The sequence below is a fragment of the Mesocricetus auratus genome, unplaced genomic scaffold, assembly GCF_017639785.1.
Source record: "Mesocricetus auratus isolate SY011 unplaced genomic scaffold, BCM_Maur_2.0 Super-Scaffold_100003, whole genome shotgun sequence".
Classification (NCBI taxonomy): Eukaryota; Metazoa; Chordata; class Mammalia; order Rodentia; family Cricetidae; genus Mesocricetus; species Mesocricetus auratus.
This window is the reverse complement of record NW_024429188.1, coordinates 64,710,014-64,854,192: the sequence shown is the minus strand read 5'-3', so window position 1 is coordinate 64,854,192 and position 144,179 is coordinate 64,710,014. Positions and strand designations below refer to the sequence as shown.

Below are 144,179 nucleotides of genomic sequence, written 5' to 3'. Positions count from 1 at the left end.
TCATGGTATATCTATACAATGGAGTATTACTTAACTGTTAAAACAAATAATATCAGGAAAATTTAAGACAAAGGGATGGAACTAGAAAAAAAATCATCCTGAATGGGGTACATGAAACCCAGAAAAACAAGCATGCATGTTCTTATTTATGGGTGGATATGCAAATTTATCATGTTTCTTATGTCATAGTTAGCTTTTTTATTGCTATGATAAACACCATTATTAAACCAAATTGGGGAGGAAAGAGTTTGTTTTATTTGGGAGGAACTGAAGCATATGCCATGGAGGAACACTCCTATTAGCTTCCTCAACTTAAAGTCTTATAGAACACAAGACTACCTGGGTGGCACTGCTCACAGTGGCAGAATGCTTCCACATCATTAATCAAGAAAATATGCTATAAACGTGTTTTTGGACCAGTCTGTTGGAGGCACTTTCTCAATTGAAATTCCCCCTTCCCAGATGACCCTGTTTTTGTGTCAAATTGATAAAAACTAGCCAGCCCAAGTGACTTCTTTTCTATTTGACATACAAATATATAATATTAAATCATAATTTTCCTTCATGTTTATCCCAAAGATCTCATGTTAGTATTAATATCACAATATAAAGCAGTACAATATAACTTTAAAAGTCCCATATTCTTTAAATGTTTCAACATTTACATATTCATTAGTAAACAGATGCAATCATCACAGCATGTGAATTCTTCTATGGTTTAGGTAGAATCTTCATTCCTTCAAAGAGGTTTTTCCAAACCGAATAACAGTCAAAACTATGAGCCCTTGAACTAAGAGAAATTGAAAAATGTGTTACTCAAAAAGCAATACAAAAAAGACAAATTATACCGTAAATTCATATGATTGGTTGGGAAATTGAGACAAGCATTTATTATGTAATAATTGTGAAGTATTGTCACTTCCATTCCTGAAAGAACTCACATTATAAATATTTCTAAATATCTACAAGTTGCAACTCACAACTAATTCTAGAAAGTACTTTCCATAAGTTGTTTTCAAGTACATTATTGTTAGTAGAGACATGTAAGAAACTAAATTAATTTCTTCTTTCCAATGGCTACATTACTAAGAAGGATTCACCTTTGATATGAATGTGATGAGCTATTTTTTTGACATAGATCACTTCAAATACTTACATTCCAATGTATTATTTATAAAAATGAACAAAGAAACAAGACATTATTTGCAGGCTGAACATTAAAATAACAAATCACAAGTAAGCTTTGTTTTTATAATTTCATGGCATGAAAAGCAATCCTTTAAAAATCTGGAAACCAACATAGCAAAAAGTGCATATGTAGGCACAGGGCTAAAAAGAAAGAAAAAATTAAAATCCCTAAGTAGATAATAAAGAAGATTGCCCATGGCCATATCATTGAAGCAGGTGGCAATTGACCATGAGCATACAAGGCACTGATGGGTGTATCTCAGATAGACAAGGCCCTGAGGCTTAGGCCCAAGAATATCTCATGCAATTGTTGTGCCTTTACATGTTTGCTGCTACCATTTTCTCTGGTGTTTGGCAAGGTGTAAATGGAGGTGGGGAAATACCCACTGCTTTTAATGTATTATTATTATCTCATGATAATATTCCATTCTACTGAGCATTTTTACCTGTGGATTATTATGAAGATAATTTTCTCCTAAGCTGTCCTGTTTAAATGAAGCCATGATTTTATACAATGTTAGTGTTAGCTTAAATAGAATTTTGATAGTTGAAGGTTTTTAAAACAGGAAAGGATCGTGATAGTGGTTAGCTTACTGGGAAAACTAATAAAGGTAAAGGCAAGATATGGTGTTTCCTCTGCCCTTGATAAAGCAGGGACTCCAGAAGATAGAAAATAAAAACAAGGAAAGGTCACACTAATTTCTCTTGAGAAGCTTTATACATTGCGGCTTAGTGAATGATTAGGAAAAAATTCATCCCAGCAGTCCAGCTAAGTCAACTTATTTTAGCCTTAATGTTGAGAGGATTTGTTCACAGATTTTGGTGTGCATCGTATCTAAAACAAACTCTTAAATATGAATTGAGGTTAGGTTAAGATATTTTTGTTAATGACTTGGAGGTCAAAAATCTTGGAAAACAATTTAAAGGCATATTTTTAATAGCTGAGTGAGAGAATCATTATGTTCAAGAAACAAGAACAATGATAGTCTGGCTAGTGCTGGCTGATGAACTTTTCTTGCTAGGATGTATTGATTATCAAGGGTGATGATTAATTTTTGTACCATTTCTGTCCTCAGCTTTCTTTTGTAAAAACTGTTGATGAGTGATTATGCAACCTGAGTATTTAAAGTAGAGATGATGGATTGTTTTTCATATATAAAAGTTTAGATTTGTGATTCTTTCAAGAATTTTTTATTAGATTACCTTTACAGATAAGTAATAAAATTATTGGTCCTTTCTTTGTAATTGCAAGATAAATTTTGCCAATAAAATAACTGGCTGAGGAAAAAATACCTTGCTTGCTTACAATCTGTTACTCTATAACATGCTGCTTGGGTATGAATACATGTGGGTTCTTGAGACAACTTATTTTTCATCTGTAATACATAAAATGTTTAATCATGTAAGGGATATGGAAAATATGTTGTTTTTTACTTGTATTCATTGTAAACATTCACTTAAAAATAGACTGCAACCACATTGCAATTTTCTACTGCTTTAAAGATTTTGCTGGGGTATATAAACTATAAGGAAAAAATAAAAGGTCGAAGAAAAGCATAAGGAGAGACAGAAGGGATTATCTGGGTAGAAAAACAAAACAGAAAAGAAATAGAGTAGAACAAAAAAAACCCAGTAAGAATAATAAAATGAAGAACTAAGTCTTGGACCTCAGAAAAGACCTCATATGTCTCTTTGTCTGTCTAGTGGTTCACCTGCTATGCATCTCTATTTCAGTTTCTCTAGCCTACTGAGGGCTTGCCATTAATCAGAACTCTAGGTGACATCGTGACATGTTGGAGGTGTGTGTGTGTGTGTGTGTGTGTGTGTGTGTGTGTGTGTGTGTTTGCCTGTGTGTTTCCCTTTTTCACTGACCTAAGGGAGTTAAGTTTAGCTCCCCTTGCTGGCCCCAGAAAATTAAGTTTTACTCCCTCAGATTAAAAAGTCAAGCTGAATGATTAGTATGATTAGTCTACCCCCTCCATTGTCCCCCCTAGATCCCTAAGCTGCTAGAGTCTGGTCCCGATGGCAGTGATACACATTTGTATAAAATTAAAAATGCCAGGCAAGAAAATGAAGGGAACAGTATTTAGATTGAATAATTCAATCAGTTGTCCTAATATTGCAAAGGTAAAAAATGAAATTTGGGCAAAGTGCCCTGGAAGAAAAAAATTACAAAGTCCACTTACCAGCTCAAATATAGATGTCAGTTTTTTTCTACTCACAGACTATCAACTGCAGAAAAAAAATCCTATAAAGAAGGCAAGAGTTTGAGAAAATAAATGGAAATTCTTACCCAAAGATAAGATAAAATTTTAGAGAAAAATCTTGGTCTTCAATTCATTTCAGAAAGGAAAAAGATACTCATGTGAATGGGGGAGATAACTCAGTGGATAACGATTTTAGTGTGGAAGCATGAGGACTGGATGTCAGATCTCAGTGACCTCTATAAAGACAGGTACAATGCTGTATATTAGTAATCCTATGACTGGGAGACTAAGGAAAGATAATCTCTGGAAGTTCTGGGACAAGCTATCCTGGCATGTCTGGTAGTGAACAGAAGATCCCGTGTAGAAGACTGTAGAAGAAAGGAGAGTCAGGATAGTTTCTTCTTTGACATCTTCTGAAAGGTGCACTGAGGCACATGTGTGCCTGTACTCTTACACAAATGTAAACTCACGAACTTAAACACAAACATACTCATACACAGATATACACAATATATGCACACACACATGCACATAAAAAGAAGTAGGTTCATAGAATTTTACAATGGAGATTTGAATAAATTGAATGTTGCACCATCAGATCTAACTCAAAAGTTCATATTTGATTTTACTTGGATCATTTCTGCTTGGCAAAACAAATGTATTTCTCAATGAGATGTTTAATAAACTATATTTGTACATGGCTATATAGAAATCTATGCTCTACTATACACGATGGAAAAACTGAGCTGGGCTAGAAAGCAACTGCATGGATTCTGCAGGCTGATACAACAGCAGAGGTGTATTAAAGCACAACATCGTGTCACATCTCAAAAAACATGTGTTGGCCAGTTTTTCCTCGACTTGACTCAAGCTAGAGTTACTTCAGAATGAATTCTCAATTGAGAAAATGCTTCCATAGATTGTTCTGTTGACATGTATATAGGGCCATTTTCTTGATTAATGGTTGATGTGGAAGGCCCAGCCTAGTATGGGTGGTGCCACCCCAGGGAAGGTGGTCCAGGTTGTATCTGAAAGCAGAATGAGCAAGCCATGTGGAGGAAGCCAGTAAACGCCAGTTTTTCATAACTTCCTCATCAGTTCCTTCCTTGAATTCCTAGCCCTGACTTCCTTCACTGATTCAGTAATGCCTGAAAGCTGTAAGATTAAATAAACCTTTTCCTTCCGAATTTGCTATGGTTATGCTATTTTATCCTAGCAATAGAAACACTTAGAGAAGTATATTATGACCCCTTCTACCTTGCCAGAATCAACGGGTGATTAAGATTAATACTGGCTTTTGTTTCATCATCATGTCATCTCCATATTATTAGCATTACACAAGCAACCTATTCTAAAATTCCCTGTTTATTTTCCTTCTCACTCATGAATAATCTTGCTCAAAAGGCAACCTGAAAAATCATAGTGGGCACAACTCTCTCTAACAGAGCTGGTACTTGCTCTGTGAGAGTGTACTCTCACTAGTCTAATAAAGCTGTCAATTATAAATTGCCTCACATAGGAAATCCTTTCTGGAGAGTGACAGAAGGTAGAAGTAGGTAGAAGTCCCTGGCTGCCTTTCTGACTCTCTTTCTTGAGACATATACAGCCTTCAGCACAGACTGCAAAATCATAAGTAAAGGCTGACACCAAGAAGAGGTAACAAAAGTGAGGGACAGGTAAGAAAAACTGAGGCATTGAGATCCACACAGAGGTCAGAGGAAAGCTGTGTTTCAAGAAAGCATGCTGTGCTAATATCAGTCTCCCCTAAGGCTAGTCCAACATTCTCTTAACATAAGGATAATTCAATATTTTTTTCAAGTATGCTGAAAAACCCTTTGAGCAAGATTGTGGTTTAAGTAACTTCAAAATATACAAAGCTGCCTAAAATCTCCTGTTGCACCCTTCCCCCATGGGGGTCTGTTGACCCCTTTTTACTAGGAGATTTTAGCAAAACACTTCTCATCCCCTCCTCTCGGTAAGGCCTACATGCAAGTTCTTATTATTGTCTAAATGCTAATTCCTGGTTTTGGCACACCCCTTTGCTGGAGGCTTCTGACCTTGGTGTTTTTCCACCATACCTAACTTTGGTATATAAGGCTCTACTCTTGAAAAAATTAAATGCCATTCTCCTTGTAAGAATGAGCAGCTGTCTTTGTCTTTATTTTCATCCTTAGCCCTTAGCCTCAGATGGTTGTGAAGTATAATAGCACTGTAGCTGTGAACACACTGGCAGCTCCATACAATCTCCTAGTTTTCTGTTATAATTAAGGTCTTATCTGACACCATTAGAACCAATTCCTTTGTACACAATGCAGATCATTACCATCACCTAGTAGGGAGCAGAGAACAACTAGTTGATTTAATTTATTCCTTAGAGACTGAAAATGTAATTTTACTGGTTTGAAATTTTAAGTATTTTATGCAACTGCTAATTATTTCAATAGAGTTTAAAAAGATGTCACAGAACTCTAGTTTGGAATTGCAACCAATTTTTGAAATATATTGAAAATTCACAAGGAGAATTGATTACATTTAGAATGCTTTAAGGAATCTCATTTTTCCCTCATTGAGTTCTATTCATTAAGTTATCTACTTGGATGCCACTAAACACAGATAATCCATAAAAACAGTATATAAAGCCACACCATTGCATAAACCTATTCTGCATTTTTTCCTTCACAGAGCTTTTCAAACTTCATAACACTTTTGATTGCCTATTTTACCCAATATTCTGTAATATACATGTAGATACAAGCCTTAGTTTTATCACTGCTTCACCAACACCCAACACAAATAATGCTTGGCATGAAGCTGAGAGTCACATTTTTGTTACACTGTCCTAGTTTGCTTCCAGTTGTAGTGACAAAACAATGACTAAAGTCAACTTGTGGCTAACAGTTTTATTTGAAATACAGTTTACAGTCCACTGTCAACTAAATTCAAGGAAAAATCTCATGCAGAATCACAGGAAGGAACACCAATAACCAATTAAGAAAATATCCTGTAAACTTGCCTACAAGCCAAACTGATGGGGGCATTTTCCCAGTTGAAGCTGCCTTTATCCAGATAAACTCTAGCTACTGTCAAGTCGACAAAAAACTATCCAGTATTTATGTCATTGATATACAAAATGCTATTGCTGATACAACAGCATGCCCTGGCCACGACTGTCTCTGAAACTCATGAAAGTATAAATTATTAATCTCCATGCAAGACTTACTGAAGAACAATAGTTTATCTTAATACATGTTGTGAAAAATTCTGATTCATGCTTACATTGAAAATTTATTTAGGAAAAACTAAGGAGTTAATAAATTCAAGGTCTGATTATTTTGAATGGGAAGATATCTGCATGATGATTTTCTTTTTTTTTCGATGCAAAAGCAAAGAGTCTTTTATTGTAGTTGTTTAATGAGCTAATCCATTAGCTCAGCCCCTTCATCCCTCTACCATGGTGGATGGCTGGAGAAAGACCTTGAGAACCTGTGAGGAAGAAATCTTAAAGGGAAGCAAAAGGGGAGTGTCTAGGGACATGAAACAGTCTCAGGATTGGTGTACTTCCAGGTTTGGACGACCTTCCCTGTGTTGATTGGTCAACTTGTTGTTATGGCCCATAAGACCTCCCAAGGTGGTTGCTACACTCTGCACCTCACTGTTGTGCACTTGTCCATAAAGCACAGCCAGAGCCATAAAGCAAAGCTCTGCCAGCTAACTTCTGATGGTTCCTTGCAACGAGGATTGCACCCTGACCTCCTAGTGACCAGGACAGGAGCTGCTAAGTCATGCAAGCACATGTTAGCCTGTCATGGTTGCTAAAACTGTGACGTCTGCCGCGCGGCCTGTGTCCGAGAATGTGCAGAGGGTGTCGGGGATTGACAACACAGAGACTCGTTCAACGATATAAAGAAAACTTTAAACAGGCTCCAAAAAGGTTCAAGAAAACCTCCTAAGAAAGGCTCCCACCAGAGAAGCTTCTGCTCTCTCCTCTACCCTGGCTGGTTCTGCTCTGACCCAGAGGTGGATGTGTGTGGGTTTTTGAAGGTGTGGTTAGTCTTTGGACAAGGTCGAGGTCAGGGCGGTTTCCGTGGGAAGGCCTTTTCCAGGAACTTATTGTATCGTTTTTAGTAAACATGTTTTTACTAAACATTGTCTTACAGCTGCCTACTCCCAGGGAGAAGGGGAAGTGGGTCTCTGCTCAAGGTCTGGTGTTCCCACAATTCACCCCTTTTTATTTTCAAATGAGGCACTCCTGGCTTAGGTCAAGTAGGGTCACCCTCCCTTTCCCGTCTTTGGGGGACCTTGAACCCCTGTCTTAGGTGGGAGGGGTCTTCCCCACAGGTTGCCCGTCGTCGGAGACACCCCAACCTTAAATCATCTGTAACCAACCTTCATGGCTATTGGGATTGCCATGGGCTAAGCTAAGCAATACTTGGTTATGGATCTCTTGCCTCGGGAACAAGGCACGTTTGAGCTCGGCATAAAGCCAGAATGCCTACTGCCACTGCCACCATTTCCAGAACCCCCATTGACATAGCGCCTCTCCATCACCATACCCATCACCAGATCTGGGCCATAACATTCTACCAGCCTTCGTCTGTTACAAGGGTAACCTGCATGTGATTTACATTTACAATTTGATAAAGATTACAATCGTTCAAGATATGCTCAGGAAAGCATTTAGAAAGTGCACTTGCACAGATACATTAGGTACAATCATTGATGTTACACATGTAGCATTATGAAAAATATGAACAATAGGCTTGTTGCACTATCCACAGAGCACCAATTTGTTCCTGTGGTGATGCAGTTTGTTGATTTAACATCAGCTGATTATGCGACTTTAGTCAAAGTCTCCTTTTTGTCACATTAAGACAAGTTGCATTTCTCCATAAAAATACACTGGCCTAGGTGCGATTCTAGAAACAGGAACCATCAAGTCTGCCATTTCAAGTGACCATGTCCTGTTCAAATCTTGAAAAGAGGCTTTTGCCACTCAATCACAGTCCATACCAATGTCCAAATGCTTTAAATGGGTCCTTTTTTCTCTGTTGGCTTCACGATGAAAACTCATGGGTCCGGAAGGTTGATGCAACAGGTCTGTTGAGAAACTGGAAATCTCGAACTGACTATTTTCATTCTTTCGTGGGCTCTAGATTTGATGACATCAAGGGTCAGGAACACTGATTTAGGAGATCTCACTCAAACTGGCTTAGGTAGGCTCCCATGGTCTCAGGTCCAGTTTTTCTTTGCTCCATGCATCTCACTAAATGGTCTGACAGCTGCCGAAGCTTTATTCTTTTCCTGCAAGAAAACACAAACATGCCCTCAACCCCAAATTAGGGTCTTCTCCACTGTCTAGTGCATGGATGTCTCCATTTGACCTGAGCAATGGTTGCTCAAGTTCCATCATCCCAGAATCTGTCTGAAGCTCACTGGCATTCACATTATAAAATTTTTAAATGAGAAATGTATTATTTGATGAGTCATGTGGGGACTGGGGGCATTATTCCCCCTTTTTTATTTTCTAAAAAAATTTTTTTGAACTTTTGAAGCTGGACCATAACCATAGAAGGATTTGTCTACCCTCCTTGGTTATCTAGGTAAATTGGGATTACTACTTAGATTATTTGTAGATGCCCATTAAAAAGGACATATCCATTAAATATTTCCCAAAAACTTCTGAAAATCACTCAAAGATTGTAAACTATACTGTGTCCAAATAACTTTTGAAAATTATTTGAAGTCTGTGAGCAGTCTTTCCCAATCTAACCTGTAGAGCTCTCACTAGCTGACAAGGCCTCATTTGCATCTTAAATTTTTCTGTTAAAACATTAACAGACTGGCTGGATGTTCCTTTTGGCTATATATAAAGCAATCTAGGTAGCTTTTTAACTATTTTTGAAGGGATTTAAGTATCCTTTTAATCATATAAGCAGTTCACACTCACGCATTCACAATCACATTTCATACATACCGGTGTGGCGACACCATACATTCAGAACATACATGCATCTTTCAGTCATCCTTTTTCCCTAGGTCATGATTAGTCTGTTGCATTGAAGCTTCCTTAATTGAAATCTATGTAAAAGAACAACTCCAGCCAATCCTTGAACTAAAAGGGTTAAAAAGTCCTGTATGTTCTTTATCATTCCGCCATTTGAGCTACAGTCATGGGGTACAGCTGTACCTACTCCTTGTAACTCTGTAGATGCAAGATGGAGAGGCCAGGCTTTTGGCCAAAAGTTTTTAGAGATGACTCACAAAATAGAACTTAAATGTAAACAAAATTTTCCATTCCATATACCTTTGTCTTTTTCTTTTTCTGTACTTAATACCAGTACCTCTTTACTGTTACCAAAAATTTTTTTTGAGTCAGGGTTTCTCTGTATTGTTTGGAGGCTGTCCTGGAACTTGCATAAAGGTGTGTTGGGATTAAAGGCGTATGCCGCTGGGAATCTCTTGGATTCCCCTACTTCCTGACCCTGGTATCAGGCTTAGGAGGGGGAAACTCAGAATGTCTAGTTTCTGAATTTTTAATCTCATTGGCGGCAGCCGCTTCCAATGTATTATTGGTGTTATAAAAATTGATGAACAGGGAGCTGGAATGACTAACTGGCATTAATATGGAGGGGGGGAATCCTCACCAACGCCCATATTTCCCTTACCTGAGTGTTCAGCAATGGTTGGATCATCTTTATCATGGTGAGCATTCCTAGTATCTGGAGTAGTATTGGGGTCAACATGCCTGATACACCGTTCAGGGACCCAAATGGGCTTCTCACTTCCTGGAGGGAAAACACAAACAGCCCCTCGGACCCTAGCTAGTAGCAGAGTGGGTGGCTGCCATTTTCCTGTGATCAAATCCTTCCATCTGACCCATTCCAAGGACTGGGAGGGTTTGTTCCAATGTCTCTCCATAGCAGACAAATTATTACGGTCTATGGTCAAAAAATTTAAAATGTAAAGTATGGTGGATAACTGAATATTGGGGGAGGTAGCATACTCCCCCTTTTTTATTTTCTTAAAATACTGTTTGAGAGTGGCATGGGTGCGCTCCACAATAGCCTGTCCCGTGGGGTTGTGAGGAATACCAAAAGAATGGACAATGTGATGTTCCCTGCAAAAGGCAGCAAAGCGATTGCTGGCATAGGTAGGACCATTGTCGGTTTTTAGGGCATCGGGTACACCCATGTAGGCAAAGGCCTGTAGGCAATGAGAAATAACATCTTTAATCTTCTCTCCTGAGTGGAGAGAGGCAAAAATCGATTTAGAATACGTATCCATCAAGACATGCATGTATTTTAATTTCCCTGCCTGCGGCAGGTGAGTGACATCCATTTGCCAGAGATGGTTGGCCCTGAGGCCCCGGGGATTTACCCCCTCATTGGGAGAATTATGATAAGGGGCACAATCAGGGCACTGAGAGGTAATCTGTGTAGCTATGGATAAGGGGCACCCAGTGTGAAATTTAATGGAGCGGGCATTTAGATGATACCTCTCATGGAGCTGGTGGGCCAGCTGTTCCTGAGTAAATAAGACCCTAGGGCGGGTCAAGGAGTCAGCAATTTCATTGCCCTGGGCAAGGGGTCTTGGAAGGTTAGTATGTGCACGAATAAATCCCACATACGCAGGGTGGATGCGCTGCCAAATAAGATGTTGGAGCTGAACTAATAAGGAACGAACCTGGGAGGTTGGAAGAACATATGGAGAAGTTTCTAAAGGTCTAACAATGTTGGCAACATAAACACTATCAGTATATAAATTAAAGGGCTCTCCCTCAAACATTTGGAAAGCCATCAAGCAAGCAAACAACTCGGCGGCTTGTGCTGGCATCTGCCCTATGGGTACCCTCTTCTGCACCTGAGAAGAAACCACCACCGTGAAACCCTTGGAGGAGCCGTCTGTAAAGACTGAGTGAGCTCCAACTAGAGGGTTCTCCTTTAAAATCTTGGGAAAGATCACAGGGTGTTGTTTAAAAAATACATCAAGGGGCTACTGGGATAATGGTTATCAAACTGGGTGCCTGTAGATGTAATAAACAGGGTCCACCCATCATGGAAGATCTGTAGATGTTCCACCTCTTCCTTACCATAAGGAAGGGTAATTTTATCAGGACTCTTTCCAAAGGTTTGAATGCTAAACTTGTGTGCCTTCCACAACAATTGTAAAATGAGATCATAGTAAGGGGTCACTACCTCCTTAGGGGAGGCTGACAAATGTATCCAATAAATAGGACCCGTCTGCCAAAACGCCGCAGTGGGCGAAAAGCTAGATGAAAGTACAACCAGAACAAGGGGCTGCCCATAATCTATACGCCAAATGTGGGCTTGCTCTATACTTCTTAACAACAATTGTAGGGCTTCCCTGGCCTCTGGGGTAATCTGTCTAGGGGAAGTTGGAACAGGATCCCCAGGAAGAATATCATAAAGCGCTTTAAGAGCCCCTGTTTTAATAGAAAGAGAAGGGCGAAACCATTGCACCTCTCCCAAAAATCTCTGCCAATCATGAAGTGTTTTTAAATTTGAACAATCGATCTGGAGTCTTTGTGGCCGGAGGCCAGTTTGTTGAATTTGATGACCCAAATAAGTATAAGGGGGTCTCTTTTGGATCTTTTCAGGAGCCAAAATAAATCCTCGGGCCTCCAGAAGCTCCTGTAGCTCTGCAAAGGCTATGTAAGATTTTCTTTCTTCAGCCACAGCCAAAAGAATATCATCCATGTAGTGGATAATGTAAAGATCAGGGAACTTATGTCTGAGGGGATCTAAACAGGCAGCTACATAAATCTGGCATATAGTTTGACTATTAGCCATCCCTTGGGGGAGCACCACCCATTGGAAGCGAAGGGCAGGCTCCCTAAAGTTAATCACAGGAAGGCTAAACGCAAACCGAGGACTATCTTGAGAATGCAAGGGAATAGAAAAGAAGCAATCCTTCAAGTCAATGACAATCAAATGCCAGTCTCTAGGAATGGCCACAGGCATGGGCATGCCAGGCTGCAGAGCCCCCATAGGTTGCATGGTCGCATTCACGGCCCTCAAGTCTTGTAGTAACCTCCATTTCCCTGAAGATTTTTTATTACAAATATAGGGGTATTCCAAGGGGATGTCGAAGGAACCAAATGACTTGTCTCCAATTGTTCTTGAACTAGCTGGTGAGCCGCCCTTAGTTTCTCCGCTGGTAAGGGCCACTGTTCCACCCATACCGGATCACCTGATAGCCATGTGATGGGTATGGGGGCTGGCGGAGCAACAGTGACCCTCATCAAAAATGGCCAAAACCCTTCCTATCCCCTGGGGCCCTGGTCTCCACAGGTAGGGATGCCACAGGGCAAACCTCTCCCTGTTCTAGTTTACCTAGTTCCCTCCCCGGGCTCCAGCCCCTCCCTTGTGTCATCTGGGGGCCCCTGCTTTTGGACTTGGGTGCCTGGGTGGTGAGGACCACTCCCATTTCTTGCATGACGTCCCATCCCCAGAGGTTAATAGGGAGGCCAGGCAAAACATATGGCTGGAAAAGCCCTGTGTGGCCCTCAGAGTCTTGCCACTTTAGGATTCTGAGGTTTTTTGGGGGCACAGCCTGTCCTATTCCCTGTAGGGTCACTGTCCCTTCCTCTTTCAGGCCAGGCGGGGGGCCAGAATTTATCTGAGAGGACAGAAAAATCTGCTCCAGAATCTAAGACGCCCCTAAAGACTTGCCTTCTATCTTTAATGTAAGCTGGGGGCGGTTTTCCATAGTGGCTACCCAAAATGCTGCCGGGCCGGTACTTCCAAAACCTTGGTTGCCCCTTTTCTCTTTAATTTTTCTAGCCTCACAAGGAGCTGTAGGGAGGAGGAGTATCTGAGCAATCCGTTCTCCTGCAGGGATGGCAACATCCCCACTGCCCACTGATGTCATTATTTTAATCTCCCCCTCACTATCCTGGTCTATAACACCGGGGTGTACCTGGATGCCTCGAAGAATAGTACTGGACCGTCCCAAGAGTAGTCCGACCATGCCTTGGGGCAACGGCCCATGCACCCCAGTAGGGAGGGCCTGGATTCCCATTTCCGGTGTTAGGATTGCCCGGGCAGAGGGAGCGAGGTCCAATCCTGCACTCCCTGAGGTGGCTCTAAGGAGGTCTGAGATATGAAGGGGTTGCTCTGGGGGAGAAAATGAGTCCTGCCACTGCCCAGAGCAGGGGTCATTGCCCCGTACACATTGGTTTTGGGGCCCTGGGGTGGGGCCCTCCTCCCGTTTCCCTGATTATTATTAGCAGGAAGGAAATTTCCCTCCCGGTCAGTTTTAGAGTAGCAGTTATTGGCCCAATGATGTCTCCTTCGACAACGGGGGCATAAACCAGGTCTCTTGAGACCCGTAGTACTATTTTGAGGGCGCTCTCTACGGAAGTGTTCCTCTCTACCACAGCTGAAACATGTTTTTCTCCCTCCCAGAGTAGGTCTTTCTTTCCCCACTTGGGGCCGAATAGCAGCAGCTAACACTTGGCCCTGGATGAAGTTCCCATCAATGTCCCTACAGATCCGGATATAGTCATTTAGACTTTTATTGCGATAGGGGCGAAAGGCTTCCTTACAATATTTATTTGCATTTTCAAATGCCATCTGCTTTATGACTGGCATCGCAGGCCCAATGCCCCCAAATATTCTTTCTGCTACCTGACTGAGATGGTCTACAAAGTCTTGAAAAGGTTCGGAGGGTCCTTGAAGGACTTTGGACAGATGATCCCCTCCTTCCTTGGAAGGCAATGCTTTCCAAGCCCCTTGGGCCACTGCTGCCACTTGGGCATAGACTGTGATGTCATATTGCATTTGTTGCTGAATGGTGGCATATTGACCACTCCCGGTAAGCATCTCCACATTTCTCTGGGGCTGTCCGGCCTGTGCATTTCTTTGGGCTGTCTGGCTGCATCTTTCCTGAAACTCACCTCTCCAAATCAAATAATCTCCCCCCGACAGAGCTGCTCTGCAAACCTGCTGCCAATTGCCAGGTGTCAAATTAAGAGACGCAAAAGATTCCATTAAGGAAAGTGTAAAGGGAGCCTGTGCTCCATAATTTAAAGTTGCCTCTTTAAGTTGTTTTATATCCTTAAAATTTAAAGGGTTATGACGCCGAATGACCTGTCCAGAATTGTTCAGATCTGGAACTTCCATTACTGGGGCCACCACCGGGCAGCATTGGACCCCTCCTCTGGGTCTTCCCTCCAGGTCTGAGAAGGACTTGGTTATCTCATAGGAGGAGTCCCTTTTTTTCAGAGTACAGGGAAGGGTTTCTCTCCCTGTCCTGTCTTTCCTTAATTCGAATCTTTTTTAGTTCTTTTTTAAGGGCCGTGATCTCAGCAAGTCACATTTCAGACTGTGACAAGTCTGAGTCTGAGCTACTTCCATTTTCTAGGTCTGATAGAGAAGGATATAACTGATTCTGACTGGAGCCCTTTTTTTGGGTTTTGCCCGGAGACCTCTACCCATTTTTTTGTTGTTACTAAGAGACTCCCCCTCATCCTCACTAACAATGGAGCCTCTAGTTTCAGTCACGGTCTCTTCCTCACTCTCTTCCCCTGAACTCAAGGAGGCTTGAGTTTCCGTCTCTTGTAACTCTAAAAAAGCCTCTTTTGTGTCCCGAACTACCTGGCGGTGATGAACCTTATCTGTCAAAAGTGCTCCCCTCACTAATCTCCATAAGGAGAATGTCATAGGGGGCAAGGACTCAGATCCCTCTTTTCGTAAAAGTCTATGAAGATCACGGCGAACCTCCTCCCAATCTGGAATATTTAAGCTTCCCCCAGTAATGAACCATGGACTGGCTCGTTCGATGGATTTTAGAAAGCCTTCTAGGGTTTTAGACTTGACTGCAGTCCCATGTTCTTTAAGTAACTTTTATAGTTGATACTGTAATGATTCTAGCTTCCTGGAACTATTCCCCAAGTTTCTTAACCCCGTCCACTTACCTCGCTTTCACGATCTCAGTGGGACCTCCAATTGTCACGTCTGCGGCGCGGCCTGTGTCCGAGAACATGTGGAGGGTGTCAGGGATTGACAACACAGAGACTCGTTCAACGATATAAAGAAAACTTTAAACAGGCTCCAAAAAGGTTCAAGAAAACCTCCTAAGAAAGGCTCCCACCAGAGAAGCTTCTGCTCTCTCCTCCCCCCTGGCTGGTTCTGCTCTGACCCAGAGGTGGATGTGTGTGGGTTTTTGAAGGTGTGGTTAGTCTTTGGACAAGGTCGAGGTCAGGGCGGTTTCCATGGGAAGGCCTTTTCCGGGAACTTATTGTATCGTTTTTAGTAAACATGTTTTTACTAAACATTGTCTTACAGCTGCCTACTCCCAGGCAGAAGGGGAAGTGGGTCTCTGCTCAAGGTCTGGTGTTCCCACAAAAACAGGAAGACTGGTCACAACATTCCCTCCTTCTCGAAGTACCCATGACAGGACTCAGTCCTAAGTCCTGCTTGTTAGGGGCTCAAAGGGTTGTTAATAATCCCTGCCATTAACTGACAGATTTTTCTCCAGGGAGTTACATTTGTATCTATTGTCATATTGCCCTCTATGTAAGGGTGATGCATTCTTTTCATGCTACTTCCTGCTGATTTTGGGACGAAGTTAGGGGAACAAAGAAGGTTGAAATGCTAGTCAAAAGCAAAACGGGAATTCATGCCATGGGGTACCTTTCAGGAGCAGGTGGTTGGCAGACTCTGTTGAAGAGACAGGGGGTGTTCACATCAGCTGAACTGGTTCATATCCACAGCAAGTCCAGTCCTTGCAGTCTTTAGGATCATGCTGTGGTCAGCAACTGATGCTCAGATGCATCTGCCAGGAGCAGAAATCTGTTTAAGATATGTTTAAACTGGGAACAGAAATTGAAACTTAAGTATTTAACTGAAACTCTTAGACCTGTAGTTTTAGTGATCAGGAAGGGCAGGAGTTCCAAGACCAGGGATGAAAATCCCATCCTCAGGAACAGACAGGTGGGATAACATAGGCTGTACTTAACTGGAGTCCTTTTGACCTGGGAAAAGTGGATCCAAGCTGTATGACTTTGGATCCCGTGAAGCCTATGTAAGTTTTATTTTACAGAAGGACATGACATAAAGGTTGTAGACATATAAGCATTATCAATCTGTACTAAATTCCACATTGTAGAAAAAGCAGATATCTGTATTTTTGAGTCCTAGCAAAAACTACAGATTTTGGGCTAGAAGTGTACATTTATCTTCCATCCAGATAGCCAGGTATGGATTGGACAGAGGTGCCTTTGTCCTGATGAAAAGCCCTTTAAGTTTATAATTCGGTCACAACCAAGATAAACCTAAAAACCTTGAGCTTGTGATTGAACAGCAGATCTTAGATGTTTATATTTTCTGATCCTTATTGATGAGCCATATTAAGGCTTATAGAAATAAAATAAGCTGACTATAGTCTTGTGGATTTGGCTGCCTGACGTTGTCAAGCTGACAACCATTAATACTTTCAGAGATCTGAGAAAGATAAATTTTATACAGTTTCCGAATCTATTAAAAAGTGACAGGTACCAGTCCATATACAGCCATACCCAAGTTTTCTCCACTAGCATTGGAGATACGAGTATCAAAGAACAACATCAATCTTTGCCAGGCCTGTAAGGTAAGAGTTTTCTCTCTCTCTGTGAAAGAGGCACATGGAAAAGACAGACCTTGTTTTGTCTAGTCAAGGGGGGAGCAATCAATTTTCCAGTGTCCAGCAGCTTTGTCCATAGTCTGGGCCAGGTCCTGGCAGGCAGGTGTTGCATCTGAGCATCTCACTCACTGGTCGGCATCCTCAAGTTCCAGGTTCAGGAAAAGGGGTGCCTCATAATCTTCTTTGGAGACTTTGGGTTACTCTCAGGATCTGGCATTCTGTCTGATATTATAAACTTCTAAATTAATATTTTAAATGCCATGTTCTTCAGGCCTCTGAAACAATAGAGGTTTGTCTGCCTTAGGTCTAACTGTTCAAAACATAAACTCTATTAACTTGTATTTTTTAACTTCTTACATTAAGTTAGAAGCTTTTATAAAACTAGAGCTTCACACTGTCAGGGTTCGCTTTACAAACAATGATTTTAAATTGAAGCTCTTTAAGTATAAACGTTAACAATAAAACATTTTAAAAGTATAAACATATTATAACCTTATAAGTTTAAACAGTTCTTAAAAAGAAATTTAAAATCCCTTAATGTCTTTTTTGTAATATTGAAAATCAAAATACACTCTAGGCCTTTAAAACCATTATTATCTGGGTGACTGTTAAATTACAATGGTTAGCATTACTGTGTATAGAAGCATTAACATTTTAAATCTTAATTAAAAAATACTTATTCATAGGACAGTACCTCATAACTTTCATGTGGTCACCTTTAGTCAAGATGGTGGTTTAAGCAAAATGACTACCAGGCTAGCTTGCCATGTAACTGACTACAAAATGGTGGTGACTTGCACCATTTTTGTTAAAGCTCTATTCATGTAACAAAACTTAGATGATGCTAAAAAACAGAACTTTTTAAGAAAACACAAGCATACATAATTTTCTTTTGAGAAATAAACAGAACTTTTTAAACAGAATTAACTTTATATGATCAAATTTTTAACCTATAGTACCAATTTTTAAAGTTTAGTATTTGTAGATACAAAAACCTACAGCAAACAGTTTACATTTTTTTTCTTTCCTCCTGTGGTTATGATAACTTCAAGGCAGTTCAGTTTCTGCGTAAAGACTGGATCTGGCCAAATGGCTTACCTGACCCCGGTGCTGTGTGCATGGGCAGGGAGCTCTGGCAGAGGGGGAAGCTGGCTCCTTTGCCAGCCTGGCATGTGCATGGAGCAGAGAGAGAGAAAGAGATCCCCATCCTCACAACCTGCACACCTCACAGGCAGGCAGGTGAGGATGGAGAGAGAACCAGCACAGGCCATGCTCAGCTGTGAGGGCTGCTGCAGCAGTTGGAGTTCAGAACAGCCACCCCACTGTGTGCACAGGCACAGGAGACCCTGCTACTGCATGCTCTAACCCATGCCACATGCAATGTGTGCGGGCAGGTAAGGACAGAAAGAGAGAGAGATAAGATGGGACAGTATCTGGCTGGTCTTGGCAAAAGCCCGTGGCTGCAGGACCAATCTATCAGAAAAGCACCCAGCCAGAATTCAGAGTAGCATCTGTTCCACCGGAACTCTTGGGTGCCAGAGTCAGGACAAAGGTTTAACCGCACATTACAAATAGACTAGACAGACTAGGGCCCACTTCATAATCTACATAATCTTGCAAGAACCTTCAGTCAGATGGGGTGATTCAGTCTCCTGACCAAGACTCCTTCCTACAGACTGGGCGACGCTGGGCCCCTTTTTCCTTGAGGCCCCTTTTTACAGACTGGGGGTCTCTGGACCCCTTTTCCATGAGTCCTCTTCATTAGGTCACCCTATTACATAACTGCAGAGGTTGGCTGCCACCCAAACCTCTGCCATGAGTGAGAGGGAACACCTAATTCCTTGTAGGCCTACTTACAGATCTAGCTAGCATACCCAACAGAAACACAAAATTACAAAAACTGACACAAAACATGCAGCTCAGGATCTGCTAAGCTATCACAACAGATGACAGAACTAGCAGACTGAGGATCACAGCAAATCAGATAACAAACCTGCCCAGGCCAGTCAGTCTCCCAATCAGCTGGAGATGAAAACCCATAGCCCACCCAGCCTCTCCAGGACACATTGGTGAAACCAACTCCAATCCATTGGGTCCTCTGAACCACAAGCAGAGTGCAGGCTTTACAGAAACCAGAGCTTAAACAACCAGAAACAAAGATCAAAGTTTCAAGAGCCAGAGACAGAAAGCAGAACTTGAAAGACTTGCCCAGTTGAAAACAGAAAATTACCTGACATGACGCCACGTGACTCAGCGAAAAGGGGTGTCATGGTGGACTTTGGGAATACCGGGAGAGAACCCAAATGTTGTGCCCAAATTCTGAACACCAAAATCACCAAGAGGCCCATTTCGAAGCAAAAACAAAGAGTCTTTTATTGTAGTTATTTAACGAGCTAACCCGTTAGCTCGGGCCCTAACCCGAGACACCATGGCTGAGGGCTGGAGAAAGACCGACTTTCAATTTTTTAAATTACAGTTAATGAAGCTAGAGCACTATTCATATCCACATATGAACAAAAGATATATATTAGGATATATAGTCATGGACTATTTGAAATATCAAAATTTATGAGGTAGACTATGAATAAAATAGAAATTGACACTTTTTAATTATCAGAGAGTAACATTATTGATCATTACTGACTAATTATCTTCACTAACTCAATCCCTCTCCTGTCTACCAATCCCAACATAATGTAAATGATCTAATATGGAGGATGGAATTGCCACAGTACTTGGAGCTTCTTATCTCATTCTTACAAAATTTTGGTAACTTTTTTTTAACCCCACACCAGGCATTGTTCTTGAAATCTAAAACAAAACAACACAAAACCCCTTCCTTTGTGAAATTTGCCTTTAAATGAATCTTGGCAAATTCCTTTTCCCTTCTTTCCTCCTTCCCTTCCTCCCACCCCATCCCTCTCCTGTGTGTGTGTGTGCGCGCACGTGTGTGTGCGTGTGTGTGATTTGAACTAGAATTTTTGTTTCATAGCTTATGACAGTTAGGATACTTTGAAAAACTCTCTAATATAATTTACTTCAAAAGCACCATGAAGTCATGACTAAGGTGGGAGTAAGCCCTGTTGGTCTTATGATATCTAGTAATTTCAGACAATCAGGCATGTACAAAAACAGCCTGTATTCTGCAGTTGCACATTAGACCTAGTCTCTTGCTTGTGATTGTTGCTATCTGCAGTAATAACAAATAGCATGGTGCTAACTATGTACTACACATAAAAACTCACGTATTGTTAATAATCACTTTACAACACAGATATTAAATTCTCATCCTAAAAATTATAAAACTAGCCAGGTATGGTGGTACACGCCTTTACTCCAGTCACTCAAGAGGCAAAGGCAGGCAGATCTATGTGAGTTTCAGGTCAGTCTCATATACATAGTGAGTTCTAGATCAAGCAAGGCTATATAGTAAGATCCTGTATCAAACAAAACAAAACAAAAAGATTAGCAAAGAAAGAATATACAATGTAAGTTACCAGAATTTTTCAAAGATGGTGGGGAATTGAGATTCAAATTTCTATAAAGAGGTTGTGCTTTTAATACAAAAGTGTTTCTCTGTGGTCTCTAAGGACACTATTAACAAAAAATTCTAAAGAAATCCTGCAACATTCAGAATAGCAGCAATTTTCCCTTACAATATTTAGGAGAGTGTGTTTTGAATGATAAATAGCCCCCATAGGCTCATGAGTTTGAACACTGGGTCCCCTGGTTGGTGGCATTGTCTGGCAAGATTATGGAAGCTCTCTTAAGTGGAGTCTTTCTAAAGGAAGGCCATTTCTGAAGACAGTTTTTCAGCTTTTGAATCTTGTCTGGGTTCCACTCTCCCTACTTCCTGTGTGCAGATACACAGATAGCTTCCTCCTGCTACCACTATGCCTTTCCTGGCTGTCATCATGTTTACCCAGCCATGTTGGACTCTAAATCCCTGTATCTGTAAGTAAATTAAATCTTTTTCCTCTATGTGCTTTTTCCCCAGGGTATATTGTCATGACAACAGGAAACTAGGGCAGTGAACCTTTTTGAATAGTTAACAAAATATCCATCACTACTTCCACTGATGCTTTGTCTTCCAACTAAAACCACTAAATTTATCCTTAGCTAAACTTCCTCATAGAAACATTAAACTTTTCATCCTTTCCTTTTCATCTCATTCTTTCATTATTTTCCTTTGTAAAATTTTCCTTATACTTTTGGATGTGTGCTGTTTTCTTTCTAGTTATTTCACCCCCAACTCATAGAAATAACTTTTTTCCAAAATGATGAAATAAGGCTTTTTCTGTCACAGCAGTTTTCACGTATCTTTGTTTTTTTCTTTTATTGTAATTGGTTCAAAGTTTTAAGTTCAATCATAAAATCACATTCACTATTACTTAATATGCTCAAAGAAATTCATCATTCTGATTGTGATCAAACACTATGAATGAATTATATTCAGAGGACAGTGTCAAATTGTTTTTTTACACATTTCACTTTTCAAAATAGCATTGTGGACCAGGTTTACTGAATTTCAAACTTCAATTGTCTTTTATTCTTTGCTGAAAATGGTAATGCTCATTTAAGGCCAACAAAAATATTTTGCATTTTGTATCGTTTAATGATAATGCCACATAAACACTTGGTTTTACATTGAGTAGTAGAGTGGCAGGGGAGATGGCACAGTGTTTAAGAGTGTATATCAAGCCTGGTGGCTTTCTGAGTTCAAGACCAGTCTGTTCTAGGACAGGCTGCAAAGCTACAGAGAAACCTTTCATGAAAAACCAAAACAAAAAAGGGTGTATACTAATCTTCCAGAGAAACTGACTTTGGTTCCCTGCATTCACATTCGTATCGGGTGGCTGTAATTCAAGTTCCAGGGATTTTGTCCACCTGTGGCCTTTATATACATCTTGACTCATATACATATATCAATGCACACACATATTAAGTATATGTATTTTAAGATAAAAATATATGTTAAATGAAAAGAAAATAACTTAAGTGTTGTGCCCAGTCCATGGGACCCCCAACAAAAGCAACAAGAAGCAGATTCAGAATGCACAAATGAAAAGTTTTTTTATTGAATCCTTGAATACAAACCCTGGCAGGGACCTTGTCCATCAAGTTGGCACACCAGCTTCAGAGAAGGCCCCGAGTTTCAATTGCAGGGGTTGTATAAAGCAAAAACTAAAAAGTTAACCATGCCGTTAAGCAAGATTAAGCAATGGTTACAGGACCACAAGTTAGTTACTCATATATTTTGGGGGTTTAGGAGAGTTCCTAAAACTTTATCACCTGGACCAGGTGTGTCCATATAAACCAGCCAGGTTGCCTGTGATTTTTATCTCTTTTTTTTTCTTCAATCTCTATTATAGAGCTATATTCCTGAAAACAGCTTGGTATTGACACAAACCAGACAATTAGACCAATAGAATCAATTGACAACCCTGATACTAAATCCACACACTTTTGAACACTTGATTTGTGATAAAGAACCTAATATACATTGGAAAAAAAGACAGCATCTTCAACAAATGGCACTGGCATGACTGGATATTGGCATGCAGAAGACTGCAGATAAATCCATGCCTATCACCTTGCACAAAACTAAGTTTAAATGGATCAAAGACCTCAACATAAATCCAGCCACACTGAAACTCTTAGAAGAGAAAGTGGGAGGTACCCTTGAATGAATTGGTATAGGAGACCTCTTCCTGAACATAACACCAGAAGCACAGACACTGATATTGACAATTAATAAATGGGAACTCATGAAACTCAGAAGTGTCTGTAAGGCAAAGGACACAGTCAACAAGACAAAGAGGCAGCCCACGGAATGAGAAAAGATGTTCATTAACCACATATAATGTGTAGTCTTCCCCACCAATCGCCTGGGTCCTGCCACAGTTGTAGTCCCCAAATAACACACAAGATACTGCATTAACTATGATGCTGTTGGAAGTTTGCTTGGTTTCTTACTGGCTAGCTCTGACTTAAGTATTTAACCCATAATTGTTAATCCAAGCACTTATCTTACCAGAGAAAAGGGTCCGGACCTCTTATGCCTTTGGTGGCCTACATTGTGTCTGTCTGTGCCTCTCTTTCCCAGAATCCTCCTCAACTCCTAGTCCTAACTATATTGCTTCCCTATTGGCCAACAGTGCTTTATTTAACAACCAATATGAGAAGCACATACACAGAAGGACTTCTCCCATCAACCCCACATTTGGCAGAGGGCTGATCTCAGAAAATTTACAAAGAACTCAAGAAGCAAGTCTCCAAAACAGCAAAGGAACCACTTTGGAAATAAGTATGGAGATTCCTCAGAAAAATGGGAATCAGTCTACCACAAGATCCAGAAATTCCACTATTAGGAATATACCCAAAAGATGCACATTCATACAATAAGAACATCTGTTCCACTCTCTTTATAGCAGCATTATTTGTAATAGCTCAAACCTGGAAGCAACCTAGATGCCCATCAACTGAAGAGTGGATAGAGAAAATGTGGCACATTTACACAATGGAGTACTACTCAGTGGAAAAAAAAACAAACAAAAAACAATGGAATTTCGAAATTTGTCAGCAAATGGATGGCACTAGAAGAAACCATCCTGAATGAGGTAACCCAGTCACAAAAAGACAAACATGGTATGTAGTCACTCATATATGGATTTTAGACATGTAACAGGGGATTGCCAGCCTACAATACCAGTCAGAGAATCTGGAAAACAGGGAGGACCCTAAGAGAGATATTCATGGTAAGCCAGAGAAGGAGAGCAGTACAGAATCTTCTTATGGGACTGGGAGCAAGGGGGTAGGTGGGAGGAATCTGGGAGAAAGAGAATGGGTGAAAAGTAGGAGAGAGGAGGGCATGGGTGAGCAGGAAATTTGAGTTGGGGGAAGAATAGAGGAGAGAAGGATGAAAGATACCATAATAGATGGAGTCATTATAGGTTTGAAGAAAGATCTGGCACTAGTGATATGTCCAGAGGCCTACAAGGATGATACCACCTGGCAATCTAACCAATAGTGGAGAGGCTGTATTAAATGCCCTTCCCTGATAACATGATTGATGACTTCCTTGTGTGCCACTATAGAGCTTTCATCCAGTGACTGAAGGAAGCAGAGGCAGACACCCACAGCTAAACACTGAAATAAACTCCTGGAACCCAGTTTCTCAGAGGGAGGAGTGATGAGCAAAAGGGTTAAGACTTGGAGGGGGAACCCAAAGAAACAGCTGACCTGAACAATGGGGAGCCCATAGATCCCAGACTGATGACTTTGAGGCCAGCATGGGACTGATCCAGACTCCCTGAATATGGGTGTCAATGAGGAGGGCTCATCATTCTTTGGGGCCTAGGGCAGTAGATCAGCAATTATCCCTGTCATCTAGATGGACTTTGGGAGCCCATTCCACTTGGAGGGATGCTGTCTCTACCTGGAAACAGGGGGGAGGGCCTAGGCCCTGCCCTGCATCATATGACATACTTTTGAGATTCCTACATGAAGTGCCTGACCCTCCTTGGTGAGTAGAGTGGGTATTGGGGGAGGTGTTGGCTGAGGGTTGAAGTGGGCAGGAGAGGAAGGGAGGGAGAGCCAGCTGGGATTGACATGTGAAGCAAACTTGTTTCTAATTTTAATTAAATAAAAAAAGAGGAAAAAAACAACAAAGTGCTGAGCTGTTCCTGAGGCTGCTGCTGCTACAGCTGCAGTGAAGTGCCTGAGCCCGAGCAGAGGCCTACAAGAGGGACAAGGAGGAGGCAGTGGAAGAGTCCTGGGCCGCGGAGTTGTCAGTATTTAAACAGAGCATGCCATGCCTGAGTACAAGCTTGTGGTCCTTGCTTTATGAGGCACGGGGAAGTCTGCTTTGACAGTTAAGATGTTCAGTGAAGTTTTGCTGAAAAATATGACCCAAGGATAGAAGATTACTACAGAAAGCAAGTCGAAGGCGATTGCCAACAACATATGCTGGAAATCCTGGATACTGACAGGAACAGAGCAATTTACGGCAATGAGGGATTTGTACATGAAGAATGGCCAAGGGTTTGCACTAGTTTATTCAATTACAGCTCAGTCTACGTTTAATGACTTACAGGACTCGAGAGAGCAGATTTAACGTATTAAAGACACAGAAGAAGTTCCAATGATTTTGGTTGGCAATAAATGTGACCTGGAAGATGAGCGGGTGTTGGCAAAGAACAAGTTTAGAATTTAGTAAGACAGTGGTATAACTGTGCCTTTTTAGAATCCTCTGCACAGTCAAAGATCAATGTTAATGAGATATTTTATGACCTTTTCAGACAGACAAATAGAAAAAACACCAGTGGAAAAACAGAAACCTAAAAAGAAATCATGTCTGCTGCTATAGACTTGCAGTCCATAGCAGCTCTGAGCCAGATTACAGAAATGAAGGACTGTTGCCTAATTGGAAAGTGCCAGCATTCCAGACTTCAAAAAATAAATCTGAAGAGGATTCTCCTGTTTTATATATTATGTGAAGAATTTAGATCTTATATTGGTTTGTACAAGTTCCCTGGAGAAAAGGTTGCTCTGTGTATATCTCCTGGAAATAAGACAGTATTTCTCCTTTGTAACAGCAGTGATAACATATGTGAAATAACATACTTGACTCTAATACGATTATACAGAAGAGCATGGATACATTTCAAATGTTAGAGATTACTACTATTATCAAATGATTTCATATTGACCTTTTTATCATGACCCCTCCCTATCAAGCACTAAAAATCTGAACCACCATACTTTATATCTGTAATGATATAGATTATGAAATCTCCCCTTAAACTCCTTTCTTCAGGTAACATTTTTGAGTCATTGAATTCATTTTATATTTAAAACTTATGAAAATATAATTTGTCATTATATTCTAATTAAAATTGTTTGTGCATTAGTAAAAATGGCAATCCTGCCAAAAGCAATCTACAGATTCAATGCAATTCCCATTAAAATCCCAGCACAATTCTTCACAGACCTTGAAAGAACAATAATCAATTTTGTATGGAAAAACAAAAGACCCAGGATAGCCAAAACAACCCTGTTCAACAAGGGAACGTCCGGAGGCATCACCATCCCTGACCTCAAGATCTATTATAGAGCTATAGTCCTGAAAACAGCTTGGTATTGGCACAAAAAATAGACAAGTAGACCAATGGAATCGAATTGAAAACCTGGGTATTAACCCACACATGTACGAACATCTCATCTTTGACAAAGAAGCTAAAAATATACAATGGAATAAAGAAAGCATCTTCAACAAATGGTGCTGGCATAACTGGAGACTGGCATGTAGAAGAATGCGGATCAATCCATGTTTATCTCCATGCACAACACTTAAGTCCAAATGGATCAAAGACCTCAACATAAATCCAGCCACACTGACCCTCTTAGAAGAGAAAGTGGGTGGTACCCATGAACAAATTGGTACAGCAGACAGCTTCCTGAACATAACACCAGTAGCACAGACAGTGAGATCAACAATTAATAAATGGGACCTACTGAAACTGAGAAGCTTCTGTAAGGCAAAGGACACAGTCAGCAAGACAAAAAGGAAGGCCACAGAATGGGAAAAAATATTCACTAATCCCACATCTGACAGAGGGTTGATCTCCAAAATTTACAAATAACTCAAGAAGCAAATCTCCAAAACATCAAAGGACCCAATTAAAAAGTGGGCTGCAGAACTAAATAGAGAGTTTTCAATAGAGGAGTCTAAAATGGCTGAGAGGCACTTGAGAAAGTGCTCAACATCCTTAGCCATCCGGGAAATGCAAATCAAAACAACTCTGAGATACCATCTCACTCCTGTCAGAATGGCTAAAATCAAAAACACCAATGACAATTTATGCTGGAGAGGATGTGGTGAAAGGGGGACACTCCTCCATTGCTGGTGGGAGTGCCAACTGGTTCAACCACTTTGGAAATCAGTATGGAGATTCCTCAGAAAAATGGGAATAAACCTACCACAAGACCCAGCAACTCCACTCTTAGGCATATATCCAAAAGATGTCCATTCATACAACAAAGATGCCTGTTCCGCTATGTTCATAGCAGCATTATTTGTAATAGCCAGAACTTGGAAGCAACCTAGATGTCCCTCAACCGAAGAGTGGATAGAGAAAATGTGGTACATTTACACAATGGAGTACTATTCAGCAGAAAAAAAAAACAATGGAATCATGAGATTCGCAGGCAAATGGATGACACTATAAGAAACCATCCTGAGTGAGGTAACCCAGTCACAAAAAGAGAAACATGGCATGTACTCTCTCATATATGGATTTTAGACATATATCTGGGGAGTGCCAGCCTACAATCCTATGGCCAGAGAGTCTGGGAAACAGAAACTTCATTTAGTGGCTGATCGAAGAAGAGGCAGACTCCCTGGGTTAAGTACTGAGCTGAACTCAAGAAAGCCAGTAACAGAGAGGGAGGACTGATGATCAAAGGGATTAAGACTGGGCTGGTTTAACCCCCAGAAACAGTTGACCAGACAAAGGTTAACTCTTGCATCCCAGGCATCAGCCTTGGAATCCAGCATGGGACTGATCAAGACCCCCTGAATCTGGGTGTCAGTGAGGAGGCCTAGGTAATCTATTGAGCCTTGGGCAGCAGATCAGTACCCATCCCAAGTATACACACGGACTTTGGACTCCCATAGAACAATGTGAGGTGCACTCTCACCCTGAACGCTTGGGGAAGGATCTAGGCCCTGCCCTATATGAAATGACAGACTATGGACACCCCCATGGAGGGCCTCACCCTCCCTGGGGAAATGAGGGGATAATGGGGAGGGGGAGTTGGGAGAAGGGCATGGGAGGAGGGGAGGGAAAGGGAGAGGGACCTGGAACTGACTTGTTTCATATCTAAATTTAAACTGGAAAATAAAATAAAAAATATATAAAAACACTTGGATAAAAAAATGTTTGTGCATAATGCTTTGGAAAAATTGGTCTTTTATAGGGAAAAAACTGGGATAACTGATTTCTATGGCTTTCAGAGCTAAAAATATATAATATACTAAACCAAGTCTAACATTGCCTCTTGTGTTTTACTGTCAGATTAAATTACAGCTTTTATGGATGATTAAATTTTAGTATATTAATTTTAAAAAAAGAACAAAGGACTGACATCTGGCTGTTGACTTAGATTGGGGCTGGGTGTCTTTTCTGAGGACTGGGAGTTTTGACATAGACCATTTGTTTTGAAGATTAAGGGGTCAGGTTCCTCTAAGCATCCTTTTTTGGACTCAGCAGGCAGCAATTCTGGCCTCTCGTTAATTATTATGAAAATCAAATATTAGGAAACCCCTAGTTTTAGGTAAAATAGCTTTTCTTGCTCACTTATGACTCAAATATCTAGACAAGATATAAAATCTAACAGAAGGAACATATAGTTGTCTACCTTTCCCCATTAATTTACTTAAAGTATTATTGTAGATAGAATTGTACTCCCAAAATGTTCATGTGCAAATCGAACAAACATGTGATTTTATTATTAATAGTAGATATATAATTTTGTGACTTGAGTGAAATGAAAGAACTTTTAGAATGATTCAAGGAATGTGACTAATTTTACCTGTCCTTGCTGGAATGGAACACATGAAAAGTTTGTGAGGGAAGGTGAAAAGCACAACTTGTAAATTAATCACTTAGCTGAGGTTTTAGAAGCATACTGATGAAGATGTAGGCTGGTGTCTTCCTACTGCTTCTCTTAGCATACTAAAGAGAAAGAAATTAAGGGAAGAATTGTAAAGCAAAAAGGGACTGTATCAGATGCAAAAATTCATACAAAATGTTCACTGGAAAGATCAAGAACATGACTCACAGATTCTGTCAAGGAAATCAAGAAATCCCTTGTTGTATTTAAAGCAGATCTACAAAGTTCTTGGGAAACATATCAGTGACACACTGCCAGCATGGCTTGAAAAGAACAGAGGAAGTACATAATTCAAGAAGGCTGTCAAACCTTCGAAATGCTGCTGGGAGTAACTAGACAGTTAAGCAGCAATCACATGCAAGCTTCCATGAATAAAGGAGGATGATTGAAAGGGCTCTGTGAGCATTCTAGAAATTACAACATGTGTAGCTCAGAGAATAGAGAGCAAAGCTTAGAGTCACAGGAAATCATTTCCAGGCACTGAACCACCAACTGAGAAAATTACTACATATTATTGTGCTGTCTTTAAAAAATGTAGGATATTCTCTTAACAACTAACTGATTGGGGAGGAAGCCTATTGTGAGTGGGACCACAACTGGGTGGTGGCCCTCACCTCTACAATAAGCAGGCTGAGCAAGTGGTGGAGGACAAGCCAGTAAGAAGCACTCATGCATATCTCTAGCCTCCAGTTTCCTGCTTTGCTTGAGTTCTTGTCCTGACTTCCTTCAGTGAAGAATAGTGATGTGGAAGAGTAAGCCAAATAAATAGTTGCTTGCCGAAGTTTTTTTGGGACATGATGTTTCCTCACAGTAATAGTAGCTTTACCTAAGACATGGGCTGTATATCCAATACCTTCTCCATATATGCTTCAGAGGAAGATACTTTAGGAATTTTTCAACTGATGAAAATTATATGATATTTTTGTGCATTACTCAATATTGTAATGGGATGATACTTTTGAAGAACTTAGGATTTGCCGGGATATGAATTTTTAGAAATGTTTGGGAGACTTGAGGTAGATAGAATGTCCCTCCAATTTCCACAATCTTAATTCCAAATATCTGTTAGTATTTTACATTACATGGGGAAAAAGAGAATTTGCAAAGGCAGTTAAGGTCATCATTATTAAGGCAGTAAAATTGTGCTTGATTATCAAGTAGGGTCATTGTGAACCTATTCTAGGTAAAGGCAGACAGATGAAGAATTGGAAAGAATTGAAATAGGAAACTACAACCTCTCTCATTGTGAGATAATCTAAATGAAAATATTTGAAAATTACAGAAAATTTCAGAACAACACAAGAAGGACAATTCAAAAATCTTAGGGTCAGAAGCCCTAGAACCAAGGAAAATCTCAGAAGAGAAAGGAACTGGGTGTAGTTTTAAAACTGAGGACTGTCAGTCACAAGCTAAATAACTTACGATTTTGCACTTTAGTACTCTATGTAGATTACAGAAAAACAGATGAATAGGAAGGCAGTCATGTAGGTAAATAAATAGATAGATGGAAGATAGATATATATAGACAGACAGGCAAGCAAACACAGTGATCAAAATATAATGCTCACTTTCTTCAAGGAAAAAGCTCTCATATTCATAAGTAGATGTGATTCTTTAAGAAGTATATAAAGCATGAGTCTGGACCAAGTTTAAGCTCTATGAAAATGGAAAAATTTGAAGTTTGGTATAGAGGGCAATTGGATGTATTTGTTCTGAAAATTTAATTTTGAAGATATATAAGACCCAGAAAATTTGGAGTTTTGGTAGAGCATAGAAGCTTGGATGATGTACAGAAGGAATTAACAGAGTAGAAAAATAGAAAGATATGACAATATGATAGGAAATAATGTATAATTCCAGAATTTGAAGATTTAGTTTACACAGATGTCTACAAGGGATAATAAGTTACAGAAGTGCTGTTGGGAATCCTGGGTGGAGTTAAAAACAGATACAGGAATCAACATCAATAAGTGAGTCATGAATATTATTTTGAATTTTCTGAGAGTATTTTCTCAGTAAAACATATTAATAAATGATAAGTGAAATTCTAAACACCTCCACATAGACAAGACATGTCTTGATACTACTGCCAGGGCCACTCAGATAACTCAAGCTTCACTATTTCCCATGTATGGAGAACCTATTTCAGGCAGATGGAGGTCCCACAGCTGTTGTTCAAGAGTTCATGAGTTTCCACGAGCTTGGTTCATCTGTTTCTGTAGATTTCTCCATCATGATCTTGACCTCCATTGCTTATGTATTCTCTCCTCCCTTTCTTCAATTGGATTCCTGAAGTTAAGTTCAGCCTGATGCTTGGTTGTGGATCTCTGTATCTGGTTCCATCAATTACTGGATGAAGACTCTATGATGAGAGTTGGTGTATTCATCAATCTGATTACAAGGGAAAGACAGTTTGGGCAGCCTCTGCACTATTGCTATATATTCTGGTAACCTAGGCCCAGACAACATTCTCTATTCATAAACAAAAGCAGTGTTTTTCATTTTGTGAATATCATTCCTATGATAGCTAACTTTATCAATTTGGCACAATCTTGGTTATGATAATTCAGGTAGGAAAATCTGTCCATTGTATGTGGTACAATTCCATAGGGTAAGAATTATGAATTGTGTGAGTGAATAAAGTGAACTGAGCACAAGCATGCATTCAAAGCTCATTGCTTTCTTTTCTTTACTCTTGATTTCCCTGAAAAAGATAGAGGGTAACCAAAATTGTTAGCAAAATATACTTTCCTCCTTAAGTTCTTTTGTTAAGTATTTTATCACAGAAAACAAAAACAAACAAAAACTAATACATTTCCCACACATAACATTTTCCTTTTACCAGCAATGAATTTACTAACAAAATGGGGTTTATTATACTATTTGGGTGTTTAACCATATATGCATGTTTCTTTCCCTTTTCCTATTTATGATTAAGTCTTTTTTTTCAAATTGGAGTTTTAGTCTGACAGTCTCTCATGCCGAAGATCTCTTTTATTTCTCTTAATTTGTTTTATTTCCTTTTAATAAGCCTGTAAGGCTCACAGTCTTCTTTGTTGTCTCCATAATTTTTTAAGCCCCTTCTCAACTCAAACTTATATGAAGTCCTTTGATTATTGCAATTATCATTGAAAGTAGACATGTACGTTTTATATATTTAAAGTTAAAGTTGCACTTATTGTTTTGTGGAAAAGTTTGTACTTCTCATGAAATGTCAGACAAGCCTGTTTGAATACAAAAATGGTCACATCACACTTTGGAAAAACGTTTCAGGGTAATCATACTATATGCTCATGAGGAGAAGTAAAAGCAGCTTTTCAATTGCACTAATGACTCCCACACCAAAAAATGCATGAGGCAGGCAGTAAATTAAATAGTCAGTCAGTGAATAGATGATATATCAAGTGGGATTTAGGATACAGAAAACATGACAGATATGATTTGAGAATACCCTATAGAAAATTAGGTTAACATTAAAATTTTTATACCCTTGAACTGATTTCCAGCAGATGGATTTCCCCGATGGGGGATGTCCTTCTGTATGCTTTGAATATATGTTTCTCTCATTGGTTGATGAATAAATATTGATTGGCCAGTGGCCAGGCAGGAAGTATAAACAGAGCTGCCAGACTAGAATAATTCTGGGAAGATGACAGCAGGGAGCAGTAGCCAGAGAGAGAGAGAGAGAGAGAGAGAGAGAGAGAGAGAGAGAGAGAGAGAGAGAGAGAGAGAGAGAGAGAGAGACCATATAGCTGTCAGAAAGGTAGGATGCCTGGGCATTCTCCAGTAAGCCAAGACCATGTGGAGATACATAGATTAATAAATATAGGTTAGTAATTAAGAGACAGCTAACCAGTAAGAAGCCTGAGCAATCAGGAAAACAGTCTGTACTTAATATAAGCTTATGTGTCTGTATTTACGCCTGAATGGCTATGGGACCTGGAAGGACAGAATCCTCTGTCCATATTACCCATGCTTGTGTATCATTGTTCCACTAACCTTCATGCTTCCCCTCTCTGATTTCTGCTGTATAAATGGCAATCATTGCAGTTTCTGTACATCAATAGGTTACGATGCTTTATGGCTTTTGGTTGTATTTAAGCAAATAAGATTCCTGAACATGAAAGAAAGGAAACATAATAGGTATAGAATATTTATTTATTCACTAGCATCAGGTTAGGTATTCTTTGCCCCTTAATCTCTTACCAGCAAAGGCAATCACTGTTCAAGTATATATGTTTTCAGTGGTAACATCAAGACTTATTGTGTCATTACCTAAACTTTTGAGAGTCAAAACACTGTTGGTGATAGCTCCATAAGTGAGAGTCAAAGACACAAATTGGACTGGATTACAAAATGATAATCCAAAGCAGATAAAATTTAATATGATAGAAAATGTTAATATTTTTCATCATACATGAACAATATCTCTCAAAATGCAATCCCTAAACTAGTGGTTCTCGCCGGGTGGTGTTGGCGCATGCCTTTAATCCCAGCACTCGGGAGGCAGAGGCAGGTGGATCTCTGTGAGTTCGAGGCTGGGCTGGATCGATAGCCTCCAAAACAATACAGAGAAACCCTGTCTCGTAAAAACCAAAAAAAACAAAAAAACGAAAAACCAGTGGTTCTCAACTTGTAGGTCAAAACCCTTTTGACAAACCCATATCTAAATATGTTTACATTATGATTCATAATGATAGCACAATTATAGTTATGAAGAAGCAGTGAAAATAATTTTATGGTTTGGGATCACCATGACACGAGAAAATGTATTAAAGGGATACAGCATTAGTAAGCTTGAGAACTATTTCTCTAAACAATCATTATTGGTTTGAATAGGGAATTTATTATAACTCTTTTATTTGGATATCATTCATGAGCCACTTGAGTTAGAGTCTGGGATTAGGCCTCATTAATATTTTAGTAACCCTTTCAGGTAGTTCTGATGAACACTGATGTTTGAGAAGCACTGCATTGGAAGAAAGAGGTCAAACATCCAGATCAACAGGGATGTCAAAATGGCACCAATAGTTTAATCTTCTCCACTCCACAGTGCTTGAACTCTGTTCCATAGAACAGTATGAGATGCTGTCATGGATCTGTGTTCCCAATGTTAATCAAAGTAATGGGATCCTGGTGTAGTAAAGGAAAAACAACAGCTTTTTCTTTATTCTCAGAGATAAAGTATGTATAATTTTTGAAAAAAAGCCAGATATTTTGTTGATCTAAACTTTTATATTTTTTTATATTCTTAAGGAAACTGGCAATGATCAGTCAGTTTATCACACATCCCTAGAAATTACTTCAATAGTAGTCCACCTAGTTTCTTATTGAGAATAAAGGTAGAAAAAGTCTGAATCAATTCAGAAACCCAATTTGAGTCTCTATTGTCTTGACTTCTTCTGCTATTCCAGGGTGAATCCAATCAAGTTTTTTTTTCTGTTGAGGGCACAAAGTATACTTCCTGAGGAGTAGTCTGGAATGTGGTCACAGGCTTATAGTATAAAGTTCTAACAATAGTTTCTTACGGAAATCTGCAGTTATTAATAATTGAATATGCACTGTACAAAGAAAAACACCTGATAATAACTATGTGCCTGGAATTTGAGTTGTTGGCTGATATTTCAGACTGACATTGTATGCCACTGGCCAAAGACAAAAAAAAGTGAAATGAGCCCGGCTTTGGTGGCGCATGCCTTTAATCCCAGCACTCAGGAGGCAGAGGCAGGCGGATCTCTGTGAGTTAGAGGCCAGCCTGATCTACAGAGCGAATTCTTGGACAGCCTCCAAAACAATACAGAGAAACACTGTCTCGAAAAACCAAAAAAAAAAAAAGTGAAATGAGCTCAGTGATGTTCCTTCCACAACACATTCATTTGGACTCTAAATCCATTGTGAATCCCCACCTATCCCACTCAGAGTAGAAGAACATGAAATAGGAAGAAATGTGTGAAGTAATTGGCAGGGTTAACAAAACTGATCCTTGTCATATGGCAGAGAAAGGGGGGGTGGGAGCTGTTCATGACAAAAAACAAAGCCTCTGAGGAATTTTCATGTAATCCCTACAAGCCAATATTTTGGAGAATCATAGGAAAATTTTTTATATCATTCCCTTTATAACATTTTTCTGGATGGTGCAAAAGCAAGCTGGGTCGATGAAAATAACAATAAATCATCATAAATAACTAATAAGAAATGCAATGACAGCCATTGTATCAATTGTGAAACCTTTACAACAGAAAATTAACACAGACCCTGGAATCCAGTATACAACTTAAAATCTATATAATTATTTCATTTTGTATGGGCATGGACAATAATATCTTATTGATGGTGTTACCTCAAAGCCATGAACTTATCTATTCTCAGGCAAAATATAGTCTGAGCAGACTTTGAACAAGTTGAAGTCCTTCAGAATATTACGTTGGACTGACCACTAGATTGATAATAGTATGTAAACTGGATCTATTGAGTAGAAAGCATCAACCAGTCTATATTTGTTGTATCAGATTTCACTAACACTGAATCAGTTTTCCAGATTTACAATTTAAAAAGAAATGCTAACTTCAATTCTGCCAAGTTTTCAGATAATTTTTACATATTTCCATTTCTGTATGTATGTCATATTACACCAATGTGAAACACTTTAGGAACTGACAAAATTCCATGCATCATAAAGTGAGCAACATTGCAATGGATACTTTAGTATGACCTATGAATGCCACTGAGTAGAAAACACATACAAAAATTCATAACTTGTAATATTAATGAATCACTGTGTGCATTGTTCTTCAATATATGTGAAAGATTCACTCCAAAATGAGAGCCAAGGTGCTGAAGTTTTCACCACCAACCATTAAAAATAATTACAATGCTTGGTCTATTTTTCAGGATTTGGAAGGCACACATTGTACATTTGGTAGGTTGTTCCAGTGCATCTCTTGGTAACATGTAATGCTTCCAATTTTAATTTGATGATGGGAAAGAATGGGCTTTTCACCAGCTCCAAGTGAAAGTACAAATGCACGTTATAAACCAATGTAATGAAGATAGCAGAAAATTTCCAGTCATAAAGACATATATTCAACCTCTAAATCTTAAAAGATAACAACGTGTTTCCCTTGGTTGTAGGATACAGGTCTTACACTGCTTTATTCTTGACATGAAAATAGTTCCTGTTCGATGAATGAGTTCTAGACAACTGTATTGCTGATTATCAAATAGAATAGTTTCAAATAACTAGATTTGAATTTGCACAGTAACATTTAATTATAAAACAGAGTATATGTTCTATGTAAATCTGGTGAGAATTATAAAAATTAGAGCAAATGATCCAGCAGTCATACTTCTTGATATTTGGTATGATTTGGATACAAGTGCACCACAAAAGCCCATGTCTTTGGTCCCTAGCTGGTGATGTTAGTCATATTCTTGAAACTTTAGGAGCTGATATGCCACTAACAAAATATACCACTTGGAATAGGTTCTTAGGGATACTTTTCTTCAATCTCATTCCCTCTGATTTCTGTCTGAAATGAAGTAAATAAGCTCCTCTGTCAGGTGTTTCCACTCCCTTGATGTTACATCTAAGTACTTAAGGCAAAACCTTCTTGGGATGAATGTAAGCCAAAATAAATCTGCCTTCCTTGTGTTGTTTATGTCAGACATCTTGGCCATAATAGCACATCCCTAATACTGTATTTATCTGTAAATAGCTGATGGCTTTTGGTCATATACAACTTTGCACAAGGTTGTTACAATAGCTTTCTTCGTAGTTTCCAAATTAGGATACAACAGGGAGAGTCCTTTTTCTTTGTGTGTATGGACACTGATAACTTGCCCATGCTCCTGAGGATAGCTGCATATCCATGTATTAACTGGACTCAATAAGCAGTTTAAAAAATGATCAAATGTGGAGTTTGCAGAGGTCATGTTCAAAGAGGGAGTCCAGGAGGAGTTGCATATAAGAAAAATAGATTATATATGTGTTTGAAAATTTCAAAAAATAAATAAATATTACTTTCATATCAGTAGAAATATGCTAACTGAACAAAACTAGATATAAAATTGCTTGTGTTATCATTCTATATACGTTACATGCCTAGAACAGGAAAAACCACAGAGACAGAAGGTACATCTGTAGTTTCCAAAGGCTTGGAGAAGCATTGGTGGTAGAGGAAGGGCATATAAGGGGAATGGAATTTAATTTAATTATATTTATTTATTCTTTACTTCCATCCTTCACTCTCCCCTCTCTCTGACTTTGTCCCTGTTTCTCTCTTTCTCAGTGTGTGTGATGAACTATTCAGTGTAGTGATTGAAATCTTCTAACTCCAACTGCTCATGCAAATATATATGTGACTATAATTAACATTGTATTGAATGAAGAAGACATTAACATACAAACTATATCTCAAGATGTTATAAAAAAGAGAGTAAATAGATGCCATTTAGTACATTCAATTATTTAGAGTCTCCTTTCTTATATGACCTGATATACTACTTTCATTAAAATGAAGAGCTCCTAGGCGGGCGGTGGTGGTGCACGCCTTTAATCCCAGCCCTCAGGAGGCAGAGGCAGGCGGATCTCTGTGAGTTCGAGGCCAGGCTGGACCCACAGCCTCCAAAACAATACAGAGAAACCCTGTCTCATAAAACCAAAACAAAAAAAAAAGAAATGAACATTATCTGCCATGATTATAAGAGAAAAAAATGAAAAACTCTCCAGCTTTAAGAGGTTAATAGTACATGTGAAGTGATTGTGCAAAAATAATGATAAAGACAATAGAAAACAATGATGATATGCCAGATATGGTACATGTACCTTTAAAGCCAGCACTTAGGAGGCAGAGACAGGAAGATATCTGTGAGTTCAAGGACAGTCTGGTCTACATAATGGAATCTAGGATGGCAAGGGATACATAGTGAGAGCATGTCTTAAAAATAAAGACAAAAAGTTAAAAAATATCAAGAGGAGGAGAAAAATACCTGCAAATATATGCTGTGTGTTGAGGACAGAATTAAATGCTTCAAGTGTTATGTGATTCTTGCAGGAGTCTTTGAGATAATTACTATTATTTTGCTGATTTTTGTATATGAAGAAGATGAGTTTCAAACAGGTGAACCAATTTGCTGGAGGTCACATATCAAGAAAACATAGAATAAGGATTCAAATCTGATTATCTGAGAGACAGGATCTTAGCAACTGAATCTGGGAGGATATAAATTCTTTAATACAGGGATACAAGGCAAATTGACAAATGTATCTGTGTTAGTAGTATGGTTTTGTCAACTTAACCCTACCTAGCATCATTAGGGAAGAAGGCACCTCAATTATGAAGGCACTTTCAACATACTGGTATGTTACTTGATGCGGAAGGGTCCAGCCCATTGTTAGTGCTGCCATGCCTGGACAGGTGATCATTGGTTGTGTAAGGAAGCATGAGAGCAAGTCATTGACCATCTTTCCTTCATAGCCTTTGTTTCAGTTCCTACCTTGAGCTTCACTCTTGACTTCTCTAGATGGATGATGGATAGTGATGTTCATGTATAAGCAAAATAAACACTTTCATCCACAAGTTACTTCTACTCAAATTTTTCATCATGATAATAGAAAACAAACTAGGACAGTGCCAATAAAGAGACAAGTAAACATGCTACTCACTCTTTTCCAGGCATAAATCTGTTATGGTGGTATATGCCTGTCTTCTTAGCATTGCCAGAGGCAGGATGGTGACAGTTAAGGTTATTCCTGGGCTACATGGTGAGTTTTGAGCCCTACCTGTGACATACAATATTTTGCTTTAAAACACATGTTTCAAAAAGAGAGTACATGTTGATAAAAACCTAATGTCCTTTTTTGCATCCCAGGAAGTAATAAAAATGTCAGTTAATCTCAAGTACAAGACAAGGATGTTTCTGAATATCAGCCTAAAATGTTCATAAGGCATAAATTAACTATAAAGTAACATGTTAAATAAAATATTTTTATAAAATATAGCTAAACAGAAATGACTACTGAGAGCTCTGGAAATGGTGACGTAGCAAAATGTTTGTGATAAAATCATGAGGACCTGAGATTGGATCACAATCATCATTTAAAATGTGATATATATCTGTAAACCCAGTGCTGGGAGTTGGGCAGGATAATTATAGGAATTCATGGCTAGCTGATTTAGCTGAATCAGTGATATTCCAGTTCTGTGAGAGACCCTGTACAACACTGTCTCCCCCCAGAGAAAAAAAGTGAAGCATAGATGACAACCTTTGGCTTACAATCATGCTCACCCTCACACACAAATCTGTAATACGAACCCCCCCCCAGACACACACTATTCACTATATTCATCAAGGAGATATAAAGTGTATAAAGTTGAGAGTCATTAAAAGATAGTTTTGGCAATACAAATTAGAATAGAAAGTCAATTAGGTACAACATTTTGGACTCACCAAGATAGGATAGATATGGAGTGTTTCCTTTTAATTTGGCAATTGCTAATGGACTAGACATTGTTGATGTATTTATTGTGTGTATATATTGTATATATTTATTGTACATATTCCACGCAGTTATTCTCATATTAGTTATAACCTTTTCTTTAGACAAAGAGGGAAATATGGTGATATTTGTACTCTAACAAATAAGCTTGCCTATTGTAATATAATTGACAATTTTAATAAATCAAAATAAAAATATATTACAATGTTATCACCGAGTGCAAAGCTAGGGAACTAATTTAATCATTCTCTTATCTCAACTTAATCTTTTCTCTTCAGTCTGAGATCTCCCAGATCCGTTATGTCCGTGAAACAAAATTCCTAATCTAGATTGTATTGATTTTTCCAACCTCTCTCTTTCTTATTAATGTCCTTGTTGTTTCCCCTACCAAGTAAATGTTACTTGAAGACCTTGGTTGCAGCTTTCTTGTTAATCACATAAACAAACAATTAAAAACAATTTCAGTGCTTCGCAGGTGGAGATAATGCATCAATATGGAGACTAATTGTTAAATATTCACTTAATCTACCTAGTCTATTAGTCCTTACATATTTCTAGAGCACTTTTTCTATAATAACATGTACTTATACCTAAATATATCAGTATTCTTCCTCATCAAATAGCAGTAAATATTTTAAATATTTTTCTCTAATTTGTTCCTGCATATTTGTTTAGGCTTTCATCAGAGGAATGAAATAGGATATAAATTCAACCTATTTCCGAGTGAAAATATGTCAGTATGTGAAAATGAATACAATTAAAATGAACATGTTCCTTCTTTTTTGAGGGGGAGGAAAGGGTTTATTTGGATAACACCTCCATATCACAATCAATCACAAACGTTTTCTTTCAGTACGACATATATGATATTCTTTGTATTAATCAGCCATCTGTAGAAGTGTCTAATAAGGTAATTGATTTACTTTTGTAAATCATTAAAACATAGATTTTTCTGTTTTTCTTCATGTTAGGTTAGATGGTGATACAAAAAGAAGAAACCCAAGATTTAAGTGATTGAACACATAATAATTTATTTATTAATCTCATTACTCTCAAAAAGTCCATTGCATGTTCATGAGCTTTCCAGGGCAAACTTCTTGTAGTGTGACATAAAGATACAGCTTGCGCCATTCTTAGAGTTTGGCCTTCTCATTCCAGTTATGGTAGAAGGTAAAGAGACAGCTGAAATGTCATGCAGGAATTGTTTCTGCTCAAAGATGGAAATGGCACATAACTTCTGTTTTCAATTTCCCAGTTCTAAGTAGTCAAATTGAACCACCTAACTACAAAGAGCTGGTAAGTTAATGGGAGCACATAGCTATAAGATGAATTGTAATTGTTTTTACCATATTCTACAAATAATATAGATTTTAAAAACATTTAATGAATGCTATTGAAAAATGCTATATGGCTATAAAATACCCCTTAATTGCAACAATTTTAACAGCAATATACATATAGATATGTTCTAAGAAACAGTTATATTTATGAAATTCTAAAGTGATCTGGCATGGCATTACTACAATACTGAAAAAACCACATTGAGAGAGTTAAACACTACCACTGAAAGAGTCTGCATAGATGACAAGTCATTTATCTACTAGATGTTTTCTATAATTTTGCTTTTGTTTCAGAGAATCTGAGGTTAATTCATCTGAAAGAAACACTGAGCCTTTCTCATCATGACAAAACACATTATACCATGGCAATATTAGTGTATCTTCTGTGATAGATGTTTTTGAAACATAAACTTATATTTTATACTACTCTGATATAGAAATTTAAAGTAAAAATATTTTCCAACTAATTTTTAACATCAGTGGTGAATACGAATCAGCAACAGACACAAGGCACCGGATCTTAGTAATATATGGACACAAAAAGATAAATTATATAATCATTACCTAAATTTAACTTCCATTATACTTCAATGCTAATATTTAAGACAAAAAACTTTTAATGAACATACTAATATTTTGGCAGTAGTTCATGTAACAAGACACACATTATACTAAAAGTCTGACAGTCAACTTGCTTTTAGTAAACCAGCTTCAATATGAAGGCATTACAATTTCTTAAAGACCTTCTTTTTACATGCTAAATGTTTTTGGGAAACATGCAATTTAAACACAGTAATGAGATGAAATTAACACCCAAAGTTTAACATATGAAAAACTTGAACTTTATATCTTAACCATAAATTCTTTTTAAAAGTATCACTGTCATTAAGAATATGGCTGGCTAATTAAAATGGCAGGATAAGGTTCACAAAATCCTAATTTTTACTCATAGAAAACAACAAAAACAAAACAAAACCAGGGACAGTTTAAAATTATTCTCCTTCAAAAACCAACAGTTAATTCAAATCATGCAGTGTTCTAATGTTAAATAGCATTTAGTACTGGAGAGTGAATTGTGCTGAAGTGGAGGTAAATGTCATAGCTTTGGGGCTTTATGCTGTAAACTGCTTTCTGGTTCTCTTGATAAATACATAACAACATTCTACAATTTCAGTATGTAAAAAATAAATGGCTGCTGCACTGGCAAAATAAGATGTGTAAGGATTAAAGGCACACTATTCAGCTAGCCAGAGTAGCAAACACTTTCCCTTCCCACTCCCTGACTTACACCCTTCCCCAATGTAAACAAAAACTTCTTGAAAAATGTAACCAACCACACATTCTACAAAATTAATTTTGAACAACAATGCTGTCTTATCTTCAAAATGTCAACTATAATTGTAGTCATGTTTCTGACTACATTTTAAAGATATCTAAAAATTACATACATTTAACATTAGATATATTTTTGGTCAAAATCATTCATTGCCTAAAACATTGCATTTGAAATCCAAACATTTTAACACTAGTATGACAACTGAGTTTTGATTTCAAGAGGAGCAACTATTACGCATAAAGACAGACATTTAACAAACAAAATCTCATATCTATATAAGCTGCAGGCAACAAATACAGCCTTTTCTGGCACAGTGGCATTATACTGGCAACTTAAAGTCCAGAATAACTCTATTAACACAGGGAATCTCATGCATTTTGGTAAATATGCCCTAGCTTTTCACAGTTGAAGTTTCCTTTAGATTTTGCTTCATTTTAAATATGGAAAGCCTGTTTGGTTTTTCTGTTACGCTGACTTATGACTTGAACTGGATTTCTTCTTTTTCTTCTTATTGTGTTTCTTGTGATGTTTCTTCTTTTTTTTCTTTTTGACCTTTTCCATTTCTCTTTCTTGCTCATCATATTTTCTTTTCTTTTTTGTCTGCACCTCTTCTTCATAATCTGATTCGAAGGAGGATTCTGAAGAGGATGGCTTTTCCTCAGGACAAGCCTTCTTTCTTTTCTTGCTGTAGCTTTTGGTATATTTTTCTTTTTCCATTTCATCCTTTGCCTTTTTCTTCTTTGGGGGAAGCTCCTTGCTTGGCAATTCTGATTCACAGGTGGAGCTTTCTGATGACTTGTGAGAACGATTCTTTCTTTTCTTTCTCCTTTTCCCTTGTTTCTTGTGCTCATCCTCAGAATCTGAAGAACTGCTTGATGAATCAGAGCTTGATGAAGAGGATGTGTACCGACAAGATTTCTTCTTTTTCTTTTTCTTTCTCTCTTTTTTTTTCGATGAACTGACATTTCCACTTAATAATTTTTCTCTCCTTTTCTCAAGCTCTTTCTTCCATTTTTGATTCATTTTTTCTTCAAATTCAGCCAATGCCTTGGATCCTTTCTTTTTATTCTCTAATTGTTTCTTTACTTCTTCCCATGTGGGCCTTGGTCGATTCAGATAATCTTGTATAGTTGGACCTGCAGATTGACTTGTACCCCTCCATCTTGCCATTGCTATAGGATTCATATATGCCACTCGGTTATCACGTTTCCCCATGGTGCCAGGTGGTTGTCAGAGAAGGCTACCAGTTGCCAACGTTACTACTAGTTTACCAAGTAGTCTTCATTCTGTGATAGAAGCAGATCAAAGAATAATTGAACACCTTTAACACAATAATACATAAGTTTAATTTCATTAATAACCATTATTGAAAAGGTGGGGGAAGATTGTATAAATGAAAGGTAGAACAGGAACAGAGCAAACCAGTGTTTTCTGAACAAGCTAAGACTGGCAAACTCATGAATTCATAGTAGGTGTGTTTTCCTGGGCAAGATCAAGCAGTCACCATTCTTGCACAGAGATGGGAGGAGCTCCAAGCTCTATCTCTAACAGAGGAACTATTTACATTTGACAGATTCTAGTGAGAGACAGCTGGTATTTTAAGGATGTGGCTCCTGGTAGGATGACCATGGTCTAGGGAATGACCTCATAGCCATGAGTACATGAGCAGCACAAACAAAGATTCAGAGGATTGGTTTTAAAAAAAGAATACTCAAATTTGGGGGTGGAAGATGGAAGAATGCATCTGGAGGAAACTAAGGGATGAGTCGTGATAAATATTATCATATTACACTGTATGATATTCTCCAACTATTAAAATATTATGTTTAAAAAGAAAATTTCAAAATTGTTGCACTTTAGGAAAAATCTTTATTTCATTTTTGCTTAGTGCAGACAATATACTATGAATTGCTATAAAGTTAAATGTATTTGATAGATCTCATATAAGTGTCTGACAGGTACCAGAAGTGTTTAATAACCATTTTTCTTTCACATAGACTCTTACATACCATTTTTCCTTTCTTTCATTCCTCCATTACATGGTAAAGAGAGGAAGATGTACAGTTAAAATCTACCAGGCAGACAGATGTAAGTACAGAAAAATCTACCCCCATTTCTTTTGACAGAAACCCAGGTGTAATATCTGGAAAATCCTTCTTTCTCATCTCTCATATCTAAACCATTACTGGATTGGGCTGTTTAAACCTTTATGATAATTATCATTCTAATCTTATTTCCACCAAATACATTGTCATCAGCTTTGTCCATGCCACTCTTACTTCACATTTGATTTCAATCTCTATTATTTATTAAATATTTATAACCAAGGACTTTGATAATTACTGCAATGGATTATCTCATTCAGTCCTGATCCTAAGTCTATGAAATTGACCCTATTTTTATACTCATTTAACAGATAAACTAAAGCTTAGAAAATCTGACTATAACTTGCATGAAGAAACAGAGATAAAATTAATATGTAAACAGAATTTAAATCATAGCTGCTTTATTTTCAAATTCTATGTGCACATAACACTTCATATTTATCCTTCATGACTATTTTTAAATTATTTCTTCTATTTCTAATTCCTATCTCTATTACAGGCCCATAGTAATCTGAGAGATCATGAAAAAAATAAAAGCTTAACATTTTATCAAACCTCAATACAAATGTTATAAATATATTATGTGAAATACCTTGATTCTTACTATTATTTTAATCTAGTCGCTAACTTTTGCTCATAATTTTCTTGGTTCATGAAACATGACAATTTCTAAACTTGAGCATTATAGTTAAAATTCTTCGGGTTTAAGTTCAAGTATCAGTTCTGCAGAATGAAAAATTAATGTGATAAGACACAATGTTCTAACACCAATAATTTTATATAACTCAAACTTATAATGAAGTAACTTTCCCCTGTCTACTCCTCATCCTCTTTTCAATATATTAGTACTTATTTCTTAATATATAGGACATATTAAACAGAGAGTCATTTTGTTTGTGCATGTGTGTTGACTTCTAAACATAAGACAAAGAGGGGTAATGGCCATGTTTGACTTATCCTATTTTTCATGGTGTTCTTAGTATATAACATAATCTGGTCCATACTAAATATTCAAAATATTTGCTCATTTATAAACACAAGAATAGACACATGGATTGGCTCTGTAAAAGGAACATTCAGAAGGATACCCCTAGAAGTAGCCTTATTTATTCATGTGGTTTTGATAGTATTGCATGTTGTCATCCTTGGTGACCTAGAAATCCCTATGCCAAACATGTTTGCTTGAAAATCACAGAAATCTGTCTGCCGCTGCCTTTGAAGTGCTGGGATCAAATGTTTGTGCCATAATGCTCAATCTGAGCTAGTCATTTTTATGCAGAAATCTGGAGCATAAACAAATTCACCTTGGAAATGAAGTAACAAAGGCCATGTCAAGAAGGGGAAACAATAAACTGGGCAGCGGTGCCACACACCTTGAATCCCAGTTCTTGTGAGGAAGAGGCAGGTGGACCTCTGTAAGTTCGAGGCCAGCCTGCCCTAGAGAGCAAGTGGCAGGAGAGTTTCCAAAGCTAAACAGAGAAACTCTGTCTCAAAACAAAATAAAAAGAATGGGAACAGTATGTGAGAAAGCACTGGTATTACAAAGCATACCATGCAGTTACTGATGGAACAGGCTGAAGAGAAGTTGGTAAGGGTGGGAGGTACAGTTTCATAGGCAGTTAGAAGCTTGAGGAACCCTTCATACTGTTAAAAATTTTTGTCTTACACTTGATAAGCAATCAGTGCAACATTTTAAGCAGAAGACAAAGATGATCAGACACATAATAGATTTCCTGTTACTCACTATCTTCACTTCTGACCTGTTAATTCAACCTATAATAGCTACCCATCACAATATGAACTATATAGACATGTCAGGGACAAGGTGGTAGCCTCCTGTGCTTGAATTACTGTGTTCTTGATCTTGTTCTATATCCCACTCTGTTATATCAAGATCCTATTAGGTTTTCTGTCATTTTCATTCTTACTTCTGCACCAAAGACATTATTGTTTCTCTGACCTAAATTCCAGAAGCTCATGAGCACTTTAATTTTCATCAGATTTGATAGTTCCTTCTGTTATTCTATGTATGCAGTAACAAGATCTATTCTAATTTTCATTCCTTGAGCTTTAGTTCTGACATCAGTTAGAAAATCAGGGAAAGGTCAATTCAAACAGGATGCAGATCTATGTTAAGGAGGTTAAGTTTATCGAGGGATACATACAGGGTAGTTAATGGTTAGATGCTATTTTAAGCAAAAGGTGACATGTTCATAAATATGAGCATTTATAAAGAGATACTATTTATACAATGAAAGCTGGGTTGAAATCAGGTAAGACTGAGGGCAATGAAAATATCTATGTATTCATGAAGTTGAGAATGAAATATTTTAAATAAAAATGTGATGATATCAATTATTGAACTAGCAAAATATGTGTAATATATTTTAAGATTATTATATTGAATTAGTGAACAATTACATTGTCATCATGGAAGGAAGCAAGGCATCACACAGGTAGATATGGTTCTAGAGTTGAGAGTCCATACATCTTGTTGCAAAGGAAACAGGAAGTGAACTGTCTAACTGGGCATGGCTTGAACATATATGATACCTCAAAGTCTGCCTCCACATCAACACACCTCCTCCAACAAGACCATTCTTACTCCAAGAATGCCACACCTCCTATTTGGTCTGCTCCCTTTGGGGATAATTTTTAATGTGTCTTGGGGTTCATCTAATTAATATACTTATTCAATAACATTTCTATAGAACTAATGGATTTTGAAGGGGACATATTTTCTTGATCTTGCATTTCTGTGAAGTAATCTAGGATGTGGAATTTTTTGGTGGATATGTGTCTGATATGATTCTAGTCTGCCTCTATTAATTGGAAGTTTGGTTCTGGTTTTGCTGTTTGCCAAGCTTGGCTGATTTTTATACTCGATCTGATGTTCTTTGAATATTTATATTGCTTTTTGCTTGAAAGAATGGGTAACCAAGAAAACATGCGTGTATAGCCTTTGAACGGGCCCGTGGGGGCTGATGCACATGAACATATTTACAGGACATTTAGAACACAGATTTTTCATAGAGTAGCACAAATGAATGTTGGGTCACAAAACACCTGACAACAGAAAATATTTCTGAACATGCAGCAAAAAAAAATAAATTTAAAATTAAATATAATGAATCCAAGGTGTTTCTACACATACTTCTCTGTGTTATATTTTGTGATTTTACTAAAATCTTGGTATATAACATACAATATGCCCACTTTGTGCTGCACATATCAGCAAACCATGGAATGCCAAAAATGCTGCCTAGAAAGCCCCAGATCAGATAAGAGTCTATTGTGTACACTGTGTTTAGTGTTTAATACATACAGTAAAAATTGGCCTAGCTAATAGAAACATAATGACTTATTTACCTTAAACAAAGACTTCTACTATTTTTCTACCATGAATCCTCAACATATATCCAGCCACTGCTCCTACTGTATTGCTTTAGATTGATTAATTTGGGGAGGGGGTGAGACAGGGTTTCTCTGTATATAACCTTGGCTGTCCTGGAATTCACTTGTAGACCAGGCTGGCTTGAACTCACAGAGGTCTGCCTGTGTCTGCCTCCCAAGTGCTGGGATTAAAAACCTGTGCTAGCAACACCAGGCTTGAATGATTAATTCTAATAGTTACTGCTTGAGTTGCTGACTTGGGTTTCACTAAATAATTATGCAATAATTTTTATCTTGTGAATAAGACAAAATTTCCAATATTTTTTAAATGACTCAAAGTACTATTCTACTATGAAATTCCATTCTTTGCATTGATAAATATAATATCAAAATATCAGTCAACTTTAAAAATGTCAATGACACTGCAATATCCTAATATCAAATAGTCAGTTAACATTCCATTTATCCTAGAAAAATAAATAAGCACACATACCTCATTAATAATTTCTTTCAGTTTCATAAATGGCAAAATTATTTAAATATAATTTCATTGTGATTCATGGTTAGAAAATGTTTCATTTATGTTCCTCTTTTATATTGCTATCTCAGGTCATGTAAAAATGATTATAAATGTAAGAGGATCACAAGTACTTTTTTTAGCCAACTGTATTTTGTCATTTTCCATTTGTTCATAACAGAGAGGAAATCCAAGATACAATCTAATTCACAGGTCAAATATGAGCTAATGAAGATTTATAGTCAAATTTAATGATACTTTGGAATTTTTGGGAATCCTTAACTCTAGTATAGATGTACTTGTAATAGGATATATTTTCTATGGAATAAAACTCTAGCATAAACATGCCATTTTGATTATGTATGTGACTGTTCTGAAGGAGGACTTGCTGCTCTCGACTCTGATCAGCATATGTGGTGATATTATTTAGGTGATATATTGTTTATGATTTAATAAAGCTTGCCTGGGGATCAGAATGGAAAGCTAGCCACACTAGTTCATCACAGATGCCAAGCAGTGGTGGTACAAACCTTTAATTACAGGACTCAGGAGACAGAGGTAGATGGATCTCTGTGACTTCAAGACCACTCCGGGCTACACAAGAATGATTCTATCTAAAAGAGTAACAGAGCTCCTGCCTCTAATCCCAGAACCAGAAAGATGTATAAGGAAGAAGCAAGGGGTCTCCTGTGAGAATCAGTTTCAAGTCACAGGAATAACAGGATCTCCATTTCAGTCTTGGTAGAGGTAGGAGCTATTTTGCTTTTCTGATCTTCTGCTTTAACCCCAAAATCTGTCTCTGTGTTTCTTATTATTCATGATACAAGCATACTAGAAAACCACTATGTTAAAACCATTTTTCTTCAGTGAATTCTCTGAATTCATAACTCTTCCACTGAATATTTGTTAGTCAGGGGAAACAGTATAAAAATTGAAAAATGTTACTTCTAATGTCATACCTCTTCCATAATTGTCAAATGCCAAGGGATGAATTTCTACAGTCCTAAAGGTAATACATGAAATATTATAGTACCAATGAAAGACTGCAGATGAAAGAAATAAAATATAAAATAATAGCTGGGAAGGGAGTCCAGGTATACATTTAGATAGTTGTTAGAAACAGATAAATGATTAAAACACCCTCTGGTGTTTTAGAACAAAGGAATATATTATACATGTAATACTTGAAATATAAGTCACAGTATACTGCTTATGTGTTTCAATTTTATGCTAATGAAGCAATGTCACTTCAAATAGCTTATAAGGAATAGGAAAATCATAGTTGCACATAATTATAGGGCACAAAGTAATGCTATAATATGAGCCTGTTGAAGAATAATATCAATCTAATTAACTTATTCATAACCTCACACATAAAACCAACACTTTATTTAAGATAGTTTTAAATTCATGGAAAATTTAAAGAATAGTACAAGAAATTTTGGTAGCCCCTATGCCTAGTTTCTCTTACATGATTAAATATATTACAATGTCATGGAACATTTGCTAATGGGTATTCATCATTTAAAGTGTCTTAGTCGTACGCTAATATCAGTTTCCCCCCCAGGAATCCATAAACCTTGCAATTTAGTTATGTCTTCCAGGATAGTGAGTTTTTCAATGTATGCTTATATTGTCATGCATATTTTTAAGAGGTATGATCACATATTTATTTGGTAGAATTTTATTTCAATTTAGAATTTTATTATTTTTATCACAGTTATGTTTAGGTTATATATTATTACAAAGAAGACAGAAATTACTATTGCCATCATAACATATTCATGGTATACATTATTTATAGGATTTATCACTAATGTTATTGTCTTTGATCATCTGACAGTTAATATGCCAATTTTCTCTAATGTAAGATTACTCTTTCTCCTTTTCGATACTGTACTATTTTCCTGAGAGAAGTCACTATATTCAATTCATACTGAAAGATTGGGAAGATAAATTTCACTTTGTTGATGGAGAAGTAGCTATATAAATTATATATAAGTATGAAACATCTTACTTATTGGCTAAATTGTTCACATAGTCCACACACCTATGAAAGCCTGATTTTTGACAAAGAAGCTAAAAACACACAATGGAAAAAAGAATGCATCTTCAACAAATGGCGCTGTCACAACTGGATGCTGACATGAAGAAGAAGACAAGTAGATCCATATCTATCTCCATGTACAAAACTAAATTCCAAATGGATAAAAGACCTAAACATAAATCCAGCAACACTAAACATCTTAGAAGACAAACTGGGAAGTAACCTTGAATGCATTGTCATGGTAAATCAATTCCTGACTATAACACCAGTAGCACAGACATTGAGATTGGCAATTAATAAATATCACCTCCTGAAACTGAGAAGCTTCTGTAAGGCAAAGGACACAGTCAACAAGACAAAATGACAACCTACAGAATGGGAAAAGATCACCAACCCCACATCTGACAGAGGGCTGATCTCTAAAATATACAAAGAATTCAAGAAACTAGACACAAAAATACCAAATAATTCAATGTAAAAACGGGGTACAGATATAAATAGAGAATTCTAAACAGAGCAATTTCAAATGGCCAAAAGGCACATAAGGAATTGCTGGACATCCTTAGTCATCAGGGAAATGCAAATCAAAAAACTCTGAGATATCATCTTATACCTGTCAGAATGGTTAAGATCAAAAGCACTAATGAAAGCTTATGGTAAAGACAATGTGGTGAAAGTGGAACAATCCTTCTTTGCTGGTAGGAGTACAAAATTGTTCAGCCCCTTTGGAAATCAATATGGCACTTTCTCAGAAAATTGGGAATCAATCTACCTCAAGACCCAGAAATACCAATCTTGGGCATGTACCCTAAGGATGAGCACTCATACAACAAGGACATTTTCCCACTATGTTCATAACAGCATTATTTGTAATGCCAGAACCTGTAAGAACCTAGATACCCCTCAACCAAAGAATGGGTAAAGGGATTGTGGTACATTCACTAAATGGAGTACCACTCAGGGGTAAAAAAATAATCAATGGCATCTTGAAATGCGTAGAACTAGAAGAAACCTTCCTGAGTGAGATAACCCAGATACAAAAAGACAAACATGGTATATACTCACTCATAAGTGGATATTAGAGCAAAGGATAACCAGCCTACAAATCATAGCCCCAGAGAAGCTAGGTGTTGCTCAAATTTTTCTTGCCCCAACAGGTGCTGCTGCTCTTCAGCCCCAAATAAACATATAGATGCTACATTAATTAGTAAATGTTGGCTGGTGTCTAGAGCTTCTTATTGTCTAGCTTTGTCTTAATTATTAACCCATTTCTATTGATCTAAGTATTTCCACGTGGTCTTTTCTTACTGTAGAAGGGTCTGATCCTGTTACTCCTTCCTCCACTACATGTTGTCCCTTCGCTGTCTCCCTCTGCCTATCTTTCCTAGAAGTCTACTCATCTCCTAGTCCCACCTATTTTCCTGCCTCTATTGGCCAAACAGTATTTTATTCCATATACAAAAGGACATCCCCCATCATCTGGAAAACATAAGAGATACATACATGGACCCCCGAGAATGGGAAAGAGACAAGATCTCCTGAGTAAATTGGGAGTGTGGGGTGAGTGGGGGTAGAAGGAGAATGGGGAGGGGAGAAGAAGAGGTGGAGGAGAACATGAGGGATCAAGAAGGTCTACTAGTGGAAAGGAGAGAAGGAGAACAAGGAAAGAGATACCTTAATAGAAGGTACCCAGCCATTACAGGGTAGCCTGAAACCTGACACTAGGGAAATTCCAAGGATGGCCCCATCAAAGTATCTAAGCAATATTGGAGACACTACCTTAACTGCCCTTTCCTTATAAGCAGACATGTGAATACCTCAGTTGCCATCATAGAGCCTTCATCTAGCAACTGATGAAAGCAAATGCAGAAACCCACAGCTAAGCACTGGGCCATACTCCTGGAGTTTATTTGTAGAGCGGGAGGAGTGATAGTATGAGCAAAGGGATCAAGACCATTTTGGGTATCACACAAACAGCTGACCAGAGCAAATGGGACCTCACTGATTCCAGACTGACAGCTGGGGAACCTGCATAAGACTGAACTGTAGAGAGCTGCGAAGTGCCGCACCCTTAAGGTGGTGCTGGCTTCTGCCTTCTGCTAGCCCAACAGCAAGTGCTCTCTGTGATAAACAACTCCTTAACAGCCCCACCTGTATTTGCTAAGGCTGGATATCAGGCTTGCTTCCGTGTACGTGGACCTATCTACATGTTCCACGTGGCATACGGGGGTTGGCCGCCCAAGGGCTTTTAAGGTGTGGGTTGGCACTCCCCGGGGTCAGAAGATTGTTCAAGTTTCCTGAATAAACTGCTTAAAGAAGAGTCTGAGCATTGCATCTTCCTTGCTGGTCAAGGCGGGTGCAACACTGAACTAGGCCCCCTGAATGTAGATGACAGTTGGGGAACTTGGACAGTTTATGGAGCCACTGGCAGTGGAACCAGTATTTACCCATAGTGCACGAACTGTCTTTTTGGAGCCAATTCCCTGTGGAATGGATTCCTTGCTCAGACTAGATATATGGGGGAGCACCTTGGTCCTACACCAGATAATGTGAGAGACCTTGATGATTCCCCATGGGAGGTCTCAAGCTCACTGAGGCGTGGCTTGGGTGGGGAGAGGGGTGGAAGGAGTGAGAGGATGGTAGAGGGAACTAGGATTGTTATGTAAAATAAGATTGTTTTAAAATTTAAAAAAATAACATCTTTGGCTATTAATTTATTTAATTTCCCTTCATTTTATCTTATGAGCAGAAACTATTTTGTTGATTAAATAATTTCAGCACTAGCCATTGTAAATATTTATCTCCTTTTTATAAACACACATCATTGTATGTTCTTCAGTAATCCTATACTTTCTGATTCTTAGCAGGCAGTACAGGGTATTTTATATATACTCTGCATTATCCCCAGAATCAGCCACCTGTACAAGGAGTTCTGGTTGTTTCACTTACAATAACATTACAAAAATTGTTTTAAAAAGCAACGACCAGAGTGCTGAGCATGTACTCACTGTTCTTTCTGTATTGTGATGATCAAGTTTATCAGCTTGAAACAAACTAGAAACACTTGGGGAGAGAATTTCAATGAAGGATTTTCTACATTGGGTTGGAAGCTTGTTTGTGGGGTAATGCCTTAATTAACTGATATGTAAAGACTGAGGTAACTCTGCATACCAAAGATTCAGAGAGGAGAAATATGACTCAGTGCAAACAGGGACATGAGCATGTATACATTGGTTTCTCTCAGTTCTTGACTATAGATGTGATGTGAACTAGCCATTTAAAGTTCCTGTATTGACTTTCTCACAATGATAAACTATAGCCTGGAGTTATAAACTAAAATAATCCTTTTCTCCCCTAAGCTTGTTGTTTTCATCGTATTTTTTTAAGCATAGAAATAGAAATCAAACTAGTACAGGTTCTATTTCTTTTTGATTCTCTCACATACTGAACTAAAAAATATGCAAGCTGTTTTAATAACATATTTTATGTGCTACAGATATAAATTATTGAGAGATACTGCAATAATACTTTATTGTCTAAAATGTAATATCTAAGTGGCAAGATTGATTCATCTTAACTAGACTTAATATTACTGAAGTAGTAGTGAGAGCCTTCTGTAAACATTTCTAAAATTGCTTGAAAAAGATAGGAGTGTAGACTGAAGAAAAGAGAAAATTATGTCAAAAAATAAGGCTGCTCTCCAATTTGTTTTCTCTCAAAAAACTGACAAAAATAATAATAGCCTATATAGTATTAAAATGAATGTTCAAAACTGAATATATGTAAGTTCATAATTCAATTAAGCATTTCCCCCAAATTCTTTATAGAATTTGACAAATTTTGTATATGTACATTTTCAGTCATTGACAAAATATATTTTTTAGAATATTGTCCTCATATGAAATGAGATGTTGTGGCTATACATTAGAGATTTAATATATTCTGAAAATTCTAGTTATTGTTTTAATACATTATCTAACATAAACAAAAACTAACTGAATGCTAGTTACTTTCCATATATGTGACAAAACTCTAATACAAATGTATATCTCAAACAAATAAAGTTTTCACATATCCGCTGTCCACGATCCTAGTCTCTAATTAACAAACACTTCATATCATAAATGTTGTAGAAAAAAATCTTAACAAGAACTCTTAAATTGCAATGTTTAAGACAGTATATAGTTCACTCTAGGCATCTACAGATGAATTTAATTCATGACCAGTATGCTGATGGGATATTTTCTTTTCTTTTCTTTTTTTTTTTTTTGGTTTTTACGAGACAGGGTTTCTCTGTATTGTTTTGGAGGCTGTTGGTCCAGCCCAGCCTCGAACTCACAGAGATCTGCCTGCCTCTGCTTCCCGAGTGCTAGGATTAAAGGCGTGCACCACCACCACCCGGCTTGATGGGATATTTTCAAAGTAGATTAGCTTACTTTTAATTTATTCTATATTTACAAATATGTATTGTGGGTGATTGTTAAATGGGAATGATATATATTATAGTAAAGGACTATGAGATACCTTTAGAGGCCCCATACTGAGCATCCAATGTGATTTATATTTTAAAATGTGTCAACTTTCCCCTAGGATTTTGCCAAGATATACTTGTCATCTCTTCTAATAACTTATAAAATATTATGGCCCCACACAAGCAAAATATCTTGGGAACTATTCACTATTTCCCAGAAGACACAGATAATTTACAAAAGATTTTCAATCACTTTACTTGTTTTTTTTTCATCTATCAGTGCCTCAATCTGCAACCCACCACACACAAATAAAGGTTTCTTTTCATGAGTTTCTGAAAACAGAACAGATTTGTGATGCACATGTGAATATTCTCACAGTGACATAGTTAAATGCAATATAATTATCACTGAAGCTGTGCATATTTATATGCCACAGGCCTTCTCATGCTAATAATGACAACATATGCACATTTACTTAAATTTTAAGGTCCACAACATATCAATGTGATAACGATTTAATTATAGATAGCTACTAAAAGTAATGGTACAATATATTCATAAGCATAATAAACTATGAAGCTTGTATTAATATCACTTTTTATGACAGAAGAAAGAGGAACAGCATTTGCATGTCTAGCCTAGTTTGAAAAATTATACAAAGAGATCATTTAGTGTTCATCCTCAGGGGAAGAAAGAAAGCTGCAAATTGAGAACACTAACCTAAAGCATCTTAAGATAGATACTTCATATCATATGATGGCCTAGGTGTTCTGTTCACTGCTGAGTGCTCACAGTCAAATCACATAACTTCTCTCCATTTTATTTTCTGAAATGGAATTCACATAGGGATAATTATTTTTACACTGTCCCAATGTTCAGGTAAAATACTCCTTGGGATTAGTTTGAAAATTGAAAATGCTTATATAAATGTAGAGATGATATACTTAAGACATTTATCATCAATCATATATAATGGTAGCAACTCTCAATATTCATGGTGAGCAGGCACTGTTCTGAGTGGTTTGTATGTATTGTCTCATTTCACTTTCAATAAATCTATAGATTGATTATTACTCTTTTTCTTAATTGAACAGTGAAAAAAGTCTCAGAAAGGCTAAGTAATGTGTCCAAATTCCCATAAATAGTAAGGGATAAAGCAAGACTAGCCCTTTAGCAGTGTGATTTAAAGTCTGCAGTGTAGAAATGTTATAAATAGAAGAGTGCCTGTGTTATTTGTAGATGTATATTGCACCTGGTATTCATGTAAGAAGTCATATATTTCCTTGAGATGGTAGGAGACAGTTTAATAAAAGCAAAATATAAATTATCTGATGAAATCAATTTCTATACATTAAGACATCTTAAAGCAAATATTTTTCAAATAAATCTAAAATTACAGATATTCATAGCAAAAAATTTCAGTGGTATGGAAGCACAGATATGATACTTAAGGCTAAATTAGGCGATGAATTGTTCTGCATTGTCAGGTGGCTATTTACAACTTACTTTTACAACACTCTGGATATTTTGGTGTTGGAAGGAGATAGATAAAACACCATTCATTACATTTAAAGTCTTTCCTTCCTTATTCAATTTGGTAATACTGTAAAACTATACTGATTCAAGTATGCACTTATCTTTATACCCATGAGAAAATTGATGGTTAGGTAATAGTGTTGGTTTAATCAACAAAAAGGAAATTATAACTATCTAATTCTGTCTTAATAATCTATAGCCTCTACCAAATATTTCTTCCTTTTGTATTCTGGATTACTACTTTTATCTACTATTCAGCAAAGCAATATTTTTCTGCCATTTTTACCTGTAGATTATTATTTGAATTTTTCTTTTGCCTCATTAGATTGACAGTCCCTAAGGATCTAAAGCATAAGCCACTACATTGTAACAAATACACATAGTAAAGTTCCAAAGTGAGATGTCAGCTGTTTTACATATCCCTTGTAATACTTTTCATCATTTGACTAACATTGAACTAACCTGCCTATATAGTTGCCAGAATAAAAGATATGAAGATCTCAGTGACTTCATGTTTACCATAATCTCAGGAACTTCTTTTCCTTTGGGTAATAATTTAAGAATGTAACATCTTTTCCTGAGAATTTCCCTAGTGCCAGGCTTCTCATTAACCCCACACTGGTTCCCGCTATCAAGGTATCTCTTACATTGCTCTCCCTCTGTCTTTCCCTAACTCAACCTTCCTTATACCTCATGTTCTCCTCTGTCCTTCCTTTTTCCCCTCTGCATGTTCCTACTACCCTCCACCACCCCCACATTCCCAATTTACTCAGGAAGTCTTGTCCCTTTACCCTTCTTGAGGGAGGAGGTCCATGTATGTTCGTCTTAGAGTCCTCCTTGTTTCATGGCTTCTCTGGCTTTATGGAGAGTAGCCTAGTTATCTTTTGCTTTAGGTCTAATAGCCACTTATGAGTGAGTATATATATTGCTTGTCTTTCTGTGTCTGGGTTATGTCACTCAGGATGGTTTCTTCTAGTTCCGCCCAATTCAAGATGTCAATGTTTTTTTTAACAATGAGTAGTTCTCCATTGGATATATAACCACATTTTTAAACTACATTCTTTGGTTGAGAGGCATCTAGGTGCTTCTAGGTTTTGACTATTACAAATATTGCTGCTATGAACGTAGTTGAAGAAATATCTTTGTTGTATGAGTGCTTATCCTTCGGGTATATGCCTATGAATGATCTTGGTGGTTCTTGAAGTAGATTCCCAATTTTCTGAGAAACCTCCATAATTCCAAAGAATCCATAAGCATGACCCTAATGAAAAATCTAAGCAATAGTGGAGAGGATACCTTAACTGCCCTTCCCCTATAATATGATTAATGAACACCCTAATTGTCATCACAGAGCTTTCATCCAGTAACTGATGGAAGCAGATACAGAGATCTACAGCTAAGCAATGGGCCAAACTCCTGGAGTCCAGTTGTAGAGAGGGAGGAACGATAACTTGAGCCAAGGGATAAAGACCATGATAGGCAAACCCACATAGATAGTTGACCCAATCAATTGTGACCTCACTGACTCCAGCCTAACAGTTGGGGAGCCTGCATAACACTGAACTAGGCTCCCTAAATGTGGTTCACAATTGCGAAGGGGGCTTGAGAATTTTATATGGTCACTGACAGAGGAACCAGTAATTATCCCTTGTACATGAAGTGGCTTTTTGGAGGCCATTCCCTATGGAGGGATACTTGCTCAGCCTAGATAGATGGGGGAGGGTCTTTGTCCTGCCCAAAATGATGTGACAGACTTTGATGATTCCCCATGAGAGGCCTCACCTTCTCTGTGGAATAGATAGAGGGTAGAGTGGGAAGATGGTAGGGGTAGTGTGAGGATAGGAGGGAGAGGCAGCTGGGATTGGTATGTAAAATAAGATTCTTTGAGAAATAAAAAAAGAATTCAGCTTATTTTCCTTTATGTAATAAATTTTAAATTCTAATTCAGCAACAACAATAAATGTGAGCACACATATACGTTATTTACTACTGTAAATAAGCACCTCTATAAAACTCTTATATTTTATTTGCTCCATGGCTTCCAAAAAGTGTCAATATAAATTTCCTCCTCATCAGAATAAATTCAATAATTGAACAAAATAGGCAAACATGTAGCAAAGTGTGGCAGCACAAACCTGCAATTCTAGCATGTAGGAGAGTAGGCTTATAGATGTCAAGGCAAGTTTCATCTCCTTAGGGAGTTCCAGCTTAGTCTGCACTATGTAGCAACAGATTTTTCTCAAAAGCCAAAGGGGAAAAATAGAGAAACACTTTAAAGTTTTATAACCAACTAATGTGGAGGACAATTTGCTTTTCATCAGAATTACTACCTTAAAAATGAATCATGATTATGGGACTTAAATACAACCATAATCATTTTAAAATGGAAAACAAGTTGTCCCAAAGTCAATTGTGTATTTCAAAGCAGGCAATCAGAACTTGGGGGCTTAACTTTTAAAGGAAGGAACAAATTTAGAAAAACTGGGAGTTGCATAAAATATGTAATAAATAAATGGAACCTGTGCTGTGTCAGAAAATAATCAGGATGTATCATGGAAATTAGAAAGAGGAACAACTTAAATGATGTAGTAAGGAAATACCCAAATACAGAATGTAGGGATATTCTGTGAAACAAATAATTACATACAGAAAAGAGGGCTATTTCAGAAAGGAAATATTTAAATAGATATAATTAATGTCATGGTTTCTTTTTAATTTGATGTGATAAAAGTACATATGAGTAAAATATTAAAACTTTATGACTTTAGATAGTGCATATATAACCGTAATATCATTTAAAACATTAAAAGCTATGAGACATATTATATATTAAGAGAGGAAAAAAACCACTAGAGGATGCTTACTGATAACCATAATAATTTGTTTTTATCATCTCTACAAATCTGTTTAGTGAGATTTGAGTAGTTGGGAAAAAATCTCATAGTTGCTTGCTAATACTGAAAAAAATAGTTCATCACAAAATAATTGTTCATGAAATTGTAAAACTTCTTGGTAAGAAATTCATTGCTGCAGCATCATCAATAATGGCTACACATTTAACCTTTCAATATTTCTTCCTAACTCTTCTACTTTGTACTTTTTAGTTTTAGTTAGTTTACTTTCCGCGAGCTCAAAAATTACAAAGACCTTCATGGCTCTTAGCAAACAATCAAAAATCCTCCACTGAGTTTATAATCTCTAGTCTGAACAACTTCCTCATTCTGTTTCTCTTCTACCTTTCCTTTTAACATACTTATCCTTCCCTTTCTCTGTATTTCCATATCAATGGCCTTCCATCACTATTTCAGATATACCATATTCATTCTATCCATGGCATTTGCACATAGTGTTTTCTTTTGTAAGTACAACTTAACTGTGTTTATTTAGAGAAGCCTTTTTTATAACCTTTAAAAAAAGTCAGGTCTCATACTTTGATAGGATTTTATACATTTTATTTTAATACATAAAGCATTTAAATATTGGCTATTTTTAAATTTTCCTCAGCCAATGTTTATGTATTTATCATTCATTCATTCATTTATTCATTCATTTTTTGCACCCTGACTGCTGTTTCACTTTGCTCCTCTCCTCCCAGTCTCACCCCAATTTTATCTGTTCCCACCCTCTAATCCACTCTTCCTTTGTTCCTGTTTAGGAAAGGGCAAGTGTCCCATAAGTATCAACAGAACATGGCATATCAAGTTGTAGTAAGACTAAGCACCTCCCTACTATGAAGGCTGACAAGGCAACCCAGTATGAGGAGCAACTTCTGTTGTCTATTTTAGCAATGACTTGATCAGACTTACACTTCTCCTTAGCTTCAATCAGCACGACACGACAGTAAGTACATCATTCCCTCTTTTTCAATTACTTACCTAATTTGGAATCTGGGAGAGCACACACTTCTTTTTTCTATCACCTTTCCAGATTTTTCCTTCCAAATTCCTTTTCATGTTCTTTTCGATTTAACATATGTAAAAGAAATGAGATTTATTAAAGTCATTATGGTAGCTTGGCAATAAGATTTAGGTTATAGAATGAAAACTTAAAGTAACAACAATTATAACTAAAATTGATGAAGAATGCTGACTAGGAAAAATGTTCTTTAATTCAGATAAACCCTTGAAAACTGTGGATGAGTGCTGTCTCAGTATTAGTCACTTATTCATTTGTGTATGTCCTACTATAAACAAATAAAAATTACTTCCAATCCTCATGCTTTCTTCCCATACTTGTTTACCTAATATATTTCTTTTCCTTGACTCATGAAAACTCCTCTATCATCAATCTTATACATGTCCACATTAAATTTCTATAATGCTTTAAAATTAAGAAAGCAATAAAATATTATAGGTATCTTTAAAGTTTTTATTAGTTTAAATTACTTATACATAATGATGGATCTCATTATTATATTTTCATGAATTCATTTTATGTATTTTGATTATACAATGTACACTCTTGCCCCCTTCTATTCCCTCTCTTACCCCTTTCTACTTCGCAACTAGTTTACTTCTACTTTTAAGCCTTTTTGGTTTTGTTACCCAGTAAGTTTAGTTAGGATTGCTTACAGGAGTGTGATTGAAGGATTATTTATAGAATGAGTAACTTACCAGGATATACTCCACTAGAGAAAATGTTTCATTTTCTCATAGCAACTGTTAAACTTCCTACAAATTCACAGGGGGCAGGGCCTCTTGAGCCCCTACTCCCAGTGATGGAATGCCATGGCAATGTGCAGAGTTACCAGAGTGGAAGGAATGCTAGGAATGTGGGGCTTAAGAATCATTAGATGCTACAAAATGTGTGAGCTGATGGATTGAGGAGGAGGTTCTTTCCAGAATTAAGGGTTCATGTGGTGTGGAGGGGGACATTCTGGGAGACAGGTGTCCAGGATGGCAAATGTTTCTTGGGGTGGGAAAATAAAAATACGAGGGCCACCGATAGGTTACAGGAATTGTAGATTTGATACTTGAGTTATTTCCACAGAATTATGTTTAAAGGATTCTGGAAGGGTGTGATCAGGGATTTCTAGCAGGGTGTCTTAATGGGTACAATGCTTCAGAAGTGAAGGTGGCAGTAATATATGAGTAGGAGAAGCCATTTTCAGAAAGGTAGATAGGGAAGATTGTGTAGCAGGATGTGAGGAAGGGAGCATGGACTTTCAGGAAGTAGGTTATTGAAGACATATCATGTGTCGGGGAGTGACAGGAGAAGCAGGAATTCAAAGGTTACATGGCTATGTGTTTTGTGAAGTGGAATTGGAGAGGTTGGGGTTGCAGAGGTATGAGATTTTTCTTAGAGAGTTGTTCAGAAGTGATTAATCTAGTTTCCGGAGATGGCAGACTTCGATTATTGAAGAGGTGGTAGTTTTTCCCTGGCAGATCCTTGGCACCAGTACTATTAGTCACTTCTGCTAATGAGTAGGGGAGGTTTACATGCACGCGGGCACACACACACACACACACACACACACAAACATGCACACACGCACACACACACACACAGAATCTTGAATTCCATCTAGGTATTATTATATAGTGTGAGACTATTATCATACAGTAATTTTTACTAAAATTATAAAGAAAAGAGAAAATAATATTCTCTCACATCAAATAGTTGTTTTATTGCTTACAAACAGCTGAATGTTACAATAAACATGAACATTTATGTAGACATAATGTTTGCTTTCTTCCATGGAGACATTTATCTAAGATCTTATCAGTGTGCCAGTAGTAACCAGTATTATGAGGGCTAGTTCATGCTAGCTAGCATAACAAACTATGGTAGCATAAGTCAGAGTCCTCTCTTTTTCAGCTTATAAGATAAACATAATAGAACACTAATGTAATCCTACCATGTGGAGGCCAAAGCAGGTGTATTATATTCAAGGTTACCATGAAATACATAATGAATTTCAGGTCACCCTGGGTGTATGTATAGATATATTTCTGCTTACATGTGTATGCAGGAAAAAAGAGAGACGGGGAGAGGAGAGACGGAAAGATGAGAGGGGAGGGGAGGGAAGGGCAGAGGAGTGGAGAAGAAATTCCAGACAGCACCAAAGACCCATTAGTTCATATGAATAATTCAGCATAACCCCCAGTGATTCATTATAATTTTTTCATTTCTCTAGTTTTTGTTTGTTTGGTTAGTTGGTTGGCTGTTTTTTTTTAAACAGTATCTTTCTATTCAGTCAGACGAGCTGTGAACTTGTGAACCTCCTATCTCAGTCACCTCAGTGTTGGGATTATAGCCATTGACTAAGCACTTAAATCATGCTTTACATGCATAGTGGACATCTATTTTGTAAAAGAATGCTAGATATTTATCTATCTCATAGTATACATTTTCTTCTGACAATAGTCCAGCGAGATTATGATCAGAGACTACCTTACTGTAGAAAAATACCAATTAATTAAATTGACAATAAATGAAGTTCCAGTTTATTTCAGACTTGATATCATGATTGTTTTATTTATTACAAACTGATGATGTCCTCTCCATGATTTTTTCATGTAAAGATAATATTTACTACCTTCCGTGGAAACAGTATCTACAATCTTATCATTATACAAGCAGTAACCAGATTATAAAGGCTAATTCACAGTAACTAGCCTAATAAAATATGATAGTATAAGTTTGAGTTCTTCAGTTCATAATTGGAGCTAGCAAAAGTAAAGTAGAAATCAATTTGATTAGTGTTTTCATTTTGTAACATATGCAGGCAAAAACTTACTCATGTTAATGTTGTTTATAACTAAGAAATCCTGACAGGTAGTATTTGCCATATTACATCGATAAGGAGAGATCATAAGGTTAACTGAGTAAATTTCTAAAACCACACATGTAGCAAGTGGAATCTTTTCTGAGAAATTCCAAAATTTACTTACTATGGCCTTTGTGGCATGGACAAGATTTAAAATTTAAACCTTCAGCCTGTTCTTTATTATTCAACTTGTTATTTTTCACTGAAAAGGCAGTCTACATTTTCTAGCAGGAAATGTATAACATAATGGCAATAATATTTTGGAAAGGTTTTCACAGTATTACAAAGCTTGGAAGTGAAGCAAGGGAGCTGTAGGTAAATGGATAAATGAAGATGAGGTGAATAACATGGACGGGGTGTGACATATATGAATAATGAAATGGAGGTTGGAACACATGAGCGTATAGACTTGAACAGCTACAGGAATACTTGGTCATTTGTCAGAGCTATCTCTTCAAAATGTGCATCCCATTAATAGCTTTTCATGGCCGTTTGTTTGTTTGTTTGTTTTTTAGTTTTTCAAGACAGGGTTTCTCTGTGTAGCTTTGGAGCCTGTCTTGGAACTAGCTCTTGTAGACCAGGCTGGTCTCATACTCACAGAGATCTGTCTGCCTCTGCCTCCTGAGTGCTGGAATTAAAGACATGCACCACTACTGCATGGTACTTTTCATGGTGCTTTATCATGTCTTTGATCCAATGATTTCAAATTTCAGTCCAGTAAGCACTAGTCATACAGATTTTTTAAAAAATTCTTAGTAAGTATATTATAAACTTATAGGCAAGTACACAAGATTTGCAGCTAAATTAGGAGCATATCATATGCAGAAGATTTCTTCAAATCATCCCCAAAACCATAAGGAAAGAAAGGACTTCACAAAATTTAGACATATTTGTAGGCATTGGCTGACATATTTCTTACCAGAGTAAAATTACAGTATCTAGAAAAAGGTTGTGCCGTTAATAATCATCATTTTTCAGGCAACAAAGGATCTAGAAGCAAAAGTAATTTTGCTAGCCAAAGGTCATTAAGATCGCTTAGAGTGGAAGGACACCTGTTGTTAAACCTGACAACCTGAATTTCTGAATTTGATTTTCAGAACCCACCTGGTAAAGCTGTGTGTGTGTGTGTGTGTGTGTGTGTGTGTGTGTGTGTGTGTGTGTGTGTGTGTGTGTGTGCAGAGAGAAAAATAAATATAAAATATTAAAAACTGCCAAAGTTACTAGAAAATTGATATGAATTTTGAAATAAATGAAAGGCTACAATTGAAGAGATACAACACTGGTAACTTTGTAACCATTCAATAAAATAATGTGTTTGGAAAAGAACACTTACTTACAAAGTTTTCAACTAACAATAAGAATAAGGTATGTCATTTCACTCAGGGTAGAGTCCAGGCACTCCCCTAAAAGTCCAGGCTGAGGGAGCATCCCTCTTTGTGCTATGGGCACACGATGACTGTTTGTATTCCAGGGATAGACACTGATCCACTGCTCAGGGCCCCATAGGTTGCCCAGGCCTTCTCACTGACACTCACATTTGGGGGGTCCAGATCAGTCCTATGCTGGCCTCCCAGCTGTCAGTCTGGGGTCGAAGAGCTCTCCCCTGTTCAGATCAGCTGTCTCTCCTGGTTTTGCCAGCCCATTCTTTGCCAATTTGCTCATCACTCCTCTCTCTCTGTCACTGGGTTCCTTGGGTTCAGTTCAGTGCTTAATTGTGGGTGTTTGCCTCTGCTTCCATCAGTCACTGGATGAAGGCTCCCGGATGGTTATAGACATCAAGTTCATTATCAGGAATGGGCATTCGAGGTGGTCTCTCCACTATTGCTTAGCTTGCCAATTGGTGTCATCCCTTTAGATCACTAGAGGTCACTCTGGTGCCTGATCTGTCTTCTAACCTATGACTCCCTGTTTCCCCTATTCTACCCCCCCACTCAACCTTCCTGTTTCCCCATGACCTACTCTCTCTTCCTCTTCTCCCCCTCTCTTCTTCCCAGCTCCCATAGGGTGTGAGGCTGGGGGGATGGGGGAGTACGGGAGGAGGGGAGGGAACTGGGATTGACATGTAAAACAAGCTATTTAAAATTAAAATTAAAAAATTTAAAAAAAAGAAAGTGCTCCTATCAGAGTAAAAAAAAAAAAAAGAATAAGGTATGTACTCATTGTAAAAACCTGGCTGTTAGGTGAATCTATTTTACAAAAGTTCAGTTCTTTTATGAACTGGGATGATTTATATATAAATTATGATGCGATTAAAGGATGAAATAATTTATTTGAAGCAAGTATGTTCTTTTGCAAAGAAACTGAGTGAGATTAAAGGTTAATACATGAGGAAATGGCTTGGTCTTTTCCTAGGTTAGTCGAAAATTAATTAGAAGACAACATAGTTGAGTAGATATGAAAGACAACCTATACAGTTCTATTATGTTTACGATACACACACACACACACACACACACACACACACACACACACACACACACAAACACAATGTAATACACTCCAAGAGTAAAAAATCTGAAGGAAAGGAAGACTGAGCAAGTATCACTATGAAAATATTAGTTTAGTAAGGACTGATTGAGAGTTCTCACTGTTTCAAGAGTTTTGTACGTATTATATCATTCAGATCCCACCATGACTACAGAGAACTGGATACTAGAAAAATTGCCCTATCAGATAAGTGGAAACTAGGGCGTGAGGCATTGAAAATTTTGGACATACAGGACGGCTCATAGTAGGGTAAAATCACTTACCAGGTAACCCTAACAACCCATATTAAAAAAAGAATAAAGTCAGATGTGGTAGCCTGTAATCACAGAGTAGTCTCAGGGCCCTAACTGTGTGATACAAGGCAGAGAGAGGAAAATCAGCAAAAGCTGCCATATAAAAACCCTGCCTCATGGTTTAAGCAAAGAACCAATTCCCCAAAGTTGTCTGATTGCCAAACACAATGTGAAACACATGTATATGATTGAACAATGTATATATATCTGTCACTTCTCAAGATAATAAATACATAAATCATTAAAAATAGGAATTGAGAAGTTTATCTATGTTTGCCACCAAATAAAAAAGGTGGTTTATAACTTGTTCTTACTCTGGACAGTGAAGTATTATTGGAAGTATAAAGTTAGATGGGCCTAGAGACATGGCTTAGTGGATAAGAGCATTGGCTTCTCTTCCAGAGGACCTGGGTTCAATTCCAAATGCTCACAAGTTGTAATTCTACTTCCATTGTCCTTTTCCAGACTCTGTAGGCACTACATACATGTGGTGCACACATATACATGCATAATATTTTAGACGAACACATAAAATTAGAGAAGATACGAAATGTATTTTTAGGATGATTTTTCAAAGAACTGCATATAGCATATTTAAAAATCTAGGGACCAACTTGGAAGATTCAGTAACCATAGTAGTCAACTAATTTAAACATTTGTGTAATTTTCTACATAGCTCATATTTACTTGAACTTAAAAAGAAAACTTGGGACAGTCTCATGATGTCAGATAATGAAATAGTAAAAATTGGAATTTCTGGTTACTTGCAATCATAGAGCACTTCTAAGCAGATATTGGTTATAAGAAGAACATGTTTAGTACAATGACTAATACTGTTTATAACTGTCTTAAGATATTCATTTAAGAAGTAATAGATTCAGAGAGCTTTATGACTCTGTTTCACGTTTCTTTCTCAGTACTAAATATGTTTTTGATGAGACCTGAAACAGTTACTGATTTATGAGACAATGTTCTTATTTGATGCACTTGCCCTACTTCCTTCATTACTGAGTTAAAGATCAGTAAAGTATAAAGTATCTTCACATTGAATGCATTAATACTACATTGCTGAAACATTGCTATTCTCTACAGGCAAGAATATATTTTAAGAGAAAAGGCTGCCAGGGGGTAGATTATGTGCCAGTTGTTATCTAATAAAAAATATGACTTCCACTTACAAGGAAAATTTTACTTATTCCCTAATTTGAAATAGGAGGCACACTTGTAAAATATACCAAATACAGGTCAATTAAATTCATTATCCTTAATTCTGGATTATGCATGATTAACTCAGATAGGAATCTCTAGATATCCCTGCAAAAGGCATGATAGACAATACATATTGGTATGAAATTTACATAAAGTATCAATATTTATTTTTTAATTAATTTATTTTATGTGTATGGGTGTTTTGCCTGCATGTATGTTTATGCACCACATGTATGCCTGGTGCCCACAGAAGCCACCAGAGAACATGAGATACCCTGGAAATGGAGTTACAGACGTTTTGAAGCACCATGTGGGCTCTGGCAATAGAAACCAGGTTCTCTGAAAAAACAACAAGGGATTTTAACCACTGAGCCATCTCTCCAAGCTTCATCATTTTATTTCTTATATAGTTACCATGTGATACAAATTCTATATTTATCTTTCTTTTATAGATAAGAAAACAGCGTTAGAGAAATACAGCTTATCCACGTCCATAATAGCAATAATGTGGTAATAATTAAATCCTCGCATTTAGTCTCCAGAGCTTTGCTACTGTGAAACTCATGGATATGGGTGATCATAATGCATCTTTATAAATGAAAATCTTACACAGGAAGAAGAAATTTGATTCCATATAACAACTAATTTGTTAGCATATTAACAACTTGCAGAAATTAATTCAAACATTCAAAATACATTTATATTTAACTGTGTACACCTCAAAAAAGTTTCACAAATTTTGTAGGTAGCTTCATTTACTCAGAGTGAAGAGTCTTTCTGTTCCTAGGGATAAATACGTGGAAAAGTTTCTGGAATATTTTTCATTTAACTTTGAATAAAATAGTTTGGGATCAATTATGGATACATTAGAATTAATGAACCATCTTTTTCTCTAGGTAACTTTGTTTTTTATATTCCTTGTTGGATCACTATAAAACTTTTGTGTAAATTAGAGAAACTTGAGAACTGGTGCTCCTAAAGCTGATGATGCTATAGGAATAGAAAAGCTAAGAATGCAATAAAAGAGTGACCACGACTGTAACTTAATGATTTTAGTTCTAGTTTCAGGAATCCATTTTTTGTTCATTAAATGTAATACTTTAATAAACATATAATGCCAAATCATCTGTTTTTATATCTAGGTTCTTTTAATAATAATGAAATATATGACTTTGAGGAGTTAGAATACCAAGGAGCCTGTTACTGTGTTAATTGTTACAGTTAAAAGAATGCATTTAATAAAATGCTATAGGAAAAATGAAGAAGTTGGATATTGTTGTTCAGTCACAGCTATGACCACTTTCTATACAATGTTGAGAATAAGAATCCACTATCTGCATACCTGAAAACTGTATTTATTCTGTGATCTACATCTAAACCAAAGCCCTAATAACAACTACTGGATACACAATAATATGCATAAGTATAGTGAATCCCAAATTTTGTAGTTATGAGTATACAGAAACATTAGAAAATCCACCAAAAGTGTACTCAGTGAACATAATATTGAACTAGATATTTATCAAATACTTTTTACTTCCAAGGAAAAATAAGTGAAAACAAATGTACTTGCTGACTACTTAAACTTTCCTCATACAGCACACTATTTAGAACCCTAAACTGCTTGGTGTTGTGGTAAATATGTTTAATACCAGCACCTCGTAGTCAAAGGAGGCAAATCTCTCTGAGTTTGAGGCCAGCTTCATCTACAGAGAGTGCTAGGACAGTCTGGGCTACATAGACACCTTGTCTTAAGAAAAAAGATAGAAAGAAAGAAGGAAAACACCCACCAAAACCAAAATATCATAAATTTTAGCCATATAGACAAAGTTAAAAAGGGGGAATTATAAATATCAAGAATAGAAGCTATTGTTTCATAAATTTTGTATTACTATATTTTAAGATAAAGGTAATTGCAACATTACATCTATATAGTGGAATAAAAATATACAGAGTCATGAGATATAGTAAATTCATCTTAGATAAGACTGAATGTATAGCTTAGAAGTAGAGAATTCATAATGATGAATGGGGAAAGCTTATAAGGTGCAAAATTCAATTAATATTTATTTTTATTTTAAAATTATTTTATTATATTTTGTTGTAAATGTGGCTTAGAGGTAGTTAGAATTGGACATTATGGAAGAGAAGACTTGGGATCTGGGGTGCTACCGCCGGGATGGGAAGCTCTGTGGCCGTCCTCAGTCACTGGAAGGCACGCCCGGGATGCAGGGCCTTGCTTACCTTGATCTGCTGGTTTCCTGGTCTTGTTGGAAACAATGGAAAAAACAATGGAATCCTGAAATTTGCAGGCAAATGGATGGCACTAGAAGAAACCATCCTAAGCGAGGTAACCCAGTCACAAAAAGAGATACCTGGCACGTACTCTCTCATATACAGATTTTATACATAGATCTGGGGAGTTCCAGCCTACAATCCCATGGCCAGAGAGTCTGGGAAACAGATCCTTTATTCAGTGGCTGATGGAAGAAGAGGCAGACTCCCATGGCTAAGCACTGAGCTGAGCTCAAGAAATCCAGTGACAGAGAGGGAGGACTGATGACCAAAGGGATTAAGACTGGGCTCGTTTAACCCCCAGAAACAGCTGACCTGACAAGGGTTAGGTCTTGAATCCCAGACTGATGCCTGGGAATCCAGCATGGGACCCTGAATGTGGGTGTCAGTGAGGAGGCCTAGGTAATCTATTGAGCCTTGGGTAGTAGAGCAGTATTTATCCCAGGTATAAATATGGACTTTGGACTCCCACCCAACAATGAGAGATGCGCTCTCAGCTTGGACTCTTGGCATAGGGTCTAGGCCCTGCCCTGGATAAAATGACAGACTATGGACACCCCCTTGAAGGGCCTTACCCTCCCCGGGGAAATGAGGGGATATTGGGGGGTTGGTGGGAGGGCACGGGAGGAGGGGAGGGAAATGGAGAGGCACCTGGAATTGACATGTGAAGCAACCTTGTTTCTAATTTAAATTTAAAAATAAAAAATATCTTAAAAAAGAATTGGACAATATACAGGTAAATAATAGACAGGATAACTGTTTATTGACCTTATAACTATCTGGATCAAATAATGTTATAAATATCAAGAGGTTGCCACCATACATTGTATTTCTACCCTCAGGAACATTACAGTTTGAAAGGCTTTGTCAGTATGTAGAATTCTATGCTACCTCTAAAACATTAGAGTACATACATGATAAAATGCTAGGAGTGTTTAAAATCACAACAAAACTGCCGGGGCATTGGTGGCACACACCTTTAATTCCAGCACTTGGAAGGCAGAGGCATACGGATCTCTGTGAGTTCGAGACCAGCGAGTTCCAGCACAGCCCCCAAAGCTATACAGGGAAACCCTGACTCGAAAAACCAAAAAAAAAAAAAAAAAATCACACCAAAAAAGAATCTGCATACAAATTAATGATAAAAAATGAAAATAGCAAAGAATATTCTATCTCTATTTTATGATCCATTATTAGTCGTTTTAAAGATAGAGAACAGATGCAAGAAAGTAGAATGACTGTCTAATATCTACAAGAGTTATTAAAAGGAGAAAACAAATTCCAAGTCTGGGAATTAATTGTAACTTCAGAGCCTATACTTAAGAAAAAGTAATTTAAGGAAATAAAGTGTTATTCCGAAACTCTCCTTTTTACCTCAAAGAAAAGATTCTGTGTGCTATGTATATATTAGTCTATTAGAAAATTAATAACTTTGAATATTAATGAATATGTATTTGTTTCTATCTGCAAGGATGTCTGCATTACCATGAGACAATTTTTCCCTCAACACAGACATATAATGAAACAAAATGTTTCTTTTATTCTGCCTTTAGGTTGACAGATAATGTCAATCCATTATGCTGATTGTGATTGTATCCAAACTAATTGTAAATTTTTTAATAATTTATTGAGATTAAATATATATTAACACTGTTCACTACTTAAATTCTTTGAAATTTTCCTGTTTCCAATAAAGTACATGAAATAAAAATAAGCTTATAATTTAAAATATACACTTAATTGGAATTATAGTGAAAATAATATAGAAATGTATTATAAGAAAAAATATTTGAACATCCCTGTATAAATATCCCTTTGTGATATTTTACATCCTTGAACAGTGTGTGCAATTTTAATTTGAAAACTATTAGCAAAAATAAAAGTAAACAAAAAAATTGACAAATGGGACTATAATAATCTGAAAAGTTTCTGTTCAGCAAAAGCAACAATCAACAAAGTGAAGAGTCAAGCTGTAGAATGGGAAAATACATTTACAAGCCACTAATCTCCTAACCTGTTAATACTCAAAATACATGAAGCATTTGATGAATCAAACCAATAACTAGGCTGAAAAGTGGATAAAGGAACTAAATATACATTTTCAGAGTAAGACATACAAAAACAACAGATACATGAAAAACAATGCTTTATATTATTGATCATCAAGACATAAAAAGTAAAAACATTATGAAATGTCATTTCATTCCTATTGAAATGATTATCATGAAAAAGAAATCATACTACGCATTGTTAAGGACATAGAGCAAAGGGAAACCTTTACTACTGTTGAAGTGAGTATAAGTTAATAAGGAGTATGTTGAAGAAACAAAATCGGTCTCTTAGGAAAATACCTAAAATCTATGTTCACTATACCATTATTTGCAACAGGCAATATAATATAGAATCAATCTAAGTGACCATAAACATGAGGAGAGAAAATTTGAAATGTATATAAGGTTAAGAGTATTTAGCATTTAAAAAAATGAAAAACATTAGAAATCTTTTCATTTGTGATAACACAGATGAGTATGGAGGACACAATGTTATGTGAATTAACAGAAACCAGGCACAGAAACATGAAGAAATCATCTAACAAGTATAAAGAACACATGTGAACATATATACATATATATGTATCATGATATGTGCTACACGTACTCTTTTACTTTAAAGTTCTTTTAAATAATCAATCTATAAATTATTCAAATTATTGATTTTTATCTGCTATTGAATTAGCCGTAACTTTAGATTGTACACTTCATTGCATATTGACTGAAATATAATTAATTCACAAGGTATTGCTTTAAAAAATCAAAACCTACATCTATACACCACATTCTGTTCACTTGTATACTTTATAAGGACTGAGAATGAAGTACATTATTATATTGAAAATAACTTTGTAAAATAATAAACACTTTAGTTTTACTACTGATTGTCAATCATGATCTATATTATCTTTAAAATTGTATTTTAATTGTAGTAAATAGGTATCTGCTGTAAGAAGACAAAGGTCTTATTTATGCTTCTGAAAAGTGCTAAATACTATTTCTACATTTATGGTATATATATATATATATGTGTGTGTGTATGTATATGTATATGTATAGGCATTGTCATAAAATCAATTTCTCTTTTTGTTTACATTTGTTCTCTGGGTTTATGCTGCTGCTGTGTTTTCCTGTCTCTCAAACATTTGAAGCAAAATTGAAAGTTCAGTGATGAAAATTTGCAACTTCCATTATAATGAAATTCTAGTATTCCATACTGTGGTTCTTACTCCCTCCTGAATATATCTAATAAATGCATGCCTAACAATTAGGGAATTAAAACTAGCAGACACTGGAACATAATGCTCCATCATAGATACATTACATATACAGACAATTAATGTTTGACAACTGTGAAAAGTCAAATGAATGGGAAAAGGAAAGTCTCTTGACTCTGAACTAATTGTGTATCTTTATGAAAAATATTAAATATTAAATTTAATATTAAAAATATTAAAATGACTTCACTCAACATATTTTTATCATGCACCAAATTGTCAATCTTAGTATCAAACCAAAAGTGATTAAATTTCTAGAAAAAATGATAATGAAAAATATCTGTGACTTTGAGTGACACATGATACTTGGAAAAAATATTACTTGGACTTCATCACAAATGTGAAAAAAGCTTCTGCTTTCTGACAACTGTAGAGGGCAAGGTTGAGAGAAGATAAAGTAATTTGCTAAAGTTTTAGTTGATGAAGGACTCTTGTGAATACTATAGAAGACTGCTCAAAGAATGAGAACAATGCAAATAACACTCATTTATAAACAGGGAAAATATGATTATACACTTCACGGAACACATGTGATTCACAAATCAGCATATGAAAAGATGTTTAACATCTATGCCACCACATCTCTGTTAGGATGGTTACATTCAAAAATATTGTGCACAACAAATATTTTTGCTGTTGTTAGCATTGAAAATAACAACATGTTTGAGAAATAGATCTTTTTTCATTAATTTTTATTTAATTTGAAAACAATATTATGGTACATACCAATCCCAGTTCCCTCTCCCTCCAGGCCTCCCACTTCAACCAAGTATGTCCCCATCCCACCCTCCATCCTCTCGCCTCCCATGGAGGATCATCAAAGTATGTCACATCATTCAAGGCAGAGCTGAGTCACTTCATGCACTAGGTAGGGAAAAATACTGGTTCACTTAGAAAGGCAAGCATGCACCTACCATGTGATCCAGCCATTCCACTCCTAGAAACGTTTTCTAAAAGAGATGAAAACATATGTCCTTACAGATACTTGTGCACAAAGCGATCATAGCAACTTTATTCACAAACACAAAAGCACAGAAAGAATAAGTTATTGAACTTACAGAAAATATATCAGTATTCAGTAAAAAGAAATAGGAAAAGCACTCTTGATATTTACAAAGTGGATAAATTTCTAAATATTTTAGCCAGAAAAAGGATAAAGACAAAAAGTGGTGAATATAAAATGATGTTGTTCTACAGGAACATAAAACAGATTAGCGGTTGCCAAGGGACAGAGGGTGGAATTACAGATGCATAGACATATGACAAAACTTTGGATATGACCAAAAATTGATTATCTGAGTGACAGAGGTGATGTCAAATGTGTATAGATTTATTAAAGTTTGTTGTGTATAATGGTTTACTAATTCTTTAAAATAATGAATGGGATACGTGCTTATTCAGATAAAAATGTCAGGCTGATCCTTCACCCCTAACTGACACACCACTAAGCAAGAAAATATCAATTACTGTCTGTAGCATGGCTAAGTGGTTAACGATGCTTGCTATGCAAATCTCGACACATGGAAGAAAGAGAGAACCAACTCCACAAATTTGTCATCTGATTTCCGTATGTACTTGCAGGTAGTACACACACACACACACACACACGCACGCACGCACACACTCACTCATTCACACACACATGCACACATGTGCGCGCAACACACACGCACACACACAAATAGAAACACACATACACTCTCACACATGCACACATACAATTTACACAATTTTAAATTAAAAGCTCAAAAGAAATAAACTGCTTATGCATAGCTTTATGGATACTTTTAACTCAATACAACAATGTCACATTTGTCATTGTGTGTGGGTCTGTATGTGCGTGTGTGTGCATGTTTGAAGAAACAATACAAGGAATTATGTATATGCTCATATCAGGAAAGTTCTAAACAATTCTCAAAGAGCTATGTACAGCTTGAGTAACAAACAAATTCTGTGATAAACATCATCTCCTGTAAAGAATGAGAATTTACTGTCCACTAAAGCATCACAAAATAATAGAGCAGACACAGAACTCATTGTGCCAGAAGTTTATACATTATCATCTGAAGAAATGTAGCTATTTAATGTAATGGAAATAAGCATGTAAATATACTTACAGAAGAAAATATATGGTGTATATGGTACAACATAAATTTCTTACAAGAAGAAATACCTATGGTTTTAATACATATAATTTTTATAAAATAAATAATATAAAAATATTACATAACATATAAGAAAGAAAATACACATACAAAGGAATACTATGAATGGAAATTGCCTAATTTCAAAACTCATAGTTTACAGAAACATTCATAAAATCATAGATTCTTAAATATTATTTTGTATGAGTTTTTTTTATAGATTTCTTTCCCATTTATTTTTTGTGACATAATTTCAAATATAAGAATGTGAATAGGAATTTATAATTCAAAATTATAAAAAAATTTAAAAGAGAACATTAAACTTAATCCTATAATAGAGTATTATAGGGTATGTTAAAACTGATATTTCCTAAAATATTCATGGTTGCCTTAATTTAAGGCACAATTCACTTTGCTTTTAGTGTTTCAACATTGATTAATTAACTTTTCATTTAATTGGGTAGTATAAGATAACAAATAATTACTAAATGGAAAATAAAACTCTGAAAATATATTCAATATTACTACTAATCTAAGAAATGGATGCTTAGAGCATTGTGACAATATTTAGGAAATATTAGTTAAAATGACAGTAATCTCTTGAAATATTTTGAGTTATATTTGATTTGTTATTTGCATTTAATATGTCAACTTGTTTCAATCAATACATGTAATTTCAAAAAGTATAAATTGACCTTAAAATTCTCTTAATTTTGAAGCAAATCTGGGATACACAGAAAGTATTTTGGCAACCCTGGGACCCATAGTGTGACTGTCTATAAAAAAGTCAACAAAATTTGCTGCATCCCATTATTTGCTGGAGAATCTGTGTTCAATAAATCAAAAATCAAAATGTAGATCCAATTAATTCAGCTTACATGGTAAATAAGGTGATTCAGTATGTACAGATGGAGAGATTAAGAAATAAATGTTCCACAAAGAAACAGGTAGCTACTAAAATAAAAATTTTAATATCTATGGTTATAGGTATAGCTCAGTGATAAAGCGCCCTTACATGTGTGATTCCTTTATTCCACACCCACTTCAAGAAAATAAACAAACAAATCTAGAACTTAACTCAAAACTGATTCAAAAATAGTAATCATTGATGATACAGAAGTTAACATGTAAATTACACAATTAAATTACTATAAAAGATAAGTATCTTTGAAATGTTTATTATTGTAGCTGTAGATAAGTGGCAGTGCAGTATTTATCATGCATCCCATTGATTTGAATTATTGTTCACATAGTATATGTTTTGATAAAATTACAAAACAATAAGGGAAAGGTAAGCATGTTCAACTTAACATCATATTGTCATCCATTACTAATGTGCCTGACACAGAAAAGACACAGGCATTATTGGTTGAATGTTGGAATGGATGGACTTTTCTAAATTTTAAATTATAAGAACCTTCATGGACATTTGAAATATGTATAAAATTACAAAATACCATAAGGCTTAGTTCATACTCCAATTTCTAGGAAAATATCCTATGTTTTGAAGTGCCTTAGGAGACATGCTATAGTTATTAAATATGTATTTATATGTAAATGTATGTTTATCTTCCCACAACAAAACTCTACTTAAATATCTGAAGGCAATTATTATAACAGAATATAGAACTATTAAAAAAGGAATTGATTATTTCCCATGAAAACAGCTATAAATCAGTAAATTATAAACTATCACATGATGTTACAGATAAATCAGTATACATAAAGAAGCAGATGTATACAAGCATAAGGAAACTTCTGGAAGGAAATTCAGCAAAGTGTAAAAAATGGTTATCATTTGGTTGTTAAAGTTAAATATTGACTATCATCATAATCTTCTATATTGAATTTAATGTTTAAATTGTACATAATATTTGAGAGTTACAGATAAATACAAAATCATTTTCAAACTAACAATGCATTTCTTAACTTAAAATTATGTGACTGAATAAAAAGCACAAACTATATAATGAAATAAAGTACTGCAAAAAGCTCATTTTAATATAGTTCATCATTTGAAATTAATAATGGAGTATATTTTATATTTTAACATAGTAGTAGTTATAGTCTATAACCAAATTTAGAGAGCGAATGTGGTTAAGTGGGTTATTTTCTCATTTGTATGCCAAGTCACCTTTATGGATTTTTCTGCTTGTCTGGAAATATCAAGATATCTTGCAATCAAATCTTTAACATATTATAGCCTGTGAATTTTTATTTAAGTACAGATGGGCAATTCTGGTCATTCATTAAAATAAGTGGGGCTAATATGTCCTTACCTTTCAATGAAATGTAAACACTGGTCTTTTTGGTTGTAGCAGAAGTGAATCCTGTAAATAAAAACAGCAAATATCTGTTTTTTAAGTTCATTTAGCAAAAGTTTGTTTACATATTACTGAGATTGTAAATCATCCTTTAAAAAGGATACAATTCCAAATTAGAAGGAAACTGGTGGCAGATGACATCCTAAACACTTACAGATGATGCACTTGCGTTAGAACAAATCCCCCCTCCCATCGCGCTGTTAGTGGAATTGAAACCTGCTGCACAAAAGTCCGAAACAAATCCTCTGCTTTAAAAAAATATATATATATATTTATTTATTTATTTATATATATATTACCTTACATTTGAAAACCCCTTTGTTTTTTCTAAAATTTTGCTACAAGCATTGAAAAGGACTACGTGGCAATTTAGCAATAAGACTACAATTCTATGCCAGGTTTAAAACAGAAATACGATTAAAAAAATGGTGTAACTGACTCACGGCAACATGGGTTCGCAAACCTTGTAGATGGAAATAAACCAGGCTTGCCAAACATCACAGACAGGACTTATTAAATCTGCTACGTGGAATGCAATATGCCTGCTGTCTAGCCCCTCCCCCCCCCCTTTGCCAATAAACGACTCCCCCTTTTCCAGTGTGAAAACACATGCTCATGTAATATTTAGAGAAAATCATGTTTGTTTGCGTGTTTCCCCCCTCCCCCAATCATCCAGTCACACTATCCTATGACGCCACTTAGAGCGTTTTCACTCATTTTCCGCCCCGGTTAACAGTTTGTGGTGGGGAATTCAACCGAATGGGAATGCAGGATGGGCAGTTGAGCTAACGGGCTCCTTGCGTTGCTAGGAACCATAGCTGGCGTTTTTACTTCATGTCTACGCATTTTTTTTTCTCTCCCTTTGAATTAAAAAAAAAAACACATAAGGAGAGAATTTTGGGAGGGGGAGGGAACCCGTCATTGGGGAAGGGGGGGTTGGTGCCTCATCCACCGAGGAGCATCTGGGAAGGGAGGAGGAGCCGAGGGGCAAGAGCCGCTACCTCCGGCCGCTCGTTGGCTGGATCGCTCGTCACTCCGGCCTGTCCACCAAATGGGGCGCCAGCTAGAGGCACTCTGGGAACGACGTTGACGCGAGGGGTGTCACCGAAGGGAGGGGCTCGCCAGCCTAAGCCAGGAGACCTGTCAGAGTCCGGGACTGCGCCATTCGACTGCGGCACGACTCGTCTGTCCCCTGCCTGCTTCTAGGCCGAGACGAGACCCCCGAACAGGCCTTGTCGCCTAGGCCCTGGGCCTGTTTCCGCTGCCGCGGCTTCCTGCGTGTGGCCTCCGTGGCCCCGCCCCTGCCGCACCTCCGCCTCCGCAGCCACTGCAGTCCCTGCCGCTGCGGGTCCCCTGCCACCGCCACAGCCACCGCCGCCGCCGCCGCCGCCGCCGCCCCCGCCGCCTGAGCTGCCCGGGCCTTCGCATTCGCCTTCAGAGCATCCGTGAGTCATTTGCTGCCCATCCCTGGGGACGCGATCTCTGGTGTCACCACTTAAAAAAAAAAAAAAGGAGGTGTGCGGGGGGCTAGCGGCATGGCGGAAGCGGATCCTAAAATGGTCACAGAACCTGCCGCCCAAGGGGTTGCTGAAGAGGCCATGGCTAGCTCAGCTAGTGATTCCGGGGAAGAATCTGACAGCAATAGCTCTAGCAGTACCTCTAGTCGCAGCAGCAGCAGCAGCAGCAGCAGCAGTAGCAGCAGCAGCAGCAGCAGCGGCAGCAGCAGCAGCAGTAGCAGCAGCAGCAGCAGTAGCAGTGGCAGCAGCGGCAGTGGCAGTCGTGGGTACCGAAAGAAGAGGGTCCCTGAGCCTGCCAGAAGGGCCCCAAGGCATCCCTCCGGGAAACATTTCCTGGATAAGCTACCCCAGGCAGTGAGAAATCGGGTGCAGGCCCTCAGAAATATTCAGGATGAGTGTGACAAGGTGGACACCTTGTTCTTAAGGGCAATTCATGATCTGGAAAGAAAGTATGCGGAGCTCAATAAGCCTCTCTATGATAAGCGTTTTCAGATCATCAATGCAGAGTACGAGCCTACAGAAGAAGAATGTGAATGGAACTCGGAGGAAGAGTTCAGCGGTGATGAGGAAATGCAGGATGACACACCTGATGAAATGCCGCCCTTAGAGGGTGAGGAAGAAGAAGCCTGCAAAGAAGCTGAAGTAAAGGAAGAAGAAAAGGATGTTCCAAAAGAAGTTCCTGAGGCAAAAGTCGAAGATGAAGCCCCCAAAGAAATTACTGAGCTGAAAACTGAAGAAAAAGAAATTCTAAAAGAGGTTCCAGAAGAAAAAGTTGAAGCAAAGGAAGCCTCTGAAGAAATGCCTGAGGTAAAGGTGGAAGCAAAGGAAGCCTCTGAAGAAATGCCTGAGGTAAAGGTGGAAGCAAAGGAAGCCTCTGAAGAAATGCCTGAGGTAAAGGTGGAAGCAAAGGAAGCCTCTGAAGAAATGCCTGAGGCAAAGGTGGAAGCTAAGGAAGCCTCTGAAGAAATGCCTGAGGTAAAGGTAGAAGAAAAGGAAGCCTCTGAAGAAATGCCTGAGGTGAAGATGGAAGCAAAGGAAGCCTCTGAAGAAATGCCTGAGGTGAAGATGGAAGCAAAGGAAGCCTCTGAAGAAATGCCTGAGGTAAAGGTGGAAGCAAAGGAAGCCTCTGAAGAAATGCCTGAGGTGAAGATGGAAGCAAAGGAAGCCTCTGAAGAAATGCCTGAGGTGAAGATGGAAGCAAAGGAAGCCTCTGAAGAAATGCCTGAGGTGAAGATGGAAGAAAAGGAAGCCTCTGAAGAAATGCCTGAGGTAAAGGTGGAAGAAAAGGAAGCCTCTGAAGAAATGCCTGAGGTAAAGGTGGAAGAAAAGGCAGACTCAGCAGATTGTATAGAGATAACTCCTGCAGAAAAAGAAGACCCCAAAGAAGTTCCCCAGGCAAATGCAGAAAATAAAGATCAGCCTACAGAAGAATCTAAACCAAGGGCTCCCTTAAGAGAGGCTCAAAAAAGAGTCCCTGAGACAAGGCCTGAAAGAGGTAATGTTAAAAGGGCTCGAAAGGGAAAACCTAAGAGAGAAGATCCTAAAGGTATTCCTGACTACTGGCTGACTGTTTTAAAGAATGTTGATAAGCTTGGGCCTATGATTCAAAAGTATGATGAGCCCATTTTGAAGTTCTTGTCTGATGTTAGCCTGAAGTTCTCAAATCCTGGCCAGCCCATAAGCTACACTTTTGAATTTCATTTCCTGCCCAACCCATACTTCAGAAATGAGCTCCTGATGAAGACATACATAATAAGGTCAAAACCAGATCACTATGACCCTTTCTTTGCTTGGGGTTGGGAAATTGAAGAGTGCAAAGGCTGCAAAATAGATTGGAGACGAGGAAAAGATGTTACAGTGACAACCATCCGGAGTCGCCCAGCTGCTACTGGAGAAATTGAAGTCCAGCCAAGAGTGGTTCCTAATGCATCCTTCTTCAATTTCTTTAGTCCTCCCGAGATTCCTTTGATTGGGAAGCTGGAACCAAGAGAAGATGCTATCCTTGATGAGGACTTTGAAATTGGCCAAATTTTGCATGATAATGTCGTCTTGAAATCAATCTATTACTTCACAGGAGAAATCAATGATCCCTACTATCATGATGTCAGGGATTACAGAAACAGGAAGTACTACAAGTGAAAAGGGCAAGCTGAAAGATTTTTCAAGAATGTTAAAAAGTCAAGAAGCAAGCAGAAGTAAAAGATTCACCTAACCTTGTAAAAGATAAAACTTGTTCTATAACCTGAATACTATTACTCCTTATAGTCTGGTGTTTTCAGTTTATCTGGTAATGTCCTAAAAAAACTGTCTTAAGCATCTGTTTATTCTACCTTGCCTATTGTATCGTAATATTCTTCAAAATATGTAAAGTGCTGTTAATTTTCCAAAGCATGTTTTGTTTGGTGCTAATGTGTTGGTTTTGTGAAGAAGTCCTTATGTCATGTTCCTATTAGACTGTACCTGTGCAAATCATCAGACTTGTTAGACAAATCTTTGCCTGAAAAAGCAAAACTTTAAATGCCAATTGTATATGTGTTTTCTCTTTCTTTTTTCAGCCCAGAAGATTAAGGACTTAAATCTGCTTGCACTAGTTGTGCCTTCATTACTTTGCCATAGAAATGTAGTAATAATACTAAGGCATTCTATTGTGAAATGTAATTGCTTGAGAAAAAAGATGATAATATATTTAAAAATATCTGTCAGTATCACATTAGGCTTTTGTGGGTTTGTTTATGTGATGTATTGGTCTATAAGCAAAGATATTATTTACCACTAAAGTGTTAAATATGATACAGTATTTTAAAAAAGTTGCATCATTGTATATTGTGTAATTGAAAACTAAAGAAAGTATATTTTGTTTGTAATGTGTTCTACTTTGCCATTTGTTGAAAATTATTACATTATTTGATTTTTGTGTTCTTTTATTGCACAGTAAAGTAAATAAATGTCAAATAAACTGTTACGCTATAAGATGTTGCCTTTTTCTCTTAATTATAAAAATTGTGAATATCATATAAAGTATAGAATACTAAGTTTTTCACTGTTTAACAAATATATGACTATTAACACTCTGATATATTTCCTAGATCATAATTCTTCAACTTGAAGATACCAATGGACATACTGGAGAGGACTGGGACAGGAGAAAGAGGAGATCATGAAGGAAGAAGGGGAAAGTGGAAGTAGATAAGGGAAAGAAAAAAGGGTGAGAAAGAAGTAAATGGGAGGAAGAAGGGAGAGAAATGATGTGTGTAGGGAAGGGGAAGGTAATGAGGTAGGGGAGGAGAACAGTTGGGAGGAGAAGAGGGAGAGTGTTTCACCTAGAAAGATGTGAGCTGCCGATTTCAAATTCCCAGGGCCTGCCCGTCCTTCGATCTGAAGAAATTCACACTATCATGACTTTTGTTTTTGTTTTTTTATAGGTGACAGCATTTTTGAGCCATATATCACAGCTGGTCCCAAGGTAATCACATCTGGAAATTTGGGGTTGAGTCTAGCAAGAGGACTAGGTTCCCTAAATTCAACTTTATTAATGTGCTCTGCACCTGGTATAAAGGGTATAAGGACATAACAAGCACTAGAAATAATAAAGTACACTATTTCACATTTACTATTTTTTCATACAGATGTTATTCCTCAAGATGATAGGAAACAACTGACAGGAAGAAGAGAGGATTATAGAATTTCTGGGTCTTGGAACATGAAATTTGGTAATAATCATGCCAGACCTCACCATGTTTCTGTATGTTTCCTTTTTTATTATGAAACACAAAGAAATGGTGCTAAACTTTAGTAACAGTTCTAAGAAGCTTGTTCCATTCCAGGTAATAGTTTTAAAGTTTCTGACATCGATGTTGTCTAGCAGCTACAAAATATACCCACTTTGGAAACCTATACAGGCACAAAATAAGGCATATTATATAGTTCAGTACCTTCCCTTTATTCTTTTTTAATAGCAATTTTCAATCACATGTATGGAAAAAGAAAAAGATATATATATCACCCATGACATACATACTTAACTAGTTAAATATACTTGGGTCTTTAAGTTATTATATAACTATCAAGAAGAAATTGTTTTTAGGCAGCCAAGATGCCCTTTTAATTGAGATGTTTGCACTCATCAAGAGTCCTTAGAACATAGATGACCCATCCTCAGATGAACACTCAAGAGTTAATTATAATCAGTACTTAGACCAGTTATGGGTCTCTTCATTAACTAATACCCAGCATACAAAGGAGTTTCTCTGACCAGAGTTGGAAGCAGAATAAATCTAGGGGAATAAACATTGTTAATGTGGTTTGTCAGCATGACCAGTTAGCATGTGCATATGGCCAGCCCTAGCAGAACTCTGGATTATTAAGGTCAAAAATATAAAAAGAAGACATGAAGATAGGATGGATGTGGGGAGCTGTGATTTTGGGGGAATTGGAGGGTGGTAATGGTGGATGGCTATGGTTAAAACATGTATAAATACATGGAACTTTCAAAGGACATAAAAAATTTTAAAAAAATTATAGGGCAGGTTTACTTGTATGGCAGAGCCAAAATGAAGACTAATAAACAAATGTAATGTGCATTGTTCTGTGGCTGCATAGGTTGGTTAAGTGGATGTGTTTTGTAGCTGCTAGGCAACAGCTACAACAGAGCCTTTAAAAGTTTTACCTAGAGTGAACAGCCTTCTTAGAAAGCCTGCTAAAGTATAGCAGCTTTTCTCTGTGTTTTTTATAATGAAAAAGGAAGCACACAGAACCATATTACATTAAAGTATGACTTGCTTGCTAATGGTGTTTTATTCTCCCAGTCCTTCACTCAAACCCAAAGGTGAATTACATTGGTTAGGCTAACTGGAGTTTCCTGCTATTTGTTTTACTTTTAAGTGTGGATACTGGGGAAGGGATGAGATTATAAACATAAAAATAAAAGGTGTGTAACAGTGATATTAAGATTCATGAAACAAGCAGTCTGCAGCCTGCTTCAACTCCTTGGGAAGAGTCACAAGAGCAGTTAAACCTGTTAGCCTGCAACATTCATGGGCAGGCATGTTTTGTCTATTGCAAACAAAAGAACCCTTCTGAGAGTGAAGCCAGTGTCACTATGAGAAATACGAGGCAGGGTCTTCCATGCCTTTCTTTTGGTCTTCATCCTTTTTTGCTCTTCCTCCAAGCTGACGCCTACTGCCCACTTCGATGCTGCCAGCATTAGCAAAGAAGTAGCCTCTGCCACTTCGTCCTTTTGCTCTTTCTCAACAGTTGATGCCATCTGCTCCATGAGGAGTTGATTCCTGTCCAGATCTGATCCACCCTGGTCAATCTAAACATTTGCTATTTTCTTTAACAGGCCAGGCTGAGAGGACAAGAGATTGTCAGCGCAGCAGCCGCCACAAAGTTGGCTAAAGAAGTCACAAATGAGCACATAGAAGTTGGAGGCAGGAGGGTCAGGAATTCAGAGTTATCCCTGACCACAGAGCAAGTTTCTGAGCATTAGACTGGGCTACTTGAAAACCTGTCTAAAAGATAAATAGGCATTAGAGAAGTGGCTCAGTGGTTAGCACACTTGCCTCTGTTTCAGAGGAACTAGGGCCTGTTCCCAGCAACTATATGCCTATTCATAATCCTTTTTAAAGTCCAGTTCCAGGGGATTATGAGCTTCCTTCTGACCTTGGTAACCAGAAATGCAGGAAATGCACATACATACATGCAGACAAATACTATACACATAAATTTATTTAAATCTTTAAAAAATAAGGTAATCTGTAAATCATTGAACAATCTTGAGTTGAGTGAAAAAAACCAGCACAAACTGTGATAATGCCCCACAGGACTCACTGGTCATATAGGTATATTTTCACTTTAGATGCTGTGGGGGTATTCACTGGAAAAATAAAATTGGAGTTGAATTTTTCTCAAGAATTACAGGATCTGGGATATGTTTGAAACCATCATAAATAATGGCATACTATTAATAAATTATAATGAATTAATTAAAAATTCATTAAAATAAATAATATGAGTACAGTGTGGGGTTTGCTGTTATGACAGATACAAAGCTGAATATCCTGAAAGTGATGGGTATTTAAATTTTGATAGGAGTGGTAAACTTGAGAAACACGTGAAAAAAGCTACAAACAAAATTATTAGGAGGAAAATTGTTCAACTATACATTCATGTTACATCCGAACTTGTATATTTTAAAACAAATGTGTAGCAGATCTAAGCAAATGTTACAGTGAGATTTGATCCTTAGAATATTTGGAAATTGACAATTGCAAGAGTAACAGGAGGCCAGAGGGAAATAAAGAATGACATTCTAAAAACCAAGATAATCACATTTTAAATGGGACATTCAACATAAAACAAGTTTCCATGTTTCTGTTCACATTTCACTGTGTTTGAAACAAATTCATGGAAAAAGGAATGTTCAATTGTGGTATTTTTTTAAGCTGGGGTTTATTTTGAATGCTTTTCTAATTCAGAGATGAGAATGATGCTAAACTGGAGAGAATACAGCTCTAGGATGAGAATAAAGGAAAGGCGGCTAGCTGAGATCCTCACCCAAACATTTAGGAGGTCCATGAGGAGTTTTCAATTTCTCAAGAGGACTTTCAACATCTGACATCAGTGCATGATAGAATTTGGCAGAAGCAGATTGCCATTTCTCGGACTACAACTTCAGCAAAATCACGGTATTTAAAGGTTTTGTGTTATTCTCTTTGTAGCCTATAGTTTAAAGTAGAAAAAAATGAAATGCTAAGTATTAAAACATGTAGTACTTATAAGAAATAATTGCAGCAAATTTCCCAAACCATCTGCAGTCATTGCTATGTAATTTAGTTATTACAGCATTGTAAAGCTGTAAGAGGAAAGCAGAAAATTCTCAGACCTCTCCACAAATATGACATTTCCTTGTGGACAGATATACTTAGAGAGCCAATGGGAGGATTTTGGTTTGCTTCAGGTGGGTTTTGGCTCTAGCTCAAATATAGGAAGTATTTAAGACAAGTTGTATCGGATTTGCCTACATTATTTTGCTTTAAAGACATTATTATACAATGGTACTTTATTGTGAACTTGCAATATTCTGAATATGCCTTATGTTCTTCACAGACTTGCTGGACCTCACAGCCAGAGTTAATACACCTTGAGGTCACTTAAGACTGCTAACTTGCTATGTACTCTAACTAGCTTTTAAGAGAACTATGTAACATTCAATCGTATTTTCCTTGAATTTCCCATGTAATCAGCTTTTACAGCCTAATCTAATGCATAGCTGTAATCTAAATTATATTCTTACCATGCTCCTGACCCAGAACAGTGCATGTATTTCATTTTCTGAAAACAGCAAATGCAGAAATTGAAAACAACGTACTAAAGTGCACCATGAAGGCTGAAAGAAACTTTTCTGGATATCAGTTGCTAAACAATGGTATTTGCTACCTGAATCAATTATGATCAGTTGGTGCCAGTGAGAGTCCCTTGTAAAAATGTTAAAGATTTCTTTTCTTTCTATTTCTTTTTTTTTTTCATTTAAGTTAGAAACAAGCTTGTTTCACATGTCAATCCCAGCTCCCTGTCCCTTCCCTCTTCCCCTGCCCTCCCCCCAGGCACCCCAGTCCCCCACCCAATCGCCACTCAGATCCCCAGGAAGGGTGAGGTCCTACATGGTGAATCTCCAGAGTCTGTCATTTCATCCAGGTCAGGGCCTAGGCCCTCCCACAAGAGTCCAGGCTGAGAGAGTCTATTTGCAGGCCAGGGATAAATACTACCCAAGGCTCCATAGATTACCTAGACCTCACTGACATCCACATTCAGGGGGTCTGGGTCAATCACGTGCTTTCCACACAGCCATCAATCTGGAGTCCAAGAGATCCCCCTTGTTCAGACCAACTGTTTCTGTAGGTTAAACCAGCCCAGTCTTAACTCCTTTGTTCATCATTTCTCCCTTTCTGTCACTGGATTCCAGGAGTTCAGTTCAGTGTTTAGCTGTGGGTGTCTGCCTCTGCTTCCATCAGTTGCTAGATAAAGGTTCTGTTTCCTAGACTCTCTGGCAGTGGGATTGTGTGCTGGTACTCCCCTGATTCATGTCTGAAATCCATCTATCAGTGAGTACATACCATGTTTCTCTTTGTGTGACTGGGTTACCTCACTCAGGATGATTTCTTCTAGTGCCATCCATTTGCCTGCAAATTTCAAGATTCCATTTTTTTTCTGCTGAATAGTATTCCATTGTGTAAATGTACTACATTTTCCCTATCCACTCTTCAGTTATGTAAAGTATCTTATTCCTTCCCTATATGATACATTCTGCTTTTCAATGAAGATAGAGTGAAGTTCTTTGTTAGGGACGAGCACCACTCACACACACACATGCACACAGACACAAGACAGACTTCATGGAGGTAGAGATTCACAGTCCTACAGACAGACAGGATGGAAGACATAGGAAGTAAGAAATATAGAATTCAAATCTGGACTCACTCTTGGCTAAACAAGTCCAAGGGAAAGTGCTTTTATTTCTTTTAGTAATGGGGGACACAAATTCATTATTGGTGACAAGGAGCTAATCACTAATATATGAAGTTCACACATTTTATAATTATGTGCCACTTGAATAAAGTAGTAAAATATGGAGTTAAGTGTGTTCCCTGGCAGAATGGATCCTAAGTATAATCCCAGAATTTAGGAGGCTGAGGAAGGGGATTTTAGGAAATCAAGGTTACTCTCAACTATGCAATGAGTTCCTAGGCAGCCTGCACTACATGAGATACTGTCTCAAAATGATGCTAATAATCGTAAACATGAATTAAAATAAAACTGAAGAACTTTTAGCAACAAAATCATACAAATTATTGTATATTATGGTTTTGCATTCAGTTCCATTTATACAGAAAAAAACTTAATCATAATGAATTATTTCCCATAGTGATCTTATTAAAAGTGTAAATGTTTTTCTCTTTAATAAAATAGTAAGATTATTAGGCATATTTTCCTTTTGACAACACTTATTTAACAGCAAGTTATGACTAATATGTTTAGCTGTGAAATTTGGAAAATGTAAAAAGCAATATAAAATTATTCTCTTCATTTTGAGCAGTTTTGGATCTCCATAGTAGTCTGCATCCGTTGCAAAAGGATGCTTTGGTTAGAGTTGAAAGGTATACTTATACGGGCATAAGGATAAGTATTTAGGATGCAGTTAGGGATTACATTTTTTTAGGGAAATAGAAAGAGGTTCTCTTCTAGGGTCTGTGACCTTTTCAGCTACAGATGGCTGGTTTAAGTCCCATTGACAACTGTTGGTCTCTCATAAGGTAACAATGCTATTTTACCACTAGGAAATATATCTCTGGGCATGTCACTGTGGTTTGTGAGCTCTAAAGATGGATAGGACCATCCATTACTTCTTTCTGCGTGGTGTCTTCAGAAGTCATGTCTTCAAGTTTGTGAAGACAATGGCCCAAGTGTTCACAGGGTACTCAAACCCATTGATACATCTACAGTCCAATGCTTATGCCTAAAGCTCAGGAAACACCACAATAGAGGTGACAGATTGTCAGAGCCAGAGGACTAGGATGTCACTTCCTAGATATTGTTGCCTACACATTAGAGCGAAAATGTACTGATAAACTTTCAACAATATGGTTGCCTGAACAAGATTGGCATAATCACAACATGAAGTGGCACGCTAACATGGATATTAGAAACTCCGCAAGTCCTCCCATAATATCTAGAGCCACAAGTGTTCTGATGGCTGAGGGGGAGAATCAGTTTCCTTGAGGGATGAACTCCCAACACAGTTTATCCAATCTCAAGTGGTCAGCCCTGAAGACATGTTCATATTGACATGTTCCATGTTCGGAATACAGTTGGTCTTAAGATTCGGAGTTTTGTTTTTCTCCTTCACTGCAGAAGAGTTTTAATTTTGATATTGCCACATTTGTCTTTTGTAGTTGTTGAATTTTACCACTTCTATTACAAATTATTTTGTTTATCTTTCTACAACATTTAGTTTTTACTTCCACCATAAAATCTTTTTTCAATGACATTCATTGACTGTCGACTGGCAAACATAATGATCTAGTTAATTCTGTCTTTTTCTAATTCATCTTTTTTGGTATATGAATTATTTCTAGTTGTTCATCTTCAGTTATTTTTGTGATAATATACATTTTTCAAGAAATGAATTTCTGAGACCTATAACATAAAATATTTCCTCATAAAAGTTGTTTTGTACTATTACTGACATTTCAACCTACGTTTCCCCATGAACTGCAGCACCACTTGTTTTACAAAACTGGGTTCTTGAATCTTACAAAGATAGTTAATATTATGACTGGTGTCTGTTGGAATTTGTAGTTTAATTGACAAATTCAGTATTTTCATCTAAGGGCCAGTGTGCCTACTCATTTTAATCGAGTCTTTCATATGTCCTTCAGGAGATTTTGTTTATGTTAAGTGGTTTGTACTTTTTAAAAGTCAGTCCGTGGGCCATTTTCCCCTTCTTGTATGCCGATTGCTTGAACTATTTGCCTTCTTAATGTTAAATCATGTCTAGTTAGAAGCTTCAATCCAGATTTGTCTCTGGGTGTTCACTTTCCAAATGATCACATCTGCTGAAAGTCATTTCCTTATTCAATCGTTGCTTCCCTTTACAGTCTCAGCCTTCATCATGAGAGCATAGCTCATCACAGGTCAGAATGATTCAGGAAATCTGTGAGTCAGAGATTTTTCTTGGTGATCTTAAAGTTAATTTCAGTTCAATTAAGCAGCTCACATCTCTCAAGCTACTTGTCTTTTGTCTCCGGAGGCTCTCACAGAGTGAAGATGATATGCTGCTGTGATTTCTTCTTCAGCTCCCTTTACAAGCTGTGAAACTTTCCTCAATCAGCTATTCTCTGCTGCCGAAGACCTTAATTAAATGGTCTTGGTTAAAGGTAAACTGTACCATACTTGATATGTTCAAAGAGGCATTGATTTGGAATTCTATATCATTTTGGTCCAAATTTCACTAATGGGAAGAAAGTCTCTAATCAGAAAGTTTATAGTACTCTGCAAATATATTAACTTGGAAAAATCTTTGTACAGCACAGTTATTAAGAACTTATCCAACTGAATAATGTTGCAAAAATAATGGTTTTGTGAGCAGTGACTTTAGTCAACAATTAAATCAGCTCAATTTTACCTAGAGGTAAAGGCATCCTTAATGACTAATATTTTAAATTTTTAGTCTGAAACAAAAATTATAGAAATTTATTAGAAACTTCCTTCTTGTCCTTCACTCATCAGGCTCCTAGGGTAGCATCCTACAATACTACATTCCAATACAAAAAGTATAAAATTAACAATGGACCAATATATGTGTATAGTGATTGCAATCACATAAAATTTGGCATGTGCATATGTGTGCAAATGTCTGTCATTCTGAGTAATTCCTTACCCAGGTATATTTGGGTAATTACTATGAATGTCAAAATTAAGGAGTGTTTTATTGCCATAAACAAAAATGCCCCCTGATACTAGCTTCCCTCCTCCTGTGTCTACTTCCTACCAATTACAAGTTTCTCTCACCCTCTGTCTCCGCACCCCCTTTCTTTTACTTGCTATTTTGTTTGCCTTTATTCTTTTTTGAGTCAGGGAAAAGGAGGTAAATGGCAATGACCTATATGGTTTGGGGGTTACTTGAATCCTTTTTGAATAACAACATGAAGGCAGGTGTCCCACAAAGGGAAGATTTGCAAGAAGACATAAGTTTCCTGGATGAAGTATTATCATCCCATGTCAAGTACCTCAATTTAAAACAAATTTTATATGTTTTGGAAAACACATAATGTATTTTTGGTAAACAGAAATATATTATCTGAGTTAAAATTTTTGCCTAGTAGGGTTCCCCTAATTCTTCCCGTTGGTCCCTTTCAAAATTTTCTACTAGCTCATCTCCAGTATTTATCTCAACCTCCAACACCTCTAACACAGTAAGCTAGAACCCTTGGAATTTTCATCTTCCTTCCTGTCTTTCATTCCAGTCTGTCTAGAATTAACCTTGCTACAGAGGCCTCCTCCCAGCCTAGCATCCAAGAAACACACTTCATCACCAAGGGCAGACTTCACCACACAGTAAAAAGATGGGAAAATGTATTCCAAGCAAGTTGAACAAAGAAACAAGAAGGTATATCTATTTTAATATCTGTCAAAACATGTAACAAATCAAAAGGAATTGGAAGAGACAAAATATATTACATAATCTTTAAAGGAAAAGTCCATCAAGAGGAAATCAAAATTCTAAAAACTTATGAACTAAACTGAAACACCAGAAGGTGGAAAGATCTCCTAAGCTCATGGTTCAGTAGAATTAGTGTAGTGAACATAGCCATGCTACCAAAAGAAATATAGCAATTCAATGCAATCCCAATCAAAGTTTCAACAAAAATACTCATGGAAATTGGAAAAATAATCTTCACCTTTGTATGGAATCACACACTTGTGCACACATACACACATACACATATACACACCCTAGATGTCCATCAATGGATGACTGGATAATACAAATTTGGTACATTTATATACTGGAATAGTATTTAGTTGTTACAAAAACTGAAATCATTCAGGTGAAAGGAACTATTATCCTGAATATGTTAACCCAAACCCCCAAAAGAAAAATGTTTCGAGTTTCCCCTTATATGTGGATGTTAGGCATTAAAGTTTAGATATATGTGTTTCAATATGTATAACCACAAATTTAGTTAGGTATTAAGGGACTATAAGGTGGAGGAGATCTTACAAGACAAGAGAAACAGAATACAATGTTATAAAGAGATAAAGGGGGACCTGGAATAATAGTAGTAAGTGGATGAATAGCAAGTCATGGTACAGATGGAATATGGGGTGGAACAACTAACATAAAAGACTTTTTTGAAAAGCCGTATGGAAATATATACAACTGTAGAAACTTCCTCAAATATATACATATATGAATTGAATTTGTAGTTATTACATAGCATAGACAATGCCTCAACTAGATATTTTAGGCCCCAAGTAAAACCTTCAACACCAGGAATGTGTTATCTCTTGTTGAGATGGTACCCAAAGAGCTCCTATAGATCCTTCAAACACCACAGTCTATTGCCCAAACTTCTGGTTACCCTCCATCCATAAGCTGATGGTAAAGCACGATAGATGAAGATAAGACTTATGTACGTCTTCAAATATGGAGAAAACCAACAAGTTCTCAGCTAGAAGAGAAAAGTAATCTTCAATTTCACCCAGATACAAAAATCTGTGACCAACAACAGAGACCTGCATTCAAGATAAACTGATGTTAACTTTGACATAAATAGTATGGGAATAGTCAACCAGTGTTTGAATGGATTTAAGGTTCACTTAATAAAATAGAACACATACCTCACACTATTAAAGTGGCAAAAAAACCTGTAAATAGGGAGGCCATAGGCCTACGGGAAAACTTAGTACTACTATACTTGTAAATGAACATAGCAATGAAATGATTCCTAATGACATATTTAGAATGTCACTCAATACTAATCATAGAAGTCTCTTTGTTGCAAGAGATGGCAAATTGCACATGTTTAGAGAGTGGGAGACTTTGAAGCAATCAGCCCCTAATGGGATCTATTCACCAAACCACTCCCCTCAAGACTCAGGGTTCTATGGATAAGGGGAAGTAGAACTATTCTAAAAGCCAGAGGTTGTGGATGATTCTAAAGACACAGTATCATAAGTCATAGTTGGACTCTAGGACTGAATTCATAGAGACTGTGGCAGCAAGCCTAAGACTTATACAGGCTCAAACTAAATGAAGTCTCAGCACTGAAAGGGGAAAGTGGACACAAAATCCCATATTTATCAAAGAAACTATTTGTAATTGATACCTGCTAGGAAAGGCAAAATGAATTTTCTTCACTGATGTGTCACTGAGTATATCAACCATTCTCCAGGGCATACATCATGTCCAAGAGTAGCTAGTTAACCCAAATTGGTGTCTGAATTTTTTGTGTGTCCTTTCATTTTGTTTTGTTGTTTTGTATTTTATATTGATTTTCTCTTTTTTAGTATATCTGTTTTGATTTTATTTTTTCTTGCTCTGTTGTTCATGTTTTTAAATTTTTTAGAGAATAAGAAAGAATATCACATTGGTTGGGTAAGTAGGTGGGGAGGAACTAGGAAGAGTGTGGGAGGGGAAATGTGATCAAAATATTTTGTATGAGAAAGTTTAAATAACAATGAAAATTCCTTGGATGTTTATTTACAGCTTTTTATGTTACCAAGAAAGATGTTAATAATAGTACAAAGCAGATATTTGAAATATATCTAATATAAGATAATCTCAGTTTCAAATGAAAAAAAAACTGATTATTCTCTCCCCATACATTGTCAGGTGAAAAACTTCCCAACTTCAGTCATAGGTCAGAAGAGAGATGACTATTGCTGTAAAAAGACACCATGGTCATTGCAACTCTTATAAAGGAAAACACTTAATTGGTGCAATAGTTTACAGTTTCAGAAGTTTAGTCCATTTTCATCATGGTGGGAAGCATGGCAGAATGCAGACATGGTGATGGTTACGTCTTGATCAGAAGGCAACAGAAACTGGACTGACTCACTGAAAATGGCTTGAGCTTTTATAAGAACTCAAAAGCTGGCCTCCACAGTGATGCATTTCTTCCAACAAGACCAAACTTACTTCAACTAGGATACACTTCCCAAGTGCCACTCCTTTTGGGACCCATTTTGTTTAAAACTACCACATTACACTCCCTGCTCCCCAAAGGCTTGTAGCCACATCATAATGCAGAAATGCATTCAGTCCAACTTCAAAAGTCCCCATAGTCTGTAACAGTCTCAAACTTATTTAAAAGACTAAAGTTTAAAGTCTTTTCTGAGATTCATCCAATCTTTTTAACTGTAATACTCTATAAAAATCAAAATTAAAAGAAAATACAAATCACATATTTCCAACATATAATGACACTGGATATACCTTACTTTTCCAAAACATAAGGAAAGGAGCATAGTGAGGAAATAGTGGACCGGACCAAAGCAAGGCTGAAAACCATCTGGGAAAACTCGAAGCACTGCATATTCATATCTGATACCAAAATGCTCTTCAGATCTCCAATTCCTTTCAGTTATGTTGACTCCAACACGTTTCTTTCTCTTGGGCTGGTTAAACCCCCTGTTAGCAGGTCTCCTTGGCAGGTATCCCATGGCTCTGGCATCTCCAACCTCCAGTTCTCCAAGACAATCCAGGCTTCAACATCACAGTTCACACAAGGGCCTCTCTAGGTCTCTATTCCGGGACAGCCCTGACACATTCATAGCCTCAGCAGCTTTCCATAGATACAGAAGCAAATTCCATAGCCACCTTCTATCTGGAACTCCAGAATTATGTGGCTGAAGCTGCCATGTTCTGCTGCTTGCTGATCCTGGAACACGGCCCCCTCAGTTAATCACTTAAATCAGATTTCAGTTTTATTTCACTGTCTAAGGTTAGCCATCCTTGAATTTTCTCTATAGACCAGGCTGGTCTCAAACTCAGAGATCTTCCAGCCTCCCCCTTCTTGGTTCTGGGAATAAAGAGGTGCACCACCACACCTGTCTCTAAGTTTTTATTTACTTTCTTTTAACAAGTTAGAAACTAAGAAGGATGGGAACTTGCCCTGAGGTCATTACTCTCTTAATTCAATCAATTAATTGTTTATCTCCTTGAATAGAGGATTTAGCTCTATTCCACTTCCTGGTAACCCTTTGTTCAAACTGTACATTTTGTGTTTTTTTAAATTTTATTTTCCAGTTTAAATTTAGATAAGAAACAAGGTTGCTTCACAAGTCAGTTCCAGGTCCCTCTCCCATTCCCTCCCTTCCACCCGAGCGCCCCCCCCCGTTATCCCCTCATTTCCCCAGGGAGGGTTTTTAAATGTCTGCTTGCTCCCTTTCATTATAAATATTCCTTAGAATTATCACTAATGATGGCACAACAGAGTCTACACTAGTTTGGATTGAGATTTCTTCTACCAATGGAATTAATCCATAGCTATTCACTTCAGACTCTGACAGACTCTTTGGACAAGGTAAAAAAGCAGTCACATTTTTCACCAAAATATCACAAGAACAATCTCTAGACAGCATACTAGAATCCTTCTCTGAAAACTCTTGAGTTAGCCCCCAACAGTACATCAAATCACATTCAGCACGACTATCTTCCATGTTCCTAATAATAAGGTCCATTAAACTGCACTGAAAGCATCCAACTGCTTTTTTAATCCACAGTCTCAAAGTCTGTTGTAGCATATTTTGATTGAACTCTGATACGCCTGAGACTGCTCAATAAAGTTCTATCTTGAGTCAGGGATTCAAGAAATTGGTCATAAAGAAGCCACAAATTTGTATATTGAGATGCCAGGTGACACTAGAGAAGCAGAATGGGTAGTATGTGACACAGCATAGATTAATAGCAGTAGGTTAATTTAAGTTATAAGAGCTAGTTAAAAGTAAGCCTAAGCTAAAGACAAGCTTTTATAATTAATGAAAAATTTCTGTGTCATTATTTATGAGCTCATGGCCAAAATAAAATTCTGTCAACAAAGCTCCATATTATTTCAAACAAATCATGGCCAAACCCTATCACAGCAATACCCCAATCCTGGCACCAACTTCTTAGTTAAGATTTCAAATGCTGTGAAGAGACACCATGACCATGGAAACTCTTAAAATTGAAGTGGTGGCTTATACTTTCAGAGTTTTATACTGTTATCATCATGGCAGGAAGCGTAATGGCCTGCAGGCAGACATGCTGCTGGGTACATATTGATCAGAAGGCAACAGAGTGGACTGACTCACTGGGAATAACTTGAGCACATATGAGATCTCAAAGCCTGCTCCACAGTGAAACACTTTTTCCAACAAGTCCACACCTACTCCAACAATGCCTCATCTCTAAATAGTGTCATCCCTTTAGGGGCCATTTTTTCAAACCACTAAAATGACCAAAGCAAAAAGAACAAAACAACTAAAACAACTGTTCTATCTTCCTAAGTACATGCAAAAACCCAGCATTAGAAGCATTATGTCACCACAAATCCAAGATGAAACAAGTACTTTAAAACTGAAAAACTATTTTACTCTACCAAACCTTTGGTGAACTCTTATCTTACATTTCTAATCTATAGTCAACTAATGTTCAAATTTATATTTTCATATTTTATTTTATTTATATTTATATTTTTTATATTTTATTTATTGCAAATTCTTACTACTGTTAATTTTCATGTCTGCTAATGTTATTTATAGGAATTTGACACTGTCTTCTGTCTTCCACAAGAACATGCCCTCATTTGTACATAGTCTCACTTGGAGCAAAACTGGTGTAACTATAACACATGTTAAGTAAATGAGAAGTACCCTATATTCTCTTTCATTCGTGGAAATTAAAAAAAAAATCCTGGCCTGAAAGTAGAATTGCAATAACTGAAGATTGAGATAGGATGCAGAAATGAAAGGAAGAAGAAGAATCATTGTGGGATATAAACAATTCATGGTATGTGTGTCTACCATGGATATATGCTGAAAAATTACATGTATGATTACGATCAGTTTAAAACCTACAAATGCATAAATACATTAAAAGTCATCATCTGAGTGCTTGGCAAATATTTCTTTAAACTATCCTTTAATGCACAGCATTTGTTTTATCTGGTATTACAAAATTATTAAATCAGTACTAATTATGCTTATGCCGATGATGAATAAAAAGCTAAACAAACCCCAAACCAACACTTTAAGATATCATTTCAAAGTCTGTTTAGAAAATTAACCGATGATTTTTTTCTCAATAAAATTGTCTAATTCTTTTCCATGTTTTACTTAGAGACATTTTCTTATTACAAATTGCAAAAAGTCAGCTTTCCTTATCTTAAATCTTTATCATCAATACAGACTTTTAAAAATAGGTAATTTTCTCTAGTCATTCAGCAAAGTTAAATATAGCTGGGTTTAGAGAAGAATTTCAAGCAATTAACTTGCAATCAGACACAGTTACTATGGTGTGAACATCCAACTCTTTCAACATTTGGAAGTATACTACATGCATTATGTGCTTTCCTTGCCCCTGAACTCGGCAAAAATCAAGATAATAAACAAGAAATTTATCAGTCTTCACACATTTTATTTTATGTATATGAATTCAAAGCCTTAAAAGGTTTATTAAAATGTACATCTACCTACCTACCTACCTACCTACCTATCTATCTATCTATCTATCTATCTATCTATCTATCTATCTATCTATCTATCTATCTATCTAAGTAATATATGGGATTTACAGGGTCCTTCTTTTGCAATTGATTTTTTCTCACTTCAAGTAAAAATAGGCTGAGCTAATACTAATTCAGCAAGTCTGTAATAGTTATATTTTACTTGAAGTTTTAAATAGCAATGAAAGTTTTAGGAATATATTATTTTCCTGGCATTTCTTTTCTCACTTGGCATGGTATGAATCTTTTAAATAGAGATCATCTACTAGGTCATTTTTGCCTTACGTTTCCTGTATTATCTTAAATGTCTACATACAATTAGTTCTTTAGGATGAATTTCTTAACAACAAAATTCCCCCTTTAAAAATCAATCTCAGAAATTTATGTACCCATTCTGTTCCCCTTAATAATATCCTACTTAGAACTAGAATAGGTTAGGCAAAGGCATTTATCTCTGCAAATTAGTTTCAGATGATTGTATTACCACTTTATTGGAGTCTATTACTTAAAATATAAACAAATGAAAGCAGAGGGCTATAAAAAGATACTTTGATAATTTCATATTGCTAAAAAGTGTAAATAGTAGAACTTCAGTCAGACATCAAATTAAGTAGAATCCTGAACAACTGAAGGAATATGTAAAAAATCAAAATGGATTTGAAAGGTTGAAGATAGAGATATCACAGGCATTTAAGTGCTTAGCATGAATATTAGTTATTTTTTCATTGTGTCAAAATCCTTGGAAAAAGCAATTTGAAGAAAGGTTTATTTTTGCTTGTGGTTTGAACGAATAGTTCAATCATGACAGGGAATGAACAGGGATGAGACTGTGATCCAGCTGGTCACATGACACCCACCATCAAAAGTGTAAAGGATGATGATAAATAACTTGTTGTCTCCTTTTGTCACTCAGAAATCCTTCAGTGCATGGAATGCTACCTCATATAGTCAAATATTGACTAGTGAGTTAATATCATTTTAAACATATTGTATATTTATTACTTTATTATTCCTGAGTATATTGTATTCAACAACAATTATAATAATTCCATTATTTATTTATGTAATGGGTCCTTTCATATAGAATAGAAGATGAAGTTATATAAAAGAAACTTATGAGAGTATTTTAGGCCAATATTCAAGGGATATGGTGGAGAAATCAAGGCTTCAGGAGTTTGAAACCAATAGTCACATTATGTCCAAAAAATTGAGAGGACAAGGAATGCAATGCATATTATTGTCCAGTTATCTGGCCATATGCTAAACAACTCAGGGTTTGCTGCCTAGGACCTGGTTCTGTACATAACTAATAAGGGCCTACATGTATCAATTAACGTAATCATGACAATGCCCCCAAGGTAGGCACAGAGGCTTACCTCTAAGTAAATAGCAGATATTACCAAGTTGACAATTAACATTAGCATTATAGTCACATAACCAGTAGCTGGAAAAAGTGGGAGTCAATACCATGTGTACCACTTGCCATTTTCCTTAGAGTTATCTCAAAGTAAGCTCATCCATTAATTTCACTGTTGTTTGTTGATAAGTATAAAGAGGTGAGGAATAACACAACAGATTAGAAATCCAAGGCAAATAATAATTGGTAGAATATTTCCTTTTTTTTTTTGTTTTTCGAGACAGGGTTTCTCTGTATTGTTTTGGAGGCTGTCAGTCCAGCCCGGCCTCGAAGTCACAGAGATCCGCCTGCCTCCCGAGTGCTGGGATTAAAGGCATGCGCCACGACTGCCCGGCAGAATATTTCTTGTATATGTACTTATTTAATGGAAATATCAATTTGTCAAGGCATTTCTCAGGCCCCTGCATCTGATGCTGACTTATACACCGTGTAATACTCAGTCTGGGTGCCACTCAGTCATTCAGTTTTACAGACTGAGGTAGACCTGGCATGGGTTACAGGAGGATTCAGTGAACCAACAGTTATAAGTTGGAATTTGGGGATATCCTCTAGACATGTTTTGATCCTTGATTTTAGTCTATCACTTCTCTGATATTTCTCTTGGTTTTTTCCTTAGTATGGACAGCTAGATGCTTTCCTATATGGGGCAGTATGGAAGAATGGATACATTTTATAGTAATTAAATCATGGCCTATAGCTAGATGGCTAAGTTTATAGTTTAACATTTATATGTACCAGTTGATTGATCATGCACACATTTCTTAAATTTTATAACCTCACTTTCCCATTTGTTAAGTAGAAATAATAATAATAGTTTATTTATTTGTTAAGGCTGTAGAGAGGATTGCAATAAGAATGTTTAGATCTTCATACAGAAGTCATTATATTAATTTTGCAACTGACGCTATTAATTTTAAGACTTTAGAAATGATGACATTGGAACTGGGCATAGTGGTGCACATGTGTAATCCCAGTACTAGGGAGGCTAAAATCAGATGATTAGGAGTTCAAGTCCCTTTAGTGACTTCATGGTGCAATAGTTGGACTTATATCTTGTTGGCAACCAACAGCTAGTAAATTGAACCTAAAACCCACTCCATAGGGGGAAAAACATGGCCTTTGCTATAAACCTATCTAACAACCTACAGCTCAAGAGGCCATACATTCTACAGAGAGCATACTATTAATTTTTAAAAATTAACATAGCCCCCACCAATTTTAAATACTCCCTTTTTATTGAAAATAGTTTGTTTTCTCATACATTGTGTCCTGATTAGTTTCCTCTCCCTCTATTTCTACCAGTTCCTTCCTACACCCTCTCCCCTTTGAATTCACTCCCTTCCTGCCCTTCACTAGAAATGACAGGCTTCTAAGAGATAATATCAAACCTGACAAAATAAAATATAATAAGATGAAACAAAAACCATCAGATCAAACTTGGATAAGGCAACCCAACAGGAGGAAACGTCTCAAGACCAGACAAGAATCAGAGACTCACTTATTCCCATAGTCACAAGTTCCATAAAGATACTAAGCTAATATCTATAATATATATGCAGAGCATATGGTGTAGCCCCATGTAGACTTGTGCTTGCTGCTTCAGTTTCTGTGAGTTCATATGCATCCTGCTTAGTTGATTCCAAGGGCCAAATTGCCATATTCTCCTTGTTGTCTCCATCCATCCTGACCCTTTCATCCACCCTAACTCTTTCAACCTCCTTTTCCATGGGATTCACTGGGCTATAAGGGGAGAGATTTTATGGAGACCTTAAATTTAGTCTCTCTCCCTCCCTTCCTCTCTCTCTCTCTCTGTCTCTCTCTCTCTGTCTCTGTCTCTCTCTCTCTCTCTCTCTCTCTCTCTCTCTCTCTGTGTTATGAGTTTGGGAAGGCATTGTAGGCAACACAAGGGAGGAGTTGAAGGGATTAAGGAAGGTATGAAAAATTATATACATGTAGTACAATCGGACCTGAAATTCCAAAAATTTTAAATTGAAAAATAATTTAAATACCACATTTCTTTGTATTTAATATTCTTTATTTTGTCTGTCTTTTGTTAAAAATTTGTCTTGAGATTCTATTTTTATTGAGAGTAACTTTGTACATAATTGTTGTGTGATGTTTTTGAGGGCATGTACACAGATGTCTACTCACCCCAAATAGGGCATATATGAAAAACCAAGGAAACGATTCCATCCAGGTTCAATTTGGGGAACCTCAGTGTTTATCATAGTTGTGTACAGGGCATGGAGGAACACAGGCGAATGTTTAAACCCTATGGTTCTCTAAACAATTTTCAGTCAGCTCCAAAATAAAATATGCTATAAGACAATAAGTGTTTATTGCTTATATAGCTCTGAATATTTACTCCTGCATCTTGTAACTTTCAGAGCTTTAAGACTCTTAGGAGCCTTCTCCTTTCCCAGGAGGGGATCCTGAAATTCAGAAGAATGAAAATGTAGAAGATAGAGTACTCTAGGTTACATTTTCATCATATTTTAGGATCTACTTTATTATCCTCAACAAATTCTGTACTGATACCACATATAAAACAATATGCAACATGAATGACAAACACAGAAGGAATTTAATTGCAAATGGAAGGAGTGGGAAATCCAGGGAACTTAGACCAATGCAACAATAGTAAGTGAAAGCAATTACAGTATCATGTCTTTCAGTGTTTCTTATAATTCTGAAACATGAGAATCAAACTAAATGTTCAATCACATATCAATTTTGATGTAATTCATAAGATTATATAAGATGAAATCATTTAACATAATAATGGAGATGTATGACAACATTGAAATATTACTGAGATAACTTGTTTAACAAAATTGTTACAAAATAGGAAAATATATTCACATATATATACACAAATGAATAAATTATGTAGATGTTTATACTCATTTTAATGAAATGCATGTTTAAATAATACTGTATTTCCAAATTTTGGTGTTCTAAATGATAAATGATGATTAGAATTTTCTCTTGTGATTACAAGTTGTTGGAAATACACAGATATGCAGTGATAGCAAATGCTTATGGAGTCTAGTAAACAATTCTGTGGGGCTGCAGACACAGCAAAGAGGCATAGAAATGTAGACATGATCTTTGGGTACTAGGTGAAAGTAATGTATTAGGAGGATTCACATAATTGTTATTCCTTTCATGATGGATATCTATATTCTAAAACTAGTGATAGTAAAAGAATGTTACTAGTTTCTCTTCTAATAGATGAAAAATTTTGAGCTCATTTCATCCAAACACTCAAGACCTACCAGTAGGTAGATACTGGATGATCCACCCACCATTATACTTTTCCTTTCACATTATTTTGCTAGCAAAAATCTTTTACTATATGTACAGTTTTTCAATGTGTATGCTCTTCAAAGATTCAGTTTTACTTTTACCATCTTACAAATTTTTACCCTTTTTCTTCCAAGTAACCAGACTAACCTGGCCAAATAACCTAGTCCCAGTCTACTCTTTGTTCAAAAGTTTCTAGATAACAGTAAAAATTACTTGGTTATATATTCCCAAAGTGCATATGCACTCCACTATTTTACTCTTTCTTAGATCAAGTGCTTAAGAATATTTCCCCTAGTAATTCATGCTGTTTCATGAACACCTCTGAATATTTCTATCACTGAAATCTGCATGACACTAAGAACTGAAATATAACACTGACACGGTATTGACTTCTTTGCTCATCCCTCTTCCCTCTCAACAACTGGATAAAGTAGTATGGCTCAGTACTTAACTGTGGGTGCCTGCTTCTGCTTCCATCAGCTTCTGAATGAGGACTCTAGGATGTCAATTAAGGTAGTCATCAATCTTATTATAGTGGAAGGGCATCAAAGGCAGCCTCTGCACTACTGCCTAGATTCTTAGTTGGGGTCATCTTTGTGGATCTCTGAACACTTCCCTAGTGCCAGATTTGTCTTTAAATCTATACTGGCTTCCTCTATTTTTTATTTAAATTAGAAATAAGATTGTTTTACATGTCAATCCCAGTTCCCTCTCCCTCTCCTCCTCCTCTGTCCCCACTAGTGACCTATCCCATCCCTTTTCTGCTCCCCAGTAAGGGTGAGGCCTTCCATGGGGGATCTTCAAAGTCTATTATATCATTTGGAGCAGGGTCTAGGCCCTTCCCCATGTATCTAGGCTGAGAGAGTATCCCTCCATGTGGAATGGGCTCCCAAAGTCCATCTGTATACTAGCGATAAATACTGATCCACTGCCAGAGGCCTCAAATATTGCCTAGGCCTCCTAACTCACACCCAAGTTCAGGGGTCTGGCTCAGTCATATACTGGTATCCCAACTGTCCGTCTGGGGTCTGTGTGCTATCCCCTGTTCAGGACAGCTGTTTCTGGGGATTTCCCCAACCTGGTCTTAAGCACTTTCCCCATCACACCTCCTTCCCTAGACTGTAATCCAGGAGTTCAGGAAAGTGTTTAGCTATGGGTGTCTGTTTATGTTTCTATCAGCTCCTAGATAAAGGTTCTAGGATGTCATAAAATGTAGTCATAAATCTTATTATCAGGGAAGGGTATGTAAGGTAGGCTCTCCACCCTTGCAAATCCCTAAGTCTGACACAATTGAAGAAGAAGGGTCATTGCCAAACACTCTTTAATAGGCTACAATTACCTTGGTACCCAAGCCACAGAAATACACAACTAAGAAAGAGAACTACAGACCACTATCCCTCATGAACATTGACATAAAAATACTCAAGAAAATACTATCAAATCGAATCCAAGAACACATCAGAGAAATCATACACCATGATCAAATGGGCTTCATCCCAGGGATGCAGGGATGGTTCAACATGAAAAATCTATCAATGTAATAAATGATATAAACAAAATGCAAAGAAAAATTAGAAACAAGGTTGCTTCACATATCAATTCCAGGTCCCTCTCCCTTTTCCTCCCCTCCTCCAGCGCTCTCCCACCAACCCTCCAATATACCCTCATTTCCCCAGAGAGGTTGAGGCCCTCCATCGGGGAGTCCATAGTCTGTCATTTAATCCAGGGCAGGGCCTAGATCCTCCCCCAAGAGTCCAGGGTGAGAGTGCATCTCTCATTGTTGAATGGGTGCCCAAAGTCCATTTGAATACCCGGGATAAATACTGATCTACTACCCAAGGCTCAATAGATTACCTAGGCCTCCTCACTGAAACCCACATTCAGGGGGTCTTTTTTTGGTTTTATAAGACACGGTTTCTCTGTATTGTTTTGGAGGCTGTCAGTCCAGCCTGGCCTCGAACTCACAGAGATCCGCCTGCCTCTGCCTCCCGAGTGCTAGGATTAAAGGCCTGCGCCAACACCACCCGGCCTCAGGGGGTCTTGATCAGTCCCATGCTGTATTCCCAGTCTTCAGTCTGGGATTCAAGAGCTAACTCTTGTCAAGTCAGCTGTTTGTGGTTTGAGTTTTAATAATGTCTCTTTTACAAATGTGGATGCCTTTGTATTTGGGGCATAAATGTTCAGAATCAAGACTTCATCTTGGTGGATTTCTCCTGTGATGAATATGAAATGACCTTCTTCATCTCTTTTGAGTGATTTCAGTTTAAAGTCTAATTTGTTAGGATTCCTACCCCGCTTGTTTCTTGGGTCCATTTGATTGGAAAATCTTTTCCCAACCCTTAACTCTGAGGTAAAATCTGTCTTTGAATCTGAGGTGTGTTTCTTGTATGAAGCAGAAGGATGGATTCTGTCTTCGAATCCATTCTGTTAGCCTGTGTCTTTTTATGGGCAAGTTAAGTCCATTAATATTGAGGAATATTAATGACCTTTGATTGCTCATCCATGTTTGTTTTAGAATGGTTGATGGTGGTGGAATTGTGTGTGGATTTCCTCCCCTTTTCTCTTTTGGCTGTTGGTAAAGTGGGATTATCTATTACCTATGTTTGTCTCATTGTAGCTAACTTCCTTGGATTGGAGTTTTCCTTCTAGAACTTTCTATAGGGCAGGGTTAGTGGATATGTATTGTTTAAATCTGGTTTTGTCATGGAATATCTTTTTTTCTCCATCTATATTGATTGAAATGTTTGCTGTGTTTGGTAGTTTGGGATGGCATCCATGGTCTCTTAGTGTTGATAGAATATCCCCAGGACCGAGTGGCTTTCAGAGTTTCCATGTAGAAGTCAGGTGTAATACTGATAGGTTTGACTTTGTATATTATTTGACATTTTTTCTTAGCTGCTCTAAGTATTCTTGACTTATTTTGTATGCTTGTGGTCTTGAGTATTATGTGGCAAGCGGACATTTTGGTTGACTCTACTTAGTGTTCTGTAACCTTCTTGTATCTTTCCTTTATGTTGGGAAAGTTTTCTTCTATGATTTTGTTGAATATGTTTTCTGCCCCTTTGAACTGTGTTTCTTCACCTTCTTCTATACCTATTATTCTTAGGTTTGGTCGTTTCACAGTGTCCCGTATTTCCTGGAATTTTTGTGTTAGGGATTTGTTGTACTTTAGATTTTCTTTGCTTGATAAATCTATTTCTCCTTGTGTGTTTTCAACACCTGAGATTCTCTCTTCAAACGCTTGTATTCTGTTGGTTATACATGCATCAGTAGTACCTGATCATTTCCCCAGTTTTTCTATTTCCAGAATTCCTTCAGACTGTGTTTTTTTATTGTCTCCATGTCAGCTCTCAGCCCTTGTACTGTTTGAATTGTTTATTGTAATTTTTGCTTCGTGTTTTCCTCCATTTCTTGCATTTGTTGGAATTTTTGGTTTGTTTTGTCTTCCATTTCTTTACGGGATTTTCTCACATCCTCTTTGAGGGCCTCTATCATTTTCACGGAGCTGTTTTGTTTTGTTTTGTTTTGTTTTGTTTTTGTTTTTTACAAGAGAGGGTTTCTCTGTATTGTTTTGGAGGCTGTCAGTCCAGCCTGGCCTCGAACTCACAGAGATCCGCCTTCCTCTGCTTCCCGAGTGCTGGGATTAAAGGCGTGTGCCACCACCGCCCGGCTACGGAGCTGTTTTTAAGGCCATTCCCTTCTGCTTCATCTGCACTGGGGTGTTCAGTTCTTCCTGTTGTAGAATCTCTAGACTCTGGTGCTGTCATACTTGTTTTTCAGTTGCTGAGTGTGTTTTTATATTGCGTCTTTCCCATCACTTCTTCCAGTGGGTGTAGAAAGAGCCTTTTCTTCTCTTGGTAGGCAGGCAACCAGGGTTCAGTTTCAGGGGGTGCAAGCAAATCCAATACTCTCTGGCCTCTGCTCTCTGCTCTCTGCTTTCTGTCCTTTGACCTCTGTCCTGAGTGCAGGCAGGAGTGGACCAGCTCTCTCTGCAGGCTCCTGATAGCTTGTTCCTCATTCTGGGGTTGAGTCAAACTGGCTACAGTCTCCAGATCAGGGGATTTGAGAGAGGGCAAGCTGGAGGGATTCGGGTCTAAGATGGGGACCCAGAGCTTACCTCTGGCCTCTGCCCTGAGTGTGGCTGGAAGTGAACCAGCTCTCTCCACAGGCTCCTGGTAGCTTGGTCATCAGTCCAGGGGTAAGTCTACCTGGCTGCAGACCCCAGGTCAGGGCATCCAAGAGAGGGCGAGCAGGAGGGATTTGGGTCTCAGATATGGACCCAGAACTCAGATCTGGCCTCTGCCCTGAGTGTGGGCAAAAGTGAACCAGCTATGTACTTTTTTAGAGTCTTCCATTTTCTTTAGTATTTTTATGATATTCTTTTTTATTTTTAAATTTAAATTTAAATTAGAAACAAGGTTGCTTCACATGTCAATTCCAGGTCCATCTCCATTTCCCTCCCCATCTCCCGTGCCCTCCCACAACCCCCCCTAATATCCCCTCATTTCCCCAGGGAGGGTGAGGCCCTCAATGGGGGTGTCCATAGTCTGTCATTTCATGAAATGAAAGCTTTAGTATTTTAAAACTATTTGTTCTGATTAATAACATACATTAAAACCAAGTCTGTATAATACACACTCTTCTTTGAATACTGGTATAATGCAGATATAGGTTTAGTTGTCCAATGCATACAAATTTTAGATATAGAGAAAGTACAGAATATACAAATTTAGCAGTTATGGAAAATGAGCACTCATTAGACATGGAAATGGAATCTTTAATGCTTCACCAGTATACTTTTCATAGTTGGATTTCAAAGAAATGATGAATTAGTGAACTTCTGGAAATCATTTTTACCTAATTACTTTTCATTTTCATGAAATAATTCTCTTTTTAGATATTTCACTTTACATCATATTATATTTGTCTGCCTACTTTCTATTATTTTGTTTACGATATGCCTTTCCCCCTGAAAATAAGTTTCTACTTACTTATTTGCTTCCTAATGGGGAAGAAATAAAATGAAATGGACCCAAACCTGGTTGGGTTCTATGTGAATTCCCATTCAAAAGACCATTTTTTCTTTGATTCAATCACAGAGATTGTGATTGCGATATTTTAGATGACACTCACTTTGTGGGTTCCTTAAGTAATGCTGCACTAAGGAGAGGGAAATGAGTGAAGCTACTATTTTTCTCACCATTATCTTTTTTTTTGTTCAGTTCAATACTGACTCCTAGATGCAATGCTTAAGGATTATGTTACCTATGCTACTCTACTATTTATACCACTCCTGTGACTATATTGAATACTTGAGTTGTACAAATTCTTGAAGGAAAATATTTAATGTCAGACTCTTAACGTTTTACGTATCTAATGGAATTATATTTTATGAGACTGACACATTACCTACTGTGCTAACGAGGCACTATGGAATCATATTTTAAATTATCTATTGGTTGGCAGTTTCAAATTTATAACAACGTTTCCTTGTAGGCCCAAGAGTGTTATTTTAGAGGATTAGTTATAGCAAATCACTATTTTAATGGTTTGTAACCAATGTGATCATTAATTTAGTAGTTCATCTTGTCTGTGTCATGGGGTGCTCTCATATTTTATCAAATATTGTTCTAGGATTATGTGGCTAGTGTTCTTGAATAAGGTTGACATTTGGATTGACAAACTAATTACAATGTATTGTCCTCATTAACAAAAGTGGGTTCTGTTCAGTCATTAGGAGACCAGAGGAAAACAGAATTTTTGACTCTACCAAGAATAAGAAAGAATATCTTCTGCCTGACATTTTCAAGTTAGACATCAGCATTTTCCTGCCTTCACATTGGAGCTCAAACATTGGCTTTTCTTTTTATTTAGCCTGCCAGAATTTTGACATGAGTTATATCATTTTTTCTTTTGCTTTTCCAGCAAAATTAAAAAACTTTAAGGGAATGGACAATTTTCTGTATAGCTATCACTTGCCAAAATTAAATCAAGAACATATAAGCAATTTAAATAGACCTATAATTCCTATGGAAATAGAAGCAGTCATCAAAATTATCCCAACCACAAAAAAGCCCAGGTGAAGCTGGCCTCAGTGCAGAAATCTAACAGAAATTCAAAGAGCAGCTTATACTAATTCTTCTCAAAGTATTCCATGCAATAGACGCAGAAGGGTCTTTGCCAAACACTTTCTAAGAGGCTTCAATAACCTTGGTCTCCAAGCCACACAAAGACACCACTAAGAAATAGAAAATGGATTCAAAAATACTCAATAAAATACTGGCAAATAGGATCCAAGAACACATCAAAACAATCATTCATCAGGGATGCAGGGATGGTTCAACATACGAAAATCCATCAATGTAATCCACCATATAAACAAGCTGCAAAACAAAAATCACATGATCATCTCACTAGATGCAGAAAAATCCTTTGTCAAAATTCAACACCCCTTCATGATAAAGGTCTTGGAGAGATCTGGGATAACAGGAACATACCTAAACATAATAAACGCTATATACAGCAAAACAACAGCCAGCATCAAACTAAATGGACAGAAACTAAACGCGATTCTGCTAAGATCAGGAACAAGACAAGGCTGTTCACCTTTTCAATATTGTACTTGAAGTTCTAGCTAGAGCCATACGACAACAAAAGGAGATCAAGGGGATACAAATTGGAAAGGAAGAGGTCAAACTTTCACTACTTGCAGTTGATATGATAGTTTACATAAATGACCCAAAGAACTTTTCCAGGGAACTCTTACAGCTGATTAACACCTTCAGCAAAGTGGCAGGCTACAAGATCAACTCAAGAAAATCAGTAGCCCTACTATATACAGACGATAAAAGGGCAGAGAAAGAATTCAGAGAAACATCACCCTTTATAATTGGCACAAACAACATAAAATACCTTGGGGTAACGCTAACCAAACAAGTGAAAGACCTGTATCACAAGAACTTTGAGTCTTTAAAGAAATTAAAGAAGCCCTCAGAAAATAGAAAGATCTCCCATGCTCTTGGATAAGTAGGATCAATGTAATAAAAATGGCAATCCTGCCAAAAGCAATCTACAGATTCAATACAATCCCCATTAAAATACCAGCACAATTCTTCACAGACTTAGAAAGAACAATAATCAATTTTGTATGGAAAAAACAAAAGACCCAGGATTGGCAAAACAACCTTACTCAACAAAGCAACATCTGGAGGCATCACCATCCCTGACCTCAAGCTCTATTATAGAATTGGAGTCCTGTAAACAGTTTACTATTGGCACAAAAATAGACAGACCAATGGAATCGAACTGAACACCCTGATATTAACACATACATGTATGAACATCTGATCTTCGACAAGGAAGCTAAAAATATACAATGGAAAAAAGAAAGCATCTTTAACAAAAGGTGCTGGCATAACTGGAGGCTGGCATGTAGAAGAATGTGGATAGATCCATGTATATTGCCATGTACAAAAGTTAAATCCAAATGGATCAAAGACCTCAACATAAATTGAGCCACATTGAACATCTTAGAAGAGAAAGTGTGTGGTACCCTTCAATGAATTGGTACAGCAGACAGCTTCCTGAACATAACAGCAGTAGCACAGACAATGAGGTCAACAATTAATAAATGGGACCTCCTTAAACTGAGAAGCTTCTGTAAGGCAAAGGACACAGTCAGCAAGACAAAAAGACAGCCCACAGAATGCGAAAGATATTCACTAACCCCACATTTGACAGAAGGCTGATCTCCAAAATTTACAAAGAACTCAAGAAGCAAGTCTCCAAAATACCAAAGGATCCAATTAAAAAGTGGGCTACAGAACTAAATAGAGAATTCTCAATAGAGGAGTCTAAAATGGCTGTGAGACACTTGAGAAAGTGCTCAACATCCTTAGCCATCCGGGAAATGCAAATCAAAACAACTCTGAGATACCATCTTTCTCCTGTCAGAATGTCAATTTAGGCTGGAGAGGTTGTGGTGAAAGGGGAACATTCCTCCACTGCTGGTGGGAGTGCCAACTCGTACAGCTGTTGGGGAAGTCCTGTGTATATGTCAATAAAGCACTGTCGGCCAATAGGGAGCAAGTTAGGTGGGACTAGATGTTGAGGAGGACTCTGGGTAGGAGAAACACAGGGAGTCAAGATTTAACTGCCATAGGGATAAGAAGCCCGGAAAGTTCTCTGGTAAGAGAAATACTTAGATTAACAATTATGGGATAAATACTTTAGTCAGAGCTAGCCAGTAAGAAGCAAGCAAGGCCAACAGCTTCATAATTAATATAGCCTCCTGTGTGTTTATTTGGGACTCATGCGGCTCTGGAATCAGTCTGGTGGGAAGGCTTCTCTTTACATACAGCCACTTTGGAAATCAGTATGGAGATTCCTCAGAAAAATGGGATAAATTTACCACAAGACCCAGCAACTCCACTCTTAGGCACATATCCAAAAAACTCATATTCATACAACCAGGACATCTGTTCCACTATGTTCATAGCAGCATTATTTGTAATAGCCAGAACTTGGAAGCAACCTCGAAGCCCCTCAACTGAAGAGGGGATAGAGAAATGTGGTATATTTACACAATGGAGTACTATTCAGTAGAAAAAAAAGGAATCCTGAAATTTGCAGACAAATAGATAGCACTAGAAGAAACCATCCTGAGTGAGGTGACCCAGTCACAAAAAGAGAAACATGGTATAACTTCTCTCATATATGGATTTTAGACGTAGATCTGGGGAGTGCCAGCCTTCAATCCCATGACCAGAGAGTCTGGAAACAGAACCTTCATTCAGTGGCTGATGGAAGCAGAGGCAGACTCCCACAGCTAAACACTGAGTTGAACTCTTGGAATCCAGTGACAGAGAGGGAGGGCTGATGAGCAAAGGGGTTAAGACTGGGCTGGTTTAACCCCCCAGAAACAGCTGACCTGACAAGAGTTAGCTCTTGTATCCCAGACTGATGACTGGGTATCCAGCATGGGACTGATCAAGACCCCCTGAAGCACTCATAGTTAATAATTTTCCATGTCATGATTTTGGAGTTGGTTCATGGCCCAAAAGAAAGGCTTCTACAATATTTCCTATGGATTCTGATTAGATGGAAAAACATTATTCATACAACCAGTATTATATATTTTATTCATATTACCTCTATGAAACACCTATACCTACTGTGGTAGATTGAATGTAATTGGTCTCCATAATCTCTTGGCATTATTAGGACGTATAGATTTGTTATAGTGGGTGTTGTTGTTCAAGAACGTGTGTTACTTTTTGGACAGGCTTTTAGGTTTTCTATGCTCAGCATGCTGCCCACCAGCTCAGTCAATGTAATACTTTCAGTCACTTCTGCAGTACAATGTCTGCCTGCATGCCCCCATACTCCTTGCCATAATGATAATTGACTGAACCTCTGAAAATATAAATGACCCATGGAAATTAAATGGTTTAACTTTATAAGAGGTGCTGTGGTCTTGGTGTCTCTTCATTGTAATAGAACCTCTAAGAAAGAAAGAGCCTTTGGGATTTTTGAGCAAACATACGCAATTATCTGCAGACAACCATTCTCCCTTTGAAAGACAGCTCTTGGCCTGCTGTTGAGTCTTAGTAGAAACTGTAAAATTGTCCACAAAGGTACTATGCAACCCGAACTGCCTACTCTGAGCTTGGTGTTATCAGAGCCAAGAAGTCTTAAAGTAGGGTGTGCACAGCAGCAATCTGTTATCAAATACAAGTTTTATTTAAGACACCAGGGTTGAATAGATCCTGAAGGCTACATGAAGAAGTATCCCAAATGCCTCTTGTTTCCACTTACATAATGCCAGTTCTACTGACATGGTTTTCTGCTGATAGACATTCCAGAGGATCAGAGGGTGCCAATTGAAATTCCAGGTGTCTTCCCGTCAGGAGAAAACACTCTAATGGACCAATCTTGTTTAGGCAATGCCAGGGGGCCGAAGGCCCTATATGGTCTTTTGGTTCTGTTGTGCCTTTACATGTTTGTTGCAGCTTTTTTCTCTGCTACCTATCATGGTATGAGTGGATGTAGGAAGAGCTCCACTGCCGGTAATGTAGTGTGTTTATCTCTTGGAAACATTATGTTCTACTGGGCATTTTTATCAGCGAATTGTCAAGAAAATGACCCCTTCCCTAAGCCATACTGTGTAAATTGATAATAATAATGATAGCCTATACAGCGTTGTGATGAATAATGATAAATACAAGCATATGTCTCACAGCGAGGGCCTGTGAGTTTCACCCAAGGAGTTGTATAGATTGTTTCTCAAGTTAGTAAGTAACAATTGAATCCCAGGAGCCCAGCTAGTTTTAATTCTTTTAACCTTAACATTGGGATATGTATTCACCACAGGTTTTGGAGTGCATAACAGCTGACATAAATTTTGAAAATAGCAAAGTTTGACTATGATGTTTTTGTTAAATAGCTTTCAAGTGAAAAACTCAAGAAGATAATGTGAAGTTTTAGAAAGGCACATAGTTTAATTCAGAACTTGTTAAGGTCAGGGATCAAGAACAAAGCAGCCTAATTATACTTAGCTTATGTATCTTTCTTTCTAGGATTGGTTGATGACCAAAGGTGATGACTAAATTTTTTTACCCATTTCTGCCCTCAATCTCCTGATATAAAAAAATTATTAACAAGTGGGTGTATACACTAAAGATTTAAAGTAGAGTTGACTAATTCTCTTTGATATATAAAATTTTGGCTTTATGATTCCTTTAAGATTCCTTATAAGATTGCCTTTCAAGATAAGTAATAAAGTAATTGGACCTTTCTTTGCAACTGCAAAATGCAGCCTGCTGGTAAAAGACCTGACAAGAACATTCTTCTTGCCCACAAAATTAATCTATGACAAATTGCTTGTTTATGAATGTATGTGGGTTCTTGGGATAATTTGTTTTTCACTTGTAGTATGTAAAATGTTTAATCATGTAAGGGATATGAAAAACATGCTGCTTTTCACTGTTTGTTTTGTATTTGTTCAAAACATTTACTTGAAAACCAAAATGTAGCCACAATGTAATTCCTATATTTCCTGAAAAAAATTGTTGGGATATGTAAACTCTACAAAGCAGTATACAGCACAAAGAACAGAGAAAAACAGAAAAATATGAGAGAACAAAGAATAAAGAAGGAAGCCAACAAGAGAGTGTGAGTGTGTCTTTTCCCCTAAATCCCATCAGATAGAAAAGTCTAGTTTATGCTGCCTCCGAGTCATTGGATTTCTCTACCATAATAGTTTTCCACACAGTTTTACTTCTGACCAGGGAGCTCTCTTCGCATTGAGAAAAGTGCAACAGTGGGGCCACAATCATAGAATCTATTGGTTTTACCATATTCCTCACTTTCCTGAAGCAGCTGGTGTCTTGAAGACATGGTTACAGTGTAAACTAGACCATAGCATCATGGAGGTCAGGGACAGGGTTCTCCAGAAGGCAGTATATCCTCTGAATCAGTGTCTAATCTATGGTATGACTTCTCCTATAGCCTGGGGTCCAGGAATTAAGATGTGTGAAAGCACTAGTGAGCCACCAGGAAAGTTTGTGCATGTGATAGTTACATTATGTTTAGGCATAATTATTCCCTGGGTATTGTTTGTTGTTTGCAAATTAATCATGACATATGTAGGTATGATTGGGTGTCAAGTTGACAAAGGGTGGGTTATTATGGCTATTCTTGCTTGTCAACTTGATTATAACGGGAATGAATTACAATCCAGTAATGGAGGGCACAGTTGTTATCTGGACATTGAGGCAAGCAGACAACATACCTTTCATTCAGATCTTGAGGCTAGAAGGCACATCTGTAATCTGGGCCACACCTTCTGTTGGATGGACAAGGCAAGAAGGAAGGGGTTATGTTCATTCTTTGCTTGTTTGCCCTGCTTGTCAGCACATCCATTTCTTTACTGAAATTGGAGTCTACCTCTGTGATTCCAGAACATATAAACGAGCTGAGACACCCAGCCTCATGAGACTGAGCTACTCTAGATTCCTGCACTTTCCATTCACAGCTAGACATTGTTGGACTGGAGTCTGTAAGAAATCATTCTAATATATTGTTCTGTGTGTGTGTGTGTGTGTGTGTGTGTGTGTGTGTGTGTGTAGAGCCAGAGCCAGAGAGATTCATTCCATAAGTTCTTTGACTCTAGGGAACCATAGCTAATTCATCTAGTTACAGAAAACTGTTGTTTTAGTTTTTGTTCATTTGCTTTCTTGACACAGAGTCTCACTATGTAGTCCTGGCTTATAACTCTGTATGTAGGTCAGGCTGTCGTTGAAATCATAGAATTTCACCTACATCTGCCTCCCTAGTCCTGAGGGTTAAAGGTTTGTTTCACCCCAAATAGCCTTTTACTCCTCTCTTTTTAAATTTTTTATTCCTACTACATTCTAGCCACAGTTTCTCCACCCTCCCCCTCATCTCTCTTGTCTAAGAGCTGCCATGTACCATTTTGATAGATGATTCTTAGTAACTCCTAGATGTCCAATATCTGTAATTCTGAGTTTGTGTATATGTGTGTGTGTGTGTGTGGGTGGGTGTCTGTGTCTCCCTCTTTGTGTATGTGTGTGTGGTGTAAACATGTCTGTGTCTGTGTGTGCAATCATGTGTGCCCGAACTTCCAGGCTCTTTACCACTATTGAAGGAATAGGCCTCTTCTCAGTGGTTATTTTTTATTTTCTATAAAACTCTCATCTATTTAACAATATTTAGCTTATCTCTTGAGATTTAATTAGACATTCTAATATAATGTTCAGCTGGATTATTTTGTTCCCTAGTAAATGAAGGAAAACTCTTCATTACTGTCGTATTTTCTTCTGTGACTATGTCTCTGAAACACGTATGTTCTGAACAGAGAATAATATACAATAATACTGATTTTGGTTTTGAATGAGAAAGTTTATTCAATATCCAGAAAACAAAAGTAAAACCATTACACATAAAGTACCAATAATGCAGTAAAACGTCAGATTAGATCCATATATTAAGCAGAAACAATCTAAGGAATTCCCAGGAAACAAATCTGTCAGCTAGAGCTTTTGCCTAAAAAGAGAGTCCTAAACATCATGTTTTCCCAGGAGTCCAGGGGAGCTTCCAATAATGGCTTAAAGGTATTATAAACATAATCAAGTCAGGAGCTTATAAACACCTGGAAGTATAAACACCTGGAAGAAACTCAATGAAGAAGTCTTGTTAAGGCAGCAGCCACCTGTAGTTCCCCATACAGAGTCTGGGGCACCGCAATATGTCCTCTCAGGTGAGGCTTGTAAATAACAGAACGAGAAACAACAGTTAGAAGTGATCATCATATGTGGTCACCATATCCAGCAGGATTCAACTGAGATAGGCGAGATGGTCAGCCGCAGTATCGAATTGAACTTTCCCTCTATAGATCAATTAATCAAGACTGAACTTCCGGTGTCTAATTTCCCATTGTAGCTTTTTTGTCATGGGATAAGCAATAGTAACCCCCTTTAGAACTAGTTCAACTTCTAGCTATTCTCAAGCACATATTGTTGTTTCTCATGAGCTGCCTTGCTACTCTGTTCTTGTCACAGTATTAGAGAAAGAGGCTCATCTCCACAAAAAGTCCTCGAAGGACACTTAGAGACAATCTTACTTGGGCTTTATAGGAAGAAAGGGACACAGCCCCAAATCCAGAACCAGCTTCTCAAGGAACTCAAACAGCAGTATTGACCAATATAATGTACATTATAACATACAAATAAGGAGACTTCTTTAGGACTCAGATGTTTAAATTCAGCATCAAGATAGGTAAGCAATTTCACTTAATTTCTCCAAATTGAGAATTATTTTAAGTAAATTCTGAACAATAGTTGCACCTGCCTCATGCTGTATGAAATAGCTGAGGAAACGAAATTTTTGTCATAATTTTAGTGTCACACAGCCAATGATTAATAAATTATAACTGTTGGTAGTAGTGGTGTCTGTTCTATTCAATAGATTAATTAAATCCTATTCTTATTGCTTCTAATTTGTTGACTGGTCACTAATATATATTTTCTTTATTTTGTATATAAAATTGTCCACAAAATGTAGTTTATTTTACTTTGCTCTGCCTGTAAAGAATGGATACAAAGTTTGGTGAAATTCAGAGATGATTTTTAAACCACCCTAAATAAGAGACAATAAATTTCATCTCATAGAATATGTAATGATCAAGATATACAACAGAAAGCTGGGCGGTGGTGGCGCACACCTTTAATCCCAGCATTCGGGAGGCAGAGGCAGGCGGATCTCTGTGATTTCGAGGCCGGGCTGGACCGACAGCCTCCAAAACAATACAGAGAAACCCTGTCTTGTAAAACCAAAACAAAGATACATAACAGAAAGAATTGTTTATGATTGTAGAAGAAACAACGAAATTATTTATCACAAAGTGCATACCTAACAAATTCTACTTGAATATTCTGGTTAAATGTAAGGGAATTTCAGATATAATTTTCCAAAGAAGGCAACTTATCATCACCTATCATAATAGAGTCCCAGTCCTTGAAGAGTTTCTAAGAAAGCAGAAAGCTATTAATAATATGATGCTCTAGTTTCTCTCAGAGAACTTAGTTTTATTTTTATGAAAATAAAAATGATTGCTTGAATAATTTTTCAAATGTCTTGGTAGATGTGGGTACATGTATATTCTCATTCAAAAACACTTAAACTTTTTTGAAAAATTTATTTTCATAATTATGTTTAATTTGACTTCAAGTCTTTTTACGTTTTGAAATTAATGTTATAACCAACTAAAATATAATTACATCACTACCCCTCTCTGCAGTACGTTCTCTTCTCTCCTTCTTTTAAAAAACAGGGCCTCTTTTCTTTAATTTTTTTATCCTTACATATGCATGGGTGTTACAAGTGTGTTGTATATGTGACATATATATGACATATATGTAAGTGTTTGTATATAAATAAATATATAGCTATAACTTGATGACTCCATTTAGTATTGCTTTTATTTGTATGCTTTTAGAACCAACCACTTGTTATTTGATAACCAGTTACAGGACTCATTTTTTAGGGTAGACTAATTCTCTCTCCCATCAGTAATCTAGGAGTAGTGTCCTATAAGCTTTCCGTTAACCACATTGGCTGTCACCTTGTGTTGTCATTGTTCAGATGTTGCGTAGGCAGCCATAATGACGAAATTTCATGGATATCATGTTTTACATGGAAGACACAATCTTGCATCAGACATTCCTATACTCTGGCTGTTACAATTGTCCTATATCTTCTTCTACAGTGTTTCCTGAGCCATAACAGACTGTGCTGTTTTTGTATTAATTGGAGATTAGCAACCCACAGCCAATAATTATCTGCATATTGAATAGTTAGGTAATGGTCTCCATTTGCTGCATAAAAAGATCCCTTGATGAGAAGAGAGAGCTACTCGTACCTGTGGCTATAAGGATAAGTTTTAAAATGCAATGAGGAATTTGACTGATTTAGGAAATTGGCAAGTGTAGGATCCATGAGCTTAATAGCCTTGGGTAGTTGGCTATATTTACAGAACAAGGCATGAATAACCTCCAGTTGAACATGGCTTAAAGGCAATAAATCACTATTGATATTCACCAATATTTGAGTGTCACTACTGCATAGTTAGGAAAACCAACCTATCTTGGTTAGGACTTATATTGCTATGAAGTGACACCATGACCACAACTCTTATAAAGGAAAACATTTTATTTGGACTTGCTTACAGTTTCAGAGGCTTAGTTCATTATGGTAAAAAGCAAGGCAGCAAGCAGGCAGACATGATGCTGCAGAAGGAGCTACATCTTGATCCAGAGGTAATGGCAAGTGAACTCTGTTCCACACTGAGGCTTGCTTGAGCATATGATACCTCAAAGCCTTCCAGCACAGTGACATACTTTCTCCAACAAGGCCACACCTCCTAATAGTGCCTCTCCCTATGTGCCAACCATTCAAACATATGAGACTATGGAGGCCATATCTATTCAAATTACTACATGAGCCATTTTTTTGTGATTGTTGTGATTCTTAGGCTTTACAAAAAATAGGACTATTTTTTTTCTCTTGGAATTTTTTATTGCATATTCTGGAACTAGGAAAGCTAGTTCTCATAAGGAGGTGTTCATCACAAATCCTCCAAGTCCTCTTCTAATCTGCAAGGTTTCTTCAGCAATAGTAACTTGTTTTCAACTTCTCAGAGGCAACAAATGTAACAGCAATAGCCTATCTTGCTGGAACATCTCATGAACTCCCATAATTAACAACCTGAAGGAAGTTTTCCACTATCTGGTACTGGGGTTTCTGTTAGATAATCCATGGCTCATGGGGGACACATTATTACTCCAAGTGGCATAACCTCATTAAAACTATACATACCTATCTATCTTCTATCTATGTATACATACTTACATGTAATATAGATAAATTCAAGTAAATATCATTTTCAAATCTTTCTAATATTCTTATTGTGATTTATTCCTTCACTCTCATTTTTCCTTTTTGTCCTCTCTCCACAGTAACCAATTAAAATCCCCCTTGTTTTTTAAAATTTTTCTCCTTCATATAACCTTTATCCTACTATTCTCTATGTCTTCCCACACCACATGGTCCATTTTTAGTTTCCTATTTTCTTATGTTACTCCAGTTAAATACTCAAATCTGAGTATTTGGAGTTAGAAATGAAAAATGAGGGAGAACATGAAGCACTTGCCTTTTTGGGTCTGAGTTACCTCACCTCATTCACTATAATATTTTCTATTTCTACCCATTTACCTACAAATTTCACAATTTCATTTTTTGCAGATGAATAGCATTTAATCACACTCACATACATACATACATACATACACACACACATATATATGTATATATATATATATATTTGTGGCACATTTTCATTATCCATTTATCAGTTGAAGGACAGTTAGTTTGCTACCAGGTAATCAAACAGAGAAAATATGTTTCTTGGAATATGGAAGATATCAGGTGATAATTAGAATATTGAGTTTTTCCAAAAAGAAATACTGAATCTATGAAAACCTTTCTTGTCAATTTCCCATGGAGATTGACTCATGCCCTGAATAAGCCAAACAAAGAAAAATCGTAATAATGACCAAAGTTAGAGGCACTGGTGTGTTCTTTGAGTATGAATTTTGTGTATGCAAAGAAGCCCTACACTGAATTGATGCCGTATAATGACTATTCTTTTAATCTCTGGAATGTAAATTGGTTTAGTAGGATTACCTTGGGCTTTGTAGTGGCAATGCCTTGGTTTCAAATAATACTCTTCCAATTACTAGTCATTCTGTCTTCATTAAGTGAAAAATTTTTAAAGTCAAGGAAGTTAGTAGTAATACCTCTGACTCCAAATTATTTATTATGTGCATTTTCTTTCTGCATTAAAATTTAAAACATACATAGATAAATTACTTATATCACTAAGTTGATTCTGTTGTAGGACATTGTTAGAGAGCAGGGTATCCTTATAATAACGTAAAGATTATTAAACTAATTCAGAAATATTACTTTATATATGTTCAGAATTTTAAATACGTATGCATACAAATATTTTTGAAATAAATCAGTTTGATAACTCCAAATAATGACACTGACAGTTTTCAAGAACATACATAAATATAGTAAGATATTTTCAACAATCAAGTAGCACACCTGTTGAATAAAATGTTCTTCAAAAATGTCATTACAGATATACTTATTATCAAAATGTATTTTCCAATTAAACAATTTAACAATTCTACCCAGATGCAACACCTAATAACTGACAATTGCCAGCATGACAAGAGATGCATAAAGGTTTAATAAGTGTCATTCACATGTCAGTAGCAATGAACAGCTCACTAATTGCATTTAAATCTTATTCCACAGGGGGGGGAGATAATACTTGGTACTTCATGGGAGATGTCCTTCTTTAAAAATGTCTCTCTTATTGATTGATGAATAAAGCATTGTTGACCAATAGGGATGCAAGATAGGTGGGACTAGGAGACAAGGAGGATTCTGGGGAATGTAGTCAAGAGTGGAGAGTTGCCATGTGATCACGGGAAGAGCGGATGCATGAGGCACATCCTTGGTAAGACAAGACCTTACAAAAACACATATTCATAATTATGGGTTAATAATTAATTGAGAGCTAGCCATTAAGAAACCATAGAAAACAGCCAACACCATTATAATTAATATAGTGTTTCCTGTTTTATTTGGGGGCTAACGCGGCAATGGGACACAGGCAGAAATCCCGTAATGAGTACTTGAAACCAAGTCAGCTTCCTAGTATTAGTGAGATCATGGACTTTAGCAAAAATCTTCTGTCACTTTGCTAGAGATGTGTAATTCCTTGCTATATTCTAAACCATCTTGTTATAAAAACATAAGTTTATCTATCTCCCCTTGTCAAAGATCAAAGAAGCCTTTCTTTAAAGAATGTGGAGAACATCACAGCAATTCACAAGTAGACATAAATCAAAGATCAGCAAATTGGGGGGAAACTAGCCCCAATGGATATATGTTCATTACAGTTCCTGGATCTATGGCTTATGAAACATCTCAATGGAGTTGCAAAGAGTATAAGAGCCAGAACACCAATTAATCTTCTGTGAAGCAGTCTCTAATAGAAATGGTCTCATAAAAATACTTGCAAAATGGCAATGTCAGAGGACATGTTATAGTAGAAGGAAGAAAATTTGGTGGGGTTCCACATTGAGACAAAGAATTACAGGAAATTAACGGCTTTTCAGAGAAGGATAGCCTCTCCCAGGGATGAGCATGAGCTTACTTTGTGGTTGTTCAGTGCAGAGTGGTCAGCCCTAAAATCACATGCACACAAACAACAGTAATGCTCTCTCTCTCTCTCTCTCTCTCTCTCTCTCTCTCTCTCTCTCTCTCTCTCTCTCTCTCAGTCTCTCCATATATATATATATATATGTATATATATTGATATTCATGATGAAGCTATCAACTTATAAGTAGGGATAAAATAGGGAGGTTTTGGGGGTGGGTTTTTGGGAGGGTCTAGAGGGAAGAAAGGGAGAGGAAGGAAATGATGTAATTTTACTTCAATTAGAAACTTTTTAAGCAAAGAACATTTTTGTTGTAATATTGGCACTGGGAGGAAATACAGTATTGGTTTATACTTGTGGATTGTATTCTAACCATTTTTTAAAGTATCTCCTGCAGAAACTATGTTTCAAACACCCATGAGCATTTTAGGGATGTTTCTTTTACATAAATATCATTTGCAGCAACAGTTAAAACGACCTGTTATTTAATGTATAGTAAGTCAAAAATCTATTCATTTCCTTCAAGGCAAATAAAAATTGAAGTCTGCCTATCAAATTTTAATTCCAACTTGGAAATTTACTAATTGCATTCCCTCATTTATTGAAAAATAGGAATTATAATAATGCTTGATCTAAAAGTGATTGCATTTCTGTACATCACACAAAAATGTAGTTATTTACTCAGCAGAAAAATGCTTAATAGATGGCTAACAAAAATGAAAGCAATAAAATTATGGCTTAATGTACTGTCTTAACCCTGTGAAAACTCAACCAATATCATTAAATATTTTTAGTTTTAGCTCAGTCTTAACTGATTTCCTTGTTCAGTAAAATATTCTGCATAGCTTGCTATTTCTCTTTATAAAAAACGAATCAACTGAACCAGCAGCAGTTATTTTTATTACATACTTACTAGGTGTCCAACATAGAATTTTGCACTATGTGGAATAGAGGAGGAATAAATTCTGTAGTCCCTGCACTTAATGAACTCAGCATCTAATTAGAGAGGCAGGATAAAATCATAGATGCATGAAAATCTGGATTAATACAAAAATATCTGCAAGGCTACACAAGAAACAGCAGAAACTGCTTGAGAGAGGAATAGGATGTGCTGCTTTTTTCCTTTGTACACTATTTGTTATTAATGATTACTATTTTGGTATGGTTTGATTCTGTCACTAAATTTCATGTAAAAGTTCAATTAAATATTAAAATAAGTTGAAAATACCATTGTAATTTAATTCCATGTTTTGGAAGCCCTCAGCATAAGTTTCACTCACTCATTATTTAGAAAGCAAACATTCCTGGAACCCTTCCCTGATATCATGATTGGAGCTGAGATTTGAGTAGAAATGAAAATATAGAAAGACAATCTGCTTTTGTCTACATTTTTATGGAAGACAAACAAATAATATCATCTGCAAGTGACTTTAATTAGGGTGTGCATGGAAACATACATGAGCAGAAATGACACTTGTGAGTTTGACTCATTAAATCACATAGAATCCTGTGCTGAGATACACTGCATAAAAAGTCTTTCTTTGGGAGTAAGTTGAGGAAAGGCCGTGCATGATGCTTTGGGGAAATTTAATATGTCTGTGTAAGGAAATCCAAAACGTTTTCCATTTTTGTCTAGTCTGCAGTATTATTTGCCTTGAAATCTTAGCACTCCAATTTCTACTGTGCCCAGAATATTTTGTGTTGAGTCAGTAACCTCTCTCTCTGTTTTGTGTTGACTCAATTAACTTATTAACAGGCAATTTCATTTCAATCCTATTACTTACTTGCTTCAAGTCTGTCAACTTAATTACCTCAGAGTAGAGATGGAGAAGAAATACATAGATACTACAAATTTGGGGGACAAAAATTAGTGTGCTTCATGTCATGAATAATTATCTTGACAGCTACCACCTTTGCAGATCTGCATTGTAGCAGAATGTTTGTACTATATAAATATTAATGTCTTACTCAAGGACTTTTGTCAATAATTGTTAGATCAGACTTCTATTTCCCTGTGTTACTACAAACAAATGAATTACTTCTCCATGTTTTCTATAATTATATGCATGTAGTTATAAAAATGTGTTTCATTTTAGCTTTGATCTCCAACTAATAAACACTTTTTGTTTGACCTGAATATAACAATAATAGGAATAAATATGAATTTTCAGGGATAAATGTCCATAAAATGATGTTCTGAAATTACTTTATTTGGTTGGTTGTTTTTGAAACAGTTTAATGTATCTGAGACTGGCTTTGAACTCACTGTTTAGATTAGGGTCACTTAGAAATTCCCATCTCTTTGCCTTTACCTCAAGTATGTTGGAATTACAGGAGTATGCTACATACCCATTTTTCATATTTTAGCAATTTAATCAGAGTCTCCATATTAAAGTACACATTTGATATAATTGCCAGATTATTATAATTTGAAGCATTAGCTCATGTATACAAGATAATTTTATTGCATCCAGTTTCACCATTGTAAATCATCATCCTAGCTGTGTTTTCATGTAAAATTATCACAGAGGTTGAAAATTAAACCCTGGAAGCAACTGAGTAGACTGAGTCATTAGTTAAAGGAACTTTGTTGTTGGGACTGAAGAGGTGGTTTAGTGGATAAAAGCACTGTTTACTATTGCAAAGGACATAGGTTTGATTTCCAGCATCCACAAGGCAGCCCACAACTGCCTTTAGCTCCAATTCCAGGGGATTCCACACTCCTTCCTGGACATTATGGATACTGAAAGCATGAGCTGCACAAACATTCAGGCAGGCAAAACATCCATAAATATAAAAATAAAAGTAAATGTATGTTTTTTTAAAATTAATTTTGTTGTTTTCCCTTGGTATTCTGCAGTATTTTTCTGCTGGAGGGAAAAAGATGTGAATCTTTAGTTTTGGTAATTAACATATTGTGTATTTATACTGATTTTAAGTATACGATGACAGAGCATGACAGGAAACTGGCTATGATATTTGTTCTTATAAGTTATAGAATTATTGTGACACTACAACCTTTGTGCCCATACTTATATATTACATTAAGTCTTCCTACTTATTTTTAGCTACAAAATAGATAAGGTAAAAGTTCTAGACCTAAATTCCAAACTTGAAAGCAAAATTATTAATATTAACATACAAAGTTCGTGATGCCCACTTCTAAGTATGGAAAATTACAATCTGCAAAAGTTACAAGAGTAAGTTTTAAATTTTTAAAACTACATTTATGTATTTATTTATTTTTTGTGTGTGGAGAAAGAGTGCTCCCAGCAAGCATGCGAATGTTGAAAGACAACTCACATTCTGCCATGTTGGTCCCCGAGATTATACATAGGTGGTCAGGCTTGGTGGTAAGCAAATTTATCCATCAAACAATTTCATTGACCCCAAAAAACAACTTTATCAAAAGTCCATTATAACATTTACCCATTTCATCCCATTACTCTGCCCATGATTTTTCTTTTAAATATGTATATTATCTTAAAATTCTCAAATTACGTTCTGTTTGACTTAAAAGTTGGTGCTATAATTCACCATAAAGTTAAGAATTCTATCTGGAAAGAAAAATAAAATTATGTATTCTTTTACATTCACTTTCTTTTAAATTTTTGAAAGAATTATAAAAACAAGACTATGCATCTAATAGTCTGAAATGTTAGCAGTGCTGATATGAGAAGAAACAGCTTTTCTTGAGAATGATGGAGACTCTTTCATCTCAGATAGGCTTTACTCAGTGTCCAGGTTGCCAGACATTCATGGTCACCAAAGTCTCCACTGAAGTCAGCAGTTCCCAGTCCTCTGTCTTTGAACTCAAAATATGATTCTTTTGGATGACGAAGAATGAGTTTAATGAGCAGTTTAAATAGAGAGAAATTTTGCAAGAGGACTTATTGCAAAGATCTACATAGAATTCCTATATACCAGGAAGTGCCCAAAAAGTGGTTTTGTCTAGTAGTTAATAAGGCTTTTTGTTTTATTTTACTTTTTACTAATGAAGCAAATTGGTCTTTGAAATGAGTGGGATGAGATAATGGGAGTTAGGCTAACAATCCAGCTAGGTCAACCATAGATCTCCACAAAATGACCATATGCCTCTTCACTTAGTGACTGGACTAGGGTTCACTAGCAAATTTTCAAGGACCAGCGAAGTATCTGATCACACACAGTTTTGAAACAGCTGTGTTCATTAGGTTGTTGTATAATAGAAGAAGATAGGAAACAAAAACAAAACAAAAAACACCAAAACATCCTCAAGAACCACTGTCTCTAGCAGAAACATTTTGGCTATTTTGGGCTCCTAATTAGGACAGAATTGACAGAAGAATCAAGAACATTCCTAATTTGTTGTCAGGATGGAACTGTCTGCTTTCAAGGTCCCTCCCTTAAGTTTTTGATAATTTTATTTCTCCTGTATTTATCAGGACCTTTTGTTCTCTGCTCCCTCACACTGTATAGTATCCTTGGTCCTTCTGTAGTCTTTTGGGGGTTCTAATGTATTAAATAGGCTCCTAGAATCTGCTTTCCTGATTCCATGAAAAAAAATGGAACATTGTATGTTGTCAATGGTAATGCTATGATTAAACTGTTAGAAAAGTTACTAAGAGACAGAGTCTGAGCCTTTACAGCTCCAATAAACCAGGTTTTGCCATTCATCTTTAACAAGCAAATTTAACAAACAATTAATGTCAAAAAGCCGAAAAAGGACATATCTTCAAAGTTGTCACATTTGGAAGATGTTCAAGATGTCTAGTAACCACCAAGTACATCTTTTGGTTGAGACCTGAAGTTTAGGCTCATGAGGAATGCAAAAGATCATCATAGTTAATTAATCGTCATGAAGATACAGCTAAGTCCATGGGTGAACCTACATTATCTGGTCTTCAGTCTCATCGTACAAGGGAGTCATTATAATTGTGTGAAATCTCTTTTTTTATACTTTTTATTTAAATTAGAAACAATATTATTTTACTTATGAATTCCAGTTCCCTCTCCCTCCCATCCTCCGTGGACCCTCACCGACACCCTCATCTCACACCTCCCCCTGTGAAATCTCTTATTAGTACACATGTTTCTCCTATGACTGGAATTAAACTTCAGCATTTTTTACAGTATAAAACAACAAAGAAAATTCTAATTTCTTGGGGTCCGTCGTTTCAATAATAGTCAAAGCTAGGGTCACAGGTGTCTATTACAATTATGCCACATTTCTCTCAGGTCAGTTACAAGATTATAGAGAGAAATTACGCAAACAAAAACATGACATAGGAACATTAAAACAAAATGGATTGGATATTAAAATGCTTTATTGGTATATTTTTATATGAGCTTGAAAGATAGTATAAATATCACATAATTGTAGAAAGATATGGTTGCACATGTCTAGTCATAAAACTGACTTTTTAAGAGGACATAGTTTATTTTAGATTTTGAGAGATACACATATTCTGATTTCTTTAAATGTACATGTTTCTTTTCCTTTCTTTCCTTCCTTCTTTCCTTCTTCCTTCCTTCCTTCCTTCCTTCCTTCCTTTCTTTCTTTCTTTCTTTCTTTCTTTCTTTCTTTCTTTCTGGTTTTTTGAGACACAGTTTCTTCGTGTTGCAGCTCTGGCTGTCCTAGAACTCACTCTGTAGATCAGGCTGGCCTCAAACTCACAGAGATAGTGCTGGCACTGTCTCCTGAGGACTGAGGACTAGGATTAAAGTCCTGTGCCACTAGGATACATAATATATACTTATATACATACATAATACATATATACAATATTTCTTAATGCATGTTCAAATGTCATATGCTTTGGGAGAGATTAATAAAACTTTTAATGTATGTCTGTATTTTAAATCCAAACTCTAAACAAAGCAGAGGGAAAACATTTAGCTACAGCGATAGAGGAATGCCTTTTTTATTTTGAGGTTATTACTTACAAGTTTTTTGATGTATACACACGCATTTAACCATTTTAAGTAAAAAATGAAGTCCACATACAATACTGTTAAAGTAGTAATAAAGTTCCATTAAGAGAAAACTCCCTGACATTATAATAAGCTGTATGGCCTTAGTGAGTAGGTTTCTTACTTTGAAGTTGGTACAATCAATCACCTGACCAAACCCCAGGAACCAAACCCCAGGAAGAAGGGACAGTCCCTATGAAGGAGGGGTCAAATCAAGTCATGCTAAAGAGATAGGTAAAATAATTAGTACTTCCACATGATGCTGTGTTTTTCCTTCTCCAAATTCCTGACCCTTAGCCTAGACTCTGAAAACAGCTGTGGGATTCAACAGGGTCTACTCCCATTACTCACAAATGTCCACTTTTTCCCTTTTCTTCTTTGTCTCTTTCTTTTAGATACTGGCCAGAACCTCCTTATGTTTTGTAATGATACTTTGGGCTTCTTTATTTTTTTCCTCAAATGCTTCCCTTCCAGTTGTGCTTTCTACTACCATGTGATGGACCTCCATGTCAGTAATATATATATATATATATATATATATATATATATATAATGAAGAAGCAATCAATTTCCCCTTGATAATCTGGATCATTCACCCCTGCTAACACTTAATTTTTATTTAGCCTGTTAATTTAAAGCAGTGGTTTTTAACCTGTAGGTTGCAATCCCTTTTGAAAAACCTCAATCTCCAACAATATTTGCATTACAATGAATAACTGTCACAAAATTACATTTATGAAATAACAATCAAAATAAATTTATGATTTGGGTTCACCACAACCTGAGGAACTGAGTTAAAGGGTCTCTGCATTAGGACGGTTGAGAAACAATGCCTTAAACTATTCAGAAATCTGAAGTCAAGGGGATGTCTGAACTACTAGTTCAATGAAATGTTTGCTGTGTCTTCTGGCAGATGTAACATAAAAAATAAAAGACCCAGAAACTAATATTGGGGCTCAAACTTAGAGTTGAAGATCAGAAAATAAAGCAGCTGGCTACTAGCATCTTACCTCTACCTTAGGCTGAATGGACTGATCCTGTCTCCATCAGCTCTCACCAACCCTCAGACTGTAACCTTTCCTCAGCATGGCTGAAGAATGAATCCTACTACTAACTGCTGAAGACTCTGCTTCTATCTTTTATACCCCTCTAGTGCTTGGATTAAAGGTGTGTGATCTGTTACTTTTTAGACTAATTCACTCTTTTGTAGATCTGGGTGGCTTTGAATTCAGAGAGATCTGCTGTCTCTTAATCCTTAGTCCTAGGATGACAGGTGTGTACCACCACTTCCTTGGTTCTGGCTGGTGGGATTAAAGGTATGTGCCTGGCTTCAATAGCTTGTGACTGACTTTGCTTTCTGAATCATCAGTCAAGCTTTAATAAATGATAAATAATATATCACTTAAAGGTAGAAGCAAACTTGCTCTAAGTTATTACACAATGCTGGAAAGTTAATACATCTTTGAGGCAAAATTGTGAAGGTAATTTTCTGGTCTTGCCAACTAAAAGGAAAAATGTTTTCTGTGATCTTTATGGACAGATACTGAGAAAATGACATTTGCTAATCAATAGCTGAATGCCATGCACAAGAAGATGTGCTAAACTTTTGAGTATGGATACCACATCTGGCACAGCTGCTGCGATTGTACTAACCACTTGATTAATGACTCAATAGACAAGTGCCATTATCCACAATCCATCTATTTGTCTTCTACCAAGATAGAAGACTTAAAGAGAGATATAATGGGAACCAAAACCCTTGCATTTTCAAGTCCCTGTTGGTGACATTAATTTTTGTAATTCCTCCTAGGATGTGATACTATCTTTTATTTTTCATTTTTCATAATAGAGGGAGCTCCAGTGTATTCCATTTGGCCTTCCAACCATAACAACCCTCACACCACAGGTCAAATAATCAATGTAGGAATACTGCCAACTTCTATGTAGATCAATCCCAATTACTCATTCTGGAACTGAGAAAATAACTACAGAAAGAGTTTGGGGACACATTGGACCTACTGTGCATCAAAGATCAGTTAAAATTCCATTAATAATCTGACCTTCTTAAGCCTCTTAAGCCACCCCTTAACTAGAGGATCACAATGATTCTAGGGTCTTAAGGAATTAGTGCCAATTCTGATCCATTATCAACAAACCTAGGAAAGACCGATTGTTTCCTTTCCCCTTGTTTATATTTATCCTTGTAAAAGGCCTTAGGTCCTTTTGGGGATGGACTGGCTAACAGGGGAATCTGGCCTTTTCTTCATTCAAGGGGTTTTGGGCATGCAAACTGTCTCAGGTCTGTGAATTGACTTTATAGGCTTAAATCCCCTCTTGATATGATTCAGTTAAACTATTCTTGCATGTTTTAGAATTCACCTGCTTACACAGATCAACAAAAATTCAGTAGACTTCTTATCTTTTTCATGCCTGGAAATACAATGAATGATTAGCCAGGACTAATGGTCCATATGAGACATACTATCAAAAAAAATAGATCACATTGCCCTTGGCAATTCAATGGTGACACCTACCTACTGATACTTCAGGGCCTGATAATATTCATCACACTGAGCAGCATCTCCCACCCTAAAAAAAATCTATAGGTATGTGTGTGTGTGTGTGTGTGTGTGTGTGTGTGTGTGCGCGCGTGTATGTAGTATCAAGAATGGTTTACAGTCTGTAGTGCTGCTATTTAAACAAAGGATACATATGAAGAGAAGGTCAAATAATTCAGCAGTTGTTCAATCTATGAGACTGAATGTCTCAGCTGGTCTTCTGTATCTGCTGGAATCCTGAAGAAGAAGACTCCAATGCCAGTGAAGGAATGAACTTCCTATGAGATGGAGATCAAGAAGACAAAGAAGGCAAGCTTCCTTCTTCCACGACTTTTATATAGGCTTCCAGTAGATGTTGTGGCCGTGATTAAAGGTGAATACTCCCACATCAAATGAATTCATTAGTGAAAATTCCTCAGAGGTGTACTCAGTCATTTTGGGTTTTAGTTAATTCCAGATGTAGTCAAGTTGACAACCAAGAATAGCCATCACACTAGTACATCAACCTGACATCATAAAAGTTACTCTCCTGTATTCTTTCAAAATAATGTAGTTGGTCTAAAAATAAAAGAAGTAATAAATAAAAGAAGCATATGCAATGTCTAGTCGATGTGAATCAGACTTTCAGGAGATAAACTGTGACTATAAAGGCTAATTGACTAATTAGTATTCCTAAGATTAAGAGATGTTGGAATGGTATAAACCTAAAGCCAAATTATCATGGGACATCTGTAGTCTACTAAATAGTCATTTATTTCTATGATGCCTAGTTTTAAATGTCAACTTTTTACAGCCTAGTTACCTGAGAAGAAAGCCTCAGTTGAGGAATTATCAAGACCATGTTGGCCAGTAGGCATATCTTTGTGGGATTGATTAGTTAAGTGATGTATGAAGACTTGCTAATTGTGGACAACACAATTCCCTATGCAAGAGGTCCTGAATGATATAAGACAGGATAAAGCTAAACGAAAGAAGAATAAGTGACAAGTGGGCAGCTAGGGGGTACTTGTTTCCATCTTCTCTTCATAACTGATGGTGATGTAGATGATGAGTATAGCTGCTTGAGTTTCTGCCTTCATGTCTCCTCAATGATCAACAATAACGTGGAATTGTAATCCTAATAAACTCCTTCTACCCCTATTTTGATTTTTGATAGGGTATTTTAATCACAGGTACAGAATTGAATCTAGAACAATTATCCACATCTCTTTGTAGTTTAACAACATGTGACACTATATAAAAAACTAAGAAATACATATAATAGCATCTGAAATGTCCCATATTTTCTGTAAACCCTCTGCCTTATGTTCTACTAATGTATTTGAAGGTGTCTATATTTATTAACTTATTTTTCTTTTTCTGATACTATAACCTTCATAAAACAACTTTTATGTTGGACCATGAAATTTTGGGTAAAATAATTGTGTTTCCTAGCCATGGTCAATCATATTTAGCTCCAGATTAAAATCTCCTATATCATCTTTGAAGTGAGACTTTTGTTTCTTGGGTGGACAGTATTATACACAAATTATGTCTGTCAATGCTCAGAACAACTCTGGGTTAGACCACTTTGCATATTACTGTACCAACTTAACAGATGAGGAAATAGACTAAAGAAAGTAAATTTCTAGTTACATAGCAGCAGTGAAGAGAACAAACTCTGAATCATCCTATCAAGCTGCTTTGTATCTTCATGTGACAGCTCACCCTCTGTGTGATAGATAATTTTAGGCAAACCTCACAGAAGTTAGAGACATATTTTTGAAGAGGAAATTTTAATTAAGACATCTACATAAAATTGACCTGTTCAAGTTTGTGGTGCATTTTCTTGATTGGTGATGGATGGTTGTGGATCCAGTTACTTGTAGGTGATATTACCGCAGGATTTATGGTCCTAGTTGCTAGAAGAGAACTGGTTGACCAAGCCATGAGGATTACATCAATAAACAGCACCCCTTCATTGCCTTTCCAACAGATCTTGCCTCTCGATTCCTGCCCTGACTTTCTTCAGCAACAGGGGTGTGACCTGATAATTGTAAACTGAAGTAATTCCTCCCCCTCCCAAATTGTGTTTAGTCATGGTGTTTATTGCAGCACTAGAAATCCTAAGTAAGATACTGTTTTTAAAAATCACTATCATGAAATTCTAAACACCAAAGACTATTTTATTACCTCACATATAACATACATCTGTGTTTTCTCTTTCCAAATTATAAGGCTTGATAATATTTCTACTATCATAAAATATTTGAAAATTACACAAATATTATTTAGAACCCTATTCTTGATATCCAAAATATGGAACTAGTCTACATGATCAAATATAAGAGAATATATAAAGAAACTGGCAGTCACATAAGGAAGATACCACTTAGTAGTAAAAGTTTTTGCAGTAATATACACAATACACATATATTAAAGAACATTGTTTTGAAGGAATGAAGTCATACACAAAATTATGAACTATGTGAATTTATTTATATTAAATCATAGACAATACAAAAGTAATCTGTGATGAAACTGAAACTGGGCAATAGTTACTTCTAACAACTGGAGCCTAGTATTCTTAACAATAAGACAAAGGCAATGAAATTCAAGGGCAAATTCCATTAAATAATGTAAAGAAGTTAGAAAAATGTCTGATAGATTCATTTTAATCCTGAGACAGGCTCTCATGCATCAAGACTGGCCTGAAATTTGGGCTATGTAGCCAAGGTTGCCATTAAACTTTCTATTTTCTTCCTTTCACCTCTTGAGTGTTGGTACCTAAGGTATATGTCACCACAATTATTTTATGCAATACTGGGCATTGAATTAAGAAATTTATTCATGCTAGAAAATTATTCTACCAACTGTGTTACTTCTTCAGCCCCTGATATTTTGTTTACATTATTGAACATAGGTCTGATTTTATAGTGAAAACATGTGCCTATTATCTTTATCATCAGATTGCATGAGCACTGAATGGGGAATAACTGGAATTATGAATAAACTTATGAATAAAATTATGAAGAAATATCTTTTCCAACAAAAGATGTCAATAGTAATATTGAATAAAAATTTGCAAAAGAAAAGCTTCCTGAGCTTTTACTACAATGTCTTGGAGACCATACTGAAAATCAATAGGATAGTGATAAGCAAAACTGAAGTTAATATTAAACTAATTTCTTTTAATTACATGAATATAAATGAGTAAATATTATTACCTAGAAATTGAGAAGCTAAAAGTCAAGCATCTTTGATGTGTTTAACTCCTTAACTCAGTAATTCCTTTGTTTGAAAATGGTTCTTTGAAAGTAAAAAATGGGAGGAATCATGGTGAGGACTTTATGCTATGTTATTACATCTTCCTCAGTGATAGCCTTTGTGAGTAATGAATTCCAAGGAACATCTTGGAGATTTGAGAGAGGAAGAATGAAGAAAAATATTTGTCTATTGCAATCAAGCTTAAGAACAATTCAGAGACCTGTAAAGGACTACTCATAATAACACTGGAAGGAAGGATGCAGCTTTTACATGTAACAATAAAATATTTTCTATTATTATTCTATTAAAGAAGATAAATCTTCTAGGCCAGGTTGAACTTATTATTACAGTTGGACAGTTTAGGGATCCTATAATCCCAGTTTAGAGAGCATGTCCATTGCTTTTAGCTAAGAATTTTCTTTCTTCTCTTCAATCTACTAATCACAGATATTGCTCAATATTTCCTGGGAAGGACTGAGAACTCATTTCTCCAGTTTCCTACCAGAGAAAAGGGGTATAAGTTTTCTCCCTTTCATGGTCTATCCAGACTTCTGCATCACTCTGTTGAAGATCAAATTTCAGGTCTTGAACACATTAGCAAAGCTTTACATCATTTGACAACACCTCTTAGCTACCACAAACCATTGATGATTAACATCCCACATTACATCAAGATGGTTTAGAAGGGTCTTAATTTGGATGCACAAATTTCTTTGTGCTCACCTCTGGTTATATAGAGGCCTTCTAGTCTGCTACAGGCTTGGAATAAGGCCTGTTTCTAAATTGCTTTTTTCATCCTCAAAAAACCCATTCACATTCATTATCAATGCCATTTCACAAATAAGGTAATAGAGATTTAGAGAAATTGATTTATTACATTACAGGATTGGAAATAAACCAACACACTCCCAGGTAATGCTTTTATGCAAATTCCTAAATTATATTCATTCAATTTTTCAAAGCCTCTTTTATTCTATTACAGATTTATTAAGTTGTTCATGTATTCATTATCTTCTATGTATCAGACCTGATATATACAGGATTTATTTTGAATATGTATATCAATACAGAAATTTGTTGCTATGTTTAGACAATAAAGGTTAGCAGTGATGAATTAAACTGTTCCTTATTTTCAAAGGTATTGATTCATATTAGCAAGCTGAGGTTTCACATTGTGGCAGATATTTTTTTTATGTTGAACAATCATAAGCCATTGACATACCAAATTATAAAAATAATAAAACATATTTTAGAAAATTTATCATTACAGAAAATAAAAATCTTTGTAATTTCTCCCACATAAGTTCTGTTACTGTTTTTATTCAGTTATGGCTGCAAACTAGCATTGGAAGTATTTCTCCTATCAGGCTCCATGTACAGTACTTTCATGTTTTATTTAATCCTTATTGTAATATCCATAATGAATACTATTTTAGATATAATTTTAAAGATCAGTTAAAAACCTGAAGAAAAACAGGACATTTAAATCTACAGTTTTTCATGAAAGCTCACAGAACATGGACTAAGGAACCATTGCTCTCTACTGAAAGTCTTTCTGGAGTTCCCCAGGAAGAACTGTGTTCTACCATCATGTTACTGTCCACTCAGCTTTTGACAATCAAGGCCCTTCCATAATCAGTCCACTAAAGTAGTTTCTGATAGTTTCACCAGAGACCTCAGAAATACCAAATTCCACAGGAAATTTCCATAAAAATTTTAGTTGGCTGCTAATCTACAGAAATTAACACATTTAATCATTGCTTTCTTGAAACTCTTATCTTCCTTTGTGTAAAAGTAATGACACCCATTTCTACCTTGATGTCTGCAGTTAGCAGAAGTGTTTATGGATGCTTTTCTTTAATTTTAGTTCCACAATACTATTTATTACTGTTGAATACGGTTTTGGTTAACTTTTTAATCTAATTTACTCTCAAGCATTGTCATCCACATACATGGCTTATCCAGTAGTTTAAATACTAATGATACCCAAATCCAGTTGATTGATTAAAAAGGATATATACTCATGGATGTTATGAAAACAGTTATCTACTGAGAAAATTTAGAATGTGTAGAAATGGGTAAAGGAAAGAAATGTGGATCCTCCAATCACAAGAGATAATGAACATTATGTTTTATGTCTTATTAAAAATATTACTATACTTATTAAGTTGACATTGTAATGTAAACACTCATTTCTAATTTCACAAAGGAAAATATGTTGTCCTTGACCTGAAATGCTATTACACAACCAAGTTACTTTAGTCAGTGTTACTCTACTTCTTAAAGTAACTCTTTATAGATTTTCTTCTAGAAAGGTTGTAGGAGTGTTTCAGGTCCCATTCTAAAGTGTAGCTTCTGAAAGCTGTTTTTTAAACCAGCTCATTTTCACTTCCTTCCACTATTTTCTTTGTTGTCTTTGGTGTAAGACAGTTCAAAAAACAGCTTTTTACTCAATGTTCTTCAGACAGAAATTTTTCTTACTTTGTTTTTGTATATCCTTCTCTACTCTTAAGAAGTCTGCCTAACATTTCACAAAAGTATGGTAACAGCCCCCATCCTATTGCTCATTTTGCTACATATTACCAATTTAAAATATATGTAAAAAGAAAGTATTCTTTTTTTTTCAAACCTGTCACTTATGCTCCTGTCTCAGGGCCTTCGCAGTGTCTATGATCTTCCACATTACCTGCATGGCTTAAAAGAAAGTATTCTAATATATACTTATATATATATATATATATATATATATATATATATGTGTGTGTGTGTGTGTGTGTGTGTGTGTGTGTGTGTGTGTGCATGACTGTTTTACTTACATAACTGTATGTGGATCCTGTAGATGTCAGAACAGGCCACAAGATCCCCTATAACTTGACTTACAGATAGATGTAAGCCATCATGTGGGTGCTGAGAATGGAACCTAGATATTGTTAAAGAGCAGCAACTGTTGTTAACTAAGCTACCTCTCTAGTCCTGAAACCGGTCAGTTTAAAATCACTGATTGGGTCGGTCATGGTGACGCATGCCTTTATTCCCAGCACTCGGGAGGCAGAGGCAGGCAGATCTCTGTGAGTTCGAGGCCAGCCTGGTCTACAAAAGCTAGTTCCAGGACAGCCTCCAAAGTCAAAGGGAAACCCTGTCTCAAAAAATCAAAAAAAATCACTGATTGGTTACTCTTTCCACCCCAATTACCTTAAGGATGAACTTTAAACTTTTAGCCAAGAATGTAAATCCCTTCAAGGCATAAATGAAATTTTGTGCAGTATTAAGTTTAGTACAGTGTACCTATGAACTTCATAATCTCTCATTGTCCATCATTATGGGATTATTACATCTTATACTGCCTGAATCTTGCACACTAGTAATTTGGAACTAACTTGTAGTTCCCAGACATTTCTATTTTCTTTGTTTATTTGAAGGTGTGAAATGTACTTCAGGTATTTTACCCTTTCTTTGACTGCCACTACACATGCCAATCCAACAATACATAACATTCACAGTCATAGGAAATGTTACCAACTCTAGAAATTCTATATTAGAATTAGTTGGCTCACATAATTCTAAAGGACAGCCAGGTAGTTATTAAATATCTTTATGATTAAAAATTCATGATAGAGCATTCTGGGCTTGCCCCTGTACACACTGGTAGAGAGGTGAGTCTGAGGGCCTCTTCTAGCTCACCTTCCCCTTCTTGAGTACCCTGACATTTATCTGCCAGACCTTTTCTGCCACTGAAAACTGTAGAGGGAACTGGAGGCAGGACAAAGCTGCCAGTCTCATAGGCTGCCATTCTGAGCTTGCCCCGCCAACCAGCAGTAGAGTCGAGGGAGAACCCCCCCTATACACACTAGAAAAAGAGATGAGAAGATAACAGTATAAGAAAACATCTAACAACAGAAAGACTTATATGATACCATGAGAATCTAGGGACTCTGCACCAGCACATCCCAACACAAAAGAAACAACACAAATTGCAGAAACCCCACAAAATCATGGAAATTGAACAGTGAACATTAGCATCACTCCTGGATAAAGGAAGAAATAAAGAAAGAAACTAAAGACTTCCTAGAATTAAATGAAAATAAAGGTACAACATACCAAACATATGGGACATTTTGAAAGGAGTTCTAAGAGGAAAGTTCATAGCACTAAGTGCCTACATGAAGACACTGGAGAATAGCCACACTACAGAATTAACAGAACACCAGAAAGCTCTAGAAAAAAGAAGTAAACTCACCAAGGAGTATTAGATACCAGGAAATAACCAAATTGTGAGCTGAAATCAGTAAGTGGAAACAAAGAAAACAATACAAAGAATCAATGAAAGAATGAGTTGGTACTTTTAGAAAAACAACAAGACAGACAAACCTTTATCCAACTTAACCAAAAGGCAGAGAGTAGACATGCTAATTAACAAAATCAGGAATGAAGGGGGGGCATAACAACTGACATGGGAAATCCAGAGAATCATCACGTCATACTTTAAAAACCTGTACTCAACAAAATTGGAAAATTTAATGTAAATGGATGATTTTCTGGATAAATATCACTTATCAAAATTAACCAAGAACAGATAAACAATTTAAATATACTTATAACCCCTAAAGAAATAGAAGCAACCATCAAAAGGCTTCCAACCAAAAAAGTCCACGACCAGATGGTTTCACTGCAGAATTCTATCAGAAAATCAAATAATGGCTAATATCCATACTCTTCAAATTGTTCCACCCAATAGAAGCAGAAGGATCACTGCTAAACCCTTTTTACCAGGCTATAATTGTATTAGTACCAAAGACACAACTAAGATAGGGAACTACAGAATAATCTCCCTCATAAACATTGATGCAAAAATACTCAAAAATACTAGCAAATCAAATCCAAGATCACATCAGAGAAATCATACACCATGATCTAGCCCAGGGATTCAGGGATGGTTCAACATATGAAATCCATCAATGTATTCCACCATATAAAAATTCTCCAAAAGAAAAACCAAATGATCATCTCACTAGATAGTGCAAATCCTTTGACAAAATCCAACACCCCTTCATGATAAAGGTCTTGGAGATATCAGGGATAACAGGAACACACTTAGACATAATAAAGGCATTATACAGCAAACTGGCAGCCAACATCAAAATAGATGGAGAGAAACTCAAGGCAATTCCTCTAAAATCAGGAACAAGACAAGGTTGTTCACTCTCTCCATATCTGTTCAATATTGGACATGAAGTTTTTGCTACAGTAAGAAAAAAATAAATGAGATCAAGGGGATAAAATTGGAAAGGAATACATAAAATTTAACTATTTGCAGATGATATGATAGTCTATGTAAGAGACCCAAAGAATTCTAGCAGGGAACTCCTACAGCTGAAAAACACTTTAATCAAAATGGCAGGATACAAGACTAACTCAAAAAAATAGTAGCTCTGCAATATACAGATAATAAAGGGGCAGAAAAAGAAATGAGAGAAACATTACCCTTTACAATAGCCAGAAACAAAATAAAATATCTTGGTGTATCTCTCATATAACAGGTGAAAGACATGTATGACAAGAACATTGAGTCTTTAAAGAAAGAAATTAAAGAAGATAACAGAAAATGGAAAGTTCTCCCATGATATTGGATAGGTAGGATCAACATAGTAAAAATGGGAATCTTACCAACAGCAACATACACATTCAATGAAATCGGTATTAAAATCCCAGCACAATTCTTCACAGAACTTGAGAGGAAAATTCTCAACTTTTCATGGAAAAACAAAAGACCCAGGGTAGCCAAAACAGCCCTGTACAATAAAGGAATTTCCAGAGGCATCACCATCCCTAACTTCAAGCTATATTATAAAGCGATAGTCCTGAAAAAAGCTTAGTATTGGTGCAAAAAATAAACAGATAGACAAATGGAATCTAATTGAAGATCCTGATATTAACCAACACACCTATGAACACTTGATTTTTGACAAAGAGTCTAACACTATACAATGGAAAAAAGAAATTATCTTCAACAAATGGTACTGACATAACTGGATGCTGTTATTGTAGAAGACTTCAGATAGATCCATATCTATCACCATGCACAAAACTTAAGTCCAAATGGTACAAAGACCTCAACACAAATCCATTCACACTGAACCTCTTAGAAGAGAAAGTGGGAAATACCCTTCAACGAATTGGTACAGGAGATCACTTCCTGAACACAACACCACTAGCACAGACACTGAGAAAGACAATTAATTAATGGGACCTCCTGGAACTGAGAAGCTTCTGTAAGCAAAAGGACACAGTCAACAAGACAAAACGGCAGTCTGCAGAATGGGAAAGATATTCAACACAACATCTGACAGAGGGCTGACTAGCATAGTCTCCAAAACACCAAATAATCCAATTCAAAAGCAGGGTACAGAACTAAATAGAGAATTTTCAATAGAGGAGTCTAAAATGTCTGATAGACACTTAAGAAATTGCTCAAAATCCTTAGCCATAAGGGAAATGAAAATCAAAACAAATCTGCGATACCATCTTACTCCTGTCAGAATGGCTAAAATCAAAAACACCAATGATGGATTATGCTGGAGAGTATGTGGAGAAAGGGTAACACTCCTCCCCTGCTGGAGGGAGTGAAAACTTGTACAACCACTTTGGAAATCAGTATGGATATTCTTCAGGAAAATGGTAATCAGTCTACCAAAAAATCCAGCAATTTCACTCTTAGGCATATACCCAAAATATGCACACTCATACAACAAGGACATCTATTCCACTGTGTTCATGGCAACATTATTTATAATAGCCAGACCTCAGAGCAACCTAGATACCCCTAAACTGCAGAGTGGACAGAGAAAATGTGATACATTTACACAATGGAGTACTACTCAGAAGAAAATAATCAACGGAATCTTACAAATCACACATAAATGGATGACACTAGAAGAAACCATGCTGATTGAGGTAACCCAGTACCCTTTTAGACATGGAGCAGTGGATTTCCAGCCTACAATTCCATTGCCAGAGAGTCTGGGAAACAGGAACTACCCTAAGAGATATATACAGGAGACAGGGAATAGTACTGAATCTCTTGAGGGTATGGAGCATGAGGGAAGGGGAGGAGAGAGGGAGTTGGGAGAAAGATAGGGGGAGAAGAGTATGGGAGAGAGCAACATGGGGGAGCAGGAAAGTTGAGTCAGGAGAAGAACAGAGGATTGCAAGATGAGAGTTATCATAATAGATGGACCCATTATAAGTTTGAGGAGAGTCTGGCACTAGTGAGATTTTGAGAGATCTACAAAAATGAAAACAACTGACATCAAGGCTGCCTTAATGCCCTCCCTCTGATAATGAGATTGATGACTACCTTATATGCCATCCTAGAACCTTCATCCAGTAGCTGATAGAAGCAGTGGTAGACACCCATAGCTAAACACTGAACTGAACTCCTGGAACCTAGTTGAAAAGAAGGAAGAGTGATGAACAAAGGAGTCAAGACATAGATGGTGAAACCCACAGAGGCAGCTGAGTGGAACAAGGGGGAATTCATGATCCCTAGACAGGTGACAGTGAGGCCAGAATGTGACAGAGTTAAGGCCCCTGAATGTGGATGTCAGTGAGGAGGCCTTGGCAATCTATGGGTCCCTGCATAGTAGATAAGTATTTATCCCTAGCATACAAATGTACTTTGGGAGCCCTTTCCACATGGAGGGATGCTCTCTCAACCTGGACATATAGGGAGAGCCTACCATGCCGTAAATGATATGACAGACTTTGAAGAACCCCCATGGAATGCCTCACCCTCCCTGGGGAGTGGAGAGGGTTAGGTTGGGGGTTGGGGTGTGATGGGGGATGGGGGAGGAGGGGAGGGAGAGAAATCCAAGAAAAAACAATCAAGTGAAGGGAGCAATTCAAACAGTTCAAGGCTTGAAAACTGAAATAGAAACAATAAAGAAAATACAATGAAGGAATGCTGGAAATAGAAAAGCTGGGTAAATGATCAGGAGCTAAAGATGTAGGTATAACCAACAGAATACAAGAGATGAAAGAGGGAATCTCAGATGTTGAAGAGTCACTATAAGAAACAGTCATTGACCAAAGAAAAGCTTAAGTCCAACAAAGCCCTAACACAAAATATCAAAGAAATATGGGACACAGTGAAAAGGCCAAACCTAAGAATCATATATATATACAGCTCAAATATACAGAAACATATTCAACAAAATCATAGAAGAAAACTTTCCCATCTAAAGAAGGACATATCTATGAAAGTAAAAGAAGCTACAGAACATCAAATAGACTGTACCAAAAAAAATTCCCCTCACCACATAATAATAAAACCACCAAACATACATAATAAAGAAAGAATATTAAAAGCAGCAAAGGAAAAAGACCAGGTAACATATGAAGGCAGACCTATCAGAATTACACCTGACTTCTCCATGCAATCTCTGAAAAGGTCTTGGATAGATGTTCTACAAACATAAAGAGACCATAGATTCCAGCACAGACTACTATACCCAGCAAAATTTTCAGTTACTATAGTTGGGATGGAGAACACAAGATATTCCATGACAGAACCAGATTTACACAATACAACTCCATAGATCCATCCAAAGAAAGTTTTGGAAGGAAAACTCCAACCCAAGGAAGTTAACAACACTCACAAAAACCTAGGCAATAGATAATCCAAATTTACCAAACACCAAAAGAAAAAAAAGGTGGGATGAATCCACACACAATACCTCCACCATCAACAAACCCAAAACAAACAAGAATGAACAATCAATTGTCATTAATATCCCTCAATATCTATGGTTTTAACTCACCTATAAAAAGACACAGGCTAACAAAAAGGATATGAAGACAGAATCCATCCTTACTTCTGTTACATACAAGAAACACACCTCAACTTCAAAGACAGACTTTACCTCAGAATAAAGGGTTGGGAAAAGATTTTCCTATCAAATGGACCCAAGAAATAAGCTGGTGTAGCAATCCTAATATCTAACAAATTAGACTTCAAACTAAAATCAACCAAAAGAGATGAGAAAGGTCATTTAATATTTATCCATAAAGATGAGATCTCAATTTTCAACATCTATGCCCCAAATACAAATAATCCAATTAAAAAGTGGGGGTACAGAACTAACTAGAGAATTGGCAGTAAAGTCATCTAAAATGGCTGAAAGACTCTTAAGAAAGTGTGCAATATCCTTAGCTATCAGAGAAATACAAATCAAAACAATTCTGAAGTACCATATTACTCCTGAAAGAATGGCTAAAATAAAAAACCCCAACGCCAGTCTGTGCTGGAGAGGATGTGGAGAAAGGGGAACACTCCTCCACTGTTGTTGGGAATGTAAATTCATGCAGTCACTTTGGAAATCAGTATGGCATTTCCTCAGGAAAATGGGAATCAATGTACACAAGATCCAGCATTTCCACTCTTAAGTATGTACCCAAAGGATGCACATTCATACAACGACATTTGTTCCACTATGTTCATAGCAGCATTATTTGTAATAGCCAGAACCTGGAAGAAACACAGATGCCCCTCAGTTGAAGAATGGATAAAGAAAATGTGGTACATTTACACATTGGAGTATTACTCAGTGTAAATAGTACAATGGAAACTTGAAATTCACAGGCAAATGAATGAACTAGTAGACTAGTGAGGTTACATCTTCACAAGAAATAAACATGGCATGTACTAACTCATATATGAATTCTAGGCATAGAGAACAGAATTACCAGCTTACAATATACACTGACAGAGAAGCTAGGAAACAAGGAGGACCCCATGAGAGATACAGAAGGTCCCCTCGATAAGGGGAAAGAGACAAGATCTACCGAGCAAGTTGGTAGCATGGGGTAAAGGGGTGGGAGGTAGAAAAAAGAGTAGGGAATAAGAGGAGGGGAGAGGTGAACAAGAGGGATCAGGAAAACTGAGGCAGGGGAGGAATGTAGGAAAGCAAGAAAAGAGACACCTTAATAGAGGGAGCCAGAATAGGTTTAAAGAGAAATCACAAAGATTCACAAAGATGACCCCAAGAATTGAGGCAGTAGTGGAGAGGTTGCCTTTTCATGCCCTTCCCCTGTAATAAGATTGATGACTATATTAAATGCCATCCTAGAGCCTTCATCCTCTAGCTGATTGAAGCAGAAGCAGGCACCCACAACTAAGCATTGAGCCATTCTCCTGGAATCCAGTTGTAGACAGGTAGGAAGGATGAGCAAAGGAGTCAAGACCGAGCTGCAGAAACCTCCAGAATCAGTTGACCTGACCTAGTAAGAGGATAGGGACCCCAGTAGTAAACCTGGGGAACCAGCATTGGACTGAACCAAATTCTCTGAATGTGGGTGGCAGTTGGGAGGCCAGCGCAGTCTATGGGACTTCTAACAGTGCAACCAGTACTTATCCCTAGTACACAAATGGATTTCAGGAGCCCATTCTCAATTGAGGGATACTAGGAGAAAGGTCTAGGCCCACCCCCAAATGATGTGACAGAGTTTGATGATCACCCATGGAAGGCCTCACCGTCCTTGGGGGAGCAGGTGGGAGGTGGGTTGGGATGGTGTTGATAGGGTGAATAGGAGGATGGAAGGGAGAGGGTACAGGGGATTAATATGTAAAATGATTGTTGCTAAATTTAAAAAAGGAAAACTGTTATGAGAGTTTGTTTAGATGGTGAATTATAGTGTAATTCTATTTTTGAACTTTCAAAAATTAAGAAAGTTTAGATAAGACTCATGTTTTAAAAGCTTTTCATACTTCATTCAGAAGAAGGTTTAGGAACCATCTTTTGTCAGAAAATATGAACAAAAATATAAGATTAGTTTGCTTTGGAATACTGCTGAAATAAGATTTATTATTAGTTATGCTCACATAAACACTTGAAGTAATGAAAATTAAAATCAAATGGCCTCATCTGTGTGTTATTAAGCTTAACTTTGAATTGTGAGACAGGAAGTGAATAGGGAAAGTGACAATTTTTATTGTGCTAGGTTGTTTTTATACAAAAATGGACTTGTAATAGTTCCAAATACAGAAGGATCTAGTATATTGAGATATATTCTGTTAGCTTAAATTAATTAGCTTCTTGGACTGGTGCTTTGGACTGGTTAATAATGATGGTGTCGGCTCAGAAAGAGTTGGCTGTCAAATTACAGAATCATGGAAGGAAAATAGAACCTATCTAAAGATATGTAACCTATTGCTTTTATTGCTTCTAGAAGAAGCTGTGATTGATCATTTGGGTTCAGTTTTAAATCATATCTAAAAGGCTGTCACTGACAGCTATTTCACACTATGAAAACCCTCAGTCATTTGTTGTGCATTGATTCAATTCCAAATTCCATGTACCTTGTATTATTTTAATTAAAATTTTTCCTAGCCAAGTGTTATATTCTCACTCTGAAATATTAAAGCAATTCAAATACCTTTAGAGTAAAAGGTGAGTTTTTCTTAACAGTTCACCAAACTTTCATTCCTATTTGAATATTTTCTTCTAAGGTTGATATGTGTCTTTCCCAATACATATGTGCAAACCTTCATGTGTTTTCATACATATGTATTTATTTACACATATTTGCATTTTATGCATATATAAACATACCCTTACAAATAAGCACACACAAAACATCTGCACCTATGCTGTACTCTCATATTTTGTAAATGACACCATCTTGTATAACACATTCTACAATTTAATTTTCCACTGACAATTTTTAACAATGTGAGTACAAACAATGGCTTGGATTTTGCTATAAGCATCATATGGACCCAAACTCACAGAGATCTCTGTGTCTCTATCTCTCATATCTCAGGATTAAAATTGTGCACTACAAAGCCTGCATTGGGGGTTCAGTTTTAAAATTTAACTCTCATCCAAATGTTAAAATATCAGAACAAAGAAGCTGTAAATTCTCTAAATTACAGAGTGAGAATCACATTGTACAATTAGGAGGACTATATGTAAAAGAAACAAAAGGACATAATAGCTCTGAAAGTAAAATGTCATTTAAACATGTCCTGTAATATACATATAAATAATTTTATTCCTATTGTTCATTATTATATCTGAAATTGATATATAATTGTAATAAATTTACATTATACAATATAATGCTTTCAGGGTGTTTAAGGAACAATTCAAGCTACTTAACATTTGAAACACCTTCCATACTAGCTTTTTATATTCAGAACACTTATTTACTCATTTTAAAATATCTATTTGTGTGGGGAGGGTGCATGTGTTCCATGGCATGCATAAGTCCATCCTATCTTTCTACCATGAG

General features: G+C 36.8%; 2 protein-coding genes, 1 long non-coding RNA gene and 1 pseudogene across 9 annotated transcripts; 3 read left to right on the top strand and 1 right to left on the bottom strand.

Moving 5' to 3' along the window:
• The first annotated feature begins 24,852 nt into the window (after window positions 1-24,852).
• On the top strand, window positions 24,853-25,407 carry LOC110341315 (annotated as a pseudogene).
• A 14,811-nt stretch (window positions 25,408-40,218) lies between these two features.
• On the bottom strand, window positions 40,219-77,960 carry Fam133a (family with sequence similarity 133 member A). 7 transcript variants are annotated; one of them, XM_040744358.1, is made up of 5 exons: window positions 77,810-77,960; window positions 76,764-76,814; window positions 73,255-73,290; window positions 59,835-59,915; window positions 40,219-43,175 (listed from the first exon to the last, which is right to left on the bottom strand). In XM_040744358.1, the coding sequence occupies exon 5, from the start codon at window positions 43,102-43,104 to the stop codon at window positions 42,355-42,357; it is 750 nt and encodes a 249-aa protein (XP_040600292.1). In that variant the 5' UTR covers window positions 43,105-43,175; window positions 59,835-59,915; window positions 73,255-73,290; window positions 76,764-76,814; window positions 77,810-77,960; the 3' UTR covers window positions 40,219-42,354. The 7 variants fall into 7 exon arrangements, with proteins under 7 accessions (XP_040600292.1, XP_021084316.1, XP_040600291.1 ...); XM_021228657.2 differs by lacking the exon at window positions 77,810-77,960 and adding an exon at window positions 77,252-77,368; XM_040744357.1 differs by lacking the exon at window positions 77,810-77,960 and adding an exon at window positions 77,272-77,359.
• On the top strand, window positions 77,795-107,482 carry LOC121140008. Its single transcript, XR_005876818.1, has 5 exons — window positions 77,795-78,253; window positions 81,412-81,530; window positions 81,748-81,788; window positions 84,802-85,011; window positions 107,051-107,482. It is a non-coding gene; the product is annotated as an uncharacterized LOC121140008 (long non-coding RNA).
• On the top strand, window positions 78,248-81,295 carry Nap1l3 (nucleosome assembly protein 1 like 3). The gene has a single exon (XM_040744356.1). The coding sequence runs from the start codon at window positions 78,344-78,346 to the stop codon at window positions 80,462-80,464; it is 2,121 nt and encodes a 706-aa protein (XP_040600290.1). The 5' UTR covers window positions 78,248-78,343; the 3' UTR covers window positions 80,465-81,295.
• Window positions 107,483-144,179: the final 36,697 nt, after the last annotated feature.

Coding starts and splice junctions, on each gene's coding strand:
- Fam133a (XM_040744358.1), bottom strand. CDS start 43,104: ATGGGGAAACGTGATAACCGAGTGGCATATATGAATCCTATAGCAATG.
- Nap1l3 (XM_040744356.1), top strand. CDS start 78,344: ATGGCGGAAGCGGATCCTAAAATGGTCACAGAACCTGCCGCCCAAGGG.